Consider the following 114,830-nt stretch of genomic DNA (forward strand, 5'->3'; position numbering starts at 1 on the left):
CCAGCTACATTGTTTGCCTTTTCAGGGGTACAGATTCCTTTCTTATCTCTTTAAGTGTCTTTGCCAGACACACAATACTATTCAATAAACGTAATTGTATAAATGCAATAAATGATAATTGATTACTTTTTCTTCTCAGCCATTATCAATAACTGAGTCATTTTTACTGGAATCAGGGCAGTCAAATGCCATTGAAGACAACTTTCCTTTTCTGGAGCAATAACCTCATTGCTAGTTGCTTAGAATTTCTCAGTTTCCAGGCTTTTCCCCCTCAGGCCACATTTACTCACTTGGCTTGGGCTCTGAACTAGCAGCACCTTGTATTTGTATAACTGTGTAGTTAAAGGAGCTTTCCTACTTTTTAATTCACTGGTGAAGGAGATAAAGGGATGTTATCTTCATGTGGCCAATGGGGAAACTGAGGCATAGAGCCATTAAGCCCATGGTTCTGCAGCACAGTTGGTGACAGCTCTGGACTAGTTGCTGACTTCGAGGCTGGGGCTCTTTTCACTACATCAGTGGCTTCTCTGCTTTGTTTTTCCCTCCTATTTCTCTCTCACTAAATTGGAAGATTCCTGCTTTCATCTCAACGTGAAGAAAAAAGAGAGGGAGGGAGAATTGTGCAGCTGATGATTTCTATAACTCTCTTTTCCACCAGTGATTTCCCTGAGGTATTTACGTAGAGTAGGATTTTTAATACACACCACAGGCAAGCCGGTCTCCTCTGGCTAAATACCTTATTTCTTCCTCATCAATCCAAGTCTGGCCTGAAGACATCTTCCATGTTACTTTCCTGCCGGATCCTGCTCCATCCCACCCAGACTGACTCAACGAAGAGTCTACTCTGTGCCAGTTTACTGTGTGTTTTTAGGAGACTGCACCTGCCTTATCTCACTTAAACCCACAGAAAATCTGTGAGGCAAGTATTTTTATTCCCGTTTAAGAGCCGATAAAACTCAGGCTCAAGAAAGCTGAGAACTCCAGTTCCTCAACTCCAGGTTTTGTGCTCTTTTCCCAGATCTCCAGGGCTTTTATTTATTTACTTGCTTGTTTATTATTTAAGCACATCATACATTCCTCTCCAACCTCCAGTTTCCTTTATGCAAAATTCTAGCATACATGATTTAAAAAAATGTTTGTGTATCTTTTGGAATAACTGCAAGAATTTTAGGTCCATTGTAAGGTAAGTCTTGTGTAACAGTCTGTGGAAAGTTGGAAATTGAATAATGTCCATTTCAGTTATGCTGGATAGTTTAAATAAAGCTACCAAAAATTTATTTCATTGCAAGCAACCAAGTTACTGGGTCTCCAGAAGTGGGAGGCAATGCTATGTAATAATGGCAACAACAACAACGAAAATCAGATTTAAAAAATAAAATCTTTGAACATATGTATGGGTTACCAGACAAAGCAAAATTGCCTCTCAGTATGTATAGATACTACAAACAATAAATGCTGGAGAGGGTGTGGAGAAAAGGGAACCCTCTTGCACTGTTGGTGGGAATGTAAATTGATACAGCTGCTATGGAGAACAGTATGGAGGGTCCTTAAAAAACTAAAGATGGAATTACCATATGACCCAGCAATCCCACTCCTGGGCATATACCCAGAGAAAACCATAATTCAAAAAGACACATGCACCCCAATGTTCATTGCAGCACTATTTACAAAAGCCAGGTCATGGAAGCAACCTAAGTACCCATCGACAAACAAATGGATAAAGAAGTTGTGGTACATATATACAATGGAATATTACTCAGCCATAAAAAGGAACGAAATTGGGTAATTTGTAGAGACGTGGATGGACCTAGAGACTGTCATACAGAGTGAAGTAAGTCAGAACGAGAAAAACAAATATCGTATATTAACGCATATATGTGGAATCTAGAAAAATGGTACAGATGAACTGGTTTGCAAGGCAGAAATAAAGACATAGACATAGAGAACAAACATATGGACATCAAAGGGGGAAAAGGGGTGGGATGAATTGGGAGACTGGGATTGAAATATATACACTAATATGTATAAAATAGATAACTAATGAGAACCTGCTGTATAGCACAGGGAACTCCACTTTGCTGTACAGTAGAAACTAACACAACATTGTAAAACAACTATACCCCAATTTAAAAAAAAAAAGATTCTACAACAAAGCAAGACAAATTTATTTTCATCTACTTGAAATTGCAGAGGAGGGAGATCCTGCAAAGCTTCCAGGGAGAAAGGGATAGTGAAGGGAATGTAATTGCACAGTATCCGTTATTACTAATAAAAGCATGAAAATAAACATATAATTGGCACGCTTTTTAGTGTCTTCTTTATTGTTTCATTTTACTGAATGTAAACTTTTAAATTTGGATTTTCATAGGTTCCATCCTGACCTCCAGTCTCCTAAGTCTATTTTCTCCACGTGGTTATAAGATTTTCACCTGGATATTAGCATTCTTTTCTTTTCTTTTTTTTTAAGGTCCAACCAGTCTGGGAAAGAGAAGGGACTCAGGACCTACTGTCAGAATTTCAAGTTGGCCGCATCACAGCGAATCCATCCCATTCCCTGCTTTAACTTTTTCCTGTGTAGAGCAACTAAGGTGCAGCGATATTCCTACTTATAAGATTTTAAAATATTTCTTATTGGGGAGAGATTTTAGGGCGGCGGGCACACCCCTCTGTACTTCCGCATTTCGGAGCGTAATAAGTGGAAGAGCAGAAGCCCGAGGCCGGGAAACGGATTTGGATTTCAAAGGGCTATTGTGCCTCCCTCTGGGCTCTGACCTGGAAAGCGCTTTATCTGTAACCCTTTTATGGCCCCAGACGTATTCTTGCTTCCTGGCTATTTGTAAACTTGTCTAATCTCCCTCACAGGACTGTAGGTTACCGATCAAAGGGAGGGAGAGGGTGAGAATGTTTGTAAGAGTTTAGAAAGTGATAACAATCCCATTTTATTTATGTATTATGCATTGCACAATCCTATAATAACAATGACAATGTACAGTAAAGTTCTTCTACAATTCTATCACTCTAATAAATCGCTTGTTTCTATTTTATCTTCCATTTCCTCATGCATTAAAACATTCTGCAAAGCTCTGTGCCAGCCTTAGGGATTCACGGGAAGCTTTTACACATCCTAAATGCAAATTTGCATTTTGCTTTTTTAAAAAAATTATAGTTGATTAACAATATTGTGTTAGTTTCAGGTGCACAGCAAAGTGATTGGTTATACATATATAGGTACATATCTATATTCTTTTTTTGACTCTTTTCCATTATAGTTCATTACAAGATATTGACTATAGTTCCCTGTGCTATACAGTTGCATTTTGCTTTTAATTCTTTTTCCTTTTTACTTATCCTAAGTATTTCTGATGCTGCAAAAAATATTCACAACATGGCTTTAGTGACTACCTAATATTCCATCAACGACATACACTTTAAAGTGTTATTTCAGTGTAAGTATCCAGCAGTTAGGAGTAAACGCTAACACCCTTTGACCTTGCACTGCAGGGCCAGAAGACCGGTCAAGGTTAGACGGAGGGCTCCGGGAGGAAGGGCTGCGGCCCGCGCGCCAGCCGGCCGGCCGAGGACGCGAGGAGGAAGCTGGTGCGCCACCCCCTCGACCCCTCCCGGCACCTGCAGTCTGGCGCCTTTTCCCTCCGACCTCGCCTCCTCGGGTTCCGCGCTCCAGCGAAGGGCCCCCATCCGGCTGCGTGCCCACCCCTAGCCCCGGGCTGTTTCCAGAGCGCCTCCTAAGGTGTACGTGAGGCAGGAAGTGACGCAAAGGGTCTCCGAGGATCTGGAGAGGGCGGGAGACTATAAACGGCTGACTGCAGGCAACCAACCCATCAGAGGGCGTCAGCATCGGCCGGTGACGGGCAGTGGAGCGGCGGACCCGGGAGGCGCCTGTGTGAGTGACACGCTGCTGCTAGAATTCCTCTGACCCTCCTGCCCTCCGTTCAGCCTGCGGGGCTGCTCCGAGCAGTCTCGGGGGCGGCCCTCCGCCGTGCAGTCCAGCAGCCTCAGGGAGCCGCCGGGGGCGCGGGGAGGCTGCAGCGCCTCCGGGTGGGGCGGGAGGGGGATGCGCGCCGCGTGGCGGCGGGGAAGGGGTTGCGGCGGAGAGCGGAGTAGGCTGCAAGTGCAAGCAGGGTGGAGCCGCGCTGCAGAGAGGGGCTGCCCTACCTTTCTCTTCCTCTTGGTGCCCTCCTCCTCTCGGCCCCCGACCGGCGAATGGATTCTGTTACTGGTAGGCGAGATGAGGGGTGCCCCACTGTCGCTCTGCGCCCCGCCATTCTTCTTCCGGTTCCTCAGGCCACCCGGATCCCTTGTCCTCAGTAGCTTGCCCTTAAAAAATGCAGGCCGTCGTGGGACAGCCCTAGCCTGAGGGCTCGGGAGCGAGGCGTGAGCCACGCTGCCGCAGCGCAGAGCCGCTCTGCGGGGAGCACGTGGCCGCTTCAGGAAGAGTTCCCAGGGAATGGCTGTCGCGGTGCGTGGGTGACCTTGAGCTCGTAGCTCTTGGATTCCTTGGGGCCAGCCCGGGCCCTGGTCTCATTGCTGTCCTCGACTGCATTACGACTGGGTCCTGGGCATTTAGGCGGGGGTTTCTATAAGCTGTATATTTGAACTCTAATACAACCTGATCTTTCAGCGCTGCCCGTTGGCCTTGTGTGTGGGTTCTCAGTTTTCCCAAGGCAGAAGCCGACTGAAAGCCGCAGGTGTTCATATTAAGAATATTCGGATTGTTAGGCCCTCCTCACTAACAGATGGGAGACCGTAGGAATAAGATTTATACTTTGTGAAAGCTATGGTCTAGAGGCTAAATAAAAGCTATTTGGATTGGAATCGGCTTTTGCCTTCAGGAAATTAGGAATATGGTATAAAAAGGCTGTGCCGTATGGTATAAATGGGCTTAGAGGCGCATTGTGTCACTGTTTCGGGTGGACAGCTTTCTAAGCTCGTAGTGGGGAGAGTGGGTAAGTTGTGACTTGACTCGGGTTAATGTCTTCCCTCTGCCTACTGCTTGTGGCGACTTTGGGTATACCAAGGAAATTGATTGCTGCTGCTTTTTTCGGAGAAGATTGAAGTAGGAAATAGTTGTCCTGTTACAAAAGTATTTGGATACCTTTATTCTAGGCTTTGATAGGACTTTGGAATACTAGATGCTGATTCTGTGGTATCTGAGCTAGGGAGTTTGACCTTATTGACAAAGACATTTAAGGTGATTTCCAGAAGTGGTTTTCTACCTTTTTTTTTTTTTTTTTTTTGTGGTATCTTATTTCCCCGACCAGGGATCGAACCCACGTCCCCTGCAGTGGAAGCTTGGGGTCTTTACCACTGGACTGCCAGGGAGGTCCCTGATTTTCTGCTTTGAAAATTAAGGTTAGGCTATCTAAAGTATACTTGTTTGCCCTGCTGTTCCCCCCCGCCTCAATTTTGGATTATAATAAACTCAATATGCTTCACAAGAAAATCCAGAATTAAAAAAATTTTGTCATTGATATGAAATATTTTCCAAAAGTCTATATATAGCATAGCATCCTTTAACTTTTCTTTGATGGAATGTTCTGACAAGAACATTGTAGTGCTGGCTGTGAACCTAGCCTGTGCTGAAGATTGTTGGATAGCAAACAACTCAGCTAACTCTGCCCTAAGGGGTGGCATTTATTTGCCTCTGATAATGTAGTTATCTGTAATGGAGACGGCTCCCAGCTAAACTTGAATCAGACAACAACTGAAAGCTCCTAAAAATGATTCTCTGAGGCCTTTTGGAACTCTTCTGTGTGTGTGCCTTCTGTCTGCTCTCGCAGATGAGCACTACACAAACAGACCGCAGGGACTTCAGGTGGTCCTGACCTTCAAGTTGAGCAATCTTTTTTTCAGAAAGCCAAATAGGAATGAAGATTTTGCTTGTTTTCTTTGACTTCCTCCACTGCCTTTTCATTTTAGGCCCGTAAAGTTAACTCTTGAAGCTAGTAAAGACCTTGACCAACCGTCTCTTTACAAGTCATTGTGGGTATACACAAGTATGTGCATTCTGAGGGCCATGCAGAAGTTTTGTAAGTTCCTGTAATCTTTTCATTTTCACCTGCAAGTGCCTAATTGTCTTGGGAAATTGTTTGTAAAATGGGTATCTATAACCAATTGCTTGACATCTTGGAGCTCTGCCAGGTAAAGGTGAAAGTTTTTCTACTTTTTAAAGTTTCCCTACTACCCAAGCTTTACCCAGTGATTTCAGGATAAACCAAAATAGTAGCAAGGATGGGAAGATCCCACATCCAAGGTTTTCATCATATTCTCTTTCATATAATTTCCAAATGATATGAAAAGTGAACCTCATATACATTAAGCATGCCCCAGTACTGTTAACAAATAAAATATCTTTAGTCTTTGTTGATTATGAAATAATTGCATATCAAGTATTATAGGATAGGGATATCAGAGAAGGCTTCATAGAGATGGCCCTTGAACAGATCTTGGAAGAAATGAGTAGGACTTTAAGAACAGAGGAAGAATGTTAGTGGGTACAGGCAGGGGCTGGATTCTGTCTCATCTTGGAGAAGATAGAGGGCGGCGAAGTAATTAGGTAGTGTAGGTCTCTAGAACAGAGCCTCAAAAGCAGGCAGAGGAACTTCATTTTATGTGATCTCCAAGGACTTGAAACTGTGGCTTGTTTTCTAAATTGAAATGGGCTTGTCAATAATAACAAACAAGTGTCTTATTTTTATTTCAGGTAAAGTGGAGTAGCAGCTTTGGGTATGTTTTATATATAGGTGAAAGTGTATTTTGGTACCTGATCCCCACAGCCCTTTAGCTGTACATATTTTGTACAGAACTATTGTTTTAAGACATCCCAAAGTAGCTTAAGACCACAAGATAACTACTGTATTTAAAAAAAAATTAAATAGAAATTAATGCCACATTTCAAGAAAGTAGGAATAAGATGATTTGAATTTGAAAGAAGTTTGGGGCTGTAGTCTAGCGAGTACCTTTGCCTGCCTCCTGTCTTCCATCCCATGGCTCAATTAAAAAACATTTCAGATCTTCCTTCCATTTCATGTTCAAAACATGTGGGACTCTGGTTTTGCTTACCTTAATTTTCATTATTGTAAGAAACTGAATAGTTTTCCCAGTTATCACTGAGAACACCAAAGATATACAAGATGCTAATATGAATAAAAATCAAGGTGATGTTTGGTTTGTCTCTTGTAATAGATTGTTAGCACTGGTGGTGACATCTTGACAGAAGCCAAATAAGGGTTGTTTGCCTTTTATACATAGTCTTGTAAGAGAACTACTTGTTTATAGACTGGTATATAAATGGTATGAAAAGTTTCTCTCCCATGCTTTTAGAGCACGTAAATTAGAGTTATTTCAGTTAGAAGAAAATTCATTAAGGGTTCTTTGAAATAGCTTTACTATGTGTGAGATTATTTTGAAAGAATAACTCAATTTTGTTATGTGTAAAACTTCAGGAATAACTTTTGTGGATATCATAGAATTAATTGTGTTCTTCACAGATGTGGGGTTAAATGACGGAGTTAAAATGGAAATTACCTAGGTCACACTTTTTTTCCCCTGACTTGATTTCTTTTATGTTATAGTCTTAATATTGTGTCTGGGGATTGAAATAGAAATAGTGTATCTGTTTTCTCAGTAAAAAATATACTTTTAATTATACAAAATCATGGCATGTGCTATTAATATCTGTTTTTTCAGACTTGCAATCACTCAATCTCATTGTTTATATGTAGATCATTTATTTAAATATGTTGTCACTTTAGTCTTTAATTTAAAACTAGAAGCCTTGAGGAATGGCTGGGTCAGATGAATATTAAACTGGTAAGCTGTTTTTTCCTAGAAAAGGGTGACTAAAGTTGGTTCAGGGTGGGGCCTTCTAGTTCTGGCTCTAGTGATTGGGTCTGTACGGTTCTGGTGCAGTGGTAGTGATAAGCTTTTTGTACCACATGGGGCAAGAGATTGTGCTTCTAAGAATATGATCTATTGCTTATTGGCTCTGGTCTTTAAAGCTTGGGGATTAAAAATTGTTTTTTTGTTAATAGGTTTTGATAGACTTTTCTAATGCCAGTTTTTATAATTTCTTTGTTTTACAATCTGCATATATATCATAGCTTGCTTTGTGCAACGTGGGTGTTAAAATGTGCTATGAGTGTACTTGTAGTGGAGGAAAAGCTTTAAAATAGTATGAAATAAATGTCCATTTTATACATCTCAACATACTATCACTTTCAAGCATCTAGATGGATTCAAACCAAATTAATTAGAAAATCTAGATTTCAGTTAATACCTACGCTTTAACTTAAGACTCTCTCTTGGTTACAGAGGTGTAGTTTGCTTTGAAAAAAGTTGAAATTAATTTCTTAAATTTCTGGAGATGAGAACGCGCTTTCTATAAAACCAGTGTTATAGAAACCCATTGGACTTCATTTTTGGATTATCAGTTTTCAGCCTTGAGCAAGTTACTTAACGTCTCAAATAATTGGCATTTTCATCTGTAAAATAGCATACTCTGTGTTTTTCTTTTACCTATTCTTTTTGCATCGAAGATCTATCAAATCATTTGTTAGGAACTGTTCATTTTTTTTTTTTTTAATTTTTATTTATTTATTTATGTATTTATTTATGGCTGTGTTGAGTCTTCGTTTCTGTGCGAGGGCTTTCTCTAGTTGCGGCAAGTGGGGGCCACTCTTCATCGCGGTGCGCGGGCCTCTCACTATCGTGGCCTCTCCCGTTGCGGAGCACAGGCTCCAGACGCGCAGGCTCAGCAATTGTGGCTCACAGGCTTAGTCGCTCCGCGGCATGTGGGATCTTCCCAGACCAGGGCTCGAACCCGTGGTCCCTGCATTGGCAGGCAGATTCTCAACCACTGCGCCACCAGGGAAGCCCAGGAACTGTTCATTTAATCAGAAGGATCAGGTTTTCTCTCCTTTTCTATTGGCGGTGATTTGTTACTGATTTGTGTAGCATAACCAGTCTTAATTTTACTTTTGTTAGGTTTTTTTTTTTTCAGGTGCTAGTCTATTTTCTTTTGTATTTGTCCCTTTTCTTTGACTACTAAATTCAATTACTTAAATCTACTTACCATGGATAACATTCTAACTAGTTTTCCTCACATTTTTTTCTTTTTTTAATAAATTTATTTACTTATTTTTGGCTGCATTGGGTCTTTGTCGCTGCGCACGGGCTTTCTCCAGTTGCAGCAAATGGGGGCTAGTCTTCGTTGCTGTGCGCGGGCTTCTCATTGCGGTGGCTTCTCTTGTTGCAGAGCATGGGCTCTAGGCGCACGGGCATCGGTAGTTGTGGCATGCGGGCTCAGCAGTTGTGGCATATGGGCTTAGTTGCTCCACGGCATGTGGGATCATCCCGGACCAGGGCTTGAACCTGTGTCCCCTGCGCTGGCAGGTGGATTCTTAACCACTGCGCCACAAGGGAAGTCCCAGTTTTCCTCACATTTTTCATTAAAAAAATTTCAAACCTACAGGAAAAGCTGAAATAATATTACAGTGTATATCCATGTACCCTTTACCTAGATTCACTGATCGTTAACCACATTTCCTTTATTTCTTACATACTTTTTTAAACTGAACTCTTTGGAATTAAGTGACAGACATCACAATACTTCATCCTTAAATTCTGTGGCATTAATCTCCTAAGAAAAGGGTGTTCTCCTCCAAAAAATGCAATACCATTATCACACTCCTAAATCTAATATTGATACAATACTGTTATCTAGGATATAGTCTATATTCAAATTTCTTGTTTCTTCCAATAATGTCCTTCAAGCTGCCTCCCACCCCAATTCAGGATCTAATCAAGGATCACACTAAATTTAGTTGTCATGTAAACTAAATATCTTGGTTAAAGACCATTTCTAGAAAGGTGATAATATATTTTAAAGGATATTTGATATATAATAATCTAGTGTGGTAATGAAAAGTCCTCACCAGTCTGATACAGTGGTATCTATCTCATTATATTAATTCTGTATTTTACTACTAGGCTCTTCTGTGTGGCAGCTCACAATGATGGATCAAGCAAGATCAGCATTCTCTAACTTGGTAAGATTTTCAGTAAGAAAGATTTATCTGTTACCAGTTTGCAAGAATACGAAGTATACAAGGATGGCTTTCACCCAGTAAGCAGGAAATAATACCCAAAGTTTTCATCAGGTATTCATTTATATTTGAAGTGGTGGTCTTGAGGTGTAACTGATCTCACAAAGGAAGGGTATATTCAGTCTTGAGTAGAGTTAATTATGGAAAATCTTGTAAGAAGTTTCAGGGCAGAGAGACAATCAAGTAGATAAGATGAACTAAAGAAAACACTGGTCAAATTGTATACCAGTAGACATGCATAACAGAAACCCTGAAGGAAAAGTCTGAATGAGATGAAGGCCAGTGTGTGATCCAGCCCTCATCTGCCATTGACAGAACTGGGCACAGGGAAGAATGCTGATTTGAAGGGGGAACTTCTTTTTCCTTGAGAATGTATAGCAAGTCATAGTAATGGCCCAATAATATGTATAACACCTCACCAAACTTTCTTTAACTGTCCCTATTCCCTTTCTTCTCCTTCATAATGCTTTCTCTCTGTCCTTTTTTTTTTTTTTTAATCTCAGTTTGGTGGAGAACCATTGTCATATACCCGGTTTAGTCTGGCTCGGCAAGTAGATGGCGATAACAGTCATGTGGAGATGAAACTAGCTGTAGATGAAGAAGAAAATGTTGACAATAACATGAGGGGTAACCACACCAGTGTCACAAAACCAAAAAGGTTAAATGGATATATCTGCTATGGGACTATTGCTGTAATCGTCTTTTTCTTGATTGGTAAGAATGGCCATTCAAAACTTAAATGTTCCTTGTCACCAACTCTAGGAATTCTGTTCATCCAGATCAGCAAACATTTATTTCGTACATTTTTATGTGCCATTGTGCAAGGCACTAGGAATACAATGATGGCTAAGACTCTATACCTGCCTTTGAGGTTAGCCTGGTGGGAGAAGAGAGACACATGAATCATTTCAGTGTAATGTGCAAATGTTACACTAGAAATATGCACAGGATATTTGTAGCATAGACCCTGGACCTGAGGATTCAAGGAAGGCTTCGGGGAAGAAAAGGTACCTTTGCTTTGAAAAGGTAACTGTTTAAAATAAAATTATTATATAATAGATTGACTGGTTTAAAATAGACAAAATGGAGATGCATTACTTACTTTCAAATGGCTTACAATTTGATTAAAACCAGTATTTTCAAGGGTTAGCTGAAAATATTAACAATTCTTATAGGAATAGATTATAAATGAAATTCTATGAGTTCAGCTCTGAAACTTTTTATCCTTAGGATTTATGATTGGCTACTTGGGCTATTGTAAACGTGTAGAACCAAAAGCCGATTGTGAGAGACCGGCAGGAACAGGGCCTTCGTGCACAGAGGAGACAGAACCTTTCGAAACAGAAGAGCAGCTCCCCGAAACACGTCGCATATTTTGGGCAGACCTCAAATCAATGTTGTCGGAGAGACTGGATGCCATAGACTTCACCAGTGCCATCAAGTAAGCTTGAGCTGCTTTACAAGTTCAACCTCAGTGCCTAAACAAATATTGATGATTAGGTGCAGTGGAACAAAACAAAAGTGATAGTCTGGAGGAAAAGCTTTATAGAAAAGGCGAGACTTCCCATGTTCAGTTAGAGGGTAAAGAGTCAGTAAAGAACTCAAACTATGTTAGGAAAAAATGTTAGAATTTCTGTGGGGACTCTCGTTTTTTTAAAGAAAATTCACAGGCTCTTGATCTTTTTGTCGTCTGGTTCTTTGTAGCCTGTTGCTTGCTGTCAGACTTTCTTCTGCTCCGATTTTCCGTCTCAACCCCTTATAAGTCATGCTGAGCTCTGCTGCTATCCATAAGGGCATCGGTAGCCTTTGTCATCCTCTAGTTCAAGACTAACTTGACTGCCCAGCTTGATACGTCTCTAGTATTTCTTGATTTCTTCTGGTTCTCACTCAATCTATACCCTAAGAAGTGTCCTTAAGGTTCCTGTCCTTAGATTTTTAAGGTCTTCTTTGGACACATATCTAACTCTGTGTAAAGAACAAATCATCTTTTACCTTTTGTTAGCCCCCTATAGTTTCAATGTTACAGTAATTCTTTTGGTCTTAAATTAGAAATCTTGGCATTTTTTACTTCATCTGGTGAATACTTCTGTGTATACTGTATATTAGGCATTATGGATAAAGTGAGGATAAGGTCTATCAAAAAAAACATCATATAACTAATATGATGTGTATATTTACAAAGAGTCATGGGAAAGAAATCGGAACGAAGAGGAGTTTTGCTTCCAGGGTATTCAGAATGCTTCAAAAAAGTGAAAATTGAAGCTGTACATTTTGAGTTCACCAGTAGTAATACTATCTTTCATTTTGCTTATAGCAGATCTTCTGGAAGCTACTCATTTCCCCTAAAATTACCCTAAGCAGATACATCAGATAAAGAGGTTTTAACAAGTTTGAAGTCACAAATTCCCTAAAATATGGGCACACATTTTTTTTCTTCTAAGCTTGTCTCTATCTGGTTAATCCAGGATTTTGGGTCACAGTTAATTTATTTTTTTGAGTTATGCTTTTAAAACGATTTGCTTGATACTTGAGTTCAATGTTTATTTTAGGTTAAACTTTAGTTCATTTAACAGTGACTTTTTTTCCTCCAGGATGCTGAATGAAAATTCTTATGTCCCTCGTGAGGCTGGATCTCAAAAAGATGAAAGCCTTGCTTTTTACATTGAAAATCAATTCCGTGAACTTAAACTCAGCAAAGTCTGGCACGATGAACATTATGTTAAGATTCAGGTCAAAGGCAGGTATGTTGAAAGATGGTAACCTTATTTTATAAGAAGTAGCTATTCTCAGGTGTGCTAATTATAGCAAAGACCTTCAAAATAAATAATGCAAGTCAAATGCTAAATGTATTAAATCCATTTAATTTGTTTCTCAGGAATGCCTTAGCTTCATTTTAACTTAATCTTTTTTTAGCAATGCTCAGAACTCGGTGACCATAGTGAGTAAGAGCGGCGGCAGCAGCATGGCGTACCAGGTGGAGAATCCCGAGGGTTATGTGGCGTATAGTAAGGCTACGACAGTTACTGTGAGTAAGGCAAAACCGTGCGTGAGACATTTTCCCCTGTTGACTAGCTCAAAAACTCATTGTCTTTACTGTTCTTAGTATAAATTTACTCATAAAATGTAACTGACCTTGGGATATTTTTGTTCTCAACCCTCCTATGCCACAGTTAAAGTAAAATCCCAAGTCCTCATCTTGGTCAGCAAGGCCCTGAGTAATTCTCCTGCTCCCCTCTTTGCTCACTCTGCTGTGGCCACTCTGACCTCCCTGCTGTTCCTCAAACTCTCAAACTCAAGCATGCTCCCACCTCACGGCCTTTATAGAAGTCGCCTTTCCCTTTGCCTGGCCCACTCTTCCCTTAAGTATTAGCATGGCTTCTTCCCTCACTCTGTGCAAGTCTCTTCCCAGCATTACCTCCTTAGGGAAGTCTTCCTTGATTATCTGATCAAAAATGTCCTTCCTCTAATCACTTCTCCTTATCCTGCTTTATTTTTCTTCCTAGTACTTATAGCACCTGACTTTATTTACTTGTTTCCACACTAGAATGTAAACTACATGAAGGGCTAGGGGTTGGTTTCATGTTCTGCTATGTCCCAGAGTCTTGGACAGTGCCTGACACATGGTAGTATTTACTGAATGAATTCATGTATCAGGTACCCCCTTATGTGGGGACAGATATAAATAACCGTCTCAGCTGGAGTCTAAGTTTGGTTCTTTAATGCTTGATCTTTTAAAATTTAGGCAAATACGGCCAAACTACTATAAAATTAAAAAACAGCTAGATAGATCTATCTAGGTTTTTTAGGTTAAAAACCACATATTTATATGCTGGGGTCTATCTAAAAACTGCCTTCCGAGCCAAATGAAGTTTTAGGGTTGTTCTCTGCCTTCCTGGTTTACCTGTGCTGTATCACTTTCCCAGGCCACCCACAAGCCAGTGGTTTGGAGGCGGGTAGATTGTTCTGTTAAAGAACGTGGAGAGTTTTGGTTCACCTGCGAGCTTTCTATATTTAGATATTTGGTTGTTAATGTCAGTTTATAGCTGTACATCTGAACTCTGATAGAGTTTAGGAGCATTATGATAACAGCTTATAAAAACATCTAAAAGTTGATCTATGCAAGTCATTTTATTATAAAACAATTTTTGGACAGATTTATTATCAGAACTTTTAGTTAATTCTTATGTCCTCAATTGTCTGGAGTTCAAGTGTGGGAACATTATGTAATTGGTACTGCCTTGGCTAGCCTACCATATTTATATTGATAGATGTCTCTTTGTTTAAGGATATCTTATTATCCTTTCTCTTCCCCCCAAATATCTGAAGCAATGTAAATTAATTGATGTAAATAATCAATGTTAATTAAAGGCATCATAAGATAATAAATGGCATGAATATAGGAGACCAGAAATCTTGACTTCACTCCTGTTAACCCTGACCAGTTTTGACTTTAGAACTCTCATATATTCTTTCCTGGCCTTGGCCTTCTTTTTTTTCTTTCTTGGTTTTCTCTATTGGGTTTGACCTGTAAAATATTTGGTGGCAGACTCTGTCGCTATTCTAATACCATAATGCTCACTGAATCTAATGTCTTTATTCTAGGGTAAACTGGTCCATGCTAATTTTGGCACTAAAAAAGACTTTGAGGATTTAAATATGCCTGTGAATGGATCTTTAGTGATTGTTAGAGCAGGGAAAATTACTTTTGCTGAAAAGGTGAGTATGAGTTATTAAATACATTGGTATCATAACATTCTTCAGCTAAATGGTATTGTTAATTTTCTTACATTCTGAAAACCATCTGTCTTAAACTCTCATACCTGATAATATAATTTATTAAAGTACTCTACAAATCAAATAAGTTCCAGTTATTTAAAGTTATAGGATACTTCCAAAACTGGCATATCCACTTGGAGTATTTTGCAGTCATTGTCTTTCAATAAAAATGCAGTAATCTGAAATGCTTAAGTGAAAGAAGTTTAAATTGTGTCTATGTAACTGAGTTATATATAGAATATATATATATATATATATATATATATATATATATATATAAAATTCAGTTATAACTATGTTTTATAAAAAGGAAAATTAAAAGTCACCTACACAGGGCTTAGAATGGAAAGACAGTGGTTGTTTTGGGTGGGTTTTTATTATTTCTCTTATCTTTTGAACTCTCCTTAAGAGTTAGTTAAACTTTGTTGTGCAGCCACATTGAATTGTTTCTTTTTTACTTTTTAAATTGAGATTTAATCCACATATCATAAAATTCACTCTTTAAAGTGTACAGTTCAATTTTTAGTATATTCACAGGTTGTGCAACAGTCACCATGATCTAATTCCAGAATATTTTCATCGTCCCCTAAAGAAACCCCATACCCAGCAGCAGTCACTCCCCATTCCCCCCTCCTCCTAGTCCCTGGCAATCACTAATCTACTCTCTGTTTCTATGGATTTGCCTCTTCTGGACATTTTATATGAATGGACTCATACAATATTTTGCGTCTTTTGACTGGCTTCTTTTCACTTAGCATAATGTTTTCAAGGTTCATCCATGTTGTAGCATTAATCAGTACTTCATTTCTTTTTTTGGCTGAATAGAATTCTACTGTGCAGATATACCACATTTTGCTTGGCTACTTGTCAACTGATTGACATTCGGGCTGTGTCCACTTTCTGGCTTTATTAATAATGTTAAAATAAACATTCATTTACGTGTTTTTATGTGAATAGATATTTATAATTCTCTTGTGTATCTACCTAGGAGTGGGATTGCTGGGTCATATGGTAACTCTGTTTAGCTTTTTGAGTATATAATATTTTTGAAATGACAACATTTTAGAAATGGAGGAGAGGTTAGGTTAGTGGTTGCCAGGAGTTGAGGGTGGAAAGGAAGTGGGTGTGGATATCAAATGGCAATGGGAAGGATCTTTGTGGTATTAAAACTAATTGTTCAATATTTTGATTGTTTAGAACTTAATACACACAAACACAGAAATGAGTACAAGTAAAACTGGGGAAATCTGAATAATATTGGTGGATTGTATTGTATCAATGTTAATATTCAGGCTGTTACATTATAGTTTTGCAAAGTTTGACTAATGGGAGAAACTGGGCAAAGTTTACAATGGATCTCTATTACTTCTTAAAACTGCAAATGAATCTACAATTATCTCGTTAAAAATTTCAGTTAAATTTTAAAAGTTAAATTTTAAGGCAAGTATTTTTTTCTAAACATATAAGCTATTTGAAACATTGGGAGTACTGGTGTAGTCTGCTGTAAACCTTTGTCTTTCAGTATAAGTTCAGTATGTATTCTTCTAATTTTGGTTGATTAGATCTTCATTTTCTGAGCTTTACCTGTTTTTCTTTAGGTTGCAAATGCTGAAAGTTTAAATGCAATTGGTGTCTTGATATACATGGACCAGACTAAATTTCCCATTGTTAACGCAGATCTTCCAGTTTTTGGACATGTGAGTTTTTATTTCTTGAGTAAATGAGTTACTGGGTTCTCCAAATTGTTGCTGGATTCCATCTACATTAACAGAAAGAGAACTGTGCCATCCTTAAATACTCTTTTTCCCTTGGAGAGTTTTAGCAGTAAGTGAGAAGAAGAATTACGTGACTTTGAGACCTAATTATTACTTATTGGTAAAAGTACTTTATCAATAGTATCTTGAATTGAGAATTTGACATATGCCATATAAAAATAAGAGTCACATATTATAGAACCACTCAGACTTTCAAACTTAAAGGTGCTAAACTAAACTCAGGTTATAGCCCCATACTGAATTTGAATCTTACAGGGATTTCTTGAATAAATGCCTGAGCTAATTATTCTTTTGTTTTACTAGGCTCATCTGGGAACAGGTGACCCTTACACACCTGGATTCCCTTCTTTCAATCACACTCAGTTTCCACCATCTCAGTCATCAGGATTGCCTAACATACCTGTCCAAACAATTTCCAGAGCTGGTGCAGAAAAGCTGTTTCAGTAAGTTCTTATTTGAAAACTGTAATGCAGGGTCAGGTTTTATGATTAGGGAGAAATAATAATAATTTGTTGATTTGATAAAATCTTAAAACAATTGGCTATAATTTTCCACATTTTGGACATTTTGGGGATGGTTAGCTGTTAACTTGGTGTAGATAAAAATGAAATTTTTCCTCCATAAAGTGATCTTAATAACAGACATTGGATTTATAAACTCAAGGAGTCCTTGTTCAATCCACCCAGTGAATTTCTTGTGTAATATTCCCGGTATAGCTTCTGCTTAAGTACTTCCTGTGGTAAAGCATTTTGTTACCTATGGCAACCCGTTCAATTACTGGAGATCTATAAGAATTTGTATTGAGCTGAAATCTTATTCCCTGGAACACTCATTAGTTCTGGATTTTCTTTTTAAGCAACAGAATGATTCAAGTTTCCTTGTCTATAGATTGAATATCCTCAGTTCTCATGACAGTTTCCAGATGCTTTATAGTCATGATTAGTTCTTCTGGATATCTCCCTAGTGTATTAGTATCCCTCTTTAGAAATAGAACTCAGTCTGATTAGAGTACATGTGATTAATTTTTATCTTGATCTGGATATATTTCCCACCTGGTATTGGCATGGGATGTCAGTCTAGTTTCAAAACTCATGTGAGCATTTATTTGCTATGTGACATAGAACAAGTCACTCTTAACCCCATTGATCATGTTTCTTTGACTTAATTGGATAGCTATAAAGTATATTCTACTTAGCAGGTTTATTGGTATCAAACGAAGAGCCATGTACATGTAAGGACTTTCAAATATCCTATATGGCTATTAATAATGCTGTTTAAGAGGTTTTTGTAATGGATGATTCTTTTTGACTAAAACCAAACTTAGAATCAGCTAATTCTTCCTACCATCTACAAGTCTTTCCTAACCTATGAAGCCAGCCCCTTATCTTCTTGTGTAGTGTGGAGTAATGATGTTTTGACATATTTATGTAAGTAAGCCCTTTTAGAGTAGTCAGTGTTTGGATAACACATGAGGAATCAGATAGGGGAAGATATCTAACCTAACTACCAGCAGCATGAGAGTATTCTTTCTTAACTGAAATAAGAATGTATACTACCCTTGTTAGGAAACATGAGAATATATTAATGGACTTTTATGTATAAGAACTTCCTTCTGAGTCCATCTTGGAATCTATTTCAGATGTAAATTGTAGCTATGTCTCTGGCAGAAAGGCACACATCAGATGGGATAGGTAATACATTTTTTAGAAAACATTGGTTAAATTAGGAAGTAACTCATGATTTTCAAATGACCGCCTACAGATCAGAGTAAAACACAAATGTTTGGCCACTAGTGAATAATTCTGTATGTTCTATTTATATGTCCTCTTAACCTAGAACTTTACTGGACAGTAGGAAGGACTGATTTTGTAAACCGGCGGGAGGTTAACAATAACTCAGAACTCTGATCTCTGTTTTCTACTTCTAGAAATATGGAAGGAGACTGTCCTTCTATTTGGGGAATAGACTCTTCATGTAAGCTGGTATCCTCACAGAATAAGAATGTGAAGCTCACTGTGAACAATGTGCTGAAAGAGATAAGAATTTTTAACATCTTTGGAGTTATTAAGGGCTTTGAAGAACCAGGTAAAGATCCTTGGGGGTTTTTCATTTGTTTTGTTTTCCTTACTCTTAAGGATGTGGCCAGAGGGAGGGAGTGCAGGAAGGCTGACTTGGCTTGGTTTCTTGAAATGCTAAATCTTATCTGTCCTAAAGCGAACTGTTCAGGTGTCAGTTTTAGTGGGAGGTAATAAGGTCCTAGGAAATTAACTTGTCAAAAACTGACCATTATGACTAGAAAATCTCTTGTAAGTTATTAAATAGACCAGAGGTAAGCAAATTTCTTCTTAAGGGGGCAGATAATAAACATGTTGCAGGCCATACAGTCTCCATTGCAACTCTTCAACTCTGCCACTGTAGCATAAAAATAGCCATGGACAATATGGGCATGCAGGCTGTAGTCTGCCAGTGTGTATCTGAATGCCATCAAATAATAATATTTGGTAAGGAAAGCCCTTGGACTTCAGTGCTTATTAGACAACTAGCACAAATAAGTAGTCAGTGAGTAACCTTATTGGTAATGTAGAAAAAAGAGTAGCAGTATGAATAAGGGAAAAGAGATCAGTATTGTCATGTGAATTTTTTAATCCCTGGAGTCCTAAGTCAGATCTGAAGGAAGGCTCTCTTACCCTTAATGCATATACTACATTTTTACCCTTCTACTAACGTGCTTATTCTAGACTTCAATATTAGAAAACAGTTTAAAAGCTGATTGTATAATTTATCTTTTTTTTTTTTTAATTAAGATCGCTATGTTATAGTAGGGGCCCAGAGGGATGCCTGGGGTCCTGGAGCTGCAAAGTCCAGTGTAGGAACAAGTCTCCTATTGAAACTTGCCCAGATACTTTCCGATATGGTCTTAAAAGGTAGAGTACAAATTTTGAGAACTTGAACATCTATGTACTGTATTTCTAAATGTTGTAATATGCTTTGCTCACTTTTGCCTATATTCTTATGGTTCACTTGTGTTAGACCCCGAATTCTTAAGTACAAAGCAGGTTGTCTTTTGTTGTATCTGCCTTTGACTTTGAAACAGCTTTCTGTGCAGTGTCTTCATTGTACTGGGAATCATGAGTTTCTTTGAGATGCTGGAAAGCATTATATTGGGCCCTAAATTCTTAGTTTGACATATCCAGAATGATACGGCAAATCTAACATGGTCCCTAAGGAATCTATTTGAAAGCAAGCAGTGTCATACCTTTGCACTAATGTTCTATAGTTTTGTTATAAAATGATAATATATAACTTAAATATTTATAAATACAACATAGAATATGTATTTATATATTTGATTTATAAATATATAATATTATATAGTATATAATTTGTTGATGTAAGAAAGGCTTCCTTTCAAGCCTTTCTCCCATAGTACTTGCCACTCCTTTATACCCACCCACATGCAAACCCCCATCACATTCATGAACCTTTGGGTCATAGGGTAAGTTGCAGTGCTTAACTTTAATACAAAAGTACATTAATGCAGAAAACTACATACCCAGGGGAGGGGGAGGGATGGAGGGTAGTGGCACATAAAACCCCCAAAGGAGCTGTCATTAATGTAATTTCTCTGAAAACTCACTCTTTCCTAAACTTAAATTTGTGAGTTTTAATTTTATTTCAAACAGTTGTTTTTAAAGTAATCTAGTGTTTTAAGTGACTTACCTCTAGGCACATTGTTTTCAAAGAAGATACTTTGGCTATGATTTCAAATATCTCTTGGTCTGGAAGTTATAAGGGACTCAAAGAATGGAGTGTAAAAGAGTGAGGTCTAGTAAGCTGGTCCCTACTATGTACTTAAGATCTTATTTGCAAATGATCTCCTATCCTGTTCTTTGCTATATTACTTTAAAATTTGATTTCTCTTTCTTTTTTTGGTTCTTTCACCTGGGGCCTCAAAAGGAAAAGAAATATTTCTGAATCTGCAGTCTTGAATTAGAAGTTTCTGATTTCATCTTAAGTCAGTTACCTACCTATAACCTTTACCAAGACAAAACTAACTTTTTGTTGTCTTTTAGGTCAGTTTAAACCCAGCAGGAGCATTGTCTTTGCCAGCTGGAGTGGTGGAGACTTTGGAGCTATTGGTGCCACTGAATGGCTAGAGGTATTATCTATATATCATCCATACCCAGAATGGGCACTCGGACTTGTATTGGCTTAAGCTGTCCTCCAGAAACCATGCTCTTTTAAATTTGATTATATCATTTTTACCTATGTATGTTTAGTTTCAATAGAATCCAAACTTAAACAGAAATCCCTAGTAATAGCTACTGTCTGTGAGAATTAAGTTAATACATATTAGTACATTCATATTTTTCCTTCTCTTCTAGGGATACCTTGCCTCCTTGCATTTAAAGGCTTTCACTTACATTAACCTGGATAAAGCTATTCTTGGTAAGTATCCTTTCATTAGCCATTTATAAATTTATAAACTACTTATAGAATAGTAGAAGAAAGCTTTCTAAAGCAGCACTTGTTATTTTTTACGATTTACACTGGACATAACCAGATCAAAAGACTGACTTAGCTTCCTTTTAAATAGTGGATTAAGTTATAGAATGGGTACAGACTGCCTTGTCTAGAGCAATGGTCTTAATGTGGTCCCAGGTCAGCAGCATCAGGATCACCTGGGAACTGTTAGAAATGCAAAATTTCAGGCCCTACCCTAGACCTTTTGAATCAGAATCTGGAGCACAGTGGCCAGCAAACTGTGTTCTAACAAGTGCTTTAGGTGATTCCGTTGCACTAAAGTTTGAGAACCACTAGTTCTCTACTTTGGACCAGAAGGAACTAAACCATACCAATAGAATGGTATTCTAGAGACTAATTCACAACTTGCTAGATTGTGGCATCATGGATAGAAATACAAGATAATCAAACTTCTGAAAAGAGTTCGGTGTTATTTAAAGTACAGATGTAGCTAGTGGATGAACTGGCTGAATAAATTGGATGAACTGGAGAGTAATGAAATGTCTACTTTGAGAATAAAAAGGAAGGCGTTACAATTAAACTAAATTTTATTAGATTAGTCATTATTGCCATTTTACCTTTGCAGCAGAATGTATTGAATATAGCAAGCTTACGGTAGCTAATAGATGCCTGCCCCAACATGGGTGAACCAGAAAGGTACCAGAAAAACAGGTCATTAACATTAAATATGCAAACTCAAGGAGTAAGAGCTTCAGTTGAGTGAAATTAGGGTTATCAGTCACGAAAGAGCTTGACTCAACCATTTTTTTTATCTACTTCATTAAGACGACAGTTGTTGTATATGCCACTGATCTAGGTTATTGTCTTCCTGTTTGCCAAGTAGTTTTATAGAAGTAGCAGTGTGCAAATTGCTTGACTAAAGAAGGAGCAATGTTAAAATAATCTCTTTGCAGGTACCAGCAAGTTCAAAGTTTCTTCCAGCCCACTGTTGTATTCGCTTATTGAGAAGACGATGCAAGATGTGAGTGTATACCTACTTATGAAAGTGTAATGTAAATTAGACAAAAAATTAAGATGAAAAACATTGATATTTAAACTGTAGGTGCCCACAGAGGTTATCTATAGAGTCAGAATGTTAAGGAAGGTTTAAATGAACTTGAACCATACCTGAGACTTAAATAAGAAGGCCAGATGAGATAGTCATTGAATAAAAACAGACATGTGAATGAGTGAGGAACAAAGTTTCCCTGATGGGATTAGAGACAATATATTGGAGTGACTGAAGTTGGCGAGAAATAAGGGTCAGGGAACTTGACCTTGATCCCATGGGAAACTAGGGATTGCTATAGGGTCTCCAACAGGGCAGTAATGTGCTTGCAGGTTAGCCTGGCAGTAGTATAAAATGTGCTGGAAGGAAGAAACCAGAAAGAAGATAGGCAGATCATAAAGACTAGAGAGGGCTTTTAAAACTGTGGTGAAGTCACCTTTAAAATGTTAAGAAGGAAAACTTTTTTTTTCTCACCATAACTAGAGGAACTAACAGCACGAGCCTAGTAGAAGTAACTTCAGAAATTTGGGATTGTTTTAACTGTCTTAAATTTTTTTCAAGAAGATATAATAAAAAATTTAATATTTTTAATAGATGTTTATAGAGAAAAATGTTAGTGACTAGCCTGAATGAATAAGTCCAGAAAGGTTCATTGTAATGATAAAATAATTCCTTATTTTACAGGTGAAACATCCAGTTACTGGGCTCTCTCTATATCGGGACAGCAACTGGATCAACAAAGTGTAAGCTGAGAAAAGTGAATGAATAGCTAATAGAAAAGCAGAGTCACTCAATAAGTAGCACCTACTGTGTTAGGTAGAGGTTTAAACATAACCTTGCAGTGAGTTAAAATTTACTTGGGGGTAGGGTAGGGTTGCATGTAGCAGTCTTTTTCTTCAGATAACTTTCTAAAAACACATTCCTGCTTTTCTTGCAGCGAGAAACTTTCTTTTGATAATGCTGCTTTCCCTTTCCTTGCATATTCTGGAATCCCAGCAGTCTCTTTCTGTTTTTGTGAGGTAAGTCTGAAGAACGCTACAGCATTATATCTTAGATCTTCTTTCGTCAGTTTTGAGGCCAAGTTTCCTAGAGTGCTTATATGTTTTGAGAAGTTAGATACATGCAGTTATTGTAATCTCGCTTATTATCAGTCTTAAGATAGAATTTTAATCTCGGCTTAGTTAGCATTTGAGTTTATTTGCTAAACTTCTTCAGTTATGTATGATGAGTTTTAATAACAAGGCCGTCTATTGAACAGTGCAGTATAGAATATTTCCTTCAAACAAAGTTCTATAGGATAATAATACTGTTCTTGATGCCTGTTGAAATACGGTTGTAGATGTTCGTCCTGAGATGTTAGTCTCTTAAACAGGGATTATAGATAAAAGCAGAAAAACCAAACAGAGGTAAGATTTTTAAGAGACAGAACTTCGAACTGACCAAGTTGGAAAACAAGATTGACTTGGTACAAGAGCCAATTAGAAGGCACTGAAAACCAGGCAGAGTGAAAAGAATGATGAAGGCTTCTGTGCTGAAGGGCTAGAGTTGAAAAACCAGCTCCGTAGCAGGCTCTTCTGAGGTGTGAAGAGATCCCAGAGTTAGCATAGCGGGTCAGCGAGGAAGCTGTTGACTTTGGCATCAAACTGATGATCCAGTAGAGGCCAGGTCCTTAATAGACTTCTTACCACTGGGAGTTTTAGCCTGGAACTAGGACGGAAAGGTGTGAAGTGAGGGAGTGATGAAAGATCTGGATTTGGGGATTAACATAGCTGGAATTCCCCTTTCTGCAAGAGCAACAGTATGAATGGTATTGAAATATCTGGTCATTATGTCTATTTAGTACTTTAGGAAGAAGTGAGTGTCAGGTCCTAGGGTTGAGGAAACTTATGGATGATTTCTGTTGACCTTCAGAAGTCATGTTTTTTTTAAAAACTTCTTAATGATTCCTAGCAGTGCTGGTTCAGAGGTATAGGTAATACAGATATATACAGTCTGAAAGTAAAGAATTGAGGTCAAACCAAAGGATTGCCAATGAGATTGTCACCGAGGACAGTGGTAGGGAATAGAGTTGAAGAAATAGCTACTAAAGTTGTCCAGTGAAAGTGGAGAGAAGTTCTTGTGAGCATCAAACGGTCTTGTTAGAAAGGTAACATGTATGAATGGATGAATGTTGCATGAAGAAGAAGAAGGTAAATTTTTATCTAAAAGTAACACTTTATATTGAAAGTACATTTCATGCGTGCTCTCCTCTTTCCTCATTAATATGGGCCAAACTTCCCAGAGAGAAGGAAACAAGGATATAACCTCAAGGAATTTGGCTAGAAATCTGTTTAGGGTCTGTGATGTGATAGAACAGGGATTCTATGGAACCTAGAAGAAACTAATCATTCCAGGAGTAGGTTAGGTTCAGAGGAACTAGCAAAAGCCGTATCTTCTTAAAGTAGTGGATATGAGATAAAGTTGGAGTAGGAATATATTAGAAGCAAAGGAAGAATTACAGTTACTGTTACTTTGATGGGGAAACTAGAATGTGAGGTTCCTAGTCTTATAACCCACCTGAGTACATTAACCTACCTTTGTTTTCCAGGACACAGATTACCCTTATTTGGGTACTCCCATGGATACCTATGAGGTACTGAATCAGAATGTTCCTCAGTTGAACAAAATGGCACGTGCAGCAGCAGAAGTAGCCGGTCTGCTTGTGATTAAACTTACCCATGATGTTGAATTGAACCTGAACTATGAGATGTATAATGACAAAATACTTTGGTTTGTGAGAGAAATGAACCAGTTCAGAGCAGACATAAAGGTGAGCACTAACTAAAATCAGGTTCTTACTGCTGAAGTATCAAGCAGTTTGAAGAATAATGTCTAGCTGTCCCTGGGCAGCATGATTGGTAGCCAAAGTATGTTTTAAAGTGAACTGAAGTATAATTTCGCTTAGAATCCATAACTCATTTGAAAGGGAAGTTGGGAGGCCGAAGGTTGTAGATAGCCCACAGCAAGTCTTTCAGGATCTAAAATGGTGTTAAGCTTTCTCTCATTCATGTATCCCAAGCAACCCATAAAGAACTTGGGCCTAGAGAATATAAAGATCTCAACTATGACTCTGAACCTATGAGTTGGGCCACATGTGCCTTGCAGAGATGACATGGATGGAGAGAGAACATAGCCAGTGGTTAAAGTGTTATTTAGTGTTGATTCTTTGTGTCTAATATTCAAACATTTGATAATACCAAATTAATATTAATAAGTGGCTTTTATGGTACTAGAAGTCAATTTAACAGATCCCTTAAATGAAGTAAATCATTGATAACCGAATCTTAATTATTAGGATTGGCTTACTTGAAACTACTTGTAACTGATCAGAAACTGGGACTTACCAGATGGAAATAACTAGATTTTGAAGTTCACTGAACCAAAATGTTTGAAGTTTGGCACCAAAGGGAAATTGAACCAGAAAGAATATACTACACAAGATTATATACTTTTACTAAGTACATTATGTTACATTTCTTGATGAGGATGGTTTTCTTATGAGACTAAGAATGGATAATTATACTGTCTGCTGAGCTTAAATATGAGCGTGTTATGAGTTTATAGAACTTGGAACCTCCCGTACAAGATGGTTAAGTCTAGCTTTTGCTGGCTTGAGGTTGTCTGTGAGTCTCACCCCCTTGTATCAGAATCATTTCAGTTAGTACACCTAAATTTAGAAAGGTATATAGAATAACATCCTTAGAAATATAACATCTAATAAATAGTGAGTTTAATATCTTTCTGCTTCAGGAGATGGGTCTGAATCTACAGTGGCTGTATTCTGCTCGTGGAGACTTCTTCCGTGCTACGTCTAGACTAACAACCGATTATAAGAATGCTGAGAGAACAAACAGATTTGTCATGAGGGAGATCAATGACCGTATCATGAAAGTACGTAAACCCTTAGAAAAGGAGGAATTCAAGTATGTGCATTTTTAATTGGTAAATCTTGTGTTTCTAAAAAGTAGAGTAATAATTCCAGGAGCCTAGAATCCTTTGCTGCTTTAGAATTCAGCACAAATTTTAACTTTTACTTATTAGCAAGGTATAAAGCCAACATATCTAAACTGGAAATACAAAAGACATTTGACCTCGTATTAACTTTTTTAGGCTTTAAAAACATTTTAAAGAAGGGATTAATGGTATTTCTGTTTAATTTAGCCCTTAGCTGCTTTTAGCCTAGTCTGCTTGGAAGAAGCAGAAGACTGCATTACAGTGGAAACTTGTAAACCTTCCCTATATAGCCTCCGACCAAAAAAAAAAAACAAAAACCCAATGCAGTTAGAGTTTACAAAGGAATTGACAACTTGCTTTACAATTTTAACATTAGAAGATTAGTAGCCTGTTCTCAACATTCTTAAATTCAGGGAAATTTTAACATTTGAAGTGAGAGAATGACAGTTGTTTTACTCTATCAGGTCCTTTCCTCACAACAAAAGTCACAGCACTGTGTAAGCTCCCTTGTATGTTTTGTTTTCATAGGTGGAATATCACTTCCTGTCACCCTACGTATCTCCAAGAGAGTCTCCTTTCCGACATATCTTCTGGGGCTCTGGCTCTCACACTCTGTCAGCTTTACTAGAGCACTTGAAGCTGCGGCAGAAAAATAACGGTGCTTTTAATCAAACACTGTTGAAAAACCAGTTGGCTCTAGCAACTTGGACTATTCAGGGAGCTGCAAATGCCCTCTCTGGTGACATCTGGGACATTGACAATGAATTTTAAATGTGATACCTATAACTTATATAAGAACATCAGGGTAGTGTGGTTCCTAGACTTGTGTTGGTTGTGCTAAATTTTCAGTAGGGCTACAAAACCTAATATTGTTAAAATTCTACCCAATCTTGGTACTGCTAGATGTCTTTAGGCAGCAGCTTTTAATACAGGGTAGGTACCTGCACTTCAAGTTAAAGTGACTAACCACTTAAAAAAATGTTCACGATAGAATATTTTCTCTGATTCTCTCTAGAGTTTTAAGTGCTTTGTAATGGTAAACTGCCTCTTTCCTGTTACAGTTATGAAAAAGTCAGAACCAGTTACGTGAACTATTGCTCTAAATCCTAAGTACGTGAACTGGTATCTTCTGAATTGGAGGCGGAAGGTGATACCTGCTGAAGGTGGAAAGTGGCAGCTTAGCGTGATCCTCCGCCTTCACTGGATGCCAGATAGGAGATCCCAGGCTGTAAGGCTTTACTCTCCACGTGAGATCTCTGCCTTCTTTAAGGATTTAGCTGGTTTCCACATCTGAAAGTGAAACAGTTCACTTTCAGAAGAGATGGGACTTGTTTTCTTGCCAGTGAGGTCTGAAATAGAGGTCCTTCAGCTGCATAAAAAGGAGGTTCAACTGTTTAATCACAGGAGTAAGGCCTTAATGTGTTAACCTCAAGATTATGTATGAAAAGAGGAGACCAGAAGCCAAAGACCTAGTCTATTTCCTCTTCCTCTGTCCCTCGTCCCATAAACCTTTGTTAGTTTTTTGTTTTCGTTTTTTCCAAGGTATTTTGAAAGAGAACCAAGTTTTAGGTGTTTAATTTCAAACTCAGTTCGTCAGACTTTAAAGAACACACTGCCAAATTTTGGCCAAAGTGTTAATTTTTTGGAAAAGCTTCCTGTCATTTTGGCACTGAGATATTTATTGTTTATTTATCAGTGACAGAGTTCACTATAAATGGTGTTTTTTTTATAGAAGATAATTATCGGAAGCAGTGCCTTCCATAATTATGACAGTTATACTGTCGTTTTTTTTTTAAATAATAGCAGCATCTGCTAATAAAACCCAACAGATACTGGAAGTTTTGCATTTGTGGTCGACACTTACGGGTGTTAGAAAACAACCGCAAGCCAAATAAAATTATAAAGCTAAGTCTTGGAGAAGAATTAAATTTAATTAGTGGTTGCTAATCAAGTTAAATTTCTATTTAGCTAACCAGATAAAAACAGCAGTTCCCCTAAATGCAGTGAATTGTGACCAAGTTATAAATTAATGTCACTTAAGAGCTGTGATCGTACTCATACATGCAAAATTTTACAGCTCAATTTATCCAAGGTGTAACTTTAATTCGAATTTTGCAAAATTTCCAGTACCTTTTTCACAAACCTAACTCACATTATCGGGAGCAGTGTCTTCCATAATGTATAAAGAACAAGGTAGTTTTTGCCTACCACAGTGTCTATATCGGAGACAGTGATCTCCATATGTTACACTAAGGGTGTACGTAATTATCGGGAACAGTGTTTCCCATAATTTTCTTCATGCAATGACGTCTTCAAAGCTTGAAGATCGTTAGTATCTAACATGTATTCCCAGCTCCCTCTTATTCTCTTTTAGTTTTAGTTGCAGAAACATGGAGGTCATTAAGCATTTGGTGGATAACTTCAACCACTGTAAAATAAAATTACTTCCTTCAAGAGTCTTTGTTTTTAAACCTAACGTTGTGTTTTGTTATATTTGTGGTTTCCCCAGGTCTTCTGTTTAGCGGGATAGTAGCATACATTTATAATGTTTGCTGTTGTCAAACGAATTTAACTTTATCCCCTTATTTGCATGTTATCGCCTATAAACTTAGTTCATACAAGTCTGAATCCAGAATTGACCTTTTAGCTTAGAGCAGGGGAAAGAAACTTATATAGGAGTTTGGGGGGAGGGGGGAGTGGAGGGTGTGGGGAGATGAAGCTTGCAGAGAGGTATTTGATCATGTCTCCCCAACCATTAGGATTTGGTGGTTATAAGTTAAACATAGATGTGAACAAATAAGTTTGAGGCTACATCAGTTAGGAATTTATTTTCTACTCAGCCATCATTATAAACCTGATAATCAGCTATTTGTTCTGAGGCAGTTCAATACTGTCGCCTAAGAAAAAGTCCATAGGGTCTCTTCAGATTCTTAAACTTAGTGTCATTTATGTAAGTTAAAATAGATGTAGATTAATACAGTCTCACTGATTTGACCATTCACAGTCTATTTTAGTCTTTACAGTGTTTTATCTTGAACTGATAGTTAGTGGTAAGTGAAAAGGTCATAGCTGGGATTCCTGGTTTGAGTATCATGCTTTATTGTATTTTAATGAAAGTTCAGTGACTTCAAGGCATATTATGAACAATGGGCATACATTTTACAACAGTAAATCTCTTCAAAAAACTTTTCTGTAGTTAGGACTAAGTTATTTACAATCAAACAAGTCAGTAAGTGGTAAAGGGCTTAATATTCCTGAATGAAATGTGTATCTGACTAGTGACAACCAACTGGTCTTCAGATTTTTTCTGGTTTTAGATGTCATGTGCATTTTGAAGGTAAAGCATAAAATGAGTGAGCTTTGTCATGATTCACTATTCTAGAACTTGCATGACCTTTATTGTGTTTCCTTTTGAATGTTCTTGAAATTTTAGTTGGCTAAACATGGTTTATTAGACTTGTCAACTTACTGCTCAGCTGTGTCTTCGTAAACAAGTGATATGCCCTTATAATTGTATACAATCTGGTATGTGCAACAATGTGGAGATTCCTCATCTGATTTAATAAAATGCTTGAACACTGTTGTCATTTTTAATAGACTTTTTAGATCAGTTTTAGGTTCCCAGGAAAACTGAGCAGAAAGTACAGAGAGGTCCCATATACTCCCTGTCTGCACACTGCTCCCACCCGTTTCCCCCACTATCGACGTCCTGAGAGCCCCACCCCCAAGAAGTACCTTTGTCACAATCAATGAATCTAACTTGACACATCATTATCGTCCATAGTTGACATTATGATTCACTCTTGGTGGTGTACATCCTATGGGTTTGGACAAATGTATAATGACATTTTTACCATTATGGTACAATACAGAATAATTTTACTGCCCTGAAAATCCTCTGTGCTCTGCCTCTTCATCTTCCCTTCCCAGGAACCCCTGGCAACCCTTGATATTTTTACTGTCTCCATAGTTTTGCCTTTTCCAGAATGTCATATAGTTAGAATCATACAATTCATTCAATCTAGCTTTTTCAGATTGGCTTTTTTCACTTAGTAATATGCATTTAAGATTCCTCTGTGTCTTTTCATGGCTTGATAGCTCATTTCTTTTTAGTGCTGAATAATATTCCATTGTCTGGATATAACAGTTTATTTCTCCATTCACCTACCAAAGAACATCTTTGTTGCTTCCAAATTTTGGCAATTACGAGTAAAGCTACTATAAACGTGTACAGGTTTTTTGTGGACGTAAGTTTTAGTTCATTTGGGTAAATACCAAGGAGTGCAATTGCTGGATTATATGGTAAGAGTATCTTTAGTTTTGTAAGAAACTTCCAAACTGTCTTCCAAGGTAACTATACCATTTTGCATTCCCACTAGCAGTGAATGAGAGTTCCTGTTGCTCCACGTCCTTGTCAGCATTTGGTGGAGTCGGTGTTTTGGATTTTGGCCATTCTAGTAGGTGTGTAGTGGTATCTCATTTTAATTTGCATTTCCCTAATGACAAGATGTCTCATATTCTTATTTACCAAGTGTATATCTTTGGTGAACTGTTCAGATCTTTTGCTCCTATTTTAAGTGGGTTGTTTGTTTTCTTATTGTTGAGTTTTAAGAATTTTTTTTGTATATTTTAGATAACAGTCCTTTATTAGATATGTGTTTTACAAGTATTTTTTCCCAGTTTGTGGTTTGTCTTCTCATTCTCTTGAAAGTGTCTTTTGCAGAGCAGAATTTTTTAATTTTAAAGAAGTCCAGCTTATCAATTATTTCTTTCATGTATCACCAAACCCATCTAGATTTTTCCCTGTGTCATCTTCTAGGAGTTTTATTTTTCCATTTAACATTTAGGTCTGAGCTATTTTCAGGTAATTTTTGTAAAGGGTATATGGTTCATTTTTTTTGCATATGGATGTCCAATTGGTCATTGGTTTTCAGTAAGAATACTCTAGCAGGTCACATCATTTGCGAATATTTTCTCCCATTCTGTAGGTTGTCTTTTTGTTTTGGATTAATTTCCAAAATATACAAACAGCTCATACAGCTCAATATCAAAAAAACAACCCAATAAAGAAATGGGCAGAAGATCTAAATAGGTGTTTCTCCAAAGAAGACATTCAGATGGCCAAAAGGCACATGAAAAGATGCTCAACATCGCTAATTATTAGAGAAATGCCAATCAAAATGACAATGAGGTACCACCTCACACCAGTCAGAATGGCCATCATCAAAAAATCTACAAACAATAAATGCTGGAGAGGGTGTGGAGAAATGGGAATTCTCCTACACTGTTGGTGGGAATGTAAATTGGTGCAGCTACTATGGAAAATAGTATGGAGGTTCATTAAAAAACTAAAAATAGAGCTACCACATGACCTAGCAATCCCACTCCTGGGCATATATCCGGAGAAAACCATAATTCGAAAAGATACATGTATCCTAATGTTCATAGCCAGCACTATCTACAATAGCTGAGACAGAAGCAACCTAAATGCCCATGGACAGATGAATGGATAAAGAAGATGTGGTATATATATACAATGGAATACTACTCAGTCATACAAAAGAATAAAATAATGCCATTTGCAGCAACATGGATGGACCTAGAGATTATCACGGTAAGTGAAGTAAGCCAGAGAGAGAAAGACAAATATCATATATCACGTATATGTGGAATCTAAAAAAACCCCCAAAACCAAAAGATACAAATGAGCCTATGTACAAAACATAAACAGGGGGCTTCCCTGGTGGCGCAGTGGTTGAGAGTCTGCCTGCCAATGCAGGGGACACGGGTTCGAGCCCTGGTCTGGGAAGATCCCACATGCCGCGGAGCAACTGGGCCCGTGAGCCACAATTACTGAGCCTGTGCGTCTGGAGGCTGTGGTCCGCAACAAGAGAGGCCGCGATGGTGAGAGGCCCGCGCACCGCGATGAAGAGTGGCCCCCATTTGCCGCAATTAGAGAAAGCCCTCACACAGAAACGAAGACCCAACACAGCCAAAAATAAATAAATAAATAAAAATAAATAAATAAAACCCAAAGTTTGAAAAAAAAAAAAAACTTCTCCCTAGCTCCCTCCTAAAGACCATTGGATAGCCTGATACAGAAAGGTATTCTAGTTTAAGCAATTACACATATTTAAAAGAAAAAAAAAAAAAAACAAAAAAACATAAACAGACCCACAGAGATGTAAGACAAACTTACGGTTAACAAAGGGGAAAGGGGGGAGGGAAAAGGATAAATTAGGAGTTTGGGATTAACATAAACACAATACTATATATAAAATAGATAACCAACAAGGACCTACTGTATAGCACAGGAAACTATACTCAATATTTTATAATAACTTATAAGGAAAGAGAATCTGAAAAAGAATATATATATAAAACTGAATCACTCTGCTGTACACCTGAAACTAACAACATTGTAAATCAACTATACTTCAATTAAAAAAAAAGAAAATTCTAACAGGACCTATTTTGTCTCCCCTCCCCCTCAAAAATAGGTGAGTTACCTATCTAATTTTAATTTTTAGTCACATTAAAAACCTAAAAAGAAACATGAAATTTTAGTATATTTGAAATCAATATATTCAAAATGCTATTATTTTAACATGTACACATTAAAAATTATTGCCAAGATATTTTATATTCCTTTTTCCATAGTAAGTCTTCAAGATCCATTGTGCTTATCACATCACAATTTGGGCTACCCCTATTTCGAGTGCTCAATAGCTAATGGTTAGTGGACACTGCTGCTCTATAGTAGAAGGCATAACTGGTAAGGGTTTTATTTTACAGGCTTTCTACTAAGCAATTACCAAAAAAACCATTATACAACTGAATCTCGTAGCTACAAGTGCCAGCCAGAATTCTTCAGTACGCTTGCAGGAATTGCAGCCACTAGAATTGGGAAGCCTTTTAATTGCCTCACCTATGTCCAAGCTTTCCCCTGTCAGAATTAGTAGCCACGTGCACAGCCTGGAAAAACATCAAGACAATAGATGACTATTCTAAGGAAAATGTGCCTTGTGAAAGGTGATGGGCCAGGAGGCAGCCCTAAACAAATATTTGAAGAGACATATGGTTGGTTATCTGCAACATATACCTTCGCTTGGAATTTAACACATCAGATACCGTTATCTTCCTTGTAGCTATCAATGTGCTTACCTTCTTAGGTGCTTGAGTTAAAGCCTTTGTAGTTTGCTACATCTATCCTTTAAACTACCTAATGTTTAATCCATCCCAAATTGATTATTTTGACTAGTTGTTAATGCCTTTTTTGAAAAATGTTTACATACTAATGGTCAAAGTGCAGTAGGATCTGTATTGAAAAGTAAGTTTTTCCTCTTGGTCCCCACAATTTCTCCCTCTAAATATCCACAATCACCAATTTCTTGCATATGCTTTCAAAATAGTCTATGCGTAAGTGAGAATAGCCGTGAAACCTTCATGAAAGGAGTTTTGGTTCCAGTATCACAATGTAAGCCCCTACAACCCATCCCTCCACTGCTTACGATGATAAACTCTGAGTAAAATAGAAAAAAAAGAAAGGAAAAGAAACCCACCTGAGGACTTAAAAAGTAAACACAGGCAAACAGACTGTGGATGGGAGTAAAGCCTGGAGAAGTGACCTTAAAAAAAAAAAAGCGTGAGAGTTGGTAAGGACAAAAAGAGAGGACAAACAAAAAACTAATAAAATATGCCATGGTCCAACTATATCAATAATTACATTAGTGACACGTTAACATTCTAATCAAAAAGTTCATTTAAGTGCTGCCTACAGGGCTTCCCTGGTGGCGCAGTGGTTGAGAATCTGCCTGCCAATGCAGGGGACACGGGTTCGAGCCCTGGTCTGGGAAGATCCCACATGCCGTGGAGCGACTAGGCCCGTGAGCCACAATTACTGAGTCTGCGCATCTGGAGCCTGTGCTCCACAACAAGAGAGGCCACGATAGTGAGAGGCCCACGCACCGCGATGAAGAGTGGCCCCCACTTGCCACAACTAGAGAAAGCCCTCGCACAGAAACGAAGACCCAACACAGCCATAAATAAAAATAAATAAATAAATAAATAAATAAATGCTGCCTACAAGAAACACTTTAAAAACACAGATAAGTTGAAAGTTAAAGGATGGAAAACAAAGAACATGCAAATTAGCATAATAAGACAAGAGTGGCTACATAAACACCAGATAAAAATAGACTTTAAGACAAAGATTATCATAGATAAAAATAGGAACATTTCATGATAAACAGGACAATTCATTGGGAAGATAGTACAATTATAAATATGTATGTAGGATGCCTGATAGCCTTAAATACATGAATTAGAAGTTTATAGCATTGTGGGGAGAAACATAATTCTGCCATAGTAGATTTTAACACCCACTTCTTAGCAGTCATTAGAACAATTAGACAAATCAGGACAAAAGATCTGAACCACTTTATCAGCCACCTCAATCTAATTGATGTTTATAGGACACTACATCCAACAAGTGCAAAATACTATTTTTTTTGAGGTATGCATGGTAAATTCAAGATAGACCATATGTTGGGCTCTACAAGGCTCAGATTAAAAAGTATTGAAATTATACATGGTGTGTTCTCTGATCACAAAGGAATTAAATTAAAAATTTAAAATCAGTAACAACATATCCAGAAACCCCCAAAACCTCAGGAAATTAAACAGCACATTTGTAAATAATTTATTCATCAAAAAGATGAAATCACAAGGGAACTTAGAAAATATTTTAAATTTAATGATAATTACAACATAAAATTTGTGGATGCAGGTAAAGCAGTGCTTGGAGATGCACTGCTCATTACAGAAACCACTGGATACATGTGACTAAATTTAAATTAATACAAAAGTTCAATTCCTCAGACACACTGGCCACATATCAAGTGCTCAATAGTTACATATGGCTAGTGGCTACTGTACTGGACAGCAGAAAACAGAATACTTCCATCACTGCAGAAAGTGCTATTGAATAGTCATGGCTTAGAGGGAAACTTATAGTTTTAAATAATTATATTAGAAAAACATCTAAAATCAATGACCTAAGTTTCCATCTTAATAAGTTAGAGAAAGAAAAGCAAAGTAAGCTCACGTGAAATAGAAGAAAGGAAATACAATAAAGAACAAAAATCAATGACATGAAAATCATACAATAGATAAAATTAACAAAGCCAAAATCTGATTCTTTGGAATGAATAATGAAATAGAAAAACCCCTAGCTAGAGCAATCAAGAAAAAAAAAATGATGGAAAACAATTACCAATATCAAGAATGAAAAAGGTTATCACTACAGATCCTATGACATTAAAGGATAATAAAGGTATATCACGAACAATTTTATGCCAACAAATTAGACCACTTACATAAAGTAGACAAATGTATTGATAAATTTAATTATCAAAATTAATACAAGAAAAAATCAGGAAATCTGAATGGCCCTGTATCAAATAAACAGAATTTATCATAACTTTCCATAAAGAACTCTAGACTCGGTTTCACTGGTGAAGTCTATCAATCATTCAAGGAAGGACTATCACTAACCTTACACAAACTTTTTCAGAAAATAGAGGCAGAGGAAACTATTGATGTCAGTATAACATACCAAAACCTGACAAAGACATTACAAAAACAAAATTTACAGACCAATATTATCATGAACATAGATGCAAAAACTCTTAACAAAACACTAGCAAATTGAATCCAACAATATATAAAAGGATAATATATTATGACCATGTAGGGTTTATTCTAGGAATGCAAGGTTAATAATAGTAATCATTGTTAATAATGGTAATCATTACACCCAGATATTTCATGCCTATGTATACACCCAAGAGAAATAAAAACACAAGTCCACACAAAAATTTATAAGCGATTGTTCATAGAAGCATTATTCATAATAGTTAAAAATTGAAAACAACCCAAATGTCCATTACCTGATGAATGAATAAACAAAATGTGGTATAAGCCTACAATGTGATATTATTTGGCAATAAAAAGAAATGGAATGATGTCAGGGAAGGAAGCCATTTCTCCACCTAAACAACTACTGAGCTGGCAAGAACTGTCTAAAGCAACTATTTTGGAATTCTGGAGTCTAGTTAAATACTTGCAATGTTCAGGGTACAGCTTGATGAAGAGACTGGTAAATCAGTAAATTCTTGGGAATGTTGGTCTTTCACATAGTGGCCACCATTCCTCCACTACCATCCTCTGAAGCAGGGAGCAGAAAGGAGAGATGGTGGCCCATATTCCTGGTGCAGCTTCCTGGACAATAAGAAACTTGTCCTCCAAATATTAGGATTGTGTGTTTTGATTGATAATTGCTGCTTTTGATCACTGAGGGGCCAGCACAAAGGTTGGCCATTGTTTCAACCCCCATGAACTAAAGTGGTTTACAGGGGATTAGAGACAGTATTTCCCTTTGGGAGCTAGACATTTGAGGAAATATTGTCAGCTTACTGGCTGACTGTAGAGATATCAGATAGAAACTTCAGTGACCACACAAAACAAGGAATACACACTTTGCAAAAATAGTTTGGAGAAGTCACAAACAATGGCTCTGGCCCTCAGCTAGCAAGATTTACCAATTCCTGAGGAGAGGGAGAATTAGATTTCAGAGTTAAGACAACATAATGCTCAATGTATCTGGTTCTCAATAAAAGAGTTACAGGAAACAGAAACAGGAAAGTATAGCCCAATCACGGGGGAAAAAAGATTTCGACAGAAACCATCCCTGAGGAAGCCCAGACACTGGAATTATTAAAGATATTTAAGACAGTTGACTTAACATGCTCAATGAGCTAAAGGAAGCCATGGGCAAAGAAGTAAAGGAAATCAGGAAAACTATGTAGAACAAATGAGAATATCAGTAAAAAGGTAGAAAATATTAAAAGGACCAAATAAATGCTGGAGCTTAAAAGTGAAATAACAGAAATGAGAAACTCACTAGAGTTATTCAACAGCAAATTTGAGCAGACAGAAGAAAGTATTAGTGAACTTAAAGGTAAAGCAATGGAAATTATCCAGTCTGATGAGCAGAAATAAAAAAGAATGAAGAGGAGAGCAGCCAAGATGGGAGAGTAGAAAGATCTGAGCTTACCTCCTCTCACAAGCACACCAAAATCACAACTATCTGCAGAACAACCATCAGTGAAAAAGACTGGAACCTACAAGAAAAGACTTTCTACAACTAAAGACATAAAGAAGGAACCACAATGAGATGGGTAGAAAGAGCAGACTTGCAATATAATCAAATTTCATATGCCCTAGGTGGGTGGCCCACAAATTATAAAATAAATATACTGCAGAGGTTCTCCCACAGGAGTGAGAGTTCTGACCTCCACATCAGGCTCCCCAGCCCAGGGGTCCAGCACAGAGAAGACAAGCCCCCAGAGCACTTGGCTTTAAGGCCAGCAGGGTTAATTACAGGAGCCCCATCAGATTGGGGAAAATAGAGACTTCACTCTTAAAGGGCACACATAATATCTCATATGCACCAGGACACATGGCAAAAAGAGGAATTTGATAGGAGCCTGGGCCAGACTTACCTGCTGGTCTTAGAGAGCCTCCTGGAGAGGCAGCAGGGGTTGGGGGGAGATGGCTGCAACTCACCCTGGGGACATGGACACTGGCTGAAGACATTTTGGGGGGCATTCAGCTGCATGAGCACTGCTACTGGTGGCTGCTGGACCCACCCAACAGTCTGTAGGTGCCAGTGCTGGGACACCTCAGGCCAAACAACTAACTGCGCAGGGAGACAGCCCCACCCATCAGCAAACAGAATGCCTAAAGACTTCCTGAGCCCACAGCCACCTCTAGATATGCCTCTAGACATGGCCCTGCCCACCAGAGGGCCAAGACCCAGCTCCACCCACCAGTGGGCAGGTGCCAGAAGCAAGAAAACTATGATCCCGTACCCTGCAGACCACCAACAGCAGGTCAGACCCTACCCTGGGACCAGATGGGCCCTGGCCCTGCCCACTAGCAGGCCAACGTAACCTGTGGGACATCCTGGCCCCCATGCCCAACAGTGTCAAGAACCCATCTGCCCCAAACGATCTGAAACAAGCTCTGGGATCCCTGGGCCCTGCAGCCAGACTCCAGGAACCAGCTCTGCCTGCCACTAGTACAACATTAACCCCAGGATCTGGCTTCACCTGCCAGTGGGTGGGCAACAGACCCAGAGTCTTCAGGACCCTGACACTGCCCACCAGTGAGCTAGCACTAGCCCTGGGGTCCCCTAGGCTTCTACAAATAGCCACCTTGTGACCAAGCCCTGCTAAACAGCAGCAAGCAGCATCCACACATGGAAGGGTCAGGCAACCAACAAGACTAGGGGCCAAAAAGCCTACCACACTGCCCACAGAGTCAGCCCACCACAACAGAAGAACCCATGCAGCCCTCTTAGGGGGGATTCCCTAAAGCACATAGCTTAGGTGATGAGAGGGGAGTGCACTGCTGGGATGCATACGACGTCTTCTACAGAAGGTCACTTTTCCAAGGTCGAGAAACTTAACTAACATACCACATACATAAAAATACAAATAGAAGCTCAGACAAAATGAGGCAGCAGAGGAATATGTTCCAGATGAAGGAACAAAATAAAACCCAAGAAGAACTAAGTGAAGTAGAGATAGGCAATCTCCCTGAGAAACAGTTCAGAGCAATGTTGTAAAGATGATCAAAGCATTCAGGAGAAGAATGGATGCACAGAGCGAGAAGTTATAAGTTTTTAACAAAGAGTTAGAAAATATAAAGAAAAACCAAACAAAGATGAAGAATACAAAAATTGAAATGCAAAATACACAAGAAGGAATCAATAGTAGACTAAATGATACAGAGGAACAGATCAGTGAGCTGGAAGACAGAGTAGTGGAAATCACTGCTGCTGAATAGAAAAAAGAAAAAAGAATGAAAAAAAATGAGGACAGTTTGAGACTTCTGGGACAACATCAAATGCACTAGTATTCGTATTATAGGAATCCCAAGAGAAGAGAGCCTGAGGGCTGAGAAAATATAATATTTAAAGAGATAACAGATGAAAACTTCCTTAACATGGTAAAGGAAGCAGTCACCCAAGTCCAGGAAGTGCAGGGAGTCCCATACAGCATTAACCAAAAGACATGTTGTAATAAAAATGACAAAAATTAAAGATAGAGAATATTAAAAGCAGCAAGGGAAAAGCAACAAATAACATACAAGGGAACTCCCATAAGGCTATCAGCTGATTTTTTCTGCAGAAATTCTGCAGACCAGAAGGAAGTGGCACAATATGTTTAAAGTGATGAAAGGGAAGAACCTACAACCAAGAATCCTCTACCCAGGGAGGCTCTCATTCAGATTTGATGGAGAAATCAAAAGCTTTACAGAAAAGCAAAAGCTAAAAGAATTCCAAACCAGTTTTACAATAAATGCTAAAGGAACTTCTCTAGGTGAAAAAGAAAAGGCCACAACTAGAAACAAGAAAATTATGAAATGAAAGAGCTCATCAGTAAGAGAAAACATACAGTAAAGACAGGAATTAATCTGTACACAAAGCTAGTAGGGAGGTTAAAAACAAAAGTAGCAAAATCATCTGTATCCACACTAAGTAGTTAAGGGATAAACAAAACAACTAGATGTAAAACATGATATCAAAAACAGTAATTGTGAGGGGAGAGAGTACAAATGGAAGGTATCTAAAATGTATTTGAAATTAAGGGATCGGCAACTTAAAACAAGTATGTGTATATGTGTGTGTGTGTGTGTATATATATATATATATATACACACACACACACATATATATATATATTGCTATACAAAAATCTCATGGAAAACACAAATCAAAAATCTATAACAGATATACACAAAAAAAGAAAAAGGAATCTAAACACAAAACTAAAGATAGTCATCAAATCACAAGAGGAGAGAACAAAAGAAGAAAGGGGAAAAAAGACCTACAAAAACAAATCCAAAACAATTAACAAAATGTCAGTAGGAACACACATATCAATAATTACCTTAAATGTAAATGGACTAAATGCTCCAGCCAAAAGACATAGACTGGCTGAATGGATACAAAAACAAGACCCATGTATATGCTGCCTACAAGAGACTCACTTCAGAACTAGAGACACATACAGACTGAAAGTGAGGGGATGAAAAAAAGGTATTCCATGTAAATGGAAATCAAAAGAAAGCTGGAGTAGCAATACTTATACCAGACAAAGTAGACTTTAAAATAAAGACTGTTACAAGAGACAAAGAAGGACACTACATAATGATCAAGAGATCAATCCAAGAAGATATAACAACTGTAAATATATATGCCCCCAACATAGGAGCACCTCAATATATAAGGCAAATGTTAACTCAATAATAGTAGGGGACTTTAACAGCCCACTTACATCAATGAATAGATCATCCAGACAGAAAAATCAGTAAAGAAACACAGGCTTAAATAAGACATTAGACCAAAGGGGACTTCATTGATATTTATAGAACATTCCATCTGAAAGCAGCAGAATACACATTCTTTTCAAGTGCACATGGAACATTCTCCAGGATAGATCACATGCTGGGCCATAAAGCAAGCCTCAGTAAATTTAAGAAAATTGAAATCATATCAAGCACCTTTTCTGACCATGCTATGAGATTAGAAATCAACTACAAGAAAAAAACTGTAAAGGCTAAACAATATGTTACTAAACAAAATAGATCACTGAAGAAATCAAAGAGGAAAGCAAAATATACCTAGAGACAAATGAAAACAAAAACACGACAATCCAAAGCCTTTGGGACACAGCAAAAGCAGTTCTAAGAGGTAAGTTTATAGTGATACAAGCTTACCTCAGGAAACAAGAAAAATCTCAAATAAACAACCTAACCTTACACCTAAAGCAACTAAAAAAGAAGAACAAACAAAACACAAAGTTAGTAGAAGGAAAGAAATCATAAAGATCAGAGCAGAAATAAGTGAAATAGAGATGAAGAAAACAATAGAAAAGATCAATGAAACTAAAAGTTGGGTCTTTGAAAAAATAAACAAAATTGGGAATTCCCTGCTGGTCCAGTGGTCAGGACTGGGCGCTTTCACTGCTGAGGCCTGGGTTCAGTCCCTGGTCAGGGAGCTAAGATCCCACAAGCTATGCAGTGCTGCCAAAAAAAAAAAAAAAAAGGAAGAAAGAAAAGATAAAATTGATAAACCTCTAGCCAGACTCATCAAGAAAAATAGGGAGAGGGCCCAAATCAATAAAATTAGAAATGAGAAAGAAATTACAACTGATGCCACAGAAATACAAAGCACCATAAGAGCCTACTACAGGCAACTACATGCCAATAAAATGGACAACCTAAAAGAAATGGACAATTTCTTAGAAAGGTGCAATCTTCCAAGATTGAACCAGGAAGAAATACAAAAAATGAACAGACCAATCACAAGTCCTGGAATTGAATTAGTGATTAAAAAACTTCCCAACATACAAAAGTCCAGGACCAGACAGCTTCACAGGTGAAATCTATCAAACATTTAGAGAAGAGTTAACACCTATCCTTCTGAAATTATTCCCAAAAATTGCAGAAGAAGGAACACTCCCAAACTCATTCTGAGGCCACCATCACCCTGATACCAAAACCCAACAAGGATACCACAAAAAAAGAAAGTTACAGGCCAATAACACGGATGAACATAGATGCAAAAATCCTTGACAAAATACTAGCAAACTGAATCAAACAATACATTAAAAGGATCATACACCATGATCAAGTGGGATTTATCCCAGGTTTGTAAGGATTCTTCAATACCCACAAATCAATCAGTGTGATACAACACACAGCAAACTGAAGAATAAAACCCAAATGATCATTTTAATAGATGCAGAAAAACTTTTGATAAAATTCAACTTCCATTTATGATAAAAACTCTCCAGAAAGTGGGCATAGAGGAAACATACCTCAACATAATAAAAGCCATATATGACAAACCCACAGCTAACATCATACTCAACGGTGAACAATTCTTCTAAGATCAGGAACAAGACAAGGATGTCCACTCTTGCCACTTTTATTCAACATAGTCTTGGAAGTTCTAGCCACAGCAATTTGAGAAGAAAAAGAAATAAAAGGGATCCAAATTGGAAAAGAAGTAAAACTGCCACCGTTTGCAGATGACATGATGCTCTACATAGAAAATCCTAAAGATGCTACCAGAAAACAACCAGAGCTCAATGAATTCAGTAAAGTTGCAAGATACAAAATTAATATACAGAAACCTGTTGCATTTCTATACACTTATAACAAGAGGTCAGAAAGGGAAATTATAGGAAACAATCCCATTTACCACCACATCAGAAAGAATAAAATACCTAGGAATAAACCTACCTAAGGAGACAAAAGACCTGTTCTCTGAAAAACTATAAGATGCTGATGAAAGAAATCAAAGATGACACAGATGGAAAGATATACCATGTTTTTGGATTGGAAGAATCAATACTGTCAGATGACTATACTACCAAAGTAATTTACAGACTCAATGCAATCCCTACCAAATTACCAATAGCATTTTTCACAGAATTAGAACAAAAAAATTTACAATTTGTATGGAAGCACAAAAGACCCCAAATAACCAAAGCAATCTTGAGAAAGAAAAATGGAGCTGGAGGAATCAGGTTCCCAGACTTCAGACTATACTACAAAGCTACAGTAATCAAAACAGTATGGTAGGGCTTCCCTGGTGGTGCAGTGGTTGAGAATCTGCCTGCCAATGCAGGGGACATGGGTTTGAGCCCTGGTCTGGGAAGATCCCACATGCCGCGGAGCAACTAGGCCCATGAGCCACAACTACTGAGCCTGCGCGTCTGGAGCCTGTGCTCCACAACAAGAGAGGCCGCGATAGTGAGAGGCCCGCGCACCGCGATGAAGAGTGGCTCCCACTTGCCACAACTAGAGAAAGCCCTCGCACAGAAACGAAGACCCAACACAGCCATAAATAAATAAATAAATAAATAATTTTAAAAAATGTTTGAATGAATGAGTAAAAATTCTATCTATGATTTAAAAACAAACAAACAAACAAAAAAAACAGTATGGTACTGTCACAAAAACAGAAATATAGATCAACGGAACAGGATGGGAATTCCAGAGATAAACCCATGCACCTATGGTCACCTAAGCTATGACAAAGGAGGCAAGAATATACAATGGAGAAAAGACAGTCTCTTCAATAAGTGGTGCTGGGAAAACTGGACAGCTACATGTAAAAGAATAAAACTAGAACATTCTCTAACACCATACACACAAGTAAACTCAAAATGGACTAACAACCTAAATGTAAGACCAGATACTATAAAACTCTTAGAGGAAAGCATAGGCAGAACACTCTCTGACATACTGCAGCAATATCTTTTTGGATCCACCTCCTAGAGTAATGAAAATAAAAACAAAAATAAATGGGACCTAATTAAACTTAAAAGCTTTTGCACAGCAAAGGAAACCATAAACAAAATGAAAAGACAACCCACAGAATGGGAGAAAATATTTGCAAATGAAGCAACCAACGAGGGATTAATCTCCAAAATACACAAACAGCTCATGCAGTTCACTATCAAAAAATACAAACAACCCAACCAAAAAATGGGAAGATCTAAATAGACATTTCTCCAAAGAAGACATACAGATGGCCAAGAGGCACATGAAAAGATGCTCATCGTCACTAATTATTAGAGAAACGCAAATGAAAAGTACAATGAGGGGACTTCCCTGGTGGCACAGAGGTTAAGAATCCACCTGCCAAAGCAGGGGACACGGGTTCGATCCCTGATCCGGGAAGATCCCACATGCCGCGGAGCAACTAAGGCCATGCGCCACAACTACTGAAGCCCATGCACCTAGAGCCCGTGCTCCGCAACAGGAGAAGCCACTGCAATGAGAAACCCGCGCACCACAACGAAGAGTAGCCTCCACAACTAGAGAAAGCCCGTGTGCAGCAACAAAGACCCAACGTAGCCAAAAATAAATAATTAATTAAATTAATTAAAAAAAAAAAGTACAATGAGGTACCACCTCACACTGTTCAGAACAGCCATCATCAAAATGTCTACAAACAGTAAATGTTGGAGAGAGTGTGAAGAAAAGAGAACCCTCCTACACTGTTCATGGGAATGTAAACTGGTACAACCATTATGGAGAACAGTATGGAGGTTCCTGAAAAAACTAAAAATAGAAGTACCATATGATCCAGCAATTCCTCTCCTGGGCATACACCCTGAGAAAACCATAATTCGAAAAGATACATGCACCCCAGTGTTCATAGCAGCACTACTTACAATTGCCAAGACATGGAAGCAACCTAAATGTCCACTGACAGAGGAATGGATAAGGAAGATGTGGTACATATATATACTGGACTATTACTCAGCCATTAAAAAAGAATGAAATAATGTCATTTGCAGCGACATGGATGGACCTGGAGATCATCATACCAAGTGAAGTAAGTCAGACGGAGAAAGACAAATATCATGTGATATCACTTATATGTGGAATCTAAAAAAATATGATACAAATGAACTTATTTACAAAACAGAAACAGACTCACAGACTTCAAAAACAAACTTATGGTTACCAAAGGGGAAAAGTGAGGGGAAGAGATAAATCAGGAGTTTGGGATTAACATATACACACTACTATATATAAAATAATTAACAAGGACCTACTGCATAGCACAGGAAACTCTACTCAATAGTCTGTAATAACCTATATGGGAAAAGAATCTGAAAAAGAATGGATATATGTATATGTATAACTGAATCACTTTGCTGTACACCTGAAACTAGCACAACATTGTAAATCAACTATACTCTAATATAAAATAAAAATTAAATTAAAAGAAACCCAAGTGCCATGTGGGAAAAGATTGATAAACTGATTTCATACAAATTGTTGCACTGCAAAAAAAAAAAATAGCATAAACCAAATCATAAGATAATTGACAAACTAATAAAAAATGTTTTCTCCATACATAAAAGGCTTCCTTAATACCTAAAGAGATCCTATAACACCTTTTTGATGTAGCATCATTCCTGCGGCCCCTTCTCTTTTCTGTATTTTTTGCCCTGTTTCCTGCTCCTCTCCCTGCTGAAAAAGTCTATCCTATGTAAGTGCTCACACCAAGGACCAGGAACTTCGTCAGCTCAAAGTGTGTTTGACTACTATCCACGCAGGCTACCAGTGTTTAAGAAAAAACTATGTGCGGGTGCATTCATGCATGTATGAACTGGAAGGTAAGGAGGCCTGATGGTCTAACCTGTTCCCATGCTAGAACTCAGCCCCAGCCTTCCTTGATATCCAGCTATTCCCCTCAACTAATTCCATAAGGTGTTTTCTCATCACCCACAACCAAGCATACAGAGACTGCCCCATATATAATTTCTATATGTAAATCATCAGAACTCACTAAGATATTCTTACTCCCTTCTGTTTTTGCAGGTCAGCTTTGGCATGGTATATATGTATTTGCTAGAGGGGTTAGGAAGTTGGGAAAAAGAATTAGTAGAGTAGGAGCCCTGAATTTGTAACTGGGTCATGGAGATTCTAATCTAATTCAATCACCACCCTTAAATTGCTGGACGTCCTTGGGTAATCTGCTATACATCTCAAGACCTCAGTTTCCTCACTTCTAAATGAGGGGGTTAGGCCTGATGTTCTCTAAGATAATTTCTAGCTCAAACAAAAAATCCCTCTCCCACTGAGAATGTATGTTTCCTCCCTCAAACCCAGATTTGATTCTATCCTCTTAGGGTACCTTTACAATCCTTTCTTACCCATCCCAATAGCTCAGATGTGCTACCGATGAGATTGTTAATCTGTCCTTATCTTGTAGACATTCTTCAGGCACTTATGCAGGTGCCCTGGATCTCCCCAACTAGTGTTTCCCATTGGTTTAACCACCTGATCACCTCCTTTGGGGCTGTTGATATTGAAGTGTCTTGGACCCACGTTCTCCCTAACGGCACTAAGGTGGTAGCTGAGAGGAAGTGAGTCTGGGGAGGAGGAGGCAGGCTGGAGCCCTGCAGTGTCTGGGGTCTGCACACAGTGCTGAAGGAGGGGATGTGGAAAGAGGCAGCCAAGGACCTGAGTCTGGTTCCTGGGCAAATGAGAGAGCCAGGGGAGTCGAGGAGAGAGGGCTGGATTTGAGAGTTTGGGTTCTGTTGCCACTTCCTCAGATTGGCGCGACCAAAAGGAAGTGTCTGGTAGTCAATGAACATCGTAGCTCAAGAGGGCAGCCACAGGGCTTCCCTGGTGGTGCAGTGGTTAAGAATCTGCCTGCCAATGCAGGGGACACGGGTTCGAGCCCTGGTCTGGGAGGATCCCACATGCTGCGGAGCAACTAAGCCCGTGAGCCACAACTACTGAGCCTGCGCGTCTGGAGCCTGTGCTCCGCAACGGGAGAGGCCGCGACAGTGAGAGGCCCGCGCACCGCGATGAGGAGTGGCCCCCGCTCTCCACAGCTGGAGAAAGCCCTCGCACAGAAACGAAGACCCAACACAGCCAAAAATAAATATAAATAAATAAATAAATAAAATTTAAAAAACAAAAAAAAAAACAACAACAAAAAAAAAGAGGGCAGCCACAGATGCAGGGAGCTCTATCCTGTGGGCCTAATTAGCCAGATGTGTGTGTGTGTGCAGGTGGGGGTGGCAATGAGTGGAAATTAGCTGACCAAACTGCAGAGGTGGCCAAAAAAGCAGCAGGTATGAGCTTCCCTGGGATGGTCATCACTGAAGCAGAAAGAGGAAGAACAGTCAGCTAAGGATTGTGCTGTATCTACACTACGAATGGGGAGATTTAAACAAAGATAGAGAGAGGAAGAGCAGGGAGGTCCAAAAGTGAAAAAATACCTCAGTAGCCCTGAGTGCTCCTCATTTCTAAACTTAGCACAGTGAATTCCAAGGAAAGCCAGATCTGGGGGATGTAAAGAAGGAGTAGGTGAAGAATAAAAGGAGCCAGTCCTTTATTTGTTTAGTCTTGCTTCCCCCAACTAGCAGTTTCTTGATTATGCATATGGGTCATGTCTTCTTTGATTGTGCCTGACATTGGCTTGGGTACGTGATAGATCAAGACTACATTCCATCAAAAAGGGAGATAAAGAATTAATATTGTTAAAATGGCCATACTACCCAAAGCAATCTACAGATTTAATGTGATCCCTATCAAATTACCTATGACATTTTTCACAGAACTAGAACAAATAATCCTAAAATTTATATGAAACCATGAAAGATCTAGAATTGCCAAAGCAATAAAGCAGGAGGCATGATCCTCCCAGACTTCAGACAATACTACAAAGCTACAGTAATGAAAATGGCATGGTTTTGACACAAAAACAGACATATGGACCAATGGAATAGAATAGAGAGCCCAGAAATAAACACACCTATGGTCAACTAATCTTCAACAAAGGAGGAAAGAATATACAATGGAGAAAAGACGGTCTTCAAGTGTTGCTGGGAATGCTGGACAGCCATATATAAATCAGTGAAGTTAGAACACTCCCTCACACCATACACAAAAACAAACTCAAAATGGCTTAAAGACTTAAGTATAAGACATGATACCATAAAACTCCTAGAAGAGAACATAGGCAATACATTCTCTGACATAAATCGTAGCAATGTTTTCTTAGGTCAATCTCCCAAAGCAATAGAAATAAAAGCAAAAATAAACAAATGGGACCTAACCAAACTTATAAGCTTTTGCACAGCAAAGGAAACCATGAACAAAATGAAAAGACAACCTACAGAATGTGAGAAAATACTTACAAATGATGCAACCAACAAGGGCTTAATTTCCAAAATATACAAACAGCTCATACAACTCAATAACAAAAAACCGAACAACCCAATCAAAAAATGGGCAGAAGACCTAAACAGACATTTCTCCAAAGAAGACATACAGATGGCCAAAAGGCACATGAAAAGCTGTTTGACATTGCTAATTATCAGAGAAATGCAAATCAAAACTACAATGAGGTATCACTTTACACCAGTCAGAATGGCCATCATCAAAAAGTCTACAAACGATAAATAAATGCTGGAGAGGGTGTGGAGAAAAGGGAACCCTCCTACACTCTTGGTGGGAATGTAAATTGGTGCAGCCACTATGGAGAACAGTATCGAGTTTAGTTTTCCTTAAAAAAGGAAACTAAACAGTTTTAGTTTTCCTTAAAAAACTAAAAATAGAACTACTTTATTATCCAGCAATCCCACTCCTCGGCATATATCCAGAAAAGACAGAAACTCTAATTCGATAAGATACTTGCACCCCAATGTTCATAGCAGCACTATTTACAATAGCCAAAACATGGAAGCAACCTAAATGTCCATTGACAGGTGAATGGATAAAGAAGATGTGGTGTATATATACAATGGAATATTACTCAACCATTAAAAAGAATGAAATAATGCCATTTGCAACAACATGGATGGACCTGGAGATCATCATACTAAGTAGGGTAAGCCAGACAGAGAAAGACAAATACCATATGATATCACTTATATGTGGAATCTAAAAAAAATGATACAAATGAACTTATTTACCAAACAGAAACAGACTCATAGATGTAGAAAACCAACTTATGGTTACCAAAGGGGAAAGGGGAAAGGGGAAAGGGGAGGGGGAGGAATAAATTAGGAGTTTGGAACTAGCAGATACAAACTACTATATGTAAAATAGATAAACAACAAGGACCTACTGTATAGCCAAGGGAACTATATTCAATATCTTGTAATAAACTATAATGGAAAAGAATATGAAAAAGAATATATATATGTATAGCTGAATCACTTTGCTGTACACCAGAAACTAACACAGCATTGTAAATCAACTATACTTCAATCTAAAGAAATAAATTATAAATTTTCTGAGGCAAAAACAACCAAAAAAACCCAGATGAATGGATAAGGAAGCTGTAATACACACACACACACACACACACACACACACACACACATGCAATGGAATACTACTCACCCATAAAAGAGAACAAAATTTTGCCATGTGCAGCAACGTGGATGGACTTGGAGGGCATTATGCTAAGTGACATAAATCAGACAGAGAAAGACAAATACTGTATGATATCACTTATATGTGGAATCTAAAAAATACAAAAATCTAATGAATAAAACAAAAAAGCAGACTTTCAGATATAGAGAACAAACTAATTACCAGTGGGGGGTGGTGTAGGGGTGGGGGAATGGGAGGTACAAACTATTGGGGGTAAGATAGGTTCAAGGGTGTACTGTACAACACAGGGAATACAACCAATATTTTGTAATAACTGTAAATGGAAAGTAACCTTTAAAAATTGTATTAAAAGTTTAAAAAATAAATAAATAAAAGAGTACCTGGACGCGGTAGTCTGTTTGTTGGTTACCAACTTCAACTCTAGGTGTCCACCAGAGGGCGTCAGAACCCAGGACCATGGCGCTTCATCCTGAATAGTCCATGTTGATCCAGGGTTTGTAATCTCTGGACTCATCTGGCTCTTTCTCTAGCAGGGCAGAGGGGGCAGGGTGTGGGAGCAGCTGGCAGCACCTCCTCCCACTGCCCTAGTAAGGTTCTGAAAATGTCTGAACTGCTTGGGGGCATGTGAGCCCAGCCCCCGGAGAAGCTCTGGGGAGCTCTGACTTGCTTGATAAGGTGAAGGCACGGGTCTGTTCTTGGTCCTGGGAGGACGTGACCTGGGTTAGCAGATAGTCCCACGCCAAAGAACTCCTTCAGAAATCCCTCCCTTCACCTCCACTAAGGAGCAAATGGTCCATTCCTGACTAAGAAATCTCTTGCCCTTTGTGATACTGGATCATTTGCTCAGACACCAGACCTGATCCCACACCTCACTTCCCTCCCACCTCAGCTCAGGCACTGGGGGTACTCCAGGGAACCAGCACCCACTGTTTCTGGTTGCACACTGGAATCACCAGGGGAGTTTTTAAAACCTATGGATGCTGAGCCCCACCCCAGAGATTCCAACTGAATTGCTCTGGGGTGGGACCTGGGCAGCAGTGTTTTTAAAAGCTTCCCATGTGATTCTTATGTACAGCATTATTGAGAATCTCTGGGTTCAAGGCCTTGCTAACCAAGTGTAGGAGATTGACAGAAATGTAGAATCGCAGCATCCCCTTCCCAGCTTGCTGAATCAGAACCTGCCTTTCAACCAGACGCCTGGGTCATTCAGTGGCACACTGCAGTTTGAGAAGCACTGGTCTAGTCAGCATACTATTCTACTTCATCCACGCTCATTCCCCGGGCCTGAACCACAGCCTCCACAGCTTTCTCAAGTTGGAGCACTGGGCTTCAGAAGTCTTTGCCTCTGATCTGCAGAAAGAAACACATTTTTTATCAAGATGTAGAGCACACCTGTGTATATATAAGGAAACCATACCTTTACTATTGTTACCAAACCAAACTTCAGTCCATTCACTCGGGCACAGTAAAGCCAATCTGCTGACACCGGATTGTGGTGAAGGAAAGCGCAGCGTTTATTGCAGGGCACCAAGCAAGGAGTCCAGACTGCTAGTGCTCCAAAGACCCAACTCCCTGATGGCTTTCAGGGAAAGGCTTTTAAAGACAGGGTGAGAGAGAGGGGTGGATGATCAGCTCGTGGACATTCTTCTGATTGGTTGTTGGTGAGTAATTGGGAATCAACATCATCAACCTCCTGATTCCAACTGGTCTGGGGTCTACGTGCTTGTGGGCAGCATGCAGTTAACTTCTTCCACCTCGTGGGGGTTTTACTAGCTGTCAAACAGCTCAAAGGATATGGCCCAGTATATTATCTATAGCCCTTGAGGAGGAACTAACAGTCCTTGACTTTGTTTAATGACTAAACTATTATTATTCTGTCTTGCTTGGCTGTTTTCCTTTCTTTCTGCATTTTCTTACTTCTCTGATTAAATTTATTCTTTGGAAGTTGGGGAAGGCCTAGGAGGCTAAAGTTTTTCTACAGACAAGAGGGAGGCAGAGGACATGGTGGGGGGTAGGGTCTGTCCTGGGAAGGCCCCATAGGGTCCTGCTTGGTTATACTATCTGTGATGCACTCTCATCCATTCAATAGATATTGCTGGCACCTACTGTATACTAGGCATTGTTCTAGGTGCCTGTGCCAGTCTTGTCCCCAGACAAAACTTCCTGTCATTGTGGAGTTTATGTTGGTGGGCGGAGGCCAGGGAGGGTTGTCAGAAAGTTAAAAGTAAATCATAAATATGAAGGACATGCTTGAAGATTATAGTTTCTTTTAAAACTTACATTTGGGGGGACTTCTGGATCCTGATTATAGTGTTTCTTGATCTCGGTGCTGGGGATATTCACTTTGTAAAATGCCCAAGTCTTTGCACTTCTCTGGATGCATGTTATACTTCAATGAAAAGTTCAGAAAATTATATTCTGATATTTTCTATTACTGTCCTCTTTTATTAAAAAAAAAAAAAAGCCAGTTAAGGGACTTCCCTGGTGGCGCAGTGATAAAGAATCCGCCTGCTAATGCAGGGGACATGGGTTCCAGCCCAGTCTGGGAAGATCCCACATGCCGCGGAGCAACTAAGCCCATGCACCACAACTACTGAGCCTGTGCTCTAGAGCCCACAAGCCACAACTACTGAGCCCATGTGCCACAACTACTGAAGCCCACGTGCCTAGAGCCCATGCTCTGCAACAAGAGAAGCCACCACAATGAGAAGCCTGTTCACTGCAACTAGAGAAAGCCCGCATGCAGCAACGAAGACCCAACACAGCCAAAAAAAAAAAAAAAAAAAAACCAGTTAAAACTCACTAAATTCAGTTCACCTCCAGCTAACAGTTTGCAAGAGTAGTTTAAAAAACATTGCTCTATTTTTAAAAACAAAACAGAACCCAAAAAACCTTCAGCCCAGTCACTCTGCAGCATCAACACTCTTGGCCGAGCACCTGCTTACAGGTATGAGCCAGGCTGCCTTCACCACCCGCCGCTGCCTTCCTTGCCCTCCTGCTTACCCCACACATGCAACCATCTCACAGTGGAGATTCTTCAAGGCACTGCCACAAGCCTCCCTCAAGCAGCTTGGGCTGCCTCTGCTTAGAACTAGACCTGACAAGCCCTTCTCCCTGCAGAATCACTCTGCTGTGGACAGCTCTTTTCAAGTTTCAGATCAGGGAAGAGACTGGCACAGGCACGTTGGAGGGTTGGGGTTATCCCCACAGCCTCCTGAATCTCCTAAGCCTTGTGTTTCTAGCCTGTGTCTCATTTCCTCTATTGTGCTGTCAGTCCCCTTGGGAGAGAGCAGTCTCCCCAGCTACCAGTACCAGAGTCAAACACAATGTAGAGAAGGAGACATGCTCCAAGACAACTTCCATCACAGCCCCAGTGCTCAATGTGGTGGTGGGGACAGTCCAGGAGTTGAGATGGAAGGATGGGGGAAGGAAGCAGGAGACCTCTTTTCTGTGAGCCTACAGCTCCAGATAACCCTGCACTAGGGATGTCGGAGGCATGGGTTTGGCTCTTGAGAGCAACTGGAAGGGAGATGGGAGAATGGGGAGCTGGGCTCCCCTAAGAGAATCACCCAGCAGAACAATCCAGCATGTAGGTGCTTTGACCCCTTGCCTTGTTTGATTTAGAGCTTGATTTACCAGCAGAGAAACTTGCTCCAAATCAGTTGTTTGCATCGATTGATCCCCCAAATCTGGTCAGACTGATGCCAAAAATCTTGGCTCTCTGTGCACCAATGCCAAACAGAAATACAGAGTTTTGGAGGAACAAGAAAAATGGCTTTAATCTTTGCCTGGCAAAGGGGAAAACACAGCAGGCTAGCACCTCTAGAACTGTGCCCCCCCCTTCCCGGGGAATCAGACAAGATCTTATAGGTGGGGCTCACAGTCCAGGGTATATGATAAGGATCAAAATTGTGAAGGTCTTGCATTCTTCTTGCATTATTTCAAAACAGTCATAGCTGGTGTCAGGCAGCCGGGTAACTGGGTCCAGCAGCCCGGTAGTTGAGCCTGTTTGTCTCTGGTTTATCTTTCTTTCTGAAATGCAAAAGGCTACAAGGGGTGATTTGTTACAAGGGAGTACAGGGTATGTAGGTGCATGATGTAATTTACATAGAGTTAGGGGGTATTACCATGCAGGATGTAATTCACGTAGTGTCAGGGAGTAATAGGTTAGCTTTGTGAAGGACAAATCCAGTTACAGACACTACAGATTAGCAACAGTTAAAATAAAGCTAGGAGTGATTAACTCTTTCCGTCCCGTTTGTTTCTTCTCTAGCCTGTTCACTGTTCCCTTTACTTTCCTTGTTCTCAGGAGAGGAAAAACTTCATTTCTATTTTTGTTGCAACAAATTCCCCACTGCTAGTTCATTCCGTCCATATTAATGGAGGAAGGGAAACGGGCGTCATTCTTGTCTGGCTGAGGACAAAACTTCAGTTTTGCTCCACTTGACAATCACCAGCTGTCCAGCCCAGGGGCCCATCTATCTTCTACTTTAAGACCTGATGCTTCCCAAAGCTCCTGGGTATGGTGTTGCTTTGTTGTGCCTTATTGGTTCAGAGCAAACTTGGGAGTCAGAAAAGTGGATTTGAATTCTGGCTTCACTACTACCAGCTGTTACTTAATCGTGTAGAGCCTCAGTTCTATCACCTGTGGAGTACTGCCTGCCCTAGACCCTGTCTCGGCCCAGGTGGGGTGCATTCAACTTCCTGCTCAGTGGCCCTGGTTGCATGGTGAAGGGCAACCCCCTTACACACACTGTTATCGAATGATTTAGTAGAAAGTTGCCCTGCTCACCTCACAGGGCAAGACGCCATGATCCAAATCCACCCAGTCCAGCCCCCCCATAGCTGTCTAGAACCCGCCCCCTTCTCATTGTCCTACTGTCCTCAGGCCAGAGCCCTTGGGCCCAATGCTGGAAAATAGGAGTGCAGAAGGAGTCACCCTTACACAGTTCTCTGATGTCTGACCCTTGGGACAGTTCTGTCTGGAGTTGTTTTATTATTAAACGCATCTTATAGATGAGGTACAGTCAGAAACAGGGCCAACTTGCCCTAGCTTTTGGGTTCTAAGCTGGGCAGCCCAAGGCCGCCTCCAGCTGTGCTAGGATCTGGGTCTGCAGGTTGCACTATCACTGGGACAAGGAGCTCTGAATTTTCTCCTCCTTTCAGAGTACAGACCCAAGAGGGAGCAGTGCAAGAGGGAGGAAGGCCCCCTTTGCCCGGGGCTCTTTCTGCCTGTATTCCCAACAGGAAGTGTCACAGGCCTGAGCCCAGCTCTCCCTTGGCCCCAGGGAAAGGGTGGAGGCAGCCCAGGTTCATAGATCTCTGGGCTGCTGCTGAAAGATTAGGACTAGAGTCCCTCTCTGCAGTCAAACACTCACTGGATTGGGACCTTGGAAACTTTCCGGTCCAACTTCCTCTTCATTTTAGAAACGAAGCAACTGAGGCCAGAGGGAAATGGGTTTTTTTACACTCACAAGTCAGGAGCAGCTGAACTGCTACTTAGAATTCGAGACTCCTATTTCAGCGCTCCTCCATTGGGTCCTGTTGACTACACCGTCTCAGTGTGAACTCCCTACCTTCTGCTTCATCTCTTCTCCCTTTGGCTCCACAGGAAGGCGCAAGCAGGGCTTCTGGCGGGACGAAGAAGGGGGAGCAGTAAGTGCTCTGAAGAGGAAGGAGAAGAAGTAAGTGGTACATAGCCCCTTAAGGTGGCGGGCCAATCCGGCCAGGCTCCGCCCCCTGGGGCGGCGCAGGCGCAGGCTGGCTCCAGGAACCCCCGGCGGGAGGGCAGGCGCTGTTGGTTCTCGGGCTGGGGCGCGGGGCTGCAGCACCTGCGGGGGCCGGCGCAGGGCGCGGCGCCCGGCGGGCGGACGTCGACGCCCAGGAGCTAGGGCTGGGAGCCGGGACCGGGACGTGGGGGCGGAGCGGGAGGGGACGCGACCCCGCAGCCCCCTCCCCCGGGGGACGGGGCGGAAGGAGTCGGGTAGGGGGCGGTGTGAGCGGGCGGCGAGGGCAGCACCATCTGGAGGGGCGGGACCGCGCGGCCTCTGGGGGGCAGGAGAGTGCGTTGGGCAGTGCCGGCTGGGGGCCATAGGCCGGGAGCGCAGGAGGAGCGCGGCGGGCTCTGCCCAGCGCTGCAGGAGCAGCAGCCGCAGCGGATCGGGGTTCTCAGCTGGGGCCCGCAGCAGCTCCGCGGGCTGAAGCTCGGCGTGGAGGAGCAGGGGGGCGTGGGTCCGGCCGTGCAGGAGGAGGGCGGGGTGGGCCCGGGGGTGCAGGAGCGGGGCGGCCGGGGCCGCGAGCCTAGCCTGGGGGTGGTGTGGGGGTCTGCGAACGGCGCGGACTGGAGGCGCCCGCCGCCGTGGACCGGCTCCGCGGGCTGGCCTGTGGTGCAGGAAGAGGGGCTGGGGCCCCGCAAGCAGCACCAGGAGAAAGGGGGAGGCAGCCCCGCAGTGCAGGAGCGGGGGGAGGCTCGCACCGGGGTGCAGGAGCAGGGGGAGGGGAGCCCACGCAGGCTGCTACAGCAGCCCGAGCAGCTGTCCGAGCTCGGGGACGGCCTCTGGGAGAGAAGAGACGAGTTCGAAAGTTCCGAGGAGCTGGGGGAGCAGTACTGGGAGAGCTGCGGGCACCTCAGAGGGGAGGCAGAGGTCCTGGGAGCGGCCCCGGCACGCCGCAAGAGACTCGAACTGGTGGGGAGGGCCCGGCCAGTGGGGCCCCAGGGGCCTGAGGGAGAGGGGCGCCTGGGGGTGCAGGAAGCAAATTGGCTACCCGGGGTGCAGGAAGGGCAGGTGGTGCGGGCTGTCCAGGAAACATACCTGGACGGGAAAGGGTCCCAGGAGGGAGAGGGGCCCCTGGAGAGACACAGGATCCGGAGGCGCAGGCGGAGGAGGAGGTGGTAACTCACAGGCCGGCTGCTCAGCACCAGCATCGGGCCGGGCCAGGGCCGTGGTGAGCGCGGGATGTAGGGGTTTGGGGAGTGGGGGGCAGAAGAGCGCCGTGAACCTGGGAGCGTTGGAAACCACCGCCCGATAGCAGGCAGTGTCCTGCTGGGTCCTTTTCTGCCACCTCAGCCGGGACATCATAGAAGCTTTGTCTGCAGAGAGCCAGTGGAAGGCAGCAGGTAAGGAAGCCCAATTCTGTTCTCAGCTGGAATTGGTGTGTTTGGAAGGAGGGGGCTGCAGTTATCTCAGGAGAGTGTGGTCTCCAAACTGCTTTTTTTCATTCCCCTGTGTTTAAACCTGGAGAGGAATGAAGCAGTGCAGTGTTCAACAGCGAGACAGGACTCCTCCCCCCAGTACTGTATATGCCAACTGGAGTGATGGGACATTTTCTTAGAGTCTAGACTGGCGGTGAGACTGTCTGGGTGGCTGCCAAGCCTGGGCAGAAGGGAGAGAGGGGTAGTCCCAGGCTGAGGTTGCAGAGGAAGTAGTCACCTCTCCACTCCTCCACCCCCGCACCACCCGTTTACCGGTGGAGATAGGGGTATCTCCATGCCATAGCTGGGTTGGTGCAATCAGCACAGGCTGCCTCACGTCCTCCAAACACGTTCCAAAAAAGGGAAGGGGCAGCTTTGCATTGACAGGACCTTATCTTGTAATCCTCTTGGCCACGTGAGCTGAGATGTGAGTGTGGCAGCCGGTAACTTGGGCACGAGCCTGGCCTGCTCCTGCCACACCTTCTTGTCACATTTGATTAATACTGAGGGCCCAGAGCCAAGGATAAATAGTGGGCAGAAGGGTGGAGAGCTGGTGAGGACTTCTGTCTCCGTGTGGGCTCTCAGGACCCCAACCTGAAAGTGTGGGATAGGAGAGGGTATCTGCACTGCTGGACTCTGGGCATCCTCTGTGGCCCAGACCTCAGCCCCACCCCATGGAGGTGGACAGATGGGCAGCTGTGGCATCATGGGTTCTGTACCAGCCAGGGCCAGCTCTCAGCCCAGCTTAGAGGTGGGGCTTGCAGAGGTGGGGGCTAAATTTGGCTTCCTGTTGACTTCCTCATGGCCTGGGTGCCAGGCCTATTCATTTCTGCCCCATAGGGGCTTGGTTGGCCACTTGCAGGCCTCATCTGCCTAGGGATGTTCACCTGTTACCTGGCGCTGTCTGGGTGCTTGCTTCTCTAGTCCTCGGGTGGGAGTGGATACAGAGTTGCTGCCTGTCTCGGGGCCTTAGCCAAGACCCATCTCTGCCCCACCCCAAGGAGTGGCTCTTAGTCAGATGGCCCCCAGACCCCTGTCCCAACCGGACTGGGTGGAGATAGTCCTTTTCTGTTGGGGCAGGGGGAGCGGTGGTCGTGTCCTAAGCAGGCGGCTGCTGGGACTCTGCTGGAGGAGCCAGTTAGCTTGCTCCCCATGCAAACCCAGACTTGACTGTCAACTTCGTCCCATGCCTGCCTGTCATCCTGCCACCCCAAACACTCATGCACCGGAAGTTCAGCTGCTGTGTCCAAGGTGTCTGGCTCTTCTGGGATGGCCAGACTTTTTCTTGCGCTCTGGCTTCGATGGAGAGAACTGTTCTAAACACATGCACATAAGCATACGCCTTCACCCTATTTCAGGTTGATTCTTGAATTTGTGGTAGACGAAGAGAAAGAGGACTTTGGCACATCTGGGTTTACTAGCTGTGTAACTAGTGTTACTAGCTGTGTAACTAGTGTGTAACTAGGGTAACATTTCGGGGCTTCAGTTCCTCGTCTGTGAGGCGGGCCCTGGTTTTCCCTACAGTGTCCTGAGTGCAGAGGGCTCAGACCCTTCTTTGCCAGCCTAGCGTCCACCTTCCCAGGAGCCATGGCCAGTGGACATTAGGCAGGAGGGGTCAGCACTCCCAGACCTTTTCCTCTAGCCCCTGAGCCCACAATTATCCCCCTGCCCTGTGCTTTATCCTGGAAGATGAAGTGTTTGTTTTTAATAATAGCTTTATTGAGGTATAATGACATATGGTAAATGGAACATATTTAAAACATAATTTAGTAAGTTTTAACATATGTGTATACCTGTGAAACCACCACCACAATCAAGATAATGAACATACCCATTATTCCCAAACCCCCAAAAGTTTTTTGTGCCCCTTTGTAATCCCTCCATCCCACGCCTCCTTTGCCATCCCCCTTTCCCCGGTAACAATAGTCTGCTTTCTGTCACTCTACATTAGTTCACATTACCTAAAATTTATGTAAATGGAATCATACAGTATGTGCTCTTTTTTTTTTTTTTGGCCTGGCTTTTTTCACTCAGCATAATTATTTTGAGATTCATCCATGTTTTTGTGGGTATCAATTGCTTATTCCTTTTTGTTGCTGAGTAGTATACCACAGTCTGTTTATCCATTTACCTCCTGATGGGTTGTTTTCAGTTTTTGGTTATTAAAAGTAAAACTGCTATGAACATATGTGTAAGTCTTTGTATGGGCATATGCTTTTATTTTTCTTGGGTAAATCCTTAGGACTAGAATAGTTGGATCATATGGTAGGTGTACATTTAATTTTTAACAAACCGCCAGACTGTTTTCCAAAGTGGTTGTACCATTTTATGTACCCACCAGCTGTGTATGAAAGTTCTAGTTTGTTCACTACTTTGTCAGCACTTGGTATGATCAGTCTCTTTAAATTTAGACATACTAATAGGTCTGTAATGGTATCGCATTCTGGTTTTAATTTGCATTACTCTAATGACTAATGTTGAGCATCTTTTCATCTTATTTGCCATCTGTATATCTTTGGGGATGTGTCTGTTCAAATTGTTTACCCATTTTTTAATTGTGTGGGGGGTTTTTTTTGTACTAAGTTTTGGGAGTTCTTTTATATTCTGGATTCAAGCCTTTTATGGGATATGTGATTTGCAAATATTTTCTTCCAGGCTCTGGCTTGCACTTTAATTCTCCTAACAGTGTCTTTTGAAGAGCAGAACTTTTAACTTTTAATGAACTCCAGTTTACCAGCTTGTTCTTTTATGGATTGTGCTTTTGGTGTTTAAGAACTCTCTGCCTAACCCAAAGCATGATGGTTTTCTCCTATAACTTTTATAGTTATGGGTTTTACATTTAGGTCTACAATCAATTTGGGGTTAATTCTTAGGTTAGTATATGGTGCAAGGTATGAATGGAAGTTCAGTTTTTTGCATATGGGGATCCAATTGTTCAGCAAAATTTTTTGAATAGACTTGCTTCTCTGTGGAGTTGCCTTTGCACCTTTATCAAAAATCGGTTGTTTGTGTGTAGATCCAATTGTGGACTTTGTTTTGTTCCATTGATCTAACTTGTCTGTCTTTATCCCAGGACCACATTATCTTGATCACTGTAGATTTTATAGTAAGCCTTGAAACCAAGGAAAGATCTTAAATTTTGTTCTTCCTTTTTAAAATTGCTTTAGTTATTCTAGGTTTGTTGCACTTCCATACCCATTTTAGAACAATTTGTAAATTTCTACAAAATAGCCTGCTGGGATTGCATTGAATCTACAGATCAGTTTGGGGAGAATTGCTATCTTAGCAATATTGAACCTGACTCATGAACAATGTGTATCTCTGTATTTATTTAGATTTTTAAGAATTTCACCAGTGTTTTGTAGTTTACAATGTACAGATCTTTTAAATCTTTTTTCAGATATATCCTTAAGTATTGCATATTTTTGATGCTATTGTAAAGGGTATTTTTAATGGAATTCAGTTTTTTGTTAAAAAAGTTTACCTGCCTTAATTGTGGTAAAATATACACAACATAAAATTTACCATTTTAACCATTTTTAAGTGTATAGTTCAGTAGAGTTAGGTACTTTCACCTTGTTGCACAACCATCACTATCATCCATCTCCAGAACTTTTTCTTATCTTGCAAAACTGAAACTCTGTACCTATTAAACAATCTCTGTATTCCCCTGTCTCCTCCCACCTCTGGCAATCACATTCTACTTTCTGTCTCTACGAATTTGACTACTCTAAATATCTCATGGGAGTAGAATCATACAGTATTTGTCCTTTTGTGACTAGCTTTTTTCACTTACCGTAATATATTCAAGGTTCATCCATGTTCTAGCATGTGTCAGAATTCCCTTCTTTTTTTTTTTTAAGGCTGAATAGTAATCCATTGTATGAATATACCAGATTTTGTTTATTCATCTATCAATGGTTGCTACTACCTTTTTGCTATTGCCAGTAACGTTGCTATAAGATGGTGATGTTTTTTAAATTTCAATTTCCAATTGTTTGTTGTTAGTATATATAAATAAAATTGACTTTTGTATATTATACCCTCCCACCTTGCTAAACAGGTTGTTCTAGTAGCTTTTTTGTAGCTTCCATTGGATTTTATACATAGACTGTCATGTCATCTGCTAATATAGACAGTTTTACTTCTTCCTTTCTGGTCTTTATGTCTATTATTTCTTTTTCTTGCCTGATTGCACTGGCTAATCCTCTGATATAATGTTGAGTAGAAGATTAGGTATCTTGCTCCTGATCTTCAGGGGAAAACATTCAGTATTTCACCACTATGCATGATTTAGCTGTAAGTTTTTCATATATGATCTTTATCAGGTTGAAGAAGCTCCCTTCTGTTCCTATTTTACAGAGATTTTTAATAGGAATGGATGTTGGATTTTGTCAGATGTTTTTTCTGTTTATCAAAATGATGATAGGATTTTCTTTTTTAGTTAATGTGTTGAATTACATTGATTCCGTCTTCAAATGCTAAATCAACCTCGCATTCCTGAGACAAGCTCCATTGGGTCATGGTTATAATTCTTTATGTATATTGCTGGATTCCATTTGCTAAAGAATTTTTTAAGAATTTTTGCATCTATGTTTATGAGGATATTTTTCTTGTAATGTCTACAGGATTCATAATATACATCTTTAATTTATCATAGTCTGCCTTCAAGTGATGTAAGAACCTTAAAATATTTTCATTTTTCCCTTCCTTTATGCAATTATTATCAAAATTATACATGTTATAAACCCTGCACTACATTGGTATAGTTTTTGTTTAAACAGTCAGTTTATCTTTTAAAGTAATTTAAATATAGTAAAAAAATTTTGTTAACTGTTTACCCATGTAGTTGCCATTCTAGTGCTGTTCATTTCTGTGCATAGATCCATATTTCTATATGTATTATTTTTCTTCTGTCTGAAGGACTTCCTTTAACATTTATTATAGTGCAGGTCTGCTGGTGTTGAATTCTTTCAGCTTTTGTATATTTAGAAAGTTTATTTAGCCTTCATTTTAAAAAGGTATTTCCATTGGAATAGAATTCTAAGTCATTAGTTTTAATGACGTTGTGCCACTGTCCTCTCATTTCCATTGTTTCTGCAAGAAATCTGTTGTCATCTTAGTTCCCTGTATGTAGCATGTCTCCCTTGCCCTCCCAGCTACTTTTTGAGATGTTATCCCTGATTTTGAGCAATTTGATTATGATGTGCGATGGTGTAGTTTTCTTCATGTGTCTTGTGTTTGAAGTCATTGAGCTTCTTGAATCTGTGGGCTCTTAGTTTTTGTCAAATTTGGGAAAATTTCAGTCATTGTTTCTTCATATGTTTTTTTTCTGTTCCCAATTCTTCTTGGGAACTCTAATTACACATATATTAGGCCACTTGAAATTGTCCCACTGCACACTGATGCTTTTTGTTCATTTTTGTTCATTTTTGTTCATTTAAAAAAGAATCTTTTTTCCTTTGTGTTTCATTTTGGGTAGTCTAGTATTACTATAGTAATGGTACTATTACTGTGTCTTCAGTTTCACCCACTTTTTCTTCTGCACTGTCTAATCTGACTTAAATTCCATTCACTTTATTTTTTTTCATTTCATATAGTGTAGTCTTTATTCTAAAAGTTCAATGATAGTCTTTTAAAAACATAGTTATAATTGTTTTAGTGTCTTTGTCTACTAATTCTAACATCTGTGTCAGTTCTGGGTTGGTTTTGATTGATTGCTTTTTCTCCTCGTTATGGATCATAGTTTCTTGCTTTTTTTTTTTCTGGTAATTTTTTTTTTTTTTTTTTTGGGCTGTGTTGGGTCTTTGTTGCTGTGCGTGGGCTTCTCTCTAGTTGCAGTGAGCGGGGGCTACTCTTCGTTGCAGTGCACAGGCTTCTCGTTGCAGTGGCTTCTCTTGTTGTGGAGCACAGGCTCTAGGTGCGCAGGCTTCAGTAGTTGTGGCACGCGGGCTCTAGAGCACAGGCTCAGTAGTTGTGGCGCACGGGCTTAGTTGTTCCGCGGCATGTGGGATCTTCCCGGACCAGGGCTCAAACCCGTGCCCCCTGCGTTGGCAGGCGGGTTCTCAACCACTGCACCAGAAGCCCTCTGGTAATTTTTTATTGGATGCCAGACAATCCATTTTACTTTGTTGGTTGCTGGGTATTTTTGTATTCCTATAAATATTCTTGAGCTTTGTTCTGAAATCCAGTTAAATGACTGGGAAATAGATTGATCCTTTTGGATTTCATTTTTAAGATTTGTTAGGTGAGACCAGAGCCATGCTCAGTCTGGGGCTAATAATTCCACACTGCTGAGGCAAGACCCACCTGTGTATTCTTTTTTTTTTTTTTTTAATAAATTTATTTATTTTGTGTTTATTTATTTTTGGCTGTGTTGGGTCTTCATTGCTGCATGCGGGCTTTCTCTAGTTGCAGGGAGCGGGGACTACTCTTCGTTGTGGTGCACGGGCTTCTCATGGCGGTGGCTTCTCTTGTTGCAGAGCACGGGCTCTAGGCATGCAGGCTCAGTAGTTGTGGCACACAGGCTCAGTGATTGTGGCTCGCGGGCTCTAGAGCGCAGGCTCAGTAGTTGTGGCGCACGGGCTTAGTTGCTCCACGGCATGTGGGATCTTCCCGGACCAGGGCTCGAACCCGTGTCCCCTGCATTGGCAGGCGGATTCTTAACCACTGCGCCACCAGGGAAGCTCCCCACCTGTGTATTCTACCCAGTGCCTAGCTTTTCCAGTCTGGCTAGTGGGAACAGGCCCTTTTCCCAGCCCTGTGAGCACCAGGCACTGCTATATCTAATCCTTTTGGGTGGTTCTTTTCCCCAGCCTTGGGTAGTTTCCATACATTCATGTGATGATCAGTACTCAGCGTATTACTCAAGGGGGATCTTTTACAGACTTCTGTGGTGCTCTCTCTTCTCTGATGCTCTGTTCTGTGAATTCTGGCCACCTGAGTTTCCCCAGAGTCTCAGCTCCATCTCTTCAACTCAGAGAGTCCTTTGGGGTCCAACTGGTTCCCTTCCCTCTTCTGTAGCCTGGAAACTCAACCACAGGGCTGACCTCCTTTGTTTCCTATCTCCTAGGTATCACTGACCTTTGCATCTTGATGTCTGGTGTCTTCAAAACCATTTTGTATATTTTGTCCATTTTTCTGTTGTTTCAGTCAGGAGGGTAAGTCTGATCCGTGTTATTCCATCTTGGTCAAAGATGAGGATTTTACTTTAATTCCCTCATTCCCACCCTGCTACTCATCCCATCTTCCAGCCCATCCACTCTGGGCATATCTCATTTTTTCTTCAATCTACTGTTCATTGTTTATATTGTTATGGTGTAGTAAACTGTGACTTTTCCTTTCCTGGGCACCTTTTTGTTCTTCCTGGAGTTGCTTTTTTTGTTTGCTTAGTTTTCTATGTACTTTTCAATTAATTAAACTCTCCAGTAGCTGTATAAATTTATCAGGGTGTCAATTCCATTAGGTATTCTATCAAATTCACCTCTCTGAAGAAGTCTCTTTCAGAGCCTTGTGCCTGAAAGCGGCATGGACTAATTGCTCTCTATCACTGATGCTTAGCTGTCCTCCTGGGATCTCCCTTTCAGCATCTTGGGCATTTCCTTCACTGCCTTTCTGTGCCTTTCTCTCCTGTTTCCTATCTTCCCCTTTGTTGGTTTATTCTCTAGTTTGGTAGAGTACATCCTTTAGTAGCTTCCTGAGAGAGGAGGGTGAAAGAGTGGTAGATTATTTTGAGACCTTGCCAGTCTGATACTCAGTCACTTAATTAGCTGAATATAGAGATCTAGGCTGGAAATTGCTTTCCTTTGGAATCTTAAGGGCATTGCTCTTAAGTTCCAGAGTTAACATTAATGTCTAAAATCATTCCCAATCCTTTTTGTGGAACTTGTGTTACACCGTTGCCCAGGAGTTTGTAGCATCTTTTCTTTATCTCCATTATTCTTTAATTCTGTAGCTTGGTGTGGGCTTTTGCTCTCCATTGTGGAAGATACTTTATCCTCCAACCCTTCTATTGTGATTTTAGCAATTTTAACAGCAGTAAATGTCTGTTGATATTATTTTATCCCATGGCATGGATGAGGTAGACACAAAACTACTAAATTCAACTTAAGTTTTAACAGAAACATTGGAATAATGGATTAGGATTTTTGGTTAGGGAGATATCCACATTTCACTTTTAAAAATCCTTTATTTTTTTTAAAGGACTTGCTAAAGTTTTAAGGTCCAGATTTTTTTTTAATTAGAAAAATTAAGATAAGTGTGTGAATCTAATAAGGAAAAAATTCTCAGAATGAATTTTTGGAAATTTAGTAGAATGATTTCTCCATCCACTGACATTAATGGGACTTAGCATTAAGAACTACCATCTGCATAGTAAATAGTCCCATAAACTGATGCTCATGGCCATGATGAGAAGGGCCTTCTGAAAGAGTGGTCAGTGTCAACAATGGGAAAGAATATTTGAAAACAGGACTGTTCTGGCCAGGACCCATGATTGGCGCAGTTACAGGCTTTCTCCAGAGCAGCAGTTCTCGACCCCAGTATGGATTCATCTGCAGAGATTTCAAGATATGATGCCTGAGTCTCACCTAGACCAAGCTGATTAGAATCTCAGTGGGCGGGGCCCACACACCGCCACGTTCCTACCTCCCAGGTGATTTTAATGCACAGCCAGTGCAAAGAACCACTGCTCCAGGGTTTAGCAGAGACCCTTGCTTCCTAGAGTATGGTCTAAGGACCAGAACATTATCACTGGGAGCTTGTTAGAAATGTAAAACTTAGGCCCTACCCCATATCTATGGAACCCGAATCTGCATTTTAACAAGATTCCCCCAGGTGATCTGTATGTGCATTAAAGTTCATGAAATACTGCCTCATTTATCCATTCAGCAAATATTTATGAGCACCTGCTGTGGGCCAGACTTTGTTGGTTGGGGTGAGGATGGGTCTGTTGAATTTTTTATGTTTCCTGTCATATTTGTAATTTCTTATTCCCCCTATTAAAAAATAATAATATTCTCTTCTTGTTTTATAGATACAACATCTTGTCTCTCTGAGGATTTTTTTTTTTAATTTTATTTATTTATTTATGGCTGTGTTGGGTGTTCATTTCTGCGCGAGGGCTTTCTCTAGTTGCGGCGAGCGGGGGCCACTCCTCTTCATCGCGGTGCGCGGGCCTCTCACTATCGCGGCCTCTCTTGTTGCGGAGCACAGGCTCCAGACGCGCAAGCTCAGCAATTGTGGCTCACGGGCCTAGTCGCTCCGCGGCATGTGGGATCTTCCCGGACCAGGGCTCGAACCCGTGTCCCCTGCATTGGCAGGCAGATTCTCAACCAGTGTGCCACCAGGGAAGCCCTCTGAGGATATTAATGAGCATTTTCTGTCAGAAATTTCCTTCTCCTGCATAGTCTGCATTTCTTCTGAGTTGCTTTTTTCTGTGTGTTTTGCTCACTCTTCCATGTTAGAGGCTTTCCTTGGGTGTCCAATAGTTTTTTGTCATCTGCTCTTGACTACAGGCACTGGGTGGCCTTGTTGACTGAGCTTCTTTGTGTGGTGGCCTGGCTGCTCGGTTTGTGGAGAACTCCCAATGTTGGTTTCTTTATATCTTCCTTGGCCTGATCAGAGTCCCCAGAAAGGACGCTCCTGTCTTCTGCCAGGAGGTGGAGGCCTGGCTCCATGTTCCTGGAGGGAGCCGAGGAGGGGACGGAGATCTCCACATCTATGTGTGCTTTCCTTGTTAGGTCCGTGGCACCCCGCTCCCAGCCAAGCCTGCTGCGCCAGTGCAGAGGCCTGCACTTTACCCCTGAAGGGAAATCCCGATTTTGCCGGGTGGTACCGGGGCAGCAACCCAGTGGCTTTGTACCGGGGAGGGAGTCCAGGGGGGTCTTACGGCTTCTTAAACAGCTTTTGACTAATCCCCTGTATTATTAGCACCTGTTCTTCTTCTAGAGGTTTCTGGGGCTTCTAGTTCCCAGGCCTTTTGAGGATTCTGGGGGGTCACTCAGGTCCTTTTCACCTTGGGATTGGGGATTTTCTCAGGTCTGCTCTCCATAGTCACTGGCCATCTGCTTTCCAGCTTCCAAAGCTATGTTGTGGTTTTCTCTTCTACTATTCTTCCCGTCCTTAGGGACTTTTGCCCTTCAGAAAATTTCTCTTTCGATAATTTTGGCTTTGGTGGGGTTTTGGGAAGGAGTGAAATTATGTGCATCTGTGCAATCTATCTTTTCCTGGAGCCTCTATTCCCTCTTTAAACTTCCTCGCAGAATCCATGAATTCATTCAGTATCTAGTATATGTTCAACAATTGAGACTCCAGCTCTGCCCTCCATGAGCCCAAATCCTTGAACCGAGCAGTTTCGTGTCCAATTGTACATGGACTGAATTCTGGTTCACCTGTTAACTCTCCAGTAACGGGTGACCCTGGTCACCTCTCCAGAGCCTCAGTTTCCTCATCTGTAAAATGTGGATAATGTAGGGTAGAGGTGGGGGGGAGGTTAATCAGGCAATGAAAGATAAAACTTTTAGTAAAGAACTTGCACACAGTGTCTTTTTGAGGACCTGAATCGTGACTTCTCCTCCTTCATAGTCCCCCAAACCTAGCACAGGGTGAGCACACAGTCAGTATGTGGTGAGTGACTAAAGAGGCGGGTGGGGTGAGAGGTTTGGCCTGGGCCCTCCTTCAGCAGCTCTAGGTCCTGGGAGCCAAGGGCTTCTGCTGGATGTGAGAACTCTAGGTTCCTCCTGTCTCTGCCTCTCCCCTGGATGTTGTGTCTCCTCCTGAGGCAGTTTCTCCCCTCAGGCCCCTGACCTTTATTAGCCCCTGACCTTGGCAGGGCTGCCCCTCCATGGCCAGAGAGGAATCACCATTGCTCTGAACTGCTCCCCAGCTCCTAGGGATCCATTCCCTGTGACAGCTTCTTAGGTGCCTCAGACCAGGCATGTCCCTTCCCTTTCAGGGTCTCAGTTTCTTTATCTCTAAAATGGGTGGGATTTAAGGTATCTTAAATATTTTGCAGTCCCTGACATCTCTCTCGCTTCCAGGTTCGGACCCTTTCTCTCCCTGGCCCAGCAGCCCACCCTGTGCTGGATGTTCCTAGCTCCTGGGGTTCTGGTGTGGGCGCTGTCCCAAGGGAATGAGCAGTCCCTCTCACAGAGTAAATGCTCTCCAATTCACAGCTCTGGGCCCACCCCACCTCCAGGGCCCAACAATAGGCCCCTTCAGCTCTAGGCTCTTGCTGAGGGGGTGGGGGGAGTGGGGTGAGGCCTGAGCTGGTAGGCAGGGTGACCAGCTGGGAGGCCTCTGGCCAGCCTTGGAAGAGCCCTGGGAGTGGCTGGCTGCTGGGAGCCAGACTACATCCTTCCTCTCTTCCCGGGAGCCTCGGCTGCCGGGCCTTGGTGCCGGGAGGATGCTTGGGCCAGAGGATGGTGAGAGGCAGCTCTCTGCAGTACCCTGCATCCCAGCCCTGTCACTCGGGCGTGAGTGGTGCGCGTGTGCAAGAGACCCAGACAACTGCAGGAATTTACTCACTGTCACACTTGAGTGGTGTTTATGTGCGGGGGAGGGATGCTCCAGGAATGTGTTAGGGCTCTCAGTGTCCTGTCTCTGGGTGTCAGGGTTGGCACACTGGTCTTTCGCTGGTGGAGCGTGAAACAGCTAAAAAATACTTTCAAGACCAAGTTGGTAGATGTGGGGAGGTACTGGGTTCAGTGAGGGTCTGTGTTGTGGTGTTTAGTCAGGTTCTTTCCTTTCCTCTCTGAAAGTTACACCTCCTTCTCTGCTGGAGTCAAAGGAGATGAGGCATAGGAGGGTCCCTGTATCTGGTGTGTCTGCCCCTGCTTCTGTGCCCTGCCTTTCCACCCTCTGACCCCCCGTCTCCCTCCTCTCTCTGCGAGGCTGGGATGCCTGACAAACCAGACCTCCTGCCCATCGATCAACCCTGTGGTATCCCCAGCTCTCCCTCCACAGTCTGATGAGAGGGCAGCCTTCAGTCAAAGCTCTCCCTCTGCCTTGAGGGACTGCTGTGTTGTCCCCAGGGCTGAAATAGCTTTGTGGGAGCAAAGTAGCTTAGTGGTTCTGGGACAGGAGTAGCTGTAATGAGATTGGCTGCCCTTCTTCCCACGAAGGTGCTTGCTTTTCTGGATTCGAAATAATGGGGGGAAGCAAAGCCAGGGCCGGCAAGGGCAACCAGACTTATTCCTGGTATTCACTGGACATAAGGAGGTACCAGCTCACTGGAAAAGAGACAGGCCTCCTTTCCCCAGTGTCTGTCACAAAGGCTTGAAGTCCCTTTCAGCAGACTCTCTTGACCAGGTGCCTTGCCAGATTCTTCTTTCAAGGTGACAGATATAAACAGATGGTTACAATGTACAAACTACAAGAGGTGCGTACATAGGGCTCCTTCAATAGAATTATGTATTAATACAGAGTGCTACAGACATAGTACCCTTTAAGGATTAGAGCATGATGGATAATTAAAATTTTTTTCATTCTTTTGGCTATTTTCCACGTGTAGTATTATGTGTTTATACCGCTCTTGTTTTCAAACATACTTTAACAAGATAACATGGGAAGCAATGGCAAAAAGAACCGTTTGGGGATAGGAAATGGGAATTTACAAAGGAGATGACGTTTTATTTGGGTCTTGAGGGATGTGTAGGAGTTCATCATGAAGAGAAAAGAGTATCACAAAGAATAGCTCAAAGACATTAAAATTAAAGAAGATGGTGTGTCTAGGGAAGGGCAAGTATTTGACTTGGTTGGAATATGGAGACGTTTGAAGGAAATGATAAGAGGTGGAGGTGGACAAATAGGCAAGGGATGGATCCTGAAGGGCCTTGTATTTGGCTCAGTGAGGAATTACAAAAGGATGTAAGCAGGAGAGGAACTTCGGATCTGTGTTCAGATGACAGTATAACAATAGGGAACTATGTGCTAGATGCTGTGCTAAGTGTGCCATTCATGACCTCATTGAGTTTGCACTTTATGAAGGACGTACTGTTTATTCCCATTTGCAGATAAGGAAATTGAGGCTTAGAGGTTAAGGCATTTGCCCAGAAGTCGTCTGACTAGAGAGTGATACAGCCAAGATTTCGGCCCAGGTCTGCCTGACTCTTGTCCCAAAGGTATTGATGGGAGGAGTAATGAGGAGGCAGAAACAACAAGATTTTGTGGCCTGCCCAGTGGGGAAAGAAGGGAGTTATGGTTGGGGAGCCAGGGGTGAGGTGTCTAGCCTAGGTGTCTGGTGTTGGCTTGTGATGTTTTCAGTCAGGATATAAGAGCACACATAAGCTAGGTTTAAGGCGGGGGTTGATGAGCTCAATTTGGGCATGTAGAATTTATGGTACCATTGCATCCTCCTGGTGGAGCTGGCTGTAAATGTCTAGAAGCATGGGTGTAGAGCTTCTAGAGCTCAGGAATGGAGACAGACAGCACATGGTGCTAATTGGAGCCCTGGGAGGAGAGGAGGTGACCCCCCAGGGAGGGAAGAGAAGGAAGGGCGAGTTCCAAAGTGTTAGGAAATATCCACAGTTAAGGAGAAGGGTGAAAAGCCCTCAGGGTTAGACTCAGGGCCTGTGGGCTCAGCACTGCTGGCAAATATGCCTCAGCCTTGACTGTCCTCAGGGCCTCAGCTGCCAAGCTCCCCTGGAAGGGAGTGGGCCACTGTGGCCTGGAGATGGAGAGGGTGTGGACAGCCATGGTATGTGTCTGAATCACCCCCTTCTCTCCCTTGGCCCGTGGCCAGCCTCCTCCCCAGACCAGTGTGATTTCAAACCTGGGATGACCTGAAGGTGTGGGGTTACCTGGTACAGTTCCCTCTGGGATGAAGTCCCAAGGGGAACCAGCCTGGCCTTGGTCCAGAAGCTTGGGCGCTGCACACAGAGGGGTGAGTTGAGGTTGACTGGGCTTGGTGGGGCTGGCATGTGTAGGCAAGATAATCCTCTGGTTGGGAGAGGAGCCATAAGCCCCCCTCCTTCTCCTCCCCAATATGTTGTTTTCCCTCCAGGGCCTGGAGAAGAGGGAGGGCAGAGATGAGAGAGAGCTGGCCTGGCATATATTCCTGAGAATACGGTAGATTGTTTTGGAAAAATCTTCTTGGCCGGAAATTACATGTCACGTCTGCTCCTCAGTGTGGATTTGTAACTTGACTGATGCTGTTGGAGAGCCTGGGGGAGGGGAGTGGACAGCAGAGGCAGGCTGGTTCCTGGGCCACTACCGGCTCCCTTTAGAGATAAGGGGGCAAGTTGTAGACCAGAGGGTGTACATGTGGGGTGGATTCCCCAAATCCTAGAGGCAGTTTGGATCTTGTGGGTATCTTGTAATAGGATGGCATTCGGAGGCAGGGGCCTTGTGGAGGGAGGAGGTAGGGAGAAAGCAGGAAGGGGGAATGGTTTAGATCAGACCCTTTATCCAACCAGGAGAAGAAGGGGTCTGTGGACCTGGCATTTTCAGCCTCTCTTTCTCGACAGCCTCCTGAGTGTTCGTGCAGCTGCTCCCAAAACCAGTTTCTGCCATAGCTGCAGTAAGGTGCAGAGGAGCTTCTGCCTAGAATAAACACCCTGCCTGGCAGGGTTATCCCCTATGCCAACGCGCTTCAGCTGGAGAAGGAGCTTTTGAAGAGAGTGAGCCTTATGGGAACTCACCTAGTGCCCACTCGGGGTCTCCTTCCTCAGTCTTGAGGTGGAGTGTGTGTGGGGGGAGGAGTGGAGAGTAGAGGTGTCTCAGCATTTCCGGCCTCCTCTGCCCCAAACCCCCAAGGGGTGAGGGTGCCCTGAGCTCAGCCCTAAATACCTGGTACTGAGGAGTCAGTGGAAGCTTCAGATGCCATTGGAATGAGAGGGTGTGCGTGTGGCACCTTGGGGCCTCTGCAGTGGGACTTCCTCCACTAGCAATGTCCTCATCCTGGCACTGGGTGACAGCCCTGCGTGGACACGTGTTGGGGCAGCTCCTGCGGGAGGGAGTGTGGGTACTCGCACTCTTCTGAGCCCAGAGAGGTCAGCCACAGTGCTCTGCCCAGCCCCGAGCTCCCGGGCCCCCCGCCCAACGCGCAGTCTTGGGGGCGGGGCGGGTGGAAGTGCAGGCGGGGAGAAGTCCAGGCCGGTGAGAAGAGGCGTTGGGCTGCGGAGGGCTGAGGTCTCCCTCCCAGGGCGGATGCGGGGGGCGTGGCTTCCACTGCGGAGAGGAGTGGGCTGGGCAGGTTCCCCGGGCCTGAGTGGAGTGCAGAACGGCAGCGCACCAGGGAGCCTGGCAGGTGGGCGCATGCTTGGAGCCAGGTGGAAGCTGGGCTGGTGGAAGGAGAGGGGTCTAGAGGGAGGGGTCTCAGGTCGAGTTAGGATGGGGGCTTCTCTTCTGTGAGCTTCTTGGATGGACCCCCCCGCCTTGTCATGGAGTATGGGGGCCCTTGAGTCCCCAGGACCTGATCGGTGGCTGTGGATCTCTGGGGTCCTGGAGGGACCTCACCTGGCTCTCTGGGGGGACAGCCTGCGCTGCGGAGAGGCGGCTCCTTGGAATGGAGGCTGTGCACGGGATTGGGGGAGGGGCAGCCGCAGGCCCAGCGGGAGAGACCGCTACCACCAGGCTCTGCTCCCTCGCTCTGGCTGCAGGTGGCAGATATGGGGCTGTGGGGTGCGTGCGGGCCCGAGGACTGGGCCTTCCCTTGGCTGAGGTGCTTTAGCGGCCCCTGCCCTTCTGGAGGATGCTCGAGGCCTGGCCCTTCAGGACGCAGGGCAGTGACGCTGCCGGTGCGCTGGAGGGGCGGGGACTGCGGGAGGGCTCTGCTCCCCTCCCGGGCCCTAAAGCCCGGAGTTTGGGTTCCGAGGGTGAGAGATTTGCATATCTGCGCCTAACTGAGGCCGAGGAGGGACAGCAGGTAATAGGGGAAACATGGGGGATAGCCAGGTAGCCGGGCCCTAGACCGCATCGTCTGCTGGTGAGCTGAGGGGAGCCTCTCAGGAGTGAGGGGTATCTGTGAGCCTGGCCCCAGGACAGATCCTGGGGGCTGGGATGCTGGGTAAAGAAGGGTGATGTGTTTGTGTGTTGGGTGGGGCGGGGCGAGTCAGTGGTGGTGAATTTATGTTGCTGACATCTACTTCAGTATCTCTGAGTCCTTGGGACCCAATTAAGCTGCCCTTTGGGCTTGCTTCAGCGCTGCAGGGGAGCCCCGAAAGCACTGCCAGGATGTGGGTTTAGTGCTTTATGGACACTGAGTCCCTGTGCCCTGGACATGCCCTCTTACTGGCTTTATGAATCTGCGTATTAAGCCAAATGTCCCTGTTTGCTTTGGAAAACATGATCATGGTATTTATGGGTCGTCTTCCCTTCCCCTTGGAGATCAAGCACTTTCTCTCTTGACCAGTAGAGGGCAGTCACTGACAGGACGAAGCGGGGTGGGGGTGGCGGTGTAGAAAGGTGGCTGTTTTCGGGGCTGGGAGAAGAGGTCCAGGAGCTGGCCTGACCTCTGACCCCTGACCATGCTTTGCTTTTCTCCACAGCCTCCCACAGCTGGATTGCTGAGCAAGCTACTGAGGCTTGTTCTTACCTGATGTGCAAGGGAACAGGCAGGCATGGGGTTCTGGTGGATTTGGGGCACATCTTTCAGGGGTGGCTATAATTTTCAGTATGGCCATTCCAATCCAGCAGTCCCCCAACTTGCGGTAGAGGGAATAATCCTGCTTAAATTGTCCCCTGAAGTCAGGTCCCTGGATCTCCTTCAGAATGGTGCTTTGTGGGAAATAAGCAATAGGCTTCTCTGTGCTGTGGGTATTGTGAGGCAGCGTTTGCAGGAAGGTCAGCTCCAGTGTGACCTTGACCCGACCTCATCTTGTCCGTTAGCTCTGATTCCATTCTCAGACTGGTGATTCATTGGCACCAAAGGGAGGCTGCACCTGGCTGGCCTCACAAGCTTTGGGTGGTGGTGGATCACAGGGAGATGGGAAAGAGGGACTGATTGCTGGGGGGGTGTCCCGTTTCCCCCCTCCCTGAGTCAGATCTGGAAACGGCTGTCCCTGCAGGCACCTCCCTGCCAGGGAGGTCAAGCACTGAGAGAGAGGCCCTGGAAAGAGCCTGGGATGCTGACTCCCCAAAACTCAACCCCAGCTGCCTACTCCACCAGCCAGCTGGGACTCCCAGAGCTGGTGGCCAGCTGGATAGGGACAAGAGAGTAGTGTGCAAGAAACAGGGGCTCCCTGGGCATGGCTGGGAGGGGGGTGCTGAGGGAGCCTGAGAGGACTTCCTGCAGCTGTCAGGTGTTTCTGGGGGTTGTAGCGAGGGGGGTGTAAGAGCAGCTGGCGCCCTTGAGGAGGGCCAGAGGGATCACTTGTCAGCTCTAGGAATGTGTGGGTTCCACGGGGGCTTCATGGGGTGACTGCAGTTCCCTCTAGCTGGGGCTGTTGTCTGTGTGTGTAGGTGCTATTCAGGAGACATCCTATAGCCCGGAATCCTTTAGCTTTGGCTGGGGGCATCGCAGGGTTTAGGGGCATATTTGTGTGTTTTGAGGGGGCTTTGGATCTTGGCCAGCTGGACTGGGAGATTCTTCCCCCCTCCCCGGCTCTTGGCTGGACTGCCCCGCTCTGGCAGGCTGCCGGACTCCTATTTCCGTCGGGCACCAGGGTAACAGGGCCACATTAGGGCCTGAGCCAGGAGACGCCCAGCCAAGGCTGGGACTGGGAGATGGGGGAGGGTCTCCGAAGGGTCTGCCTGCAAGGTCCAGGAACGACTCTCTGGTGTCCAAGCCCCCAACTCAGGCTGTGCACTAAGCCCTCACAGCCCCAGATAAGCGCGTACGGGGCCTCTTTGTATATTGCTGCCTGATTGACCTAGCCCCCACCCTAAAATCCCAGGGGTTGTCTGCAACTCTGGGGGCTGGGGTGGAAGCCAGAGACAGGGGCCTTGTGTGCGGGGAGGAGGTGGGGGCAGCGCGGGTGGCTGGGAGGAAGAGTCCCCCCATTCCCGCCGCCCTCTTGGCAGTGATTCAGAAAGGTCCTTTTTCAGCCAGTGTCAGAGCTGCTCAGCTGCGGAGGGAGGGGGGAGGGAGGCGGGCTGGCGGGGGAGCCAGGGAGTAGGGCTGGAGCTGTGACCACTGCGCTGGAGAGAAGACAGAGAAACAGGACCAAGGACCCAGGCTGCAGTCAACTGAGAGAAGAACTAACTCTCTCCTGCCAGGGTAGCCAGCTGTGGAAACAGCTGTAGGGCAGAGAAAAGGGGACCACCCTATTCTTCTGCTCCATTTCCCACCCCTGGTGTGGGATTTGGGGGGCCTCTGGGGCAGACCTCTGGCCAACTTCCCTTCTGGGCAGAACCTGAAATTCAGGAGCTGAGACCACTGCCCCCCCCCACCTCCTCGGGCCAGAGCCCCGGTGACCTGGTCAGGGGGTCCAGCTCCGTGGAGATGCCAGCAGCTCGTCGGTTCCCTGGCCTAGAGCTCTCCTTCCCTCTTCTGGCCAGACTCCGGCGGAGACTCTACACAGTGAGTGGGGGGCTGCGGGCGGGAGCTGGACAGACTGGGATGGAATCAGCTCCTCAGAGGCAGCCCTGCGCTGAGGGCCAGAGAGCAGGACCGGGCGGCTTGACGGGGTTCAGGGCCTCCCTGCTCCAGCGGCTGCATTCTTGGTGGCGAGTGTGTCAGGACAGCGTGTGTGGGAAGTGTGCGTGCCGGCCATGAGAGCCACACGTGTCAGACACAGGTGTGTGGACGGGGCTGTGCTGGGGGCAGCCGCAGCAGTGCTCTGTGCTTCACCGACACAGACACCGGCTAGAGAGGGAGGGAGGGAGGGGAGGGAGGGGACATGTCCAGGGTCACCCTGGGCGGGGTGGTGGAGACCGGACAGGGACCCTGGCTGCTTTCTTCTCACCCAGATCCCAGTGTTCTCTTCCCACACACACCCCCGCCCCACGCAGAGCAGCCCTGTTCCTGGGGTTGGGGAGCAGGGAGAGGAGGACCCAGCCGAGCAGGGAGATTTGTTAGCTGGTGTTTCAGGGATAAAGGAACAGGGCAGACTGTGCTTTCTAAGCAGCTTCTTCAGGGGAGTGGCCTCTGGGTCTCTCCCAGCCCAGACCACACAGGGCAGGGCTTGGAGCTGTTCTCAGGAGTGGCTGCCTTCTACCCCCAGGAGGGTAGGAATGAGCGGCCTGGAGCCCTGGGATTTGGCGACTGGGGAGGAAGCAATGGGGTTCTTCAGACCACTTGCCCTGGTGGCCAGCCTCTTCTTGGGCTGAGCCGTGTAGGGGGTGGGATCATTTTGCTCCAGGGATGGAATAGGGATAGCGGAAGTGCTGGCTGGCCCCTCCTGGTCACGGCACAGAGAGACGCTGCCTAGGTTGGTGATTTTCACAGGGTACCTTTGGGCCTTTCTTCTGGAAAGCAGTGGTGCCCTGCCCTCTTAAGTCCACACCCCCTTGTTTGTAACAGATGGCTTTGTTGTGGATAAGTGAATTAATACAGCTAAGTGCTCAGAACTGTGCCCAGCATGTAGTTAACTGTAGTTGAAGTGTTAGAGTTATTTTTATTTTTCTTAACTAAAATTAAGAGAAATGCAACCTGTTTACTCTGTGTGTGTGTGGTCAGTCAACTTGATGCCTCCTGTAATATAAAGGAGAACCAAAAGGAAATCAATTGTAGCATTTCATGTATTCTAATGTGTCAGTACAATCTGACATTACCAAGCAGTCAGATGCTAAGACCTCAGGTAGAACCAGCACAGCAACATCTAGAAGTGCTGACTGAGAGGAGAGTTTTGAAATAGTAAGGTGGGCTGCCTTCAGTGATATTTTTCTGAATGGTGGACAACTTCTGCTAAGTTCCAAACAAAGCGAAAGGCCAGTTTTCCCTCAGTTTACACAGTAGCTCCATTCCAGGAAAATTCAGTCTGTATTAACACTGTAAAAATACTTTCTTGTTCATATGTAAAATGGGATTTGATTTATAATCAGATGATTATAAACAAATTTCTCACCTGCATGAATTAAGTTGTATGGGATTTGGGACAGTGTGTGAGTCCCCCAGCCACCCACTCAGTGCCACTAATGGTCCCCCAACACTGTGACAACCAAAAATGCCCCCTAGGGAGCTGTATGGCCCTCATGAGAACCATCTGGGTGAAGGGTTAGGGCTTAAAGTTTGGAAACCCCCTTCTGGCCCAGCCGCTTTGGTAGAGGAGCCAGGGTTTGAACTGAGGGCTTCTCTTTCCCATTGGTGGCTCTTTGTACTGCCCTGAGCTGCCTGGGAGAGTCTGGGCTCCTGGCACTGGGTTGGCAGCACCGCTGGGAACTGTGGGAGCAGGAGGCTCACGCTGGGCCCAGGCTGTGAGCACCTGCTCTCTCAGTGCGACCTGTGATGAGAGCTGGGGGACAAGGCCACCTCCAAGTCGGGAGGAGGGGGTCTTGGGGCAGCTGGCCTTTTCCCTCATCCCTGTCTTCTCCAGTGGGGATTGAACACAGGTCAGGGACTGGCCAAGCCGTCAGCTCTGACGGGTGTTACTCGGACAGGGATGGGTTTAGTGTCGGGCTGCCTAGCTTTGAGGGTGCCACTGGCTTCTTTCTCTGGGCCCCAGAGGGTGTGACAGGTCTGGTGGCCCCTTGGCTGATTGAGGCCTGCATGTAGTTTTGTTTGGCCAGCACAGCATACACATGTGCTTGCGTGTGTGTATTTCAAACTTGAATTAGTTGACATAGTTCAAAAGTCAGGAGAAAGATCTAATGTCAAGTGTAAACAAGGAACAGAATGGTGTGGATAATGGGTGAGTATTTGTGTGGGGAAAAAAACAAGTCTGGAAGAATGCGTAAAAGTCATTAATGGCAGCCGACTTCGGGGATGGGGGTGAGGTGGCTGTGCGTTAAGAGAGGGATGAGACTTTATGGCTCTCATGTGCCTTTTGAATATCTTACATGTGCATATATTACCTTTTCAAAAAAATTTTAATAGCGAGATTTTACACGTAGATTCAGATTTCTGGTATTTCTTGAAAAAGTTGAAAGCTTTGACCACACTGGGCCAGAGTCTGTTGTGACAGCCGTTGACAGCAGTCTGAAAACCCGCCCCAGCCTCCGCCCCTCCTTCCCTCTGACCCTCCTGTGATCCTGGAGGTGTTTGTGTGGTGGCCTGTGGAGGGGTCTTTGGACTTGGGGGGAGGCTCCTGCGATGTCAGGCATTGAAAGGAAAGTAGCTAGAGCTCATCTAGTCCCTGTGGGGTCCATCAGGTCTGGGGAGCTCATGGATGGGTCTCAAGGGACACTGCACCCCCAAAAGTTTTGTAATTAAAACATTATGAATAAGGATGCATGTATTTTCCTGGAGACACAATCGATAGTTTCCATCAGATTCTCAAAGGCCTTGTGACAACAGGAGAGTTTAAGAGCCAGTAGGGAACCGGAGAACAGAGTTTGATCTCCGGTCACTCAGCCATGGATGGCAGATTTGGGGAGTAAGACCCTAACTCCGGGGCCTGGGCTGTGTCCCAACTGCCCTGATTCTACCCTTGTTGCCATAGGAGGAGGACAGGTGGCTACAGGCTCTTCTGTACAGCTGTTTTGGGGAGCAAGAAGGTGGTTTGAGTCCTTCCCCACAGCACATAGTAGGATGTGGGTGAGCCCAAGGCAGAGGCAGGGTCGCCTGTTACCCCCCTGCATCCCGTGGTCCCTGAGCCATTCTTCTCTCCCCGCAGAGGCTGGGGAGCAGCAGCATGCAGCCGGAGGAGGGCACAGGCTGGCTGCTGGAGCTGCTGTCCGAGGTGCAGCTGCAGCAATATTTCCTGCGGCTCCGCGACGACCTCAACGTTACCCGCCTGTCCCACTTTGAGTATGTCAAGAATGAGGACCTGGAGAAGATTGGCATGGGCCGGCCTGGTAGGTGGGGGCATTGGCCTCGCCTGTCGTCGTCCCACTGACCATTTACCTCCTCTGTCCTCAGGATCGCCAACCGCGTGGAAGAGCCCTCCCCCCTTTATTCCGTGGGGTGGCAGAGCTGAGAACTCTCACTGCCTGTCCAAGAGCCCCCGCGGTGGGGCAGAGGGGCATCAGTAGATGCTGCACACAGTGAGTGCATGAGAACAGTTTGCAGTTGTGAAGGTGGTGAATCGGAGTTTGAGGAATCTTACTTAAATTTCTGGCTACTCACCGTTAACTACACACTCTGTTTTGTTTGTGCGGACACTTCTAGGGTGTATTTCTTCCATCTTCTCCTCTTTTATAAATGTAGAATTGAGTCTGTTCTGAACACCAGGGGGGTTAGTGTCCAGAGGTCTGTGGAGAAGGGAAGATAAAATCCTTCAGATGATGGTTTGCTGCTTTTCTCCCCATCTCTCCCTTTCTCTGTCTCTCCTACAAAGATCTGTTCTATAAGTTGAACTCTTTTTTTTTTTTTTCTATGTGTTTATCCTGAAAGTAGTGGCTATAGCTTCTAGAAGTCACGGTGTTCCTTGTAGAACATTAGAAACTTTTGAGTGCATTCAGCCTAAAATAGCTAAATAAGTAATAATGTGCTAATTTAGGCACTGACTTAACGCTGCTTTTAGCCTAGAGAGTTGATATCTATGTCAGTAACATAATAAAATTTTATGGGAGAAAAACTCAAAATTGGGGAAATTCTGTCCGTTACCTTGATTTATTTATTTTTTCTTGAGAGTTGGCATAAGAGCACTACTGTTCAATTTTGGTGGTTAAATACCTCCATACAGTTCGAGAAGAATTGCCTAGAAGCGGAATGCAGTGACCATCTGGTTAATGGCAGCCCCTGGTTGGTGGGGATGGCTTGTTTCCTTGGTGTCATCGTGCTGGGCAGTGTGTAGTGGTGGACTCCCCGCAGGGTGACCGAGGAAGCCTGCGATGGGCAGCAGCCTCTTGGGGGTGTGAGCGCCTTAACAGCACGGGTTCCCCTTCCTCCCCGCAGGCCAGCGGCGGCTGTGGGAGGCTGTGAAGAGGAGGAAGGCCGTGTGCAAGCGCAAGTCCTGGATGAGCAAGGTGGGTGGACAGGGAGGGACGTGGGAGGGGTGGCTCACTGGGGCCTCCTCTGGTGTCGTCCTGAGAGCCTTCCCCCACTCCCCGCAGTATAATCTCGCACTTTGTACAGACCTCCCTCCTCCGGGGTCTTATCGGGCAGGGTGCTTGTAGAGCTGCCTGGCTAAGCGTCTGTCTCCACTGGAGACAGCACTGAGCAGCCTGTGTGCAGCCTTGGCTTCACGTCCCCTCCCGCTGGGCAGTGGTGCCGGGCATGGAACAGGCGCTTGTTGACAAGTGCGCTGTAACTTGAGCCCTCGCTTTGTCTGAGTGTTGGGGCCGGTGTCCAGTGTGGGGCGGTGGGGCCGTCTGGACCCAGGACGTCTTTGCTTCCCTTGTCCCGCACCTCCCTAGTCTGTGGAGGGTTTCTCTGGTCACCGGGCCCCACTGACAGCTTCCTTCCCCAAGGCCCGCCCCCACCCCCGTTGCCCTAATTTGGGTCTCTGGAGTGGTGAGTCCCAGGTCTGACTCAGTGGAACTTTGCCCATTGTCTGGAAGACAATGTGAGAGGAAGTGAACCAGCCGGGCCTTCCCCCCCCCACTTCTGGCCTCAGGGCTGGGGAGAGGGGCGGGCAGTGAAGAACAGCTGGACCTGGGATTGGGCCGCAGAGATTTCCTGGCTGTGATCTGGCAAGGGGCTGTCTCTTGGGATCCTGTGGCCTTTTCTGGGGACACTGTCCTGGTCCCTTGCCCAGGTTTTAGGGGAGGATGGGTGTGTTGGGGCGGGCGAAGGCAGGAGGGAAGAGCCACGCGGTGTGCAGGATTCAGGGGGTCTTGGATCTACCACCAACTCACAGGAGGTCCCCAGGCCAGTCGGTTGACCACTCCAGACTCGAGGCATGTGGCCAGTAAGACAGTGCCAGCCACACTTGCCCAGCTCACCTCATGGGGCCTTGGGGAGTGTCCCTTGAGAAAAAGGCTGTGAAGGACCTTGTCAGCTGAACACTGCTTGCAAATGGAAGGGATTCCAGTTGCTGGGAGGAAGGACGGAGCAGCGGCCAGAAGAGGCCCTCAGACTGGAGACCCCTTCACCCCATACAGACAAGGCTCTGCCAACCTTGGGGGCAGGGACCAGCTGGGCAGAGGGTGCCGCCTGAAGCCGAGGCTTTGCACGCCCAGGTCGGGTGGTCAAGTCAAACTGACAGGGCCGCTCTGACCCTCAGGGCTTCCCTCCTGTCCCCTGACCTTTGGCCCCTTCCCTCTCCAGCCCAGGCTGCAGAGTCCTCTTCAACCTTCCTTCTTTCTGAGCCCTCAGCTCTAGGCCTCCCTCCAGAAGCCCAGCTGTCTTCCCAGGCCCTTCCCCAGCAAGGCCTTGCTTCATCTGCACCCCCATACACACTCACGGTCCAACCTCAGGCTCAAATTATCCTCTCCCCGGGGCAGGATGAAGAGCAGCCGACGCCCTGGGGAGGGTGGAGACAGACAGCGCCAAATGGGCAACCCAGAGACGGGGCCAGGGCTAAAAATGGACAGGAGGTGTTTGTGAGGGCCCCTCGGGCTCCTGCCCATCTGCTCGGGTGAGGGGCTGGAGTCTGTGCTGGGTAGGGGTACAGAGCAGGAAGGGGGGCAGAGGTGGTGCCGGGAGTGGCTTTGGGCTACCCCTGACCCCACAGCTGGGTGTGGGACTGCAGCCGCCGCAGGCTACATGCCTGGCAGCCCATTTCTGGCACGTAGCCCGAGGCCACACCAAGGCCGTGGGTTCCCGTTTGGAGGTGTGGTCAGGAGGGGGTGTGGGCCTCCAGCCAGGCTGCCCCCCAGAAGTTTGGCAAAGCCACGACCTGTCTGGCGGCCTCAGCAAAGACCCAGTGGCAGGACTGAATGACTGGCTCTGGGGCCTCAGGGTTCCATCTGGCCCCTGGCTGCCTTCAAACAGGTGTTCAGTGGAAAGCGGCTGGAGGCTGAGTTCCCCCCTCATCACTCTCAGAGCACCTTCCGGAAGACCTCACCCACCCCCGGAGGCCCAGCAGTGGAGGGATCCCTGCAGAGCCTCACCTGCCTCATTGGGGAGAAGGACCTGCATCTCTTTGAGAAGCTGGGAGATGGCTCCTTTGGCGTGGTGCGCAGGGGCGAGTGGGACGCCCCCTCAGGGAAGACGGTGAGCTCTCTGGGTCCTGCAGGGCGTGGCAGGCCCTGCTCTGCCCTCTAAGGCGGATCTGTCCCCTCTGCTGGGATGTGAAGGGGGCTGGGGACAGGTCCAAAGTGGCTCACCCTGGAGTCCATGCTCAGGGTTAACTAGACACATGTTCCTTTTTTCAATTATAAAACTAATTATCATAAAAGTTTGGAGACTTAAAAATAAGAAAAAAAAAAAAGCCTGTAATCCCACCACTCAGAGGAAGCAGAGTTAGCATTTACACCTTTTTTCCCCTTCAGATATTTCGTTGAATTTCTTTAAGATACAAATTTTAGATACAACTTTTTAACGCTTGCCCTTTCATCTTAGTATTGTATTTTAAAAATTTTCCCCAGAGGGAAAGATAGCATGTGTGCAGTAAAGCATACAGTTCTTGAGTGTACGGCTCAGTGAATTTTCACATATGCATGGGCCCGTGTGACCACTGCCCAGATTGTGTTGTAGAACAGGGGTCCCCAGCCCCCGGGCCGTGGACCGTGACCGGTCTGAGGCCTGTTAGGAGCCGGGCCGCACAGCAGGAGGTGAGTGGCGGGCGAGTGAGCGAGCTTCATCTGCGGCTCCCCATCGCTCGCATTACCGCCTGAACCCTCATATCCAGCACCCCCCCCCATCCTGGTCTGTGGAAAAACCGTCTTCCATGAACCCGTCCCTGGGGCCAAAAAGGTTGGGGACCACTGATGTAGAACATCTCTGTCACCCTTCAAGGGAAGCCATTCTTCTGATTTCTGTCACCATAATTAGTTTTATGGCATTATATTTAAAGCATTTTCCTTCTACACCAAAAACATTTTTTATCGTAACATTTTAATATTCCGTCATTGTACCGGTCATCTCTTACCTTGCGGTTGCCACTTAACCTGGGCACTCCCGCGGGAAGGGGAGGCCCGGCTCACGGCTGTTGGGGTCAGCCAGCTGCCCTCCCCCTGCCAGGCCACAGGCACCTGGGACATGCTCACCCGCCCGATGAGCAGGTCTGAGGCTGGAGGGGGGAGCGGGCTGGCCCGGAGTGTGGAGGCTGGGGCCTGTCCTGACTCTCTGCAGTCCCCACTCTGGCCAGGTGAGTGTGGCTGTGAAGTGCCTGAAGCCTGATGTGCTGAGCCAGCCAGAGGCCATGGACGACTTCATCCGGGAGGTCAATGCCATGCACTCGCTTGACCACCGAAACCTCATTCGCCTCTACGGTGTGGTGCTCACGCCGCCCATGAAGATGGTGAGTACTGTGGGCAGGAGGGGGATGGCGGCAGGGAGGGCCCTGTGCCCCTCACCTCCTGCCTGTGCTGTGGTTGCTCCCTCCATCCTGACGAAGGTCAGAGGTCCTCCAGATCCTGCTTTGGTCCCCCACCTGATGTGGCAGAGGGGCTCACAGGCCTACCCCGGTACTGACTGACCCCGGTGTCCGCTGGAGCTCACTTCCATCTCTCTGGATTTGGCTTGTGTTCACCGGCAGAGGATTGCACCCACAGGAGAGGCCGGTCCCAGAGTTTAGTTTTTGGCATTGCTAACCTGAGCCTCTTTGGGTTGCTCTTCTGGGCCTCGGTTTCCCATGTTCCCTAGAGGGGAGAGGCTTGGGAAGCTGTAGGACTCCTAGAGGTCCCTGGAGGACAGGCCAGGAAGGAGCATGGAACATGGCTCTGGCAGGCCTTAAGGGGAGGAGCTGAGGGAAGGGCAGGGCTCAGCCATGCTTATTCCTCCCTCCTCCTCCGTGGCCTCAGGTGACAGAGCTGGCACCTCTGGGATCGTTGTTGGACCGGCTGCGCAAGCACCAGGGCCACTTCCTCCTGGGTACCCTGAGCCGCTACGCTGTGCAGGTGGCTGAGGGCATGGGCTACCTGGAGTCCAAGCGCTTTATTCACCGTGACCTGGCCGCCCGCAATCTGCTGTTGGCCACCCGTGACCTGGTCAAGATCGGGGACTTCGGGCTGATGCGAGCACTACCCCAGAATGACGACCACTACGTCATGCAGGAGCATCGCAAGGTGCCCTTTGCCTGGTGAGGGGCAGGCGCTGCCGGCTCGTGGGGCCTGGACCCCACCCAGCCCCGCCCCGCCCTGGTCCCTACGCACCCAGGCCGCAGAGCTTCCAGGGCCTTCCATACACCCACCAGCCCTTGTCTCTTCTGGGCCTGCGGTGCCCTTGTGTGCCCATCCATTCATTTATGCATCCAGGAATTCTTAGGGGCCCACGTGCCAGGTGCTAGGATGCACAAGGATAAGTGCTGTGGGACACATTAAGGCTTCCTGGAAGACCCAGTATTAAGCTCTTGAAATATCAGGAGAAGTTAGCCAGGCAGAGACTGGCTGGTAAGCGTGTCCCAGGTAGAGCTGGGGGCAGGCAGGGCCTTGTAGACTGATGAGGGATGTTCACCTGCACACTGGGGTGGTACCTGGCCCTGCCCTGGCCTCTGTGTGAGCTTATCGTGTGTTGAGGCCATCATGATCCTCTGCTGTCAGAGGCTCCTGAAGGAGTGTCGTCTCCTTGCTTTGGGGTGGGAAGAGTTGGTCCAGTTCTGGTTGCCAGAAAACCCTTCTAATCCAGGATGTACGGTCACCCCTAATTAATTACTGACTTTATATCTAGGATGATCACACATCCTGGATTATGCCTGATGTCCTGGAGTAATTAATAGCACCTCCTTTCATACTCAAGCGTCCTGGTATGAATGGTAAATTATAAGGTCACCTTTTTTTATGCAGCCCTCTTAAAACAATCCTGTGAAGTGAGCAGATTATTGTTATTCCCATTTCACAGATGAGGAATGTGGGGCTTAGAGCTCTTGGGTGACTCTCCCTGGGTCCCACCCACTTTGAGTGGCAGGGCCAGCCCTCCAGTCCCATGAGATATCTCTGATTCTCCATCGAGGGCGGCTTCCTCCTCACTCCCCGTGCCTCAGTCCACCCTGGAATGAATACCCTTTGTTAGCTTCCCTGCAGTGCCATTTTTCTTCCTTACCCAAGAGGGAGCCCCAGAGAGCGTGTGGGATGAGGAAAGCCACTGTGACTGTTCCCACCCATTTTGGTTCTTCCCCAGGCCCTATCCAGATTTCCCACCCACACCTTCCTGCTGAAATGACCTAAATCCTAGGATCCTGCCCCAAATCTGGAAATTGTCATCCTCCCACCACAATTAGAAAACAGCCTGAGATCTTATCCCACCCCACTTTTTGCCCCTCCTGGAGCTGCCGACCTTCTTCCTTTCCCTGACATGGGAACGTCCTCCTCTCCCCACCCCAGGCCGTGTGTGGTTAAAAGACCTGAGCAGAGACAATTTTGTCCAAATCTGTGCACCCCGTAGTTAAGAAGTCCTTAACTTCACACTGCGCCCCCAGTACCTACTGTGAACCCGGGCACGCGGGGCAACGGCACACTTGTGCATGAGCATTCGGGGTCCACTGGTGCTGATGCAGGGGGTGGGGCTGCTCTGAGAGGCCTTCTGCTTGACCCCTGCCTCTGCCAGGTGTGCCCCTGAGAGCCTGAAGACTCGCACCTTCTCCCATGCCAGCGACACCTGGATGTTTGGGGTCACGCTGTGGGAGATGTTCACCTATGGCCAGGAGCCCTGGATTGGCCTCAATGGCAGTCAGGTGAGGGGGCTGGGGCTATGCTCCCCACAGCGTGGCTGGGGGTTGATTTGATCCTTGTCTCCCAACCTGGCCCTGTTGGAACTGGCTCCTACCTGTTGGAATCCCTGTCTCCTGTGCCGTGTGTCTGCCTCACCCCCTTAGGTAGCTGAGCAAAGAGCATGGCCCCCAGTGGTCAGGAACAGGCCGGCCTGGGCTTTTTCGCAGTCCTCCTTTGCCACAGCCCCCTGTTCGGAGGCCCCAGACCTAGGGGTGAGGGTCAGAGGCCCAGGGCGCAGGCAGAGCTCTTCTCTGGGGTACAGGCATGGCGGCCAGCAGTTCCAGCTGTTCCGTGGGCTTGAGGGGAAGATGAGCGGTGAAGAGCCGGGTGCTCTGCTTGTCCTCACACTGCACCTCCCCACCACCAGATCCTGCATAAGATTGACAAGGAGGGAGAGCGTCTGCCTCGGCCCGAGGACTGCCCCCAGGACATCTACAATGTCATGGTTCAGTGCTGGGCTCACAAGCCAGAGGACAGACCCACCTTTGTGGCCCTGAGGGACTTCCTGCTGGAGGTGAGGGCAGATCTGCCCCCGGGGGCAGGGGTATCTGAGCAGGTGTCAGCCTGAGGTGGTTAGTGACCTGTCTCTGCCCCCAGGCCCAGCCCACTGACATGCGGGCCCTTCAGGACTTTGAGGAACCAGACAAGCTGCACATCCAGATGAACGATGTCATCACCGTCATTGAGGGGAGGTAGGGAGCGCGGGGGCTGTGCCTGCACCACCTTGAAGGGCGCAGAGTGGTTGGGCCTGGGACCCAGAGCCGTTCTGCCTCTCAGGTCCCCATGGCAACAGCCCCTCTCAGGGCTCCTGCAACAAGAGGGAAGGGCAGGCCTGGGTCCTCCTGAGTGCTTGGGGTTAAGTATGCAGTTGCGGTGGCTCGCAGGGGGGTTTCCCTGCCTAGCGTCTCCTCTGTCACCCTTTTCCCACCAGGCTCCAGCCCTGGCTCTGTGGGTCGGGGTCACACTGCCGTTACGGTGGGGTGTAGGAAGTGGAGCAGCCTGACCTCTGGGCCCAACCGGGACTCCTGGATGTTCCTCCTCTTATCCTCCCCTGCCCCTCCTCTTCCCCCTCCTCCCAGGATAAGGACTCTGGACTCCCACCTGGGTGCCCTTCAGTAGCCCCAAGCAGCCCTGCCTCTTCCTGGCAGCCTCTGCCCTCCCACTGAGCCCACTGCCCCTTCCCAGGGCTCTCCTCCATCCTCTGCTGGGCCTCCCACCTGGCCTTTTTGTCCCCAGGCTGCCCTCACAGGGTCTCTATTCCTGCCCCCTCCCTCCCCCTCACACCTGGCAACACGTGTCTGCCTGCAGGCAGCCTCTCCTGAGTCAGGTCTCCCACCTGGAGCCCCCAAAGTTCCAGCCTGCCTGCTGTGGAGGCCCCCCTACCACTCAGCCCACCCTCTGTTATCTCATCCCCAGGGTGTCTGAGGAAGTGGTTGTGGTGGGGCGGGCTAGAGGTGCCTTTGGGGTAGGGGGTGAGCATGGAGGACCAGGAAGAGGAGCGAGGCAGAGGAAATTCCCTGCACTCCCAGCTCCTCTGACTCAGAGCCAGGCAGGGACTTCCCACAGAGCCCTTTCGACCTGGACTTCAGGTTTAGGGGTCTGGGACCTTTGGATAAACCTTGTGCCTCGTGGGGGTTTGTTGAGAGGGAGTGTTTCTGGGTCTGAGTCAGACTGATGGAGTAGGCCCTGGAGCCTGGGCTGGCTGCGGAGGAGCATGACCTGCACGCGCTGTGGCCCCAGCATCTCCTCCTCAGGCCAGGGCTCCCCCCACGTTCGGGCCCAGTATCTGTGAATAAGAGTGACATCCCAGCAAGTTGGGCGGGGGGAGGTATGGTTGGGGAGTTCGTGGTGGTGGACAGAAGTAGAAAGCTGCTAGGAGAGAAGCCTGGAGGACAGGAAGGAATATGTAGTCTGTGGTTTGGAGCTAAGGGGCCAGGGAAGGGAATGCAGGCATGGCAGTCTGGGGAGCATTCTAGAAATAGGAAGATTAGGGTGGGGGCCCTTCTGGAGGTGCATGGAAGGACCTTCAGCTAGAATCTGAGCCTACAGCCATTCCCACCTCCAGGAGCCAGAGGGCCTTGGACCTGAGCCCTCTTGGACCCTGTAGTCCCCAGGCCTCTACTTCCCTCATACCTTGCTCTCAGTGGGGGCCCGTGTACCAGGGCCCAGTGTTTCCTAGGGGGTGACTCAGGGGTTTTGTGTGTTTCTGGGGCGTTTGTCTGTGGAGCTGGCACCCTGGGTCACCACTGGAGTGAGGCGGGGAACAGGAGGGGAGAGGGGAGCCGCTCCTCCTGCGAGGCCACCGTGGGCGGGCCCTGCCCCGCCCTTTCGTCACAGGCTTGGGTTGGCCCAGCTGCTGGCTCCACCGCCACTGCCTGCCAGTGTGGGCTTGCTGGGTTCTTCCTGCAGGGCCACCGGCCGACTTGGACCACAGTGCCTGCCGCAGGTCCCTGGAGCTACTCAGGAGGTGGGAGGTGAGGGGCAGGAGGCATGACAGCCGGTGAGGCTTTGGGAGTGGGCCTGTGTGTCGGTGGTACCAGAGCTTTACATGCCCCCTTGTTTCCTTGGTGCCCCAAGTGTGTTTGTTTGTCTGGCTCTGTCTCCGTGTCTCCGGGTGGGTGGGCTCTGTTCATGGGTGTCCCTCTGGGTCTGGGTTTGTACGTGTGGGTCTCGGTCTGTTTCTCCGTCTTCCTTTAGCAGCCTGGCTCTCAGCTGTCTCGTATCTGTGCTCTTCTGTTAGACTGGGATTTCTTCTTGCAGAAGCTGTCTCCTAGCCAGAGTCTGGAGCACCCTTGCCCCTGGCTCTGACTGATTCTTTAGACTCAGGGCTTCTCGGGGTACCAGGCAGGGGGCAGAGAGAGGACACCAGATGTCCTGTGAGCCAAGCTTGCGAGGCTCTGTCTAGACTGTGAGGGACAGATAATGACCACTCTTTTCCAGGGGGTCTACTTTGGAGGCTGGGATGGCTGACAGAACTTTGATGTTCTGTTTTCACAAACCAGAGAAGGGGGACAGAGATTTTGAAACCCATGTGTAGGTCCTTGGCCTGGCGTGGTCCCTGGAGCCTTTGCTTCCTGTGGTGGGTGGGAGAGGGGGAAGCAAAGGGGGTGTGTTGTCCCTCAAGGCCAGGGGCTGCCGGGGACACCTGGAGAGAAGTGCGTGGGGTGGTGTTTTGAGCAGAATGTTTAAGCCACATTTGTCAGCCATTTCTGGGCTACCTAAGCCAGGACTGGGATAAGGGGCTGAGGTTTCCAGAGGCTGGTCCCCAAGAGAGCTGGGGCAGCCTTCGGTGGTTCTTAACCCAGGCCCTGGTGTTTCCCAGGTGCTGCTTCACATCTTGCCTGTCCCAGGATGCTGTCAGGCATCCTGCTGGAGGTGCCTGTCTTTGCTGTGGGGACTTTGCCCTCCAATTGCTGTGGAGACTCTGGGCTGTTCTTGGAAGGGGAAGGGAGGTGTGGCCAGAGCAGGCTAGGTGGGAAGGGCTGGTCTGGTCCTCTCTGGGCTGCTGGTATCTCCGCCCCACTGAGCCTTGGAGGGGGACCAGTGGGCAGCGTGACGTAATGTTGGCCATCTCGGGAGTTATAATTGACCCTCGTTGGGAGGATGCTGTTTCCGTGCTTGGGATGTCATTCCCAAGGGGGTCTTTCTTATACATACTCTGCACTCCCAACTCCCCTCCCCCAGTAGCAAGGGCTGTCGTGCCTCCTGCCCCTCACCTCCCATCTCCTTTTTTGAGACTTGATGTGAGGACTCCCAGCAGTGATAAAGGGAGCCCTTTCTTCCGGGCCTGGCTCTACCCTTGGCCATACCTGTAACAAAGAGAGGTAGGCTTGGCTCTGCTCTTGCTCTCAGAAGTGGGTCCAGAGGAGGCTTCCAAGTGAGGGTCTGTTAGCAAAAGGAAAGGAGCAGAGGGAGTGACCTCCTGCCCATCTGGTCTTGCTCAGGGTCCACTGGGAGGGCGTGATCACAGTGTCAGCCTGGCCTTGGACGCGAGTCTGTCCCACTCTGCACTGCTTCTCCACCTCAGTTAACGAGCATCTCTGAAGAGGTGTGGAGAGCAGAGTCCAGCGTCCAGCCATGGGCTTGGTGTCTGAGCCTGTTCCGTGGAGGGGCACGTGGGACCCAGGGGGCCCATGGGTGTTGGGTGAGAGCAGCATCGGGGTCTGGGGGCCAGGGGCTCCCCACCCTGCCTCCTTGGCCTCAGCCGGCCTGGGGGTGGGTGTGGGGAGGGGAGGCGTTTCTCTCTTTGGAATGGCCCTGCTATTTTTGGATGGGCTTTGTCCCTTCCCGGGTGTTGTCCTCTCTTCTTCCTTCCTTTCCTGCCCTTCCCACCCAGGGGGGCTGGGTGGTAATCACAGGATTGCTGTGTCTGTGGTGGCCGGTCAGCAGCCTTGCTGACAAGGAGGCTGGGCTCTCGTCCCTCCCCCTCCATGCCTCTTGGCTCCCCAAAGATTGCTGTGTTTGTGGGGTTCAACATTTGGTCTCTGGGACAGGCTCTTTGGGGGGTCACACTGGCCCAGTGGCCACATCACCTCACGGAGGGGGCTCCAGGTGTTCAGGCCTCACTGCCTCCTTCCAGCCTCCACCACCCCCAACCCCTCTGGTCTGGCTGCAGCTTGGTGGAAACCTTTCTTTATGCTCCTGCTGTGGACAGGTGATGTACAGGTTGGGGGCTGACAGTGAGCGGATGCAGCTTGGTGCCACACACGTCCGCTGCAGCAGCAGCATGAGGCTGTCACCACCTCTGCCTTAGCCCAGATTCTGTGCCTGTCCTCAGGTGTGCGTGATTCCAGCAGATGCAGGAGCCTCGTGGCCTGTTGGATTTTGGGCATTGGAAGCGTCCAGGAGGGCGCTCTGTTCTTTCTTGCCCACCTGGCCCAGCTCCCACCCCCACCCCAGGCCTGGACTTAGGCTGTGCCAACAGATTCTGTGTCTGAGGTCAGAGCGAGGGGCCGGTGGTCCCATAGTCCAGCCACACTGGGAGGCTGGGTTCCCTTCTGGACCCCTTGTTTAAGACAAGAGTGGAGCTCTCCTCCCAAGGAGGTGGATGGGGGCCAGAGTGGGGGGTCCCACGGTCCTGGCAGGAGGTGGTGGAAGGCACTAGAGATGTGTAAACTGGTGATGTGATAGCGTGGGTTGCCCCAGGTGCTTCCAAAACTTGGAGGGCTGCCTGCAGGAGATGGGATTATGGTAGGAGGGCTTGGCCCCCAGCCCAGTCCTAAGGCCATGGTGCTCCCTTGGGCTGTTGTAGCTCAGAACTCCTGGAACTGGGTTGAAGAGTGAGATCGGGTGGCTAGGAGAGGACTGGGGTTTAGGCCTTGCTGGGGGAGGAGGGAGGCGAGGTGGTATTGTGAGAAGGGCGCTGGCTTCATGGATTAACAACTGGGTTTGAATCCTGGATCTGCTGTACTCTTTCTGGTAACTGTAGGCAAGTCATGTCACTTGTTTGAACCTGTTTCCGTATTTGTAAACTGTAGGAAAAGCTGTCTGACCCACCTAGGGCACTTAGGGTAAGGCTGCGTGCAAATACCAGGCCCTGTACTGGGTGAGTGGCAGGTCCTGGGGGGCTGCTGGGAGGAGGTGGGCTGGTGGCAGGCTACTCTGATCCTGGGGCCTTAGCCCTTGTGCTCCCTTCTGCCAAGGTGGTCAGATACCACGGCTAAAGAGAGCTTGGTGTGAAAAGGGTCCCAGTCCTTGGGACCGTGCCACCATGCCCTGGTGTTCACCATGTCACCTCTGTTGCGCAGGGCTGAGAATTACTGGTGGCGCGGGCAGAACACACGGACGCTGTGCGTGGGGCCCTTCCCTCGCAACGTGGTGACCTCTGTGGCCGGCCTGTCGGCCCAGGACATCAGCCAGCCCCTGCAGAACAGCTTCATTCACACAGGGCATGGTGACAGCGACCCCCGGCACTGCTGGGGCTTCCCTGACAGGATTGATGAGTGAGTACCGGCAGGGTCCCGCCTGGGGGCTCCAGGGCCAGCAGCCCCTCTCTGGGCATGCAGGCTCTCCAGGCCTCCAAGGTCCCAGTTACAGCCGTGGGCCAAGGGTCTCTTGTTCAGCAGCTTTTCCTTGTCGGCAGAACTGGGGTTGGAGCTTCAAAGGATAAAAGGCCTCCAGGGTCCACACCTTAAGCCCCCCTGGCAAACTGGCTTTAGGAGAATGGACTTGGGAACAGCCTTTGGAAGCAGTTCAGTAGGAAAGCTTCTCATGATCCCCAGCACTTGGGTGGCAGTTTCCCTTCTTCTGCTGGTAGTACCTGAGTCCTGGAGATGGGAGCTGCTGGCTCAGGCCCAGGGGTGCAAGGTGCAGAAAAAGCTCCCTGCGGGGAAACTTCAGAGCGCCCACCTGCCTGCTCACTCTGCACCTGGGAGGGGGGTTCAGTCTCCTTTAAGTGAAAGGATGAGGTCATCGGGGGGGCATCTGGGGAGGACACACAGGAGAATTAGTCACTTCCTGGGGGCCCCTCCCGAGGGAGCCACTTGGAGCTCCTCCTGCTGGGCCTCCGAGCCTCTGTGCTGGCACCACGGGGCTTCCGGGCAGCGCTCTCTCCTCTGACTTCTGACAGGCTTCTGCCCCCGGGGGTGTGGCGCAGCAGGCCCATCACCCCCTGCCCTGCACACCAGAACACAGCCCTGGGAGGGTGCCCGTCTCTTGCCTCACAGGAGCCAGACGAGGGCCTGGGAGAGCTGGGGCCGGAGAAGGCAGACACCTTCCAGAAGGCGGCCCGGCACCCTCTGCCCTGCTCCTGGCATGCCATGGCCAGCCCAGCCCCATTCCTCTGGGCTTTAATCAGCCCCAGTGACTACGTCCCAGATCCTGAGAGTAGGCACAGGGGTTGCAGGTGAATTGGGAGCGTGGCGGTAGCCCGGCCCGTACCCTACCTCCTGGCAGTGGGGCAGAAGGATGCCTCCTGTCCACGCTGGCTGGGGCAGTGTGGCCCAGACGCCTCAGGGCCTGGCAGGAGAGAAGAGAGTGTGCCAGCAGGTGGCTGCCGGGCATGGGTTGGGGTGCCTTGGGGTTACAGAGGGCCAGCTCTGCCCTTTTGGGGTGTCCTTAGAGCTCCTGCAGTACTAGGTTTTTCAACCTACAGTCAGGAGTTCTTTCTCTGCCCCCTCTCCACGGTACCCTCCCCGGGTTCCTGCTAGATCTACAGAAGGGAGCTACTGGGGGTCAGAAGTCCTGGGCTCCAGGCCTACGTCTGCAAGGGGCTTGGATGAGATGGTTCTGTCCTCTGCCTGACCCCAGGGGACAGGCCCAGCATCTCCTCCAAGGTGCCCTCACTGCCACCACCCCACACCCTTACCCATCTCTGACCTGCTTCTCTCCCCACAGACTGTATCTGGGAAACCCCATGGACCCTCCCGACCTGCTGAGTGTGGAACTGAGCACCTCCAGACCCACCCAGCATCTGGGCAGGGTGAAAAGTAAGGACCCCCAAGCCCTGGTCCCCTAGTTCATCAGCTGCCCAGGAAGGGATGCTGTCTCCTCAGACCACCCCGAGCTGGCTGTTCCTGCTCTGGGGCGGTTGGGTCGGGGCAGCAGGGGGACAGCTGTGTCCCTGGCTCCGGCTGGGCGTGGGGCGGACGGTGAGAGGCAGCTGTATCCGCCCAGGTGGGCACCCTCGGTCTGGCCCGCACTGGCCTGCCCGCTCAGCTTCCCTCCTCCCTCCTCCTCCCCGCCGTGCTCAGATCCTGGCTCTCCTCACTCCCCCTAATCCTGCTCTCCTCTCCTGCCAAAACCACCCCACGGGCTCCATCTTGGCCAGGAGCCTCATCCATCTCCCGGATCCAGGGCCTGTCGCTCCGGAACATAGTTTTCCCATCCTGCCGCCCCATTGCTTCCCATTGCTGCTGGGTTTGTACATTCACTTGCCCCTATTCACATCTCTCTCTCTCTCTCTCTCTCCACCCCCTCCCCCCTCCACACTCTGCCCTCTTGTCTGACTCTGTCTCCCCTCCCTTGTCCTCTCTCCCTTGCTCTGCCCCTTCTACTCTCCGCGTGACCTTTCTCGCAGGGGAGCCTCCACCTCGCCCTCCTCAGCCTGCCATCTTCACTCAGAGTAAGTGGGGCTGCTCTTGGTGCCTTGGCCCCCGCCCCCGCCCCCTCTCTCCTCTCATTTCTCTCCTCCTGGAAGGTACAGAGCCCTGGCCTGCCGGCTGGTGGGAGGGGAAGCGGGTGTGTGCTGTGAGCTTTTGCTGCTGACCTGGCCCGGCATGCCTGCCTCTCCCCCCACCCCCAAAAGCCTGGGCTTCTGGAACAAGAGTGTGGTCCTGGCGCCCACTCTGCCACTGTCCGCCATTGCCTGGCCCTGCCTCACTTCCTTTGGGACCTGCAGAGGCCGTGTCTGGGCTTTATGCCAGTTGATCAGGAGCTCTGTCCTCTCTAAGGATAGCTCCTATTGCCCTTGATGGTGGGAGATTGCCCATAGCCCCCTGCCTGCACTAATGGTGTGCCGTAATGGGGTAGGGATTACTAACCAGGGCTCAGGAGCCGGGGTATATGGGGTCTTGTGTTGATGGAGGGGTGTCAGAGGCAGGCAGGTGTGGGGTGTTGCTTGCTCTAGCTGAAATGGAGGGAGGGGCTCGCCAGGCCCCATAGAGGGCTGCCAACCACCGGCGCAGGTTCTGCCCTCCTGTTGAATGGGGTCTGGGTGCGCAGAGAATTCTGGCGGCTGAGGGCCGACCTCTGCGGGAATTGGGAGTGGGGAGTTGGTGGGCTGTCTTCCCCACACCCCACCTTTCCCATCGGCCTGCCTGACGCCGCCTCCCTGTTGGGGTCTACCTTCCATCGCAGAACCAACCTACGACCCTGTGAGTGAGGACCAAGACCCCCTGTCCAGCGACTTCAAGAGGCTGGGCCTGCGGAAGCCAGGACTGCCCCGTGGGCTGTGGCTCGCGAAGCCCTCGGCCCGGGTGCCGGGCACCAAAGCAGGCCGCGGGAGCAGTGAGGTCACGCTCATCGACTTTGGTGAGGAGCCCGTGGTCCCGGCCCCGCAGCCCTGTGCGCCCTCACTGGCGCAGCTGGCCATGGGTGCCTGCTCCTTGCTGGACAAGACCCCGCCGCAGAGCCCCTCGCGGGCGCTGCCCCGGCCCCTGCATCCCACGCCGGTGGTGGACTGGGATGCGCGCCCGCTGCCCCCGCCTCCTGCCTACGACGACGTGGCCCAGGATGAGGATGACTTTGAGGTCTGCTCCATCAACAGCACCCTAGTGAGTGCAGGGGTCTCTGCTGGGCCCAGCCAGGGCGAGACCAATTACGCCTTTGTGCCTGAGCCGGCGCGGCTCTTCCCTCCCCTGGAGGACAACCTGTTCCTCCCGCCTCAGGGTGGGGGCAAGCCGCCCAACTCAGCGCAGACCGCAGAGATCTTCCAGGCGCTGCAGCAGGAGTGCATGCGGCAGCTACAGGTCCCGGCCGGCTCTCTGGTCCCCTCGCCCAGCCCGGTGGGCGACGACAAGCCCCAGGTGCCCCCCCGTGTGCCCATCCCCCCGAGGCCCACGCGCCCACGTGGGGAGCTGTCTCCAGCCCCCTCGGGCGAGGAGGAGATGGGGCGGTGGCCTGGACCTGCCTCCCCTCCCCGGGTACCACCCCGGGAGCCCCTGTCCCCACAAGGCTCCAGGACCCCCAGCCCCTTGGTGCCACGCGGCAGCTCCCCGCTGCCACCCCGGCTCTCCAGCTCACCTGGGAAGACCATGCCCACCACCCAGAGCTTCGCCTCAGACCCCAAGTATGCCACACCCCAGGTGATCCAGGCACCTGGCCCCCGGGCTGGCCCCTGCATCTTACCCATTGTCCGCGATGGCAAGAAGGTCAGCAACACCCACTACTACCTGCTGCCTGAGCGCCCACCCTACCTGGAGCGCTACCAGCGCTTCCTACGTGAGACCCGGAGTCCCGAAGAGCCGGCCCCCATGCCTGTGCCCCTGCTGCTGCCCCCTCCCGGCATCCCAGCTCCTGCCGCCCCCACTGCCACCGTTCGACCAATGCCTCAGGCTGCCCCAGACCCCAAGGCTAACTTCTCCACCAACACCAGCAACTCAGGGGCCCAGCCGCCAGCCCTGAGGGCCACTGCTCGGCTGCCACAGAGGGGCTGCCCCGGGGACGGGCCAGAGGCTGGAAGGCCAGCAGACAAGATCCAGATGGTGAGTAGTGGGCCTGGCTACAGGGTGAGGAGGGGCAGGGGCCCGAGGGACCCAGAGGAAGGGGCCCGAGTGGTGCTGACGGGTGGGTGGGTGTGCCCAGCTGCAGGCCATGGTGCATGGGGTGACCACAGAGGAGTGCCAGGCGGCCCTGCAGAGCCACAGCTGGAGCGTGCAGAGGGCTGCCCAGTATCTGAAGGTACCACCACCTCCTGCCCACTCTGGCTTTCAGGGACCCTGAAGACTGGTTCTGCGGCTCTCCTCCAACCCTCCTGCTCCCTGCCCCCACCCTCACTCTCCTCTGTCCCGCCCTGGTCCGGCACCCCTTGGCCCCAGTGTGTCCCACGGCACCACCCTCTGCTCCTCAGGTGGAGCAGCTCTTTGGTTTGGGTCTGCGGCCGCGAGGCGAGTGCCACAAAGTGCTGGAGATGTTCGACTGGAACTTGGAGCAGGCTGGCTGCCACCTGCTGGGCTCCTGCGGCCCAGCCCACCACAAGTGAGCAGACCTTGCCCCTGCCACCTTCCTGTCCCCGGGGTGTCCTGGAGCAGTCACTCTGGGAAAAGCGGACAGCTCACAGCCACACACGGCCAGACACAGGGCTCCAGGCGGGAGGAGGGAAAGGGGTCCCGATCCCAGGACACAGACAGTTCTCGGAGAAAACAGCTTCTCCTAAGCACGTTTATCTAGACTTCATAGCTGCTTTGTTCAAATGAGCTAATGAGTAAAAGGAACTGGAGCCTCTCTGGTTGCAGGGGGCTTGCTTCCTGACCGGGCTCCAGTGAGAAGCAGTTTAGGATCCAGTGGTTTAAACAAATCTCTCTCACCTCTTCATTTCCTATTGCAGTTTAAAGTAACAAAGATTTAATGCCTTTTTAAAGGAAAAAAAAAAAAATCCATTACTTTCCTATAAAAAATGTATGTACGTGTTTATATAACAAAATATATAGATATATAAATAGCATACTTGATATAGAGTATAAATACATACAAATGAAAGTTTTATCAAGTCAAAAAGTGAAATCCTTCCCTGGGGGGCGCTGGCAGAGCGGGTGTGTCGGATTCCTCTGGCGGCAGACAGCTTGAGCTGGAGCCCAGCCTTCTCACACGTGGCGTCAGCTTATGCTCCTTTCCTGACCTCTCAGGGTCCTCATCTGTAAAACGTGTGTAAATGATAGTGCCTACCTCGTAGAACTGGTTAGGAGAATTAATGAGGGATGCGCCGCACAGCAAGTGTCTGGCCCATGGGACGCCATCACTGAATGTTGGCCGTTACCTCGTGGTTATTCTTACTGATTTGCCTCCGTTACTCTAATACACGATACGGCTGGTCTCTTATTCTTAGTTTATTAAAGAAGTCATCCCAGGATGCTAAATTCCAAAATTAGTGCCTAGAACCACCAGTTTTCAACCGATTTGGCTGACCCTGAGAGGCCCCTCTCGCACCCACCCACACTGGACATTCCATACTCTGTTGCACCGACCCCTGTTGATGGAAGGGCTTTCTGGTTGTTTCCCATCCTTTAGGCGCTGAAATGTCTGGAGACCCAGAGGATCTGCCCTGAAGGAATCATTTGAGCCTGTCCATCTGACGAGGGTGGGGAGATGCCCTGCCAGGCCGGGAGGACCTGCTGCACCTGCTGCTCCCAGTGGCAGAGCGAGGCCAAGGCAGCAGGAGGCTGGGAGCCCCGCCTTGCCTGTCCCTCCCTCACCCAGCGCTGTCCCTGCAACTTCGGAGCTCTCAGTGCACCCAGCCGAGGTGCAGGAGGGAGCCTCTTGAAGGCAGGCCTGGGGGCGGCCTCAGCAGGCCCTGTGGCTGACCTGCCTCTGGCTTCAGTCCCTGGTGGGGCCTGTAGCTGAAATGTGTTGCCAGGCCCTGCCGGCGGGGAAGCCAGGCTTGACCCCGGGCAGGGAGGATGTGTTGGCCGTGCAGAAAGGTGGAACAGCACCCAGGGTGTGGGGCGGCGGCCCTCCCCAGGGAGCCCCTGGCGGCAGTTGGGGTGTCGGACAGAATGTGACTTGTGGCCTCACCATGGACATGTTAAAGGGACTTGGCTGGTGTTAGGATCTTGTGCCTGGAAATAGCCTGAGGTGGCTCAGGTAGCAGAGCTAGGGTGCCAGATCGTTCTCTGGCAGGGACCAGGGCCCAAGGCCCCAGGGTTGGAAGGAGACCAAGGGGGCAGCTGCCCTGGAGGGACACCAGTGCTTCCTCTTTGACCCAGCTCTTCCCCTGTGCTGTTCTTTGTTTTCCCACCAGCCTCTTGCCAAAGTTGCTGCCCCGGCTATGAATATCTGCTTCTTCCAGAGAAATAAAGTTAGTTTCTATTTTATGTTACTTACTTGTGTCTGCCTGCTTCTTTGCCTCTTTGTCAGCGGCCTGAGGCTCCTGGGCTCCCCAAGCCACTGCCATCTGTCCCAGGCCACAGGCCCTGTAGTGCCACCTGTTGACGGAGGGGGGAAGTGCAGGCCTGGTTGACCGTAACGGGTCTCTCCCCTTCCGGGCTGGCAGTGGGCAGAGCCCCACCTGACTCAGAGTCCCTAGGTTTTATCTCTGATGTTCCAGGAGGTAGGATATACCGCAGGACAGAGTACAGTAACTCAATTAGCGGGAGCTAAGCCAGAAACTTTCAGAACATGGAAGGACTCAATATGTATAAGTATTTTAATTTTCTTTTTCTGAATAGCTAATAATTCACATGGTTCAAAATTCAGAAGGTACTAAAGAGTATACAGTGAAATTCCCCACCCCAGCTGCCACCTCCCCTCTCCAGAGGCTGCCTTTATCATCAGTTTCCCGTGTGTTTCTAATTTTTTTCACTATTTTGAAGAGCTCCATAGCCTTACTGAAAGAACTCTTGTTTAGGGTTGCATGGATATGGTTTTACCATAATCTATTTAACCAGGCCCCTTTGGATGGAGGGGTATTTGGTTGTTTCCAGTCCTTTGCAGGTATAGCCATTGCATCAATAAATGGCAAATGTGGGTTATTCCTTACTTGCAAGGCAATCTGAAGGATGAGTTCCCAGAAGCGGCGCTCCTGAGTCAGGGTGTGTGCGGCTAGTGAGGGATCCTGCCAGTTGGGAAAGTTTTCTCCCCACAGAGGAGGCTCTTCCCGATGTTACAGCCACCAGTGTGTGAGAGCTTTCCATGTGGTACCAGAGCTTTCTGATTTTTGACAGTATGACACGTGGAAAATGGTGTCTTGATAGTTTTAATTGCATTCCTCTAATGAATGAATAAACATTTAAAAAATAAGTTGGGCCATTTATATTTCCTTTTCTATAAGCTACCTATTTTTTTTTAATTAATTTAATTTATCTATTTATGGCTGCATTGGGTCTTCGTTTCTGTGCGAGGGCTTTCTCTTGTTCCGGCAAGTGGGGGCCACTCTTCATCGCGGTGCGCTGGCCTGTCACTATCGTGGCCTCTCCTGTTGCGGAGCACAGGCTCCAGACGCGCAGACTCAGTAATTGTGGCTCACGGGCCTAGTTGCTCCGCGGCATGTGGGATCTTCCCAGACCAGGGCTCGAACCCGTGTCCCCTGCATTGGCAGGCAGATTCTCAACCACTGCGCCACCAGGGAAGCCCTAAGCTACCTATTAATAGCTTTTGTGGAGCCCTACATCAAGGACACAGGACAAAAATTCTGGAATTAACCAAGCCCCCATAGCAACTGTTGCCGTGGGCTCTCCTAGTCTAAACTTGGGCAGCCCCCCAGCTCCATATTAGGCAAAATAATCACCATGTCATAACCTTGTAGCATCCTGGCCAATCACCTAATGCCATCCTGCCAGCAGGAATTTCTTTGTCTTGAGGCTATAAAAGTTGGCTACTAGCCCACAAAGGGGGTCGGCTTTCCCTGGTCTATCAGGAAGTCGGCCCGCTGTATTGGCAGCACCCCTCACTAACTCTGCTCTGCTCTGTTCTCAATAAACTTACTCTTTTCTAAAATACTTCGTGTCTGGAAATTCTTCTTCCAACCCACGCTCGGACCACGACATTTTGGTGGCCCGTACGGGGACATCTCTTGGGGGGTCTCCTCCCCAACCTCCTCTCCTCATTTCTTGGGACCCTCTGTGAACAAGCAAGCTGCCGGGGAAGCAACAGAGGAACTCTGGCCAGGGCCACGCCCTGATGTGTTCTGAAGGCTCCACAGCTCACTTTGCCCCAGGAACTGCCGCCCAGAACGGGTGAGGTTCCCTCTGTCTTCCTTCTGACCAAGGACTAGGCCGATTGGTATTGTGCTGGCACGGGTCAGGCATTTAAAAGCCATTAGGGCACCTGCCACTTGAAGACTCCCATGAAAGGATAGGGGGGTCACGGAACAGCCGAGGCTGTTACAGCGTCTGCCCCCAGCAAGCCAACTTCCATGCACCATGGGGTACATATTGGTTCAAGCAAAACACTGAGCCCCCTCCCCTTGGCTGCCACCTTCCTGGCAGGACTACGAGGCAGATTCCTCAGCCTGTCTTCTCTGTTACTTTCACCTTTTTCTCAGTCCAGATTGACTTACAGGGGCCTAGGTGTTGCCTCTGAGCCATCCCAGGAGTGCCTTGTCACGTTTCAGGGAATTGCCAAACAGTGGGTCCTGGGAATCTCTCCTTTCTTTCCCTGCCCGAGTCGCATGGTGGCTTAGTCGCATGCTCAGGGGTCATCTCTCATAGTCGGATGCGATTGTTGGGATGGTCGGCCCATTTTGTGCCTTAGTCGCACGAAGAGATCACTGGGACACAGGGGACGCTTTCTGTCAGCTGGTGGCTCTCAGTACCACCATTCTACGGCATACAGGCTAAGAATGGGTTCTGGTATGTCTCGGGAGGCTCCCTCAGACTCACCCCTCGGCTGTATCCTCAGGAACTGGAAAAATTTCACCCTGAAAATCTCAAAAAGAAGAGGCTCATTTTCTTTTGTAACACGACTTGGCCTCAGTATAAACTGGGGGACCGAGAACAATGGCCTCTTAATGGCACACTAAATTATAACACGATCTTCCAACTTGATCTCTTTTGCCGGAAACAAGGAAAGGACTCAGAGGTTCCTTATGTCCAGACCTTTATGGCCCTTAATCAGAATCTGGAGCTAAGGGACTCGTGCCACATGTGTCTTTTTGTTGCCGCCTTATCCTCCCAACCCCCTCTGTCTCCCTCTCCATCAGATCTCCTAGGCGACCCTCTACTCAACCTTTCCTGTCCCCCACCCCATCAACCCCCTTTGCTTCAGCCCCTGCCCCTGCCTCAACCCACAGCTCCCCAACAGGCACCCCCTTATCAGGGCGAAAGCCCCCTCTCCCTTCCCCACAAAAGGTGGAGGACTGCCCAACGCCAGGAAACAGATTCTAATATGCTTCCTTTAAGGGAAGTAGCAAATGGAGACATGAGCACTGAGTCCATGTTCCCTTTCCCATGTCTGACATTTCCCAAATTCAAAACAAGTTAGGTTCCTTCAGTCAGGATGGCCACAATATTCTTTAGACTCCGGAGAAAACTGGTTAAAATACAACTTTTTTTGAAATTGCAAAAGGGGTTCTTTTTGCATGTGCAGTTAGAAAAGCTAGCCTGTTGAAATATTTTTTTTTAGAATCCTGACCCTGAGAGAACAAAAATATGCCTAGGAAAAAGTTTGAAGCTAACTCTTATCATGTCCTTGAGCTACAAACACAGCCCACTTTGCCTCAGACTTCAGCCTTGGGTTAATGAGTAGAACTTCAAGCCAAGAAAAAAAAAAGAGGCAAAGAGACATTTTAAATCTCAAGTGGAAACAATGAGATCTCTGACTGTCTGGATATATGTGTATGTCTCAGTATGTGTCTTTCTCTTTGGATAATATTGCTGAGGTTAATTTGTAAATGAGCTCTATTTAATTGGCTTAAAAGAAAGGTAAGCGCTTACAAATCAAACAATTCTAAAACAAGAAAAATTAAGCTAAATAAATTTCAGGTTCACGTGAACTGGGAAATATTCAATATTAAATTAATACCTGTGTTAATGTTTATGTTTGTTGATCTAATTAATATAGACATGTCTTTCGAGCCATCAGCATTAAGTATAATACTTTTATTGTGCCTAGGTTTAATATAAACTAAATAAGATCTTATTATTTCATTGCTGCAAATTTGTCAGCAATGAAAATAATTCAAGGTGAAGAAACTTTTAAGAAAAGAAAATACAAATGAGATAAGAGCTTTGGGTGAACTTTTTAGGGATAATTATGTTTTAGGAATGTCTGCTTAAGAATAATCTCTCCAGGGCTTCCCTGGTGGCGCAGTCGTTGAGAGTCTGCCTGCTAATGCAGAGGACATGGGTTCAAGCCCCGGTCTGGGAAGATCCCACATGCCGCGGAGCAACTAGGCCCATGAGCCACAATTACTGAGCCTGCGTGTCTGGAGCCTGAGCTCCGCAACAAGAGAGGCCGCGACAGTGAGAGGCCCGCGCACCGCGATGAAGAGTGGCCCCCACTTGCCACAACTAGAGAAGGCCCTTGCACAGAAATGAAGACCCAACACAGCCAAAAATAAATAAATAAATTAAAAAAAAAAAAAAACTGTAAAGAAGCCTAAAAAAAAAAAAAAAAAAGAATAATCTCTCCAGATAGTCGACAACTTAAAACATTGAGTTGTGCTAAATTAAGTTAAAGGATGGAAGTTTATTAAATACCTAGTCCATTTCCAAATAAAATAAGATACTGAAACATTAATTACTGAACACTGGCTTCCTTTTACAGAGAAACAAAAGGTTTGGAACTATTAAAAAATGTGTTGGTGCCACACTGAGATACTTACTATAAGAAAGCACATTCTTCAAAAATTATTATTTGGATGTATGTTTACCAATCTACAGAGCGATGATATAAAGGACAGTTCATGGTTGCTTAAGGAAAGTAGGATGTATGTTTTTAGTAAAAAAAAGGTATGAGGAATGGAATTGCATTTTATTAAGGAAAAAGGAAGTAGGACTGACTTACAGGTAGCTGTTTTTGAATGGGAAAATAAAATGATGGATACAGAAAGTGATAAAAAAAGGTTTGTGGAAAGTGGACCCCGAGAAAAGAGTTTTATACATACTACAGTTTTCTTAAGATGTTGAACTGCCTTTGCAAAAATACTGCCTCTTCAAGATTTATAGAAAGGACTTTCTAAGATTGAATTAAAATTAATTAGGTAAGTAAATTTTGTTATTAACAGTAAGCTGGTACCAGACTGGAATTTGGTTCTTTCTCTCTGTTAAGAGAACGAAGTTTTCTTGGAATGTTGCTTTTGATAACAGACTGTGTGAATTACCTTGCATTTAAGTGATTTATATTTGCTTTTAAAATCCTTTTGTTACTTTGGTTGAGTAAATAAGTAGTATTTCACAATGATCTATGAAGATTATGGCGCATGTAGATAAAGTTCATTCTGCTTCCACAAAAATTAACCCCTCATTGCCAGACTTTTGCCATCCTGATGCCCTTAAAACATGGCAACAGTCTACTCCTAAATCAGGGAATTTAAAATGGGTAAACAATAGCTGTCAATCAAACAGTCAAGGCTATGGGAAATCCAAGACAGCCGTTTGGTTTTTTCCAGCTCCTTGACAAACCTCATTTTTTTATTTGATGGGATAAAGCCTTCCCTGGCTGCAGGGTTAATGCCCTCACAATGGGGAAAAAAAAAAAAATTACGTTTCACTGAATATTAAATTCTAGTTTTGTTAATTAAGGTCTGTGTTACCAAGACTCACTTCCCAGATAGTTCCTTGCTGTTATGTTATATTGCTAAGAAGTTTAATTGAATTATTAAAGGACACTCTAAGTTTGTTTCTAAATCTATCTCAGTAATCTATTTTTGGATGAAGATCAGATGCCCTACGACCTACAATCAGGGGATTGTGCATACTGGAAAAGACATAATTTAAAGGACTAATTTCCAACCTGGATGGATGGGGACCCATTTGGGGCTGGCTAAATGACTCTCTTTGTAACTACACCCTCAATTTTAATCAGACTAGCCTGGAGTGGGATCCCTGGTCAGAGGAGGATGAATATGATGTATGTGAAGATAATTTCACTTTGTGTTGGGAAAATTCAAGGAAAAATGCAACTAAGAAATGTATTAATGAAGACCATATCCACATAAACAGCTTGGCCCTGGGAACTAAATATGTGGGGATTGGTGTGACGACCGGACACTTACTTAGTTTAACCTCCTGACAAGCCTCTCCTCCGAAATATAACATAATTCAACTAACATTCAGAAATTTGTTATGCCGATCCCCCCATCACACTCATAATCAGTCAGAGCCCGGATTCTCCCCTTTATGCGTAGATGATTACTTCCTCGGAGTTTGGCCTTCCCAATATAATCCTAGGCCATGGGACCCCAGTCTATTTCCAGAGGAAATCTCCCAAAAGGTCAGGGCCTGGCTCTGGGGACCCACAATGGGGTATCCTTGAGGGGCCCTGGATTTTCATTTCTATGTGGTAACAGGGTCTATCTGGATCTTCCCACACTTTGGGGGCTCCTGCATGATTATTGCTGCAGTCCCAGAGGCGACCATTATGACTACAAAGGATTTAGCTTCCTAGGGAGGCATTCCCAACCTTGGGTCCTTCCTCGAGGAGGCCTTAAGACCTGTCCTGGAGAGACAAAAACGAACCACTGATTGGGGGACATGGTTATGATATCCCAATTCTTGATCAGCCCGAAATAATACATAGTGTCTTTAGAGGGCTCTTCTGGTTTGCAGGCATAACCCTTAGAGAGGAGCGTTCTCCATCTCACCATTGTGGTCCAGGAGTCTTGGAAGACTATGGTAGCAGCCACTGAGGAAGAGCAGTCAGCCCTAGGCTCTCTGGCCGAGGTGGTTTTACAAAACAGGAGGACCCTTAATGTTTTGACAGCTGAGGCAGGGGGGTGTCTGTGCCCAACTAAATGAGACAGGATGCATCTATGTTCATACCTCCGGCCAGGTTGAAGAAGACCTTCAGAGTCTAAAGAAAAACATCAAATTAATAGAAGATTTAAAAGAGAGAGCAGGACAGGGCCCCAGCTGGCTTTCCAGCCTCCTCTCCTCTATGGGTATCCAGATATGGACATGGCTATTGCCCTTGATGGGCCCATTAATCCTGATGGCCTTTGTTTTGTTGTTTGGCCCCTGCATTATCAACACATTATCTAAGTTCATCTCCTGACAGGTTCAAAAGATTCAATTCCAGATGGTGCTACAACAAGGATACCAGCCAGTTGGCACACGAACTACATTGGAACAAGCCGCCTTATCATTCTGCGGGCTCTCATCTCCCTCCGTAAATGCACCCTGATGGAGAGCGGGCATTGGGGACCAGGGCCCCACGAGGCCCCTGTCCAGCAGGAAGAAGCTAAGAAAGGTCATCGCCTCTTTCCCCAATACCCTAGGTTCCTATGGCCCCAGATGGGCTAGGCAGAGAGTTAGTCATGAGCGGAGTGTTAAGGGGCCGAAGATTTGGCCCATAAATAAAAAGAGGGGGGAATGTGGAGCCCTGCATCAAGGACAGCCTACATCAAGGACACAGGACAAAAATTCTGGAATTAACCAAACTCCCATAGCAACTGTTGCCATGGTCTCTCCTAGTCTAAACTAGGCAGCCCCCCAGCTCCATACTAGGCAAAATAATAACCATGTCTTACGTAACCTTGTAGCATCCTGACCAATCACCTAATGCCATCCTGCCAGCAGGAATTTTGTCTTGAGGCTATAAAAGTTGGCTACTAGCCCACAAAGGGGGCCGGCTCTCCCTAGTCTATCAGGAAGTTGGCCTGCTGTATTGGCAGCGCCCCTCACTAACTCTGCTCTGCTCTCTGTTCTCAATAAACTCACTCTTTTCTAAAATACTTCGTGTCTGGAAATTCTTCTTCCAACCCGTGCTCGGACCACGACAGCTTTGACCCGTTAAGGATTAGGTTATTAATCTGTTTCTTACTGTTTCTAAGGAATTTACTGGAAAAAGAAATTTAGCCTTTTGAGCTTTACCGTATTATCATCTGAACTTTAGGAAAAGAGATAAATCATAACAAAGCAAGCTGGCGGCTTGGGTTTATTAAAAACAAAGGCCATTCAGGGTGGGTCTGAGCCACTCTCCTTGGGGCTCCAGGATGCTTGTGTGGTGGTTCCTGAGGCCTGGGAGGTCTTTAGCCTTCAGATCCAAATGTGTTCTGTGTGTCCTATTCACTAATGCAGGAATTAAATTATATGTAGCTGCAATTTTAAAAAATTAGTCAAATATGATATCATAGAAGGGAAGAAGTATTGTTACCTTTGGGCATCACTGCTAGACCTGGATTTCATTCTCAGCTGTTGGATCTGGGTAAAATTTCTTAACCTTTCTGAGCCTGTAAACTGGGGGAGAGTAATTCCTGCTTTATAGAATGGTTGTGAGGATTAAATGAGGTCACATAGGTAAAACATTTTGCTAAGTGTGTGGGCCATGGTAAGTACCCAATAAACTATAATCATAATACATTTTATTTCTTCATGTTCCTGCCTGTCCCCACCAATCAATAGATTACATTATACACCGAACAACTCTAAGTGTACAATTGTCTTCTTTTCCCATCCCCCACCCCCTTTTTTGGGAAACAGTTTGTTTTTTTGCTGCGAAGCCGCTCCTATTTATAGAGCGTGGGCACTTTGGACTCCATTGAAAAATGTCATTTTTTGGTAAATAATGGCAGAGCTAATACACTTCAGAAATTTTTTTTGTAAGGGGCATGCCAAAGCGTCTGGGGGTTCCTCAGGGGGTCAGGAGAACCAATGTATTGAATACTTTTCTTGCCAGACACACAGTTCCCTAAACTCTAGGGTTTCCTGCTGTTTTTCTCACTTCTGATCAGCCTGCCAGCTTCTGCCAGCATCTCTTGGGTTTATTGAGAAGATCTCAAGGAAAGATATTGAAAAAGCTGACCCAGGTTTGTTTGCCAACATGGAGAATCGATAAATCAGTGAGGATTCATTGGGAACCTTCTCTGTGTCAAGCCCTGAAGAGGGGATACAAGTTGAACAGACATACTCTGTGCCCCAGGGGACTGTGACATTGCAAGGTGATGAGTGCTCTAGATCATTATGCACCAGGTGCCTTGGGATCAGAGGAGGTAGCTCCCCAGAGGAGGTGACATTGTCTGATGTGATAGGGAAGAATAGGCCTATGCCAGGAAGGTGAGATGGCATGAAAGCATTGTAGGTGTGGGGAACTGCACATGTAACGGTATGGAAATGCCAACTGGCCTGTCCTGAGAACTGAAGTTGGCAAGGTTAGCACCCATCCTTTTGTTAAGTTTCTGGGGTGGGTTGGAAGTGGCTTTGGTGTGAGCCTAGCTAGTAAGGCAGGCCTGGATCATGAACACGTTGGTGTGAAATGCTGAGTTCTCTGACTCTGTAGACAAAGGGAGATGGCAGAGAAGCAGCAGCAGAGGAATAATGTGGTCGGACCTGTGTTTTTAAGAGAGATGGGGGTTTGGGGTTAGCAGATGCAAACTATTATTATAGAATGGATAAACAACAGAGTCCTACTGTATAGCACAGGGAACTATATTCAATATCCTGTGATAAGCCATAATGGAAAAGCATATGTACATGTATAACTGAGTCACTTTGCTGTACAGCAGAAATTAAACACAACATTGTAAATCAACTATAGTTCAATAAAATTTTTTAAAAGGAGAGATGGCTCTGCTTTAAAGTGGCTCGCTCCTCCACTGCGGCCATGAGTGGAGGAAAGATCTAGCATATTTGTCTCGCTGCACAATGGGAAAATAAATGTGTTCTTAATTTGAAGCAAATTGATTTTTACAGAAATTTGAACTTGGGGAATGAAGAGGCCACAAATTCCTGGAATCCTTGGGTAGAACAGGGGTTCTGAGGGCCAGTCCAAGGCCAGTGCTGGCCTAGGGTCAAGTTTTCACTGGCCTGAGGTGAAATGTTAAGAATAAGAAGCAAGCAACTGAGTTTTTCTTAAAATGAAATGTGCTCAGTTGCAGGGATTTTCTTTACTCTGAGATTTTTGTCTTCCTACATTTTTGGTATTAAAATGGCTATTCTTGTGTGGTGATGGCAGTGGTAGGGGGTAAATTTGTCCCCTCACCCTTACGTAGCAATGCTATATCAGCACACCCTCTCAAGCAATTATTAGTTTAAATCATGATCCCTGAAATCTATCGTCAGAACTCCCAGGCAAGAGTGCTTTTGTGTTAGGCAGCACCACCTATTGGCAACATGGGGCATTGCACTCTCTTGGGCTAAATGTCAGCTAGGGGGAGGGATGAGATTGTGTAAAGTCATTGCTCAATAATCAAGTCCAAAATCTCCGGGCCCAGGCCCTTGGGTGCTTAAAGGGACTCATTCTAGAGAAGCTGCGAGGAAAGGAACAGGTTCGCCCATCATCTGGAGCCAAAGAGGGGCCAGCTAGGATTTAATGCCAGGAAGAGGGACTGAGTGGGGGGCTTTGAAGGAGCCCACCCCTAACCTAGGAAAGAAACTCTGGGCCACCTGGGAGGAAGTTGTGGGCTAAGGGAAAAGTCCTGGGAGGACAAAAGTGCCCTTTGGGACCCCCCCACACACACACTCTATTTTTTTAATTTATTTTTTAATTGAAGTATAGTTGATTTACAATATGTATTAATTTCTGCTGTACAGCAAAGTGACTCAGTTATACACATATGTCCATTCTCTTTTATATTCTTTTCTATTATGGTTTATCCCAAGATATTGAATAGAGTTCCCTGTGCTATACAGTAGGACCTTTTTGTTTATTCATTCTAAATGTAGTTTGCATCTGCTAACCCCAAACTCCCAGTCCATCCCTCCCCCATCCCCCCAACCCTGCCCCCAGCAACCACAAGTCTCTTCTCTGTGTCTGTGAGTCTCTTTTTTTGTAGATAAGTTCATTTGTGTCATATTTTAGATTCCACATATAAGTGATATCATATGGTATTTGTCTTTCTCTTTCTGACTTAACTTCACTTAGTATGATAATCTCTAGTTGCATCCATGTTGCTGCAAATGGCATTATTTTGTTCCTTTTTATGGCTGAGTAGTATTCCATAGTATTATGTACCACATCTTCTTTATTCATTCATCTGTCGATGGACATTTAGGTTGTTTCCATGTCTTGGCTATTGCGAATAGTGCTGCTATGAACATAGGGGTGTGTGTATATTTTTGAATTATAGTTTTGTCCGGATATATGCCCAGGAGTGGGATTGCTGGATCATATGGTAATTCTATTTTTAGTTTTCTGAGGAACCTCCATACTGTTTTCCATAGTGGCTGCACCAACTCACATTCCCACCAACAGTGTAGGAGGGTTCCCTTTCCTCCACACCCTCTCCAACATTTGTTATTTGTAGACTTCTTAATGATGGCCATTCTGACAGATGTGAGGTGATACTTCATGGTAGTTTTGATTTGCATTACCCTAATAATTAGCGATGTTGAGCATCTTTTCATGTGCCTATTGGCCATCTGCGTGTCTTCTTTGGAGAAATGTTTATTTAGGTCTTCTGCCCATTTTTTTTTAAAGATTTTTTTGATGTGGACCATTTTTAAAGTTTTTATTGAATTTGTTACAATATTGTTTCTGTTTTTATGTTTTGGTTTTTTGGCCAAGAGGCACTTGGGATCTTACCTCCCCAACCAGGTATCGAACCTGCACCCCTTGCATTGGAAGGCGAAGTCTTAACCACTGGACCTCCAGGGAAGTCCCTTCTGTCCGTTTTTCAACTGAGTTCTTTTGTTGTTGTTGTTGAGTTATATGAGCTGTTTGTATATTTTGGAAATTAATCCCTTGTCAGTCACATCGTTTGCAAGTATTTTTCTCCCATTCTGTAGGTTGTCTTTTTTGTTTTGTTTGTGGTTCCCTTTGCTGTGCAAAAGCTTGTAAGTTTGATTAGGTCCCATTTGTTTGTTTTTGTTTTTATTTCTATTGCCGCAGGAGACTGACCTAAGGAAACATTGGTACGATTTATGTCAGAGAATGTTTTGCCTATGGTCTCTTCCACCACTGTATTTTTTAAATTCTTTTTTGTGTATTCTTTAGTATTCCATTGTATATATATACCACATCTTCTTTATCCGTTCATTTGTCGATGGACATTTAGGTTGTTTCCATGTCTTAGCTATTATGAATTGTGCTGCTATGAACATAGGGGTGCATGTATCTTTTTGAATTATAGAAACAAAACCTATATGTTTTTAAAGACAGGATTTATATTTTGGAGCCATGTTTAAGAACATTTCTGAATGAAGTGATCTGTTGAGAATAGTCCAGATGGTTGGAGGAAATGGGCCATGAGTTGATAATTGTCGAAGCTGGTGATGGGATATGATGGCTTATTCTACTTAAGGGGGTGAATGAACTGTTCCATGATAAAAAGCTAAACGAAAATACATGCACTTTCCAGGTGGGAACTTTCTCACTGGTCCAGTTGTCTTCTCTGAAACTGTCCCTTTGGAGGTTTCTGACTTTGTTTCTGCTGCACCTCCAGGATGGCCCCCAGGATGCATGGCTTCTCCCTTTACAGCTCTGGCATCAGGTGGACAGAATCCCCTTCTGTTGCTGGCCTTTGTGAGGTCGAGACAAGGTGGAGGTTTTACAAACCGCTGGGCCAAATTCTGAGGGAAACATCTCTAGTCCTGTTATCACAGGCTGCATCCTGTGTTCATCTTTTATGCTAAGGGTATCCTTATCCTTATCCTTGCTACTTAAAGAGTGGCATGAGGTAGGTCCAGCAGTGTCAGCATCACCTGGGAACCTGCTAGAAATGCAGAACCCGGGCCCCACCCTGGACCTACTGAACTGGAATCTCCATTCTACCAAGATTCCCAGGGGATCCTCGGACAAGCTTAACTGTGTAAAGGCTTGAAGTAAGGCAGCTCTGCTCTGATCCCAAAGAGCTGGTGGGCCTTGGGTGGCCCTGCTGGCTCTCAGGACCCCTGGTCCTCTCCCAGCAGGGGCTGTGCTCCCTGACCTGCCCTCCCCGATGACCCATCACCCATTCTAACGCTCCCCCCCTTTTGTGAATAAACAATTCGTTTAAAAATATATGTACAAGGACTTTAATCACAACACCGTGTATAACAGTAAACAACTGGAAACCATCAAAATGTCCGATAATGGGGGATTGGTTGAACATACTTTATTTCATCCACAGATTGGGATACGACACAGCATATCAAACCATCCTTAAAAGAATATTCAATTGATATTCAGTTAATATTAAAATTGATTATTTCTTAGTGATGGGATTGCGGCTGGTTTTTTAAAAAAACAAAAAAAAATTTTTTTTTAAACTTCTCTTCTATTGGAAAATGACTTTCTGTTATACTTTTTTTTCCCAATGTTTTTTCTTTTTTTTTTTGGCCGAGCCGGGTGACTTGTGGGATCTTAGTTCCCCAACCAGGGACTGAACCCGGGTGCTCAACAGTGAGAGCGCGGAATCCTAACCACTGGACCGCCAGGGAATTCTGCCCCCTCACCCAGTTTTTTTTTTTTGTGTGTGTGGTAAAATACACATTACAAAATTTATTTTATTTATTTATTTATTTTTAAAAATAGCCATCCTAATGAGTACAAGGTGGTTTTGATTTGCACTTTTCTAACGATCAGTGATGCTGAGCTTCTTTTCATGTGCTTGTTGGTCATCTGTTTTCCATTTTTTAAACTGGTTTGTTGGTTTTTTGTTGTCCTAACTGCCCTCTTGCTTGACCCCATGACCTGGAGCCTCCTCTCTCGCCATTTAGTTTCACTGGCCTTAGGAATCCTGCTTTTCTCCCGTCTCCAAGTATGTGAGGTGGGCCCAGCTCTCCCTACACACACGCCAGCACCTTCTGTCCTGACTGTTCCTTTTTCCAGGGTTTTTATCAGCCGGTTCTTGGAGGAGCAGCGCCTCGCATGTGTCTCTCGCCATCCCCGCCAGGCTGGCGGCGCCCCTGTGCGGAGACGTCTCGCAGTCCTGCTGACGGCAGCTACCCCGTAAGTGCCGACTCCCACACGGCCTTCCCAGCCCCTCCCGCCCAGGCTGCCTCTTCCGCCTGCCCGTGGCCGCAGCCCCTCCCCTACGGTTCATTCGCAGGCCTCCCGTCTATGTGAGCTGCCCTCTCGAGCCATCACGAGGCTCTTACGGGCTCCCAGTGAATGAGGGGAGATGGCCACACACAGATCCTTATAGGACACCGAGCCAAGAGTTCTGATGGGACAGACAGGGACAAGGGGCCCTGGCAGCACAACCGGAGAAATGTGTGAACCTAGGTGGATGAGCGCTTGCCAGGCACAGAAAGCGGAAGTTAGAAGAAACAAAGATCTGGAATCACAGAAGCACTCGTGTGGTAGGAAACGGTGGCTGGACAGGGGTGCGGGGAGGTAGGGGAGAGCCCAGAGGAAGCGCTGGACGGGTGGCCTCAGGGGATGGTGTTATCTCCGTGACCAGGTCTCAGGTTCTAGAGAGCAGACCTGTATCTTGCCCCTCCTTATGTGCGCCGGGCAAGGGTTGCTTTCCTCGTTTTCCAGGCCAGTGTTTCCCTCCCCGTTATAACTGAGTGGCTACTGTTGGGTGCTTGGAATACATTAACTGTATTTCTGTAAGATGCACACACTGTCTATGATGGCAAGTCACTGCCCCCCCAGTCCCATCCTTCCCTGCCAGAACCAGAAAGGCCTGTCGGGGCACGGAGCATCCCTGGGTGCGGGGCAGGCCTCCAGAAGGACTCAGCCTGGAGGGAAGGCGCCCAGGTCTCCTCTCGGCCTGCCCACCCCTCTCACTTACTTGCTTCCCCTCAGAACCTCGGGGTTGACATTGGCCGTGGAGGTGAGGGACAGCTGGTCAGAGAAGGATGGTAGAGGTGCAGAAAACCAACATCAGGCCCATGTTTTGGAGGAGTGGTTTGGCTGCTGAAGGCCTTGGGGTTGAGGACTCTGTCATGTCTGATAGTCATTGTCTGTTTAACCACAGCCTAATTCACAGGTGAAAAGCCTAACAGCTTCCGCTAATATGCAATTATTTCTCTTTGTCTCATTTACAGAGTTCCCATTTGGAATAATTCTTATTTTTAACTCCTTTGTTTCTCTACTAGATGTTTTTAAATTTCAAGTATTAAATATTTCCAAATATGCCATCTATCTATCCATCCATTCATTTACTCATCAACAAATATTTCCTGCATTCCTACTGTATACCTGGCACTGTGCTAGGAGCTAGAGGTATAGTCATGAGCAAAAGAGAAATGGATTACCAGGCGTGGAGGTTGCTTAAAGTCAGATCAGCTATTGTTCCATCTATTGTCCTCCCACTAAAATAAAAGAGTGGCTTCCCGCCCCCCGCTCCCCCCCACCCCCGGCCGAATAAAACATTTTCCTTCTTTACTAAAAGAACATTCTCATTATGGAATTTCTGGAACATAGGAAAATAGAATCTTCAGCTCATTTGTAGCCTGACACTTGAATACAACCAGTGCTTAACATCTTGGTATTTGTCTTGTCTTTGTTTTTGTTTTTGTTTGGTTTTTACTGTATTCACTTCATCATAGATTCATAAGCATAGTCCATTGAGTACATGTGCCAAATATTCTTAACATTGCCCTTTGGTTGAGTATCAAAGCAGTTCCTACTTTCCTTCTATAATTCTTATTGCCAAAGCTAATTGTGCTAAATATATTACTATTTAACCAGCTCCTCTCAGTGCTTTGTATTTAATCTGGTGCATTCCTTTAAAAAATAGTAATTACCTATCACGCTATTTTAGCAAATTATTTATTAAGGATATCTAAATATAAGGACCTTTTTTCTTGAACTGTGCACATTTTGGTAAAAATGAAATCCTTAATGAAACCTGTAGAAGCCTGATAGTACTGAATTCTCCAGAAATATAGAAAGTTCAGGAAAACAGGTATTTCTGCCACTGATTGTATGACCTTAGGCAAGTCCCGGTCCTTCCCTGGTCCTGAGTTTCACAGACCGTAAAGGAGGGGGTTGGAGGAGGGTCCTTGTCCCCTGCCTCTATTAGTCTGTGTTCCGTCCCTGGGAGGAGAAGACGGATGCTTTGACTCTGCCCGCAGCTGCCATCTGTGCTCCCCTCCCTTGTCCCTCTTGTCTTCTCTGTCTAAAGAGCCCAGGGTTATAAGCAGAAGCCCTAGTTTGAACCCCAGCTCTGCTACTCACATTCAACCTCATCCCTGTCTCTTAATCTCTCAGGAACATCAGTCTCCTCCTCTTGAAATGGGAGTGAGCAATTGTGAGGGAGTCAACATGTCAGGGCTTCCAGCTGTGAGATCTAATTAGCTGTTCACTTTTGCGCCTTCCCCCGGAGCCCCAGTTGGAGGTGAGTCCTCCTTCTGTACCTCCTGCTGTGTGCAGAGGAAAAACTACCAGTCCCTCCCCGTAGGCAGCTTATACATGGAGGGGGCTCATCAAGGAGGTGGTTAGAAAATACAGCGGTGGGCTGGAGGGTAAGCACAGCCAGCTTCTGAGTTGGGGGGCTAGGGTGGCTGGTCTAGGAAGGGCTGGGCAGATTTAGCCACATGTAGGCCTCAGGGCAGCAGCATTAAGTGTTCTGGGGCCAAAGCCACTTGGTTTGGTGCTGGCTTTCCTGCCCTACCCTCCACACCTCGTCTTTTAAACCCAAGGAGCCCTTGGGCTGCCAGTGGCTCATTCTAGTGTGGTACCCATCCAGTGAATTTTTTGTTTTGATTAAATATTATGTTGTGAGACTCTAGTCTCGCTTAAAGCCTATGGAGAATGTTGGTTTTGTTTGTTTGTTTTAGCAGGCAATGGATTTACAATGACAAGTTCCTACTTGCCTTGTGAGCTGGAGTTTCAATGTCAGTTCAATTTTCAAGTCCTTGCTAGTGCGTTGTAATGCTATTTGGATCTGCCCATGTGTGCATCACCCAGTGGGCGATTTGGGACCTGGGTGGCAGACTGTCTCTTTCCTTTGGTGTACTGTTTAGGGAAAGACCAGGCATATGCAGTGTGGGCATGAGCCCAGGAGTTCCTCTACAATTTTATAGGGTCGATTTCTGGAGCCTCCTCCTCCTCACAATCTCCTTGGCACTTTCTGGTTCCCAGGGGCCTCCCTTCCAGGTTCTCTGGCTTGAAAGCCAGGGCTTTGGTACTTCCCTGGTGGCGCAGTGGTTAAGAATCTGCCTGCCAATGCAGGGGACACGGGTTCGAGCCCTGGTCCAGGAAGATCCCACATGCCGCGGAGCAACTAAGCCTGTGCGCCACAACTACTGAGCCTGTGCTCTAGAGCCTGCATGCCACAACTACTGAGACCACATGCTGCAACTACTGAAGCCCACGCGCCTAGAGCCTGTGGTCCGCAACAAGAGAAGCCACCACAATGAGAAGCCTGCACACCACAACGAAGAGCAGCCCCCGCTCACCGCAACTAGAGAAAGCCCGTGTGCAGTAGCGAAGACCCAACGCAGCCAAAAATAAAATAAAATAAATAAATTTATTTAAAAAAAAAAAAAAAAAGCCAGGGCTTTAGTTTCCCTGCTCTATCCCACACTTCCCATGACGGCAACTGCCTCTGACCACGCAAAAGG

The 114,830-nt window shown here is 45.7% G+C and overlaps 2 protein-coding genes and 1 long non-coding RNA gene across 25 annotated transcripts; 2 read left to right on the forward strand and 1 right to left on the reverse strand.

Annotated features, from left to right (window-relative positions):
- Window positions 1-3,796: 3,796 nt before the first annotated feature.
- On the forward strand, window positions 3,797-29,784 carry TFRC (transferrin receptor). 4 transcript variants are annotated; one of them, XM_036850666.1, is made up of 19 exons: window positions 3,797-3,901; window positions 10,009-10,067; window positions 10,628-10,838; window positions 11,355-11,565; window positions 12,716-12,865; window positions 13,038-13,149; window positions 14,727-14,840; window positions 16,499-16,597; window positions 16,979-17,118; window positions 18,603-18,760; window positions 19,480-19,599; window positions 20,749-20,834; window positions 21,061-21,124; window positions 22,114-22,181; window positions 22,893-22,951; window positions 23,146-23,227; window positions 24,796-25,017; window positions 25,998-26,138; window positions 26,730-29,784. In XM_036850666.1, exons 2-19 carry the CDS (start codon window positions 10,032-10,034, stop codon window positions 26,970-26,972), a joined length of 2,316 nt encoding a protein of 771 aa, XP_036706561.1. In that variant the 5' UTR covers window positions 3,797-3,901; window positions 10,009-10,031; the 3' UTR covers window positions 26,973-29,784. The 4 variants fall into 4 exon arrangements, with proteins under 4 accessions (XP_036706561.1, XP_036706559.1, XP_036706562.1 ...); XM_036850664.1 differs by lacking the exon at window positions 3,797-3,901 and adding an exon at window positions 4,073-4,237 and having other exon boundaries at window positions 26,730-29,782; XM_036850663.1 differs by lacking the exon at window positions 3,797-3,901 and adding an exon at window positions 5,315-6,047 and having other exon boundaries at window positions 26,730-29,782.
- A 152-nt stretch (window positions 29,785-29,936) lies between these two features.
- Window positions 29,937-54,881, reverse strand: LOC118894413. Of its 2 annotated transcripts, none has more exons than XR_005019708.1 (7): window positions 54,794-54,881; window positions 51,498-51,606; window positions 50,330-50,567; window positions 49,598-49,743; window positions 49,224-49,285; window positions 33,764-33,829; window positions 29,937-30,019 (listed from the first exon to the last, which is right to left on the reverse strand). It is a non-coding gene; the product is annotated as an uncharacterized LOC118894413 (long non-coding RNA). The 2 variants fall into 2 exon arrangements; XR_005019709.1 differs by lacking the exon at window positions 29,937-30,019 and adding an exon at window positions 33,129-33,176.
- An 862-nt stretch (window positions 54,882-55,743) lies between these two features.
- TNK2 (tyrosine kinase non receptor 2) lies at window positions 55,744-97,594 on the forward strand. Of its 19 annotated transcripts, none has more exons than XM_036850341.1 (17): window positions 74,481-74,869; window positions 78,063-78,243; window positions 79,286-79,356; window positions 81,233-81,487; window positions 82,584-82,736; window positions 83,239-83,516; window positions 84,980-85,106; window positions 85,511-85,657; window positions 85,741-85,835; window positions 90,891-91,085; window positions 92,479-92,570; window positions 93,161-93,205; window positions 93,940-94,355; window positions 94,470-95,285; window positions 95,386-95,481; window positions 95,651-95,778; window positions 96,808-97,594. In XM_036850341.1, the coding sequence occupies exons 1-17, from the start codon at window positions 74,792-74,794 to the stop codon at window positions 96,812-96,814; spliced, it is 3,180 nt and encodes a 1,059-aa protein (XP_036706236.1). In that variant the 5' UTR covers window positions 74,481-74,791; the 3' UTR covers window positions 96,815-97,594. The 19 variants fall into 19 exon arrangements, with proteins under 19 accessions (XP_036706231.1, XP_036706234.1, XP_036706233.1 ...); XM_036850348.1 differs by having other exon boundaries at window positions 94,887-95,285; XM_036850336.1 differs by lacking the exon at window positions 74,481-74,869 and adding an exon at window positions 55,744-56,334 and having other exon boundaries at window positions 93,940-95,285.
- The last annotated feature ends 17,236 nt before the right edge of the window (window positions 97,595-114,830 follow it).

The sequence above is a fragment of the Balaenoptera musculus genome, chromosome 4 (genome assembly GCF_009873245.2).
Source record: "Balaenoptera musculus isolate JJ_BM4_2016_0621 chromosome 4, mBalMus1.pri.v3, whole genome shotgun sequence".
Lineage (NCBI taxonomy): Eukaryota > Metazoa > Chordata > Mammalia > Artiodactyla > Balaenopteridae > Balaenoptera > Balaenoptera musculus.

Excerpts from the sequence above, each read along its gene's own strand:
- TFRC (XM_036850663.1), top strand. The coding sequence starts at position 6,017 with ATGTGCATTCTGAGGGCCATGCAGAAGTTTT. Across the intron at positions 16,598-16,978 it reads ATCTTCCAGTTTTTGGACAT|GCTCATCTGGGAACAGGTGA; the intron begins GTGAGTTTTTAT and ends TTGTTTTACTAG. Across the intron at positions 17,119-18,602 it reads GGTGCAGAAAAGCTGTTTCA|AAATATGGAAGGAGACTGTC; the intron begins GTAAGTTCTTAT and ends TTCTACTTCTAG.
- TNK2 (XM_036850329.1), top strand. The coding sequence starts at position 74,792 with ATGCCAGCAGCTCGTCGGTTCCCTGGCCTAGAGCTCTCCTTCCCTCTT. Across the intron at positions 92,571-93,160 it reads GCATCTGGGCAGGGTGAAAA|GGGAGCCTCCACCTCGCCCT; the intron begins GTAAGGACCCCC and ends CCTTTCTCGCAG. Across the intron at positions 95,286-95,385 it reads CAGCAGACAAGATCCAGATG|CTGCAGGCCATGGTGCATGG; the intron begins GTGAGTAGTGGG and ends GGGTGTGCCCAG.